This window comes from Uloborus diversus, chromosome 8 (genome assembly GCF_026930045.1).
Source record: "Uloborus diversus isolate 005 chromosome 8, Udiv.v.3.1, whole genome shotgun sequence".
Taxonomy (NCBI): Eukaryota; Metazoa; Arthropoda; class Arachnida; order Araneae; family Uloboridae; genus Uloborus; species Uloborus diversus.
The window spans coordinates 79,638,191-79,782,369 of NC_072738.1; the positions used below are offsets into that span (position 1 = coordinate 79,638,191).

The following is a 144,179-nucleotide window of genomic DNA, read 5'->3' on the forward strand; positions in this document are numbered from 1 at the left end:
GGAAAAAATCATGAAAATTTATACATACTGAGTTATTTTTATGTTTCAATATAACACCAAAGTTAGCTATTTTCTTTGAACTGTCTTATTTCTCTCTTTCTTGTTATTTTTTCAAGGATTTCGTGATATGAAGAACATCGCCAATGGCATCTGCGGCTTAAAATAGTTTGAATTTTTTCTGCACTTTAGAAACTATTGAATACTGTAAGCCCCGCTTAATCGGGTAACGGATAAACGAATAACCCGTTTATACGAATAAAACCTCCTGGAACCGAATATTTCCCCATAGATGCAATACTAAAGATCCCCGCTTAATCGAATAATTTCCCCGGATAATCGAAAAATATTAATCAGTTTTCACAAACAATTTTGATGAGAAACATTTTGAATTCATTAGAAAAAAATTAAGTAAGAACACTTATTGTTTGCATTCGACGAACCTCACCGGTCGACCGTTGAGTAACGGGTTACTTACCGAAACGTTCTATCATCTTTCGGTTACCATTTTAAGCTGTTGATTGGTTGATTAAAGCACGTGATCGGTTAACTGGTTGAGCCGGTTGCAAGCAAGCATCGAGTTAAACTATAAAGTAATATTTATTGCCAACTATCTTTACATTAAGAAAAATAGCGCAGTCGATAACCTGATTAAATAACACAAATAGATATTGTACACAATTTAGACGATGATAAATTGACAAATATTTAATGTAAGATACGGTAGACAAGGAGGGGGAAAAGGGTATCAGAAAGTGTTCCCAAAAGATCTTGAGCGAGCAATCGCCTATTATAAAATTTTTCAAAAAACAATGTTGTTCTGAAAAAAAAAGTGCCAAAAATAAAGATTTCATTACTGAAGTTGTAAGCTACATTTCATAATTTTCATACATGCTTGTAATATACTTGTTTATATAAGAAATTATTTTGTTGTTTATTTAGCTTATTTCCAAAACTTAAGAAATAACACTAATTATTTCCCTTAAAAACTGGTTTTTTATTATTATGTTTTAAGACAAGTTGTAAATTTAAAAAGATAAATAAAATTTCCCCGCTTAATCAAATAATATTTCTTGGAACCGACAATATTCGATTAAGCCGGTCTGACAGTATGTCCAATTCTTAAGGCTTAGAGCTACAATATCCTTGGAAGTATATCTCGGAAATGATTTAACATTCGCTTCAACAATTTCTAAATCCTCCTAAACTCCACAATTTTTTTTAAAAAAGACTGTGTCACTTTTTCTCAGGATTTATGTCTTTTTTTTAATTTAAAATGTTAATGAAATTTTTCGAGAAATAGAATAATGTTTTCTGCAGTGGAAATTGATAGAAATTTTATGACTGACAAAAATATTGCTCGCTTAAAGCGGGGTTTGCTCGATAAGGTGAGTTACGCTCTTATAGGCCAGCCAAAGTACCAGCCATTGTACCAGCCAAAGCTTTTTGATTCAATTGCTAAATCCAAGTTCTCGTTAAAACAGGGCTCGTTATAAGCAAATTCGACTGTATTAACCAGATACACTACAAGAAATGGTTCCGTAGGTAATTTAGACCTTTTAGGAAACAGGCAAGTGCTCGAACAAGATGCAGGCGCGGATCCACGTTAGGGGAACTGGAGGAACGTTCCCCCTCCAAAATCCCAAGTGTACCTAAAAATTTTCAAAAGAGAGTACGGGAAAATAATTCCATTTTTCAAAACTTGAACTATAAGAAAGGCGCTAGAAAAAGATATGAGAGAATTGCAAAAGCGGATCTAAAGAGGAGAACTGGGGAATGTTCCCTTCTTCCCTGCATAAAAATAAATAAATAAATAAAGACAACCTGTTTAAACTGTTTTTTGCATTTATTTGGTGAAGGATTGATCATTATATTTAAAGCTACTGCAATTCAGTGGCGCTATTAGAGGTGGAGGCTGGAGGGGGGGGGGACACAGGGCGACAGGATCCGTGATCGCCCAGAAGGCCGAGTAGAATGTTTTTGTAAAACATTTCCTATAATTAAAGAGAACAATAGAACGTACCTTGGAAACAGTCGCCTTTTTTAGTCGGTCTAAAAATAAGAAAGTCTTCATAATGTCAGAAGTCCGCTTCCTCTGCCAATACCTTTAAAGCGCGTCTCAAATCTTGTTTTCAGGACTTTAATTTTGAAAATTTTAAAGAGGAGAACTACCTAACACCTCGCATTCTAATAACATCAATGAATCGTTTAAAATTGCTTTTTTGGAGCTTCAATTTTGAAAAATTGCCAAACCCCTGACGTTACCAAATATGGTCTACAGTCATTTTTTTAAGATGTCGATAACGAAAAATTTCCGGACAAGGGTCCGAATGCTCCTGTAGAAAATCTGAACATTAAAAAATTAAGGTTTTGAAAAATTTAATGGGGAAAGCGTTTAAATCCTTTATCACCGAATATCGCTCAAAAACTTCGTTTTCTAGTACTTCAATTTCGAAACATTTTTTGGGAAAAGCCCCAGAACCGTACTGCTCGATGTATTGTCAAAGTTAGTCTGTAACTGCCTTTTTGGAAATTCAATTTCAGAAAATTTAGCGGAGGGATTTTCGATTTAAATCTATTTTACAAAAAAACAGAGGCAGCCCTCCAAAAAAATCCCATCTCTGACCCTACCGTCAATAAATATCGCCTATAATTGCGTTTTTAAAACTTTAATTTCCGCAGGTGGCCCGCAAACCTTTCTTTTTCGTAACATCGCCAGAGGCCGTCTAAAACTGCGTCCTTAAGACTAAAATTTCAACATTTTTTTTCAACAACCGCCCTATCAGATGGTGAAAATTTTAAAAGTGCACCCTCTATAAAACTTTTGTGGTTGAACCACTGGTGCAAATATTATTTCCTTTAAGCACATACAAATAGAAAAATGAACAAACTTTTTAAACTAATTATTTAAGAATTATACTTTTAGAATTTGTAATGAATACATTTTTTTCATAAGAGGCATTAAGAAGCAGTAGATACGTTGTAAAACTCAATATTTATGGTTATTTTTTAATGAGTAATTTCATATAACTCCCCCACCCCCATAAACATACTTGCTAGAAAAGTTCCCCTCCCAAATCCATAGTCTGGATCCGCCCCTGACAAGATGTGCAGAAACAACTTCTGCCGTAGCCTCTGATAGGATGGAAACAGCATTGTATCCTCGATGGCTATGTTTTTGCCCATTTACTTCAAAATTTGCACAGTCGGTGGCTGCAGCTGAGTTTTGCATCTAGTTATATTACAACATGCTTCCTTCGCCCTGGATCCGGCACTTGATGTACGAGAGAATAACCTGCAATTGTACCAGACAGTCTGTTTATCACATCCAAAGACTGCAGTTTGGTTCTTATTAGAACTCATCAGTCTGGAATAGTGTGAACAACCGAGCTGGAGGCAGATATCAACTCATTGGAGCTGAGAACGCCAACAAACTGGTAGACAAAGTAAATTTATCTCACCAGTGAGTGTCCGCAGCATGGTGCGGTTCGACATGTGGCAGGTTATACAGCATGTAGCTCTGTAATACTACATGAAGTACATGGCTGGTTTAAGGCCAATGTATGCCTTTACGTGCGGCAGTGATGGGAAAATTGTATTACAGCAATGCATTTGAATTTTTAAATCTCAGACTTGTTTACGCAGGGCCAACGAGAGACCATTGCAGCCTAGTCAAAAACTAGAGGTCAGCTCAGAGTTTTATGAGGAGAGTGGGGGCTGGGGACCAAACTAACAACAGGTTCGCCTTGGCTCTCAGCTGCCCTGCTTTTACCCCAAAAGCAAACCAATTTCCACTATTACTCCGTATCCCTGAAACAGCTATAGTCTAGAGGGAAAAAGATTCCAAATTCCTAGAATTTCAAAGCTTCCAACTTGCATCTCCTAACCTAAAATTGGCCTGACACTGCAAGACCAGTTATAAGTAAACCTTCACCTCCATATAAAAAATTTCTCGTTATGCTACGATGCCCAAAAACACCCCTTTGTGTCCATTTCCAGGGCTAGCAGGCCCCTTGTGAGCCAGCTTCAAAGTTTTTGCCTGGCACATGGCTGTCCAAAGAGAAGGATGAGCAGGGCATCCCCCGCCGGGCGGGAGTGAAGACATGACAGCGAGCTCTAAACTGAGCTTTAGCTGCATTAAAATGTATTCTTTTTACTTTTATTCAGTACTAGTGGTACCCACACGGCTTTGCCTATAGTAGAAAATTAAAAGGTCATTTGGTTCGCCTTTATATTTAAATAACGTATGGTGAATTTCTCGCCAATTCGCTTACCCATGTTACAGTTCCGCGTTATGATGATTTCGTAATTTACTATTCCACATTGTGATAATTTGTTCGGAGAAATTTTCTGAAAATTGGAATAGAAAAAGAACAAAATTGAATTTTTTAAAAATCGCTTCGAGGTGCACACCCTCATGCTACAAACTTTGCTAAATTTCATGAAAATTGGCCAAATGGTCTAGGTGCTATGCGAGTCATAGAGATCCAGACAGAGAGACTTTCAGCTTTATTATTAGTACAGATTTAATTTAAAATACTAACACATTCCTGTCTTTTTTAATAAAAGGAAAGATAACATGGTCAGTCTCTTTGGACGGCCCTGCCCCTGCTTTCCTACCCTCTGTGCGACCTTGGTCAGGCCCGGATCTACATACTCGCAGACCCTGCAGTGTGTGTGGGGAGGGGGGCATGCCACTGAAAGTGCCCCCCGGCCCTTAGTCACATAGAAATTTAGTAGGCAGTTAGCCGCCGTGCTGATTTTTGACAGGGGGCCTCAAAATCGATAGATTCGGGCCCGGCCCTGGTCATATTGTGTTCTTTCATTGTTCGTATTACAGTACATGTAGGTGTAATTAGTTTTATAATTGTGTATTTGAATAAAATTTCTTTTTTGAAGCTACACTTATTTCAGGGTAACAAGAAATTAGTTTACATTTTACTGATGAAAAAACAACTGACTTCCCTTAATAACAAAGAAGATATACTGCAATCACACCTGTTTAAACGAAATCAAAGAGACCTATTATGATCTAGATGAACTAAAATAAGTAAAATTAGAGACGTACCGAGTACTCGGTAACTACTCGGTACTCGGCCAATTTGCCGAGTACTCGGTACTCGGCCAAATTCTGATCAGATACTCGGCCAATACCGAGTAGTTGGAAAAAATTGAATATTGTCCAAGACAGATACTAAAATTTATTAAAAAAAAGAGCAAGCATTATATTCTGCAATCATTTACAATTAAAATCTATAAGTCAAATTTAAATTTTGAGAAAAATGAAGTTTGTAATGCTTCAATGAAATAAATCTTTATTTTAATGTCCCCAAAGTTAATAAAACTTATTTATTAAAAATTATGCAAAAAAGGTAAGTATAGAAAATATGGAATTTTTAGATTAAAAATGGATTTTTGCTACAAACAAAAATTAGTTATAAAAAATATAAAAATACTTTTGCTTAAAAAATAAAAGGAAATAAAACAACGTTAAAAGCACGGTGCAGGAACACTTCAGACACGTGTTTTGGCGTTACAAGGAATTTCTTTTTCAATGCACAAAATGGGAGCTCATGGATTTAAAGGCATCCGACAAAAGTCGGATTTTTTTGTCGTATGTCTTTACATTCCTTAGCTCACATGTTATGCACTGAAAAAGACGTTCCTTGTAACGGGGGGTCAGAAACACGTGTCTGCAGTGTTCCTGCACATTTGTTTTACTACTTTTAAAAATAATTTATGTTTGGCGGACTATAATTGATTGATATGGTGAAACCCCTCCTAACAGACACCCCTCTTATGCGGACAATTTTTAATTCCCCAGTTCCAATGCAAATAACATTATTAAACCCCTGTCCTGCGAACACCTCACTATTGCGGACAAAAAAAAAAATTGTTCTGTTAGTCCTGCATTAGAGGGATTTCACTGTAATTTGTTTTAATTCCAACTTGATTAATCATACCTTTTATTTATTTATTTTTAATTTTAAAAATAATTTTTTTGTGAAATTTTTGACACAAGCAAAATTGTTTATATAATGCGTAATTAAATTTCAGCAGGAATTTAGTTTATAAAACTATTATATGGACAAGGAGGTCTATAATACTATTCCAATAAGTTCAAAATTCATCACATGTGTGTCGGTGGTTCTTCTTAAAACATAATTGGCACTTTGCAACTCGGCCGAGTAGTGAAAGGCCGAGTACTCGGTACTCGGCCAAAGTGCTACTCGGTACGTCTCTAAGTAAAATACAGTAAAAATGTGTTTAGTTGAAGTAAAAAGAACTTATCTCTGCACAATGTGTATCAGCATTTCAAAACTAGATGTATCTTATCAATGTGATTATTTGTAACTATTCTAGAAATTGGCTCCAACTTTTGAATTTACACTTGTACATAACCCAAACTATTAACAAAAACTCTCATTTTGCTTCATAAGTAAACATATTTTTACTTATTACTTGTGCAAATGTATTCAACGTAGGGAAAAAAAACATGTTCAAATCAAACAGATATTACAATAGGCAGTTTAAATTCAAAATTCTCTAAGTATTATTCAATTGTCGTTGTGAGAAAATTATTTGAAAATCTTTGATCCTCATTAGATTCATTCTCATCGGATGATTATCAAATCGTAATTTTCCTTTAAACATCATGCGTGTTATTCAAAACAAATACAATGTGGAACATATACAGCATTTTTTAAACGGCAACATTTTTTTATCCAGTTTGCTTTTTTTTCCAACTGTAGAACTGAAAGTTGAAAAAAAAATAGCACGGAATATATCCATTACGCGAGCGAACATGAATTCAACATCAAAACAAATATTGCATCACGATTTTAACCATCTCAAACCCAGGGAGCTCAAACCTAATTCTCTCATTGGTTGACATCAGTTAACCGCTCCAAGTACATGCGATTATCATCGACCAGTAGCTCCTACCCCGACTTTTCACTTGCGATTGTCCAAATTGTTTCACTTGAATTCGACTGCCAACAGCGATTGCAAATCTCGTCGATTGCGATTGTCTTTTTTGCGATTGTGTAGTGTTTCACTTGAATCCGGCCCGATTTAAATAACCTTTGTTACTACAGTATCCTACGGAAATAGAGAGTATGCAAATAAATTTTCTTGAAAATATTTATCGCAGAACAGATTGAGAAATCCAGAAAGAACGTTAAGAATTTGAACAATAAAAAATAAAAGTTCGCCAAAAATCTGTTTATAGGGCTATGGTTTTAAAATTTTGTGAAAGAATAATGTATCTTGACAAGATTTCGCATATCAGGTTAATCATTTCCATGACGAGTGAATTAAATGCATGATTTCTTTTGATATCCAATCATTTGGTCATAGAAATAAATTATCTAGTGTTAAACGTTACTCTTGACAGTCTGCCACGTATGTGCACTATGTGACAAAAATGTCAACAAATGCCGGAAATGACATGAAACTGAACTTAATATGTACTAATGTAAAGAAAAAACGGTACAAAATGAAAATGCCGTTCGAAGCGAACCAAAAATTTATGAATTCCGAATTTAACATCGTGAAAATGGCTGCTTCAGAACAACTTACTGTGTGTTCTGCATAATTTTTTACTTTCGTAATACTTTTTGATTACTAATCTCTTTCTACATGGGTCAGAATAACCAAAAGACTTTGAAAAATCTTTTCAAATGAATAAAGAACAAAAAATCATACATGCGAACAAAAATGTCTATCATTTCCTAAGTTTAGAAGCAATTTATATATTACAGCGTGCGTTTGTTTTAGTTTTTTCATAGGCCATTAGACAGTGGCTGCAGCGTCCCCTATAGTTTGTTGGAGTTGCGAATTCGGAACTCCAGCGCTCGAATACGCTACCTTGCGGTGATTTACAAAACTGCAAATGAAACTTAAACATTGCCACGTTGCGTTCCACGTTTATCAGTTGACGTAAACACAAGCAGTTTGTTCTGAGTATTTATTAACGCTATCGATGTGTCTTAGTTTGCTTTCAGCTACAGAAATTAATTCGTCCCTTAGTAGTATTCTCGAGCTTCTCAAAATAATGTTAGTTTTCATTATTTCCTTAATAAATGGTGAAAGCGAAAATTCTGGATTAACAAACTTGGATAACGTTATACAAGGTAAAAAAATTTATTGTTTTGTATGAATTTGCAAGAATATGGGGTTTTTTAAAATCTGATATTAATTAAACTTACCATATTTTACAGCAGCATTTAGTTGGAATGGACAGTGTGCAAAATATTTTCTTGAATATATTATCGTAGAACAAAATGAATAACCGAGAAAGAATTTACTTTATTCCTTTTATTCTCAGCTGAAAGGTTTCGCAAAATTTGTTTAGAGTTATAGTATTAGTATAGTGCGAGCAAAGTAGCCTTGGCGAGATTTCGCGTTTTTAGTTAAACCATTTTTAATTTTTATCATGAGTGGAACAAAATGGTAGTAAGATTACAGAATTCGATAAGTGAAAGGAAATAATGGTCAATCAACTGAAAAGAAAACTACCACCATATATCCGTGAGAATTTTGTTGATGATTTGCATAACATGACACAATTAAATCGTAACTCAGAAATTAGAAAAATCGAAACAGAAAATTTTTAAATGAACCGATTCGGGAATTCGAGAGAAATAACTCAGCTACAAATGGAAAAAAAATAAGCGCTAGCCAAGCAAGGCAAAAAAGTATCATCTTCTTTCGATAACAATTTGTAATGTCACATTGAATTTTCTAGCATTAATTGTTATTCTTGTCAGGCCACAATTATTATTTAGTTTTATGAAGAATTGATAAATATCGAATTCAACATCGTGGAAATAGCTGCTTAGAACTACGAACTACGTAGTTTGCATTAATCTTTGACGTTTAGTAATGCTTCTTGAATTCTCATTTCTTTCTACGTGGGCCAGAATATCCACAAGACTTTGAAAATTAATTTAAAAAGAATAAAGCGAAAAAATCATACGTACGAACAAAAATCACAACACTTTTAGCATTTTCTTCGTTACCATGTGCGTTTGTTTTAGTTTTCAATTCCGCCATTAGACAGTGACTTCAGTGCCCCCTATAGTTCGTTGGAGTTGCGAATTGAGAAAACAGAAATTTGATAGCTGATTAAAGCTCGGATTTCTTTTGAAAAAAAGTGAAGTTGTTTAATATTTGTTAACTGTGCATTTAACTGTAAACAAAATGAGATAGCAAAAAAACTTGTTTTTATTTGTAGTAATATTCTTTTTGCTGTTCAAGTTAACAATGGAATGGTCACTTCCTTTCAAAATTAAGGAAGAACCGCTTGAAAATATGAAGGTAAACTTTTGTTTTGAATCAATTTGTTCCTAAGTTTTTTAGCTTCCGCATACGTAGCTTAAATCTGTCTTATATTGTAGTCTTAAGACGACATTTCAATCAGCTGGACGATTTTTAACATTAAAACACTTTTATTTGATGCTGCAACGAAACTCAGCAAAATACATTCGCTAAAATGTATGAATGCATTAATTTGTAAAAGTCAGGGTAGGGTTAATGCCCCTTCCGACTCTCCTAAATGAAAGGCCAGCTGAGAAGTTTCGCAATAAATGCGCGTCACAAATTTAAGTAGACGCTAAAAAGGGGAGCAGGGTATCGTTCCAATACGATAATAATTCTGCTAAAAGTTTATTAAGAATGCTATTTTTAAACGAGAGCAGTGCTAAATGAAAACTAACTTCCTGACAAATGAAATATTACATTGCTATACATTAAATGTCATTAAAATTTAGTTTCGAAAAAGTAAATTATGGTGTGAATAAAGATTAAAAAAGAAAAAAAAAAAAACAATAGAAAGAGAAAATTTGCCCTGAAAACATTAATTAAAAGTAATTACTGCTGGAAAAAAGGTTAAAATGCAGTTTTTTAAAACATATAGGAACCTCTGACCAATATAAAGTACAGCAATTGTAAGCTATACAGTGCTATTCCACTGTTACGTGTGCCTTTCTGACACTTTCTTTGCAAGCAACATTAATTTAGGAATAAACTTATTAAAATACCTTAATTTTCTTTAGTATTATATGGGTTGTCTTGGTTCTTTCAAACATCAGAGAGTTACGAGAGCTTTTGTTGCTATTGCAAGTATCCTTAATTGCACTAAAAGCTCTGTTCTCACTTAATGATATGAATGGCAGAAGGCAAACCTTTTATGATCTCAAAAAAGTGCTGTAGCTTCGACAATTTTCTACTGATTTTTTTCTCCCACATACTATGTACAGAAATGTTCTGCAATACAAGCATCTGTTCTGTAATGTACATCGCTAATTCGGCAGTAATCTGCTTTCGTGTATAAGAAGAAGGGTGGTTCCATAGTCATACCCAGTGGCATACTGGGCCGCCGGGATACCGGGAAAATTCCCAGTGCGCCAGTGCCTAAGTAATTTTTTTTAAAATCTAAGTTACGTTCGTTATCGGTTTCTGTTTTTCTCATTCTCATCCAAATTTCCCTCCTTTCCAAATTTACCTATTTCCCAAAGAAAAAAATGGTAGCGGAGTTTTTCCCTTTTAAATTCACAAATTGTAAAAACACAATAAGTAACCATTCAGCGCTGACTTAAACTCAATTGAAACTAATAAACTTTTGCATTAAAAGTCTTGGCTAATATGGGCGCCCATATGCAAAATTTTAAGGGGCGACTATTTTGGACATCTGACTTTCCTACGGCGCTTTTCTCTCTATAATTTGGTAGCAAGCAAGGATTTTATTTCGAGGGGGGGGGGAGTAGTGGGGGACTGAGGACGAAAAATTTTTATATCGTCTTGGGATCGCTTTCAACGATAGCTCCTTCCCTAGATTCACCACTGATATAACTAATAATAACTAACAGCATTGATGCGCACTTTAGTGTTATTCATGATTCAGAAGCACTGCGGAATATTTCAACTGTTTCATAATTCTCTAATTATAGTGAAGTAATTTTCGCTCACGTGATCGGTTGTGACGTAGAAATGTCGCAAAGTAGCATTTTAATCTACTCGAATGTAGCTTGCGGCTAGTGTAATTAGGATTTCAATTTTGAATAATTTCCGCCCCAGACACTTATCTCTGCCAAACATCATTAAAAAATATTTTTTTTATTGCATATTTGAGACTTATTTCGAAAAATTTCTAAGAGTCCCAAACCGCATTTCTTCCCCATTCACTAACGTTGTCTCAAATTCCTCTACAATCGTGTTTTGGACTTCAGTTTCGAAAAACTTCCGATTGAGCATATTTCCTCCCCTCCCCCGACCCAGAACACCCCTTTTTCTAACATCACCGAAGGAAGATTAAAAAGAAAAACTTTCTCTCATTTCGTCAAAAGAGAGGCAGGGAGGGGGGGGGGGGGCGAGAGACAAAAGCTACATTTCTCCCAGGGCGCTGAAGATTATATACTTCTCTAATAGGAAGTTCGTCAACGGTCAAGTGTATTTCCCGTTACACATTTTAGACCCAGTACGCCACTGGTTATACCTGTCAATTCTACTGTTTTTTCTGGGAGATTCATGGACTTTAATCATTTCTCTTGATTGTGTATATGATGTACGGAACACTTGGTTGCTCTAAGAAGGATAATAAAAAAAAAAAACCTGTTCTTCCCTAAAGAACAATGAAAAATCCATCTTAATCACCTACTGGATTGTATAAAACATCTACTGGAATTTTTCTCAGTAGATGTTGGCAGGTATGCAGTCCTCCTCTTGGACTTTTTTGAAACTAAAGCCTTAAAAATTTTGCAGACCATTTTTGATAACACTAGGGGAAGAGATGGTGTTCAGGAGCTTTTCCACAATATTTTTTTGAAATTGAAGCTCTAAAAAATCCAATTTTAGACTATCTGCCCCAAGATTGAATTAAAGGATTAGGTTCTGGGGCCCTTCCCTCCTTAACTACTTCTCTATCTTTTATTTAAAAAATTAGCAGTCATTTAAAAATATAAAAATCACAGGGTGGAGACAGGAACTGGAAAATAAAGTTCCCTGATTAAGTTCACCAAATTTCCCTGATTTACGTTATCAATAATAGTTTCCTTTCTTTGCACTACCTGAAAAGCATTGCATATTAAATAAAATGCAGTGTTTAAAATGGTTTAAGCTGTTAATTAAAAATGTATTTTAAAAGCATGCTCATTTCTTTTTTGTAAAAATAGTGTATTAAATTATCGACAGGGAAATATTGTAGGAAATCTAAAACAAGTACTCTTTACTTCCAGGAACCAGTTAACATAAGAATTCTCTAAGAAATTATTAAAACCACTCTTAAAGAAATATCTAATCATGATAAAACTAAAACATTTAAATGGAAATAATTTTGAACTGAATATTAAAGCAGTATAATTGTTGCTGCAAGAATAACAACAGATGGTAGTTAAAGTATAGAAGTAATGTAGTTTTACTTACGTAAATAATACTGCCGTGCGCAGGTAAACGGCAGTATCTGCAGAAATTAGTTTTGGAGATATTTCTTTGAAGAAGAAATGTATGGAGGATTCAATACTAACAATCGGAAAATGTTGGAATTAGACGATTTTTGCGCGCCTCTTTTTCAGCGGAAACTAAATGAGCGAGTATGTACAATGAAGAAAATGTACAATAGATGACAAAAATGAAAAAAAAAAAAATCAAAATGTGCAGTTACTGCCCTTTACTTGCACACGTCAGAATAGACATATTTATGCATGACAAATTGAAATTTTTCAACAACCAGTCATATTGAGCTATTCTCTAATCAAGAACTTAGGTTTTAATAAATGAATACAGCATTTTAACTATTATAAAATAAAAAAAAATATTTACTTATGTACACAACTCAATTTCAAATGATTTCATTAGTTGTTGAAAAAAAACCTTAAATTACTGTTTAGTATCAAACAACATTGAAATTCAAAAACAATTATTAATTTCAAAATGCATGTGGTTTTAAAATAAAAGAGTTTTAAAGTCTGAAAAAAAAAAAAAAACCTCCGTGTAATCTGAAATGACAGCAAATAATACCATGGCAAAAAAAAGGAAGAAAAGAAAAGAAAAAAATATTTACTGTCAAAATTCAATTTTAGCAATTGAATTAAAAACGTCAAGTGATAACTTTTAAGATTTTTTCAGCATTAATTTTAAAAACAAAGATTTTTTCTTGAAATCTTGATGACAGTATGCTAATTTCTACTAAGATAATGAGTAAATGCAAGGGAGCAAAGTCATTAATGATGGCTTTTTCTTTGCCTGTAGAGTTGTTTACTTTACGTAGCTTGGAATGCTTGGAAGGGAAATTCGAGCAAGGTAAAATAAATAACTTTACAGCACAGAAGCAACATTAGGAAGCTTATCCTAAGATTGAATACTTTGACCTTGAGGAAAAAAGATGCACAAATATGCGGTACTGTATAATCCCACCTTATTAATTTTATTTTTTAAAACAAATAATTGGCAGAAAATTCATAGGAAATCAAAGTACTTCATTTTGCAAGGAAACATTTTTTTTTCTTCATTTGATCAATTTTCCCTGAATTTTTGTTATTTTTTCAAAATTCCCTGATATTTCCCTGATTGATAAAGTTCCCTGACTTTTCCCTGATCTCCCTGATCTGTCGCCACCCTGAATTAATTTTAAAAAAATGCATTTTTTGTGCAATTATCCAACCTCAATTTCAAAATAGTTTTAATCAAGTTTTATGGACATATTGCTGCCCTAGTTCAATACTGTTACCCAGATGTTTTTAGGAGAGCGCTGTGTCCTACCTTTTTTTTTTTCTTTTTGCATTTTGCAATGCACCCTCCTTTTCCCTTTGGAGTTTTGACAAAACTTCATGAGATTTTGTATGCATAAAAGGGAAAAAAGAGCACCTTTTCTACTACAAAATTTCTATTCTAAAGTGCCCTTTTAATTTTATTAAAGTGTCCTCCAATGTGGAAGCACTCTGTCCCTTATTTAGTCTTGGTAGAAACACTATGTTGAAAATTGCTTTTTTTGATAAAAACTTTTAAATATTTTTGTGCTGAAATTCAGGAAATGTGCCAATTTGACATTTTTTTAGAGGCTAAACAAACTGAAAATTAAGATATCTTGGTATAGAACCATCCATGAAGGGCCTAATGGCCTAAAAAATGGAAAAAAACTAGCACTAAAACTTATTAACTTTGCAAATATACACTGCTGGCTTCTGTAGAGGGGATCTACAGATTTTATTGCAGGGGGCCCAAAATTTATAGATTTGGGCATGATATTTATTTGAGAGGGGTGTACTTTGTATTCACAATTTGCATTATGTGTCATTCCATGTCAAGTGATCCAAAGTTTTTTCATCACATTTTTGTATTTCTTTGAAATTCGGCCCATTGATTTTATCCTTCAAAGTAATCAAAAGTCCAAATTTTTAGATTTTTATCTTTTTTTTTTATTTATGAGACTTTGATTTTTAGAAAAACCTTCTTTTTTTCATGGATGCTTGAACATAAAATGGACAATGACTCAGCACCAAATATAGATAGATTCAGTAAAAAGCATTTTAAAGTATATTAGTTGTTGTTTAACATAATATTCAACATGAATAATTTTATAAACATTTTCATTTTTACAAATTTAAAATTTTAATTTCTCAGAAAAAATGTAAAAATTCTCTCAAATTTTTTTATATATTTTATCTTTATTTGTGAAAAATTTCAAGTTTAGATATCAATGGGAGCAGATTTTTATGAATATTTGAATAAAATTTGACACAAGAAATAATGATATTTTTCAGACTCTATTTAGTTAAATATGGGGTTCTCTTACTAGTGATGGTCTAATGAGTAGTAAGTAAACATGACTATGCTTGATAGCTGGGATGAACTTGTAGATTGGTAAGGCCAACACCCCCCCCCCCCTGCAACACCACCACTTTTTATCTTTTTTTTTTTCGAAACTGTTTTCAAAAATTAAAAAAAAAGCTGGTTCGTAAGAGTAATAATCATAACAAATGTTGCCATACATCAGTAGTGACTAAGGCTCATAAATGGGGGAGGGAATCAGAAACACTATAATTTGGAGAAACTTTAACAGACAAATAGAACCTGGGGTATACTCCATATATGCGGACACTCTCAAACATTTTTAGACATATTATGTACCTATATGATGCATACACATATTGTGCATAATAGAGTACAGGGAGCATACCCTCAGAAAAATAGATGGGAACATCACTAAATAGAACTAGAACCACACTCTTTTGCCCTTTTTTTTTTTTTTGGAAAGTGGGATGGTAGAGTGAGGGGTGGGTGAGCAATCTGGAATGAAGCTTAACAAAGGTTATGCTCAAAAGAGCAAAGTTTGTTTGAACTATAACTGCTTTTAATATTTGTTTAGATAGATCTCGTTGCATTACTCTCCTTTAAACCAGAAATTAAAAAGAAAACAAGCAATAAAGAAAAAAAAAGAAAAAAAACAGCTGCACTCCAGATGTTGTAGAAAGCCAGTTATGTGTGGACAGACATATGATCTGGTACTTTGATTTATTTGTAGTTTTGTGTGAAAAGAATGGAAAAACATTAAAACACAACATGGGGAAGCAATATTTTGCTATGATCTTGGGGCAAACTATTTCTTTCCTCCTCCCGAAATTGAAGGTTGGTGCTAGGGTAGGGATAAAATGAATCATAACTTTCCTTATCAGATACTGAATTAATCAAGTACACTTTGTGAAGTTATGATCTAAAAAGAAACACTTGGTCTGAAAAAAAAAAAAAACATATGGGGTAAAAATAATTCTTAATTCAATCCCCAGGTAAGGCGTAATTACAGTGTTAATTGTAAGTTTTTTTTTTGGGGTGGGGATGTACTTCGTCTTGGTTTAAAGAACATTTACCACCTTTTAATAAGTTTATTATTCTTTTTTTTTATTTTGAAAACTTATAATATATATATATATATATATATATATATATATATATAAAAGGTGTGGTGCAAGGGGGGGGGGGCTTACTAATCTATAAGTCTATGCCAGTTCATTTCAAGCATAGAAATGTTTACTTACTACTCATTTGACCATCACCTGTAAGATAATCCCATATTTAACTAAATAGAATCTGAAAAATATCATTATTTCTTAAGCCAAATTTTATTCGAAAATTCATAAAAATATGATCCCATTGAGACCCAACTTGAAATTTTGCACAAATGAAGATAAAACACACAACATGTTTTGGGAATTTTTAAAATAAAAATTTATTATATGTTTTTAAAGAATTTTAAATTTAAATTTTTAAAAATGATTTTTTTTTATAAAATTAGTCATGTTGCATATCATATTAAACAGCAACTAATGTACTTTAAAATGCTTTTTAACAAATCTTTCTATCTATATTTGGTGCTGAGTTATCATCCATTTTATGTTCAAGCGTCCATGAAAAAAAGAGTGTTTTTCTAAAAATCAAAGTCTCATCATAAATAAAAATAAATAAAAGAGATAAAAATCTAAAAATTTGGACTTGTGATTACCTGAAGGGTACAATTGATGAGCCAAATTTCAATGAAATACAAAAATGTGAGTTAAAAAAATTCTCAAATTTTGGATCACTTGACATGGAATGACCCTTATGATTAGTGATGTATTCTTTGTTTTTTAGTTTGAGAATTTTTTTTGTGTAACAATATTGTCTTTTTTTTTTATTTTAGAGTGACTTCAACATCAATGACTATTCATATCCAAATGAAATTAGTGATGATGAATTAATATCCCTCACTGTTAGGGATCTGAATCGATTACTAAAGTCATCTGGTCTAACTAAGGCAGAAGTGCAGCGGCTGAAACAAAGGAGGCGTACCTTGAAAAACCGTGGGTATGCTGCTAGTTGCCGTAATAAGAGACTGGAACAAAAAGACGATTTGCAAAATGAAAGATCTATGGTACTCAAGGACATAAATTATTTCAAAGAAAATAATAAGCTAATTGAAAGTGAACTCTGTCAACTGAAGAAGAAGTATGAAAGTCTGCGGCAGTTTGCAATTCAGCAGAAAATTGCCATTCCTCCAGAATTCGATATTCTCTTATGATTTGTGCTTAAGTGAGAAATGCTGTTAATTTATGTTTTAGAAATAACTGAACTAAAGGATAATGATGCAATATTTTTCAACTTCAAGCTGTGAAATGGATGCAGCATGAGGGTTTTGTACACTTGAACAAACAACAAAACCAATGTGAGGGACAGTGGCATTTTCAAGGGCATTGTCCCCTTTTAGAGGATACAGGGGAAAAATCCTTTTTGAGGATCTTTTCAAATTCAGAACACTACTATAAAAATCATTGCTGAAATTAGAATAGAGTTTTGATTCCAATTAGATACTCATGCTTATTAAAAGTTGCAACATCATGATAGAATTATGCAAATGATTGCACTAACAGAACAATTATTTATTTTTATCACTATGATAAATATGTAGTATAATTTCATTCATTTCAGAGTATTCTTTCATACAGTGTTGCATATTTGTAAATAAGTTTTTTTTTTCTTTCTTGCTATTTAATTTTTTTTCTGAGCCTATCTGAAATATTTCAGGGGGAACAGCCACAGCTCCCCCTTTTCCAGTTCTTACACCCTTGATGAAGAAGGCATAAAATTTTCTTGCCTGTCATACTGGTTTTGTCCCACTGTATCGAAAATTTGTCTCCTTAAAATCAAAAACTCGGAATATTGAAAATAGATCTTCTCAAGAAATGAGCTAAAATTAACTTTTAAAACTTGATCAAGCTTTTATGCCATGTAATAATTTTTTCTTGATTCATGTTAGTTGTTAAAATTGACAGCTGATTTTTTTTTTTTTTTTTTTTGTAAAGAAATGTTCATGAAAATTTAGTTACAAACACAATAACTCATGTTTTACTTTTTCTTTGTTGATTAATAATAAGAATTTATGTAAAGCAATTGCAATGCACACTACAGTATTATAACTATAGAATTGTTTGTTACTGGGCAAAAGGGAAAAAATATGGCTATACTTTCTGTCATATTTTGTAAATATATTGTTTCTTTGTTATTTTTATAAATGTATTGTATGTTATTTGTAGTTTATTTTGGAATTTTGGGTAATAATTTTTTTATCTTCCATAATTTTAATGAAAACTTTCTTTTGAATAAAAACAGTTGATTTTATGTAAATTTACATTAAAGGTGTCTTGAATGTTAAAGTTTAAACAAGTTCAATTTTTTTGAGAAACAAGCCTCTGTGTCAAATTATGAATAGCTTTTTTAAAGTAATTTTTAAGTAAAATGATAACATAGTGATTTTATTAACTATTGCCGTTTAGAAATTTAGTAAAAATATTCTAAAAATGACATAAGTGAAATGCTTCAATTGCATTGCAATAAATTTTGTACAAAAACCATCAAAAGTGCACACCATTGCAATTTTGTGAATGAATTTTGTAAAACTGATGAATATTACTTTAACGAGGAAAACACTTATTTCATTTCTTTCCTTAAGATAAGGATCAAGCCACCCTATTAGTATTCATATCTTGTTTTATATTCTTATTGGTAGTGGAGCATGAAATTATTGAAGCAGTGATTTTGCTTTTTGCTGTATTAGAACTAGGACTTGAAATTTATTTTTACTGATAGTGTTATTTTGTGAAAGAGCTTTTGAATAAATATTTTTACAGGAAAAATGTTCATGGGTTTTTATTGAAATTTTATTTTTTGATTTTCAGTAAGAAGCTGCATTTTGACATTAGATGCTTTAAAGTTGCACTTTTATTTAATTTTATTATATTTTTTTATTGTATCATTTTCACTCATTTCATTTATTATTTTAATTTTTCATCAACCTCTCTATAATGAGAAGTCAACAGCCTCTGGAAAAGTTACAGCTTTTCCAGACTGATAATTGCTAACAAGCATTAAATTGCAGGATGCTGTAAGTGAATGCTTGTAGTTCTGCCACGTCAGCTTGAAGCGACAACTTACTTCTCAGTTTTCTTTTAATAGTACTTGATACAAGTATTAGGTGCTATTGGTGATAATATGGTGCTAAGTGAAAATTGTACAATTTGGATATCTTTGTCATAACTAGTTATTAAGATAATTAATCACACATCAGATACATACAATAAAAGACGAGCAATAGCTTGACTAGAATGTTTATTCAAAATATTACATCAGTTGAAATATTGGACGGTTTCATAGTAAAGAAATTTTATATTGCAATAGATTCTCATGTTTATATAAAGTAGTTGCATACCACAGTTAAAATTTTGGACGGTTTCATGTTATGAAATATTGCACTCGTTACAAATGTAGATGTACATTATATTCTAAATTAAATCTAAAATTTATTTTCTCAACATGTTTTAAAAGAAAATAAAAATCATAAAACACTTTATTTTGAAGTACATAATGATAAAAAATGTTCAAATCACTTTGAATATAAAACACAAATAAAAGGATAGATATATTCTAAATGTTCTAGGCTACAAAAAGTAACAACTAAATTTTAGGGTTTTAAACAACTTATGTGAAATTCCTTTTTTTGCAGCAAAAAAATTCTCTAAGATTGATGTCATAAGATAGATCTAGTATTTTATTCAACCTATATTTAAAGTCTATATTTCTTTTATTTATTATAAACAAATAACATGATACATTGACAGAATGTAAAAAAATATTAAGTTCTTTGAAAGTAAAATACATTGTTGAAAATAAATGGCAATTTTTGTTTTAAAACAAAAGTCTTGAATGAAATAAAAATAAAATGTTTGCTTTCACTATCAAGTCTTTTTTAGCTGCTTCTGCCACATTAAATGCTTAGACTTGAAGATTCTTCATTCTGGGTGGGGGAGGGGGGGGGAAGTGGCAAGGGGCTATATTCAGCAACTAGTAGGTTGAGAGCCCATCGTTTTACTATTTTTTTTTAATCAAAAACAACCTGAGTGCATTAGTGTGTTGAGAATTAATTATTTATTATAATAAAATTACAGTTTGACCACAAATTATACATAATTTGGCAATCAGCTTTCAGATGATTTCATCAGAATGTATCCGCAGGTTAGAAAGCAAAATAGCAATGGGATTTTGATGCATGCATTTTGTAATGTCACTAGTGCCTTTATTGCATTCTCTAAAATAAAATGAGGGGAAACAAAAAGAGTTTCCATAGAAACAACAAAAAGAAAATGAAGTGCTTTCATTTTGTCCAGAAATGTAAAAGCAAAGGTAAGATCAAAATTATGTTGTAAAATTATAAATTAATTTTTGCAGTGAGAATATGGATCTAATATAGTTTAGATTAAAAAAAAAATACTTTCTTGAACAGACTGTCATTTTTGAAAAACAGCATCTAAATAATTAGAGGCAAAAGCGCACATCTGTAACAAACAAACTACCATCCCTGTAAATTAATACTTGCGACCATTTCCTCCAATAAATCGGATGTTTGCCTTTTCATATTATTGGTGGTCAGACTGTAAGTGTATTAATGTACTGAAACTTAATTATTATAATATGACTAGATGAACTTTGAAAGCAAACGTCTTTACTGTCATTCCATAATATCCAACAATATGGCTTTGAGAAGACGAGCTTCGTATGTGACAGTGTTTTTACCTGCATGAATGGGTAAATTGTCAAGAGGTTGCTCCATAGTTACTTTCACATTACGTCCATAGGCTGGAAAAGTGTAATTGAACTCATTATAAATAAAAACTATGCCACACTTACAATGTATCCATAAGAAATAATAATTAATTCAGAGATCTGTACCTCATAGCCAAACTAACATAAGTCCAAAGATGATGATTATCAAGTTATTACTGCACTATATGTAGAATCTTATTTCGCATTGAACCATAACAACATAGTTCTTCAAAAAAAAAAAAAAATCCTTCATAATTATTTATCAGTGTTATAAAGAGCATGAGTACCAACTTTTGTAGCAGTGGTTGGAAGTAGCAACGCTACTGTAGTAGCTACATTTTTTAGTATTTTGTAGTGTAGCGCACTACTTTAAAAAAAAAAAGTAGAGTGACGAGTAGTTTGATACAAAAAATAGCAGTTTTTAGCAATTTCTGGAAAGTACTTTTAAATTAAGTTATAAAAATAAAAAATATATATCAGTAGCATAAGAGCATAAGAAAGGGAATGGTGTACAGATCCAGACCCCCTAGCTTGAAATTCAAAATTAATTAATATACAAAATATAAGTTCCAATAAAATTAAAGTTTTCTCCTCTGTTTGAAAAATGTTTTCCTCATCTAATCAATTTTATGTATACGTATGCCAATGTTAAATTTAAATCAAATTATGTGTGGCTGCTTCTATTGACATTTTTCAAATAGCCGAATTGTAAAAATTTGAATCTTTCAAATTTGTATGTGTGTATGCTTTTTATTTATTTTTTGAAAAGTAGCGACATTTCAAAAGTAGTTTGTAGTTGCTACATTAAAAAAAAGTAGTTGCAGTTCACTACATTTGTAACAAAGTTGTTGTAGTTCGCTACAAGAGTTTCCAACCACTGAAGTAGGGAAGTGTGACTTATGATAGTCTGGTTTTGAGGTAGAGAAATATTGCAAGAATTTGCAGACACGTGTTTCAGGGTTTCAAGGAATCCTTTTCTCAATGCAGAAAAGTGAACTTTTGGATGTTAAGTCATCTGATAAAAATGGATAACTTAACATCTAAAAGCTCGCTTTTCTTCACTGAGAAAAGGATTTCTTGAAACCCCGAAACAAGTGTCTGCAAATTCTTGCAATATTTGTGCATTAATTGTGTTGTTTCTTATGGTTACTTTGTTGCACAAAGGTATTCATTTATTACAAGTCTTAAAATTGGAACTTGTCCTAAAATTCTACATATATGAAATTTAAATCTATAAATGCATTTCAGTTTTAATTAATACCTACTAATACTCTTAAAATATTTTAGCACAATAATTCTACAGAAATGGTTGCTCAAAATTTAACCAATAACCTCTAATCCTGTTATGGTAGAAAGTTAGGTGATAAAATGAAATACATTATTAAAATAGTCAAAATGGTTAAAATAGTCAAAATAGTCTTTGTCATTACGAAGGAGTTACGAAGAAATACTTTACAGCAGGGGTCTAAAATTGTTTGCTCGCGGTCCATATAGCAAATTTTTGGAGGTGAGGCGGGCCATGTTGCATGCTGATAATAACTAGGGTCTCTCTATCTCTTGATAAGCACCTTTGGTGTGTATTTAAGCGGCGTACAAGAAGAATGACAATGCACTTTAGCTAAAATTTTTGTCTAAGCTAGTGCTTAAAACTTGTGTAATAAACGAGTTATTTTGATGTTGGAGCAACGAATAGAAGTGATTGAGTCTTACGGAAAAGGAGGTTAGCAGATATTTTCAGTTGTGTGAAAACTCAAAATAACATTTTGAATGAAAATTAAAACTCATTAAGAATGGGAAACTTTCAAGCATCTAGGTGTATAGAGAAGTCGGATGGAAACATTTTCTAGAAAGACAAGCATTGTCACAAAAAATAAGAAACAATCTGAAATGTTTTTTTATGAAAGTTTAAAAAATGCGTGTGTAGTAGTGCTTATATCATGTAATCTTTAAATGTATAATAGTGAGTGATCGAGTAACACTCCTGACATCACCAACAATGAAATTTGCGACACAGCATGATAATTTGATAATATTTTTTGGTAACATTTGACATGTAGGGAAATGCTTTATTTTGACAAGGCTGAACTGGATCTGGTCACTTAACTGTTTTACTGGTAAGACTCATTACAGGGGTATGAAGAAACGAAAAAGTGGTCAACAGTGAACGCTATTTACTAGCATTCAGGTTGAATCCACTGGAGTTAAGAGTTAAAATTTCAACTATCAAAATATCCTCAAAACAGGCAATTGCTTCGTTCAAATGTTGAAGCAATTTTCACCCGTCATACCATGACGGGCGGTTTTCAAGTATTCAATAAATAACAAAGACAATTAGTTTTCATGTTTCTTTATTTAATAAAGTTTACAAATTTACTGTTCTAGTTTTGGAGAAATTCTTTTGCTGATCTTATGTTGACACTTCTTTGAGCAACCACCTCTCTTAATGACAACTTTTTTGCTGAAAGGAAAGTGGTCCCTCTAGAGAAAAGTTTCACTGTTTTTTTTTTTTAATGTTTGCTTAGATATTACTAATAGCAACAGGTTATTTAAATCTTAAAATAATTAACTTTTTTATACTGTTCTATCATAATTCTTTCAGGCATTGATAACACTAATCAACATCAAAAATGCATCCGGCTTAAAAATAGCTATTTCCGAAGGATTTTGCCTCGCTTAACACGAAAATCACCATAAATAGTTGAGATTAGCTCCAGTTTTCAAGATACAGGGCCAATTAGGATAGTGAATTCTCACTAATGCTCTTTTTTTCTGGCAGATTGGAACATCCTCCATGGATCTGACTTTCCTCAAAACTTTGACCCTAGGTTGAGGTAGAAAATCTCACTACATGAAACTGAAATGGACTACAATAAATTCTGGGAAGAGAAATGCTCAAAATCAGCCAAATTTGGAGTTCTAGGTAGATTTACCCATTTCTGCTTCCACCCATGCCGATTCTGCTGAGAATAATGAAGAAGTTCGTGAAAGCTGCGAACAAAGATAATTTTTAAAACCTTAGAGGGAAATTTCCAAAATATATTGAAACTAAGGTTAAGGAGAGAATTTTTAATGGCCCTTCTAATACGCGCAATTATAAAAATCAGTGTTTTTGAAAGAAAAAAATGCCCAAGCAGCCTTTAACCCGTAACAGGGGAGGTGAAAAAGTGGGACGTAACAGGGGACGTGAGGTATCAGAGACCGATCTATTTCCAAATTTTTTAAATATTGTGTATTTAAGATACATTCCTGCAATTTTCCTTAGATGTTCTTTGAACTTTTATTAGCATGGGGAAAATATTTTTTAATTTTAAATCGAAATATACCTTTTCTAAGCAAATCTTGCTAGAGTCTTAAGATTTTTTTGAGAAAATCATATGCAACTAACTTCTCGTAATAAAAATGAATCTATTATTTATTAGTGATTTCATTTTAGTTCTTTAATATATACAGAACATTTTAGTACCAGAAAATTGATTATATAACGCTACGAAAAATTTTTGACAGCCCTTTAAGTGTTGGTATTTTACATCGTATTTCGAGAAATAATTGAGTCTTTATCGTCCCTAGAACATCATTACATAACATTTGTGAACATTTCAAACAACTCGCAATCTCATACAGAATATTTTGCATCTCTTCCGCATAACATGGATAAGATGAATGAACCTATATCCGCGATTCTAACGTTAAAAGCCATGTCTTCTACTGGCAAAAATTGTAACACAATTGTTTACAGGGGAGGTGCAGTTTCACAGACCACTTCTAAAGAATGCAATAAAATTTAAACCAGATGCACTCGCCTAAAGATACTGATAAGAAAGGGGGGTGTTCAAGGTCACAAAACAAAAAGCTATTAGGAAAGACCATTCAATTGGACTGAAAATAAAATAGGGGGTGATCGGATGAACTTTTGAGCGGTCTGTGAGACCGCACCTCCCCCGTTAAGGGTATATTACATGTATTTCTAAGCAGCAGAGAAGACGAGAACTATAAACAGTTGATCAAACAAACCCTGCGGAAGTTCTGTGATCATCGATGAATGATATGTCTCTGAAACTCCAATTTGTTCACTCTTCCGGGATATTTTGTTTAAAAAAAAAGCTATGAGCAGTGAGCATGAGGAAAGGTTCACCAAGATATCTTTGCAATGGAAAGCAGATATCAGGGTCATTGGGCTGAGTTAATGCTCACCAAATGCTGCTGAACTGGGGGGCAGATACAGGATTTCCTTTTAGGAAGGGGGGGGGGGGGTCAGAGTCAGAGGTGATAGCGGACTCAAGTAACATTTTCTGAAGACAGTCTGAAGTTTTCGGAAACTATGCAAAAGCTCAACACCCCCCCTCCCGTAAAAATATCCAAATTTGCACATACAAAAATTAAAATAACCATTTTTATTAATTTTTTTAAAAAATATTTTTTTAGTTTTATAATGTGTTGTCAGCCCTAAATTTTTTAAAACAGTAACCCAAGATCTTCGAAAATTTTGGATCACGAACACCCCTTGGTCATGCTTAAGAATGTAGTCTCACGTACAGCAATTTTCTTGAACTCAGGTTAAATTTAATTCAAATAATAATCTTTACTAATAATAAAGCTCAAAGTCTCTCTGTCAGGATGTCTGGATCTCTGTGACGCCCATAGCAACTAGATCGTTTGGCCGATTTTCATGAAATTCGGTACAAAGTTGGTTTGTAGCATGGGGGTGTGTACCTCAAAGCGATTTTTCGAAAATTCGATTTTGTTCTTTTTCTATTTCAATTTTAAGAACATTTTCCGGAGCAAAATTATCATAAGATGGACGAGTAAATTCCAAAATTATAATGACGTGGAATTGGAGAGCGAATGAACATAGCCAATTGGCGAGAAATTCGTCATCTATTATTTGTAAATATACAGGCGAACCAAATGACCTTTTAATTTTCTACTACGGGCAAAGCCATGTGGGTACCACTAATAATTAAAATAAATCACTTGGTTTTACCTCTGGGATTTATGTTGTAAAAGTATAATATAATGAATAGTATGATATTTCCTGTTCTAACATTGAAACGTTGAAAAAACGTATAGGGCTTGTTGATATTTGTAGTGGAACCCGAAAGCTATAGATCTGGGCCTGAAGTGAAAGATTGTTTAGCATAATAGTTGTGAATAAACGTTAACTAAAAGATGAAACTAAAAAGTTATTGCATATTAATTATAACAAAATAAACATTAAGGTAATAGCTTACAACGGTCACCACACTTTTTTAGATTTTATGTGCTAATATCTCTGTAAAGAAGGTTCATTTCATTCGACACATGCATCTTGTACGCAGAAATATAATACTAAAACTTCACTTAAAATGCGGGGAAAATCCAATTAAAAATTAAATTTTTCATGAATGTAATTCGGACATTGATAAATACTAACAGACTGATTCTTCTCAGTTGTAGAAAAATCGGAGGTGGACAGGGACACAGCTGTCTGATATAGGAGCTAGGGATATCTTTCCATCGGATTTAGGTTTATAAGTTTTTTTTTTTTTTAACTTTGCAAAATAAAACAAGAATGCTTAATCACCGAAAGCTTCATTGTTTTGTTATAGGTAGTCCTTAGCAAACAAAACGCAGTTTTTTCAGCACAGTTTTCATGTCTAATAGGAGGGGCTAATTTTCAGGAACCCTCATGTAACGGAGGTTCTCGCTTACACGAACCAAAAATTTTACACTTTTTGCACAACGCAAAATCCAAACACTGATTTAACAAATGTTAGGGAAAGTTCAAAAATTTTGAAAAGCAGTTTCCATCATAAAAACATATGGACGCATTAAATCTAAGAATTTAATGTAAAAGTTAGAATGAGAAGAAAAAGAAAATAAACTCACCTTCACACTGTGAAAAGAATTGAAGGCAATCGTATAACACAGCATCTCTAATCACAAAGACTTGCTTAGCTAAATTCTCTAGCAGTGACAGGAAACATCTCTTAGCATAAAACCAAGTGTCAGTTCCCAATTTTTTTGAATATGGCTCTAAACTTTTTATGACTCGAGAAATTCCAAAGTCATAGTTGCCTTTTGCACAGTATAAAGTTCTAAAAAAATTTTTCATTTTAGTAAGAATTAGATTTTGTATTTTTTGTAGCTGAATTGAAATTTATACATTTAAACTTAACTACAGCATTACAGTATACAACTTGGGACTGAGTTATGTTTCCAACAAAAGTAAAATAACAACATTGGCTAACAAGTTCATAAAATAGTGAGACAACATTTTTTTACTAAGTATAAGAGATTTTTTTTTTCTTTTTTTCAGTTTGAAGGACACAATTAAACATATATAATAACACTTATAACCAGCCCTCTTCTAAACTTGTTCTTTCAGCAAAAAAGTGAAAATTTTCTTAAACAAAATTTCTATATATTCATTTCAAATATTCTTCCTATTGGAAATCTATTTATCAACAGTATTCCTCAACTTTTTTGGCTCCTGTGAACCTCTAATAAATAAAAAAAGAAAAATGAAAACTTTGAAAAATGTTATAGCTGTCTTACTTAGCTGATATATTTTCATATTAAAGGCTTCATGAATGACTCTTCCTTGCATGAAATAAAAGCTAATGTTCATGACAATAGTTGTTCTCAGGGATTGATTTACCATTAGGCTCACAAGGCTAAGCCAAGGGTTCCCGCGAAAATAAAAGATCATAACAAAATATGATTTTATTTTGTTTATTATGATGTTAATTTAAAATAAAGAGTGATATTTAAAATGTATAGCAATGGTCCGAGTGGGGATTTGGGAAACATTAAGACACAATTTAGACGAATTGGAACACATGTAATTGAACCAATTGGTAGTCAGTCGAAAAGTTTTCTAACGACTCCGACTGCTTTACCCCAAAATTAGTGCAACTCCGACTTCACAGCCCCTCGTATTAAGAGAGTTCAACTACATTTTGAAAAGTGTTTGAAACAATTAACCCAATTTAATTAATCTATCATCATACAGTTTAGCTTAATTACCCTATAACTAAGTTAACAATGCTGAGATGAAATATTTTTCGATCAGGTTCTTCATATGCCAGCTGCTCTTCTTCCTTTTCTATTTTTCGCATCAACTCTTCCGCCTAAAGGATAAAATATTTGGATAAGCAAGAGCAACTCTTTTTAATACTGACTCTCTGGCTAAATGTCTGAATAAAAGAATCAATTTACCTCTTCATTTTGAGATGTCATAATGTATGAGACACAAAGATTGGCCAGAACAATTGCACTTACATTTAGGATCTGAATAAAACATATAAAAATGCAATTAGAAAATCACATAGAATCAAAAACTTTGATGCCAAATTTTGTTTGAAAAGGCACTGTATTCTGAATAAATAATTCCTTTAGTGTGATTAGTTTCTTTTCTTTTACTCTTCTTTTATTCATTTACTTATTTATTTATGTTCAGAAAATAAGAAGACATTTATTATGTCAGTCTGCTTATTAGCATTTAATACATGATAGTAAACAAATTTTAAAAAATGAGTTGGCAATTTAGGTTTTTAGCCTACAATCTCATAGAGTAAAAAAAAGGGGGGGGGGGAATATTTTTTAGAAAAGCATTGAAGTTGGTTTAATATGAATGAAGGAAATGAAAATGAATCAAACAAATAAAATAAGTTCATTCAATAAATACCTTTAAATAAAAATGAAAATAACTTAATGAAATGGGAGGAATGTGTCTGCCACCTCCTCATAACTTGCAAGAGTATACACAATTCAGACAAAATTATCTTTGAAAAAAGAAATAACAGCATCAAATATCAGAACTTGCAGATTACTGCAGACACGAGTTTTGACGTTGCAAGGAAAGTTTTTTTAAATGCAAAAGAAATCAGCTTGTGGATGAAAAGATATCCGACAAAAAACCTTTTGTGATAAGAAAATATACCTTATCGTAATTCTTCTTCACAATAGGTTCATAAAACCCAGTTGCTTCTTTAAATTTATTCTCTTGCATGAACAGCACATGTGCTACATTCAATTTCCATATGTCATGGTCATTACAGAATTCAACTGATTTTCGAAACACTTTTTCCACTTGTTGGTAGTTTTCCATATCCCAATATATTTTTGCTTGAGCCATTAGAACAGGAATATAGCTAAAATTAAATTTTTGTTTTAGGAAATTTATTGGATGTAAACAACTAAAATCTCTCTCTCACACACACACACACAAAGTAATTTTTTCGACAAGGGTTTGCTACACATTTGTGATAAAACAGGCTTAGTATTAAAGCAACAAGAGTATAAGCATTTTGCTTGTTTAGTATTAAAGCAAGCAAAATGTGTCTCTATTTCATAAGATAACCATTAAAATCAGAGTTGAGCTATTAAAACAAGCAAGACGTGTCTTTATTTCATGAGACAATCATTAAAATTAGAGCTGAGTCATTAAAGCAAGCAAAATGTATCTCTATTTCATGAGACAGCCATTAACATTAGGGTTGCACCGAATGCGATATTGTTCCGAATACTGAATATTCATTTAAAATTTGAACCGAATAATCAGTCGAATAACAAATGTTTTATTAAAACTTTTTAACTGTAATGCTTGAATTTTATGTCAAATTAAAATCAAAAATGAAATCTATTTTGGGAAATGTAATTGCATTTCCAATTAAAATCGTAAATTTATCTATATTAAGTATAATGGTTAATTTAAAATAAATAAAAATAAAATAAATCATTCCAACTAATATAGTAAGTGGCTAATTTGGTATACTTTTTTCTCCAATTCTGCATAAATAAACAATCAAATTATTTGCTGGTATATGATTTGATAACTGGTTTTATGATAGTAATATGTTATGTAACAAATAAAGAATTTTGCATTTAACTTACATACAAAAACAAGATGCTCAAAGTATCAAGTTACAAAATTTGTAACAATGGGTTTTATATTTAAACATTTAATGCCGAAATTACATGAAAATTGCTGTTTTCCATCCTATCCAAAATACTAATTTTATTTTAGAATTTTAATTTTTCAGCGTTACATTGTACCTTAAGATTAAGCAAATCATTAGTGAAATCCTGAAGTCTCTAAGGGGTCTAGTTGCTGAGATATAAGCACAAACAGGCCTCAGATTTTTTCGTTACAATCAAGCCAAGTGTAATAAAAGTGCTTAAAAACAAAACGATATTCGCAAAAGTTCAGAATTTAGTTTTAATATTGAAGCTTGCAGAGCGGTCTAGCAAAGTAAATATTATGAAATTAGAAGCTGCTCTTGTATTGTGGATTAATAAAGAAATAAGGAAGAGGAGATGTTGCCACAAATAGAAATGCTATAAAAGAAAAGGCGAAGCAACCATAGTTAAAAATGTATTAGATAAGAATAACGATCTGATCATGAAGCATAAATCATCACTATCTTCATTTTTTAACTCTTAAATATTGTTACTGTATCTACTGTACTATTATAGTGCATCATTTTAATTGTTCTACATGCTGTGAATACCGTGTTGCTTTATTTGTGTTTTATTCCCATTAGTCATTAATTTTGTGCACCTTAAAGTATTTCATGTTGAATAACAGTTTTTTATTTTCTAAATACAGTAAAAGTTCAGTTTTTTATGTAAGAAACTGTAGTGTATTGTTAAGGAATGCTTTAGAGCAATTTGAGGGGTGTTTATAAGTGTCTAAAAGTATTTGGTATGCTTTAAAAAATTGTATGCATAAATTTTTCCACAACACGAAATTTCGACTTACGCGAGGAGTCTTGGAACGCATCCCTCACGTAAGTCGGGAATCGACTGTATAAATTAACTTTCATTCTTTGTATACAAAATATATTTGTTTACTAATTGTGAAACATTTGAGTTTGTTTACTATTCAGTAGTTGAATATTAAATTATTCTGCCAAACCGAATATGCAGTATATCGAATACCAACCAAATATTTGGTGCATCTCTAACTAAAATCATATGTATAGCATAAAATAAGCAGTCTTACAATTTCTTGAACTGTAATACTGTCATCTTTTGCATTTAAATCTTTTTGATTGGCAGGTCTGATTATCTGTTAATTACTTAATTCAAATTAATTTCCTTTTCTAAAACTGATGTACTTTAAGTGGAGTTTCTTAGTTTTAACAATATTTTGCCGCTCAAGACTTTCAAAGTATCAAAAGTAACTGAAGTAATTTCTACATATTTTTTGAGAGTAAAAAAAATAGACAATCAATTAAATTTTATGCTATTATTCATTTTTTAAAAAAAATTCAATGTAAGTTTTAGTGAATTTTTTAAAAAAGTTTTTAAAGTTTTAACGAATTAAAGTAATACTGTAGAATACCTTTAACCATCCAATCCAAATATTGCAACTCTCTATAAGCCACACCCCCATTTCAAAAGGAAACAATAAGTTGTTTTGTTAAAAAGAAAAAAAAAATTCTGCACAGCAAGCATAGCGCCATTTTTTGAGAAATTAAATTTAGAACCTTTTCTCATTTTTCCATCAAAGCTTTTAAAGGAAAATAGTATTTACAGTATAATATAGTACTAGAGTGTCCTACAAAATGCAGCTGCTATGCAATAATGCTCTGTTATGAAGCCAATTTATTTGTGAATTATTGCATAATTTAATTTAAAAAAAATAAATTCAGTAATGACTAATTCTGATGAGCAAATTTATTGATTTTATAAACTTGTAAAATGATCCATATAATGCAAAACCTCTGATCCCAAGGGGAGCGTTATAACAGTCTTCTACTGCATTCATTTTTTATTCTGCTTAAAATGAGAAATATTTTAGGGGAATTTAATTATATAAAATTTAATAAAATAAAATTTCATATTAAGTTTACAGGAAAAAAAAAAGAGTAAAAAAAATTAACTGCATTTACCGTTCTAAAGCTTCTTCACAGTCATTAACAGCCTTTTTTACTCCTTCTTCATCATGATTTTGGCGGGCTTCCTGAACCTGCTTAGTCAGTTTTCTCAAAGTTTCTATGTGCCGAGCAGCCATTTCGTCAAATTTTTTATATGCTTCTTCAGGAGATGTTTGTTGAGTGATCAAAGCATCCAAGAAGTCAAACAAATACTGTAATATTAACAGATCTGTTTTTAATGCTAAAAAATATTTCAATAGTCAAAATTATTACTATCATATTTTTTTTTTTTTTTTTTCAATTTCAATTCTGATATTTTCTTTGTCAACATAACAAAAATTAAAAAAATAATATTAAACAATAAACTCTGGAAAAAAATTAATAAAATGCTAGTTTTAAGAATTGTAAATTAATCAAAATTAACCATAATGGTAACAAGCAAGAGCAAAAAAATAATAAAGATTTTATTCCTTGAAAGCATAGTATCAAAATGATTTTTTTTATTAAAGCAGCTATTTTTAATGAAATTTTTTATTTAAGAGGGTTAGCTTTGACTCAATTAATGAAATATTAAAACCGTATAAAATTCTAATCAATATTAAAGTAGACTAAAATACTTTACAAGTGCACTAAATGAAGGGCAGTTAGTTGTGCTTACAACATTAAAATAGCATTTGAGCAATTTTTAAATATTTCACATACAATTATTAAGTGCATAAAAAGCATTTCTCACTAACAAATCAGCAATAAAATCCAATTTACTCAAAAAATAGAATAATGATCAGATACAGTTCAATCTGCCTATCTGGAATATCGAAGGGACAGAAGAACTTTATATTGTGAGACATAGTGGTTCTTAATAGTCAAACACATTAAAATTAAAAGCCAAAGTTTGGAATTCCGGGAAATAAAGTGCAAATATCTAAAAATTTCTCACCTGTGCAAATTGATTAAGCAAATACAGTCAAACCTTGGTATCTCGAATCTCGGTATTTTAAAAACCCTGATGTCTCAAAAAATAAATAAATAAATAAATAAATAAATAAAAAATAAATAATAATAATAATAATAATAATAAATCCCCTGCATTTTCCATAAAACCTCATAGATATTTTCCATAGTTATATCGAAATTTATTTTTCAAAACTCTTGATATGTCGAAATTTTTGCATACAATCAAGTTTCAATTGTCATTTTTCTTTGGCAATTTTTGTAATAAAGCCAGTTCTAGAGACAATTGCTTAATGTTTTTCATCCCTTTTCTTAGAAATTTTGAGAATAGGGGATTGGGGCAAGATAATTAGAGGGTGTGAGTATGAGGGGACTGCTGTAATTCTGTTTGTCTCAGTGTTTCCCCCAGAGTTCAGAATCTTAGTGCATTTCTTTCGAACATGTTGTCCACTTTTAGGGCAGAGGGTAAATTTTTCGTCAGTTTTCAAGCAAAAACAGAAACTATGCTCCTCATTTTCATCAATCTGCTTTTTAACTTAAAATGGTTGTTGAAAACTTTTTGCATTCGGTTACTAGTTGAAGATAAAATTAGTATTTTTAAATTTTTAGATGAAAAAACAAAGTTGAAATTGTTGTTTATTTCAAAATCTCATCCTAAAAACATCTGACAATTATAAAATTTCAAATCTAGTAGAATATTAAAGACAAACTTATTGATCGCAATTCGAAGTGGTCCCATAGTACATGCAGTTTATAGCGCACGTGTGTGTAACTGTGAGACTTACTAGTGTATTTTTTTTCAACACCTTGATACATTGGCGCCCATATGCAAAATTTTAAGGGGGGGGGGGGGGTAAGTAAGTTTAAAATCGAGTAAGTTACTTGGTTTTAAAAGTACTAAAACCAAGGAGGTTCTAATTTCTAGGGGGGGGGGGCTTAAGCCCCACTTGACCCCCCTCCATATGGGTGCTCTTTCCTTGATAATTCAAAAACTCAATACCTCGAATTTTTTTCCCATCCCGAGAGATTCGAGATATCAAGGTTGTAGTGTAATAATAATAATAATAAAAGAAATAATAATAAATAATTAATAAATAAATAAAGATATTCATAGCAAAATATCACAAATTTTTGTTTCGACTTATACTTTTTTTTCATTTCCTGAATACTAATACTGAGTCATTTCACAGTATTAGGACAATTATGTAGAGCCCGTAACATGATTTTGTTAGCCTTAACTATTTAATTTACTGTTTAATCAGCACATTATTTTATTTTTAGTTTGTCTTACCAACACACAAACTCAAATATAACAAAATAATGTGCTAATCAAACAGTAAATTGAATAGTTATGGCAAAGGATGTGTCATGTTACGACTCTACATTTGTATAAAAAACTGAAATGGCACTATATAAAATAAAATTCATAGTTTCTAAACAACTTACTGGAGTCAAATATTTGTATGTTAAATGAGCATTTTCTGCCAAAACATCAGCAGCTAAATCATAATACTGAAACAAAAAAAGTTTCATTTTACAATGAAGTATTGAAGAACACTTGAACTCTGACACAATATACAATATTAATTATTTGTGAAATAAAACTATGGATTTAAAACTTATTAATATGATTCTCTTTTCAACTTAAGAGAAATATATCCTCATATCCTCATCCATAAAGAGAACAAAATAACGTTTACACAGTTGACAACTATTTCATTATGCAGGCTGTAGCTCAAAACTGATGACCATGGAAGTACTTAAAAAACACACACTCACACATTATTTATTTTTTCTTCTGTGCAACTATCAGAATCAGCCTCTATTGATAGAACAAACTTCAGATTTTTTTTTTATATCAAAGGGCACTTCATTTAAAAAATGCCTTAAAGTATTAATTTGCTCCTCTTTGCCTTGAAGTGTATTAAATAATTAGTTTAATGTTAAAATTAATTAAATGCTAATGCTACTAAATTATTTTTTTTTAAAGATACAGAAATTAATCTTTTAAATTTTTGAAAACATTGTAGTTTGCATTTCTATACAGTTTTGTTCATTATTTTATGTTGGTTAGGTAAAAAGTTAATAAAGCTTACAATAAATGATTGCATAAAAATTTAAAAGAAAAATCTTTAACAGAATGCTTTGTAGTTATTTCACTTTTCATAATACTTCGTTTTCAAATCAGTCCTAAAATTTAGGGCTTCAATGCAATTCTATTTTTTTTTTTAAATACAGATTGGGGTCTCTTGTAGTACATAACTTATCCTGCAAACAAATGCAAACCAATGTTTTTTTTTTTTTTCAAAAAGTATTTTTCTGCAACCAATGTTGAAATGCTTCTACCATGGCGTCATTGCAAAGAAATTTTGAGTGCATCAAATCGGATTTAGTAATAATTCACTTTGTAAAACAATAACATGGTTCCCACTTAAAAGTTGAAATGAAAATAGAGCACCTTAAAAAAATCACCCTTTTTTTTCACTTCTATAACACTGTACAATGCTTCAAAATGTTGAAATAAAATGCGAAAATTAATTTATTATTAAAAATATATTAAAATTATTTCCTTGAGTTAGAATGTACTTAATGTAATTTATCAAACTTAAAAAAATAAAAATAAAGAGCATTTTTTACAGTTAACTATAACAACAAATTCGAAGAAAAAAAAAAAGTGCAACTCTTAACAATAGTATAACTCCTAACACAACAATATCTGTCATGCTGAATGCTTTTTTTAATGAGACAGTTTTAATTTTCAGTTCCTCAAATTTTTCATTTATTTCTTTTTCTATTTGTTTTATTTGGGGCTCTTTTTCTCATGCAGACTTCATCAAACTATTTACTTGACTACAAAATGTACTTGCTGCTTTTCCTGAAACTTCATAGGCAGTTTTAAAAGTGAAAACATACTAGACTCCAAACATTCATTATGTCTCTTCAATTTAAGTTCATCAGTTTTTTTTTTTTTTTTGTAACAGCATTATTTTCTTTATTTTTACTTTCATTTTCCAAGCATTCCATAAATTTTTGACTTGATTTTACAATTGAGGATAAGTATTCTTTGGTAGTTTTAAGGTTTAGTAAACTCCCACATAAATTTATGTGGATCTTTTAATACTTTGAGAGCAATGTATGATTCCTCTTTCAAATTTTCAATTCTTCTTTTTTTTGAAGGTCAATACAAAATTTGACAAGAACCACATCAGGTGTTTTCCATAACTACGTGTTTTAGGGTTGCTTCCTGTAACAGTTCACACAATCCTATGCTTCATTTTGCGCAATTATTGCTTTTTTGGTGAGAAGTAAAAAAATATTTTGTAAAAAAAAAGTGGCATTGGGGTTTTAACAATTGGGGGGGGGGGGGGGGGGGGAACAGGGAATAACACATGATGACAGTAAAAATAAAGGACTTTCAAAACAAAATAAAGAATAAAGCACTATAAAAAAAATCAAGCGTTTTAGCTCAAAATAAAGCACTTTAAAGGGCCCTTTGCAACTGTAACTAAAATAAAGCACTTTAAAGGACTCGTGGGAACCCTGAATAATTTTGTGATAATATTTAAAATGACTGAGACAAATGCATGTCATACATTAAAAAAACAAAAATAAATAAACAAATAAAGTGCATGCAATTTTTAAAAAAATCATGAGTTGACAAAACAAACCTCATGTTTGCAATATAAAAAGCAATAAATTTCCAAAAGTCTCAGGCGGGAAAGGATTTTGCTGAATTAGAAATTGCAGTTTCTCAAAGCCTTGAGTTGGGTGAGTCTCCATATTCATTAGTGCCTGGTTATGGAGGGTTACAGGATCCAATTCTTCCTCCCCTCTAGGTGGCATGTCTGTTAGAGCTTCTTTAGCTGCATCAACTGGGAGTAGTAAAGAGATCAATTAAAAAAAAAAAAAAAAAAAAAAAAATAATATATATATATATGTGTGTGTGTATATATATATATATATATATATATATATATATAATTTGAATTCTGACACTTTGAATTCGAATTATATTTTTCCCAATCACGAGTTGCGACAGGACTCCTCTCATTGGAGGTTATTGTTTCTAGAAACGGCTCATGTCCTCCCAAGCCTGCCCCTCCTCCTGGGCGGTTACGTGTGTGTATGTGTAAGGACTTGTTTGTGTGTACACGTGTGTGTATGTAGGAGTGTGTATATTAGGGTGGTCACAAGGTACATGGGGGAAAACTTTTTTCAACTAATCTTTTGCGGCACCCCCCTAAAATGTGCCAAAAGACTAGAAAATGTGATTTGGAAAGTTTCAAGTCATTTCGATGATATTAACACGTGCCGCAAAGAGGCTAAAGTTACGAAAAATGGCAATTTTTAGCAAAAAATCGTAGTTGTTTATCTGTAAAACCAAAACTATTCATTCTAGAAACTTCGTTCTGGTCTCATATTATAGCGAATTTTATTCTCTTTAAGTCTAATTTCACCTAAATTCTTGTAAAAATAGATTGAACATTATTCAGGATTTTTCAAGTCAGGTCGTAGCTAATATCCTCAAAATCGCGTAAAAAGAACGAATCATTATAATATAAATTGTATTGCTTCTTGGTTGTACCCCCCTTACAATGTTAAGCTATCAGAGTAAAAACAGCAATATTATCAGAAATATATGCAGTGAAATCCCATTACAACGAATACCGATACATACGAAATATCTGTTTTAACGAAATAAATTATCAGCTCCGATTTGATTTCCATTACGTTGCTTGAATTTCATTACTACCAAAACCTCGATACAAGGAAGAAATTTTCTAGTAATTTGAAGTTCGTTGTAACAGAATTTCACTGTATTATAGTTATGTCTCTAAAACTCAAAGTTAAAACAAACAACTGCATGTAAAACTTATGAAATTAGCTGTAGAGGCCATAAATTAAATACGGAACGTTGCTTTCCTGCTCGGTAGTCAGCGCTTAACACTAGTTTAAAATCCCAGTTTTGTAAGCGTTTTCGACCCCCCAGAGAAAGGAAAAACTAAGATTCCCAGGAAAGTGGCCTGTGCTCTTAGAACTTGTTAGGGCTTTCAACACACTTGACTTGTTAGGGCTTTCGTTAAAATGACATTCATTTTATGGCTCCTTTCTGCAGTACATACCTGCGTTTTGTGAGTACATTTGTTTCAGAAAAAATTATTGTATATAGCATGTCGCTACCACATCTTAGAAGTTGGTTTGAAAGCAGTTTTGATTTGCAAAATAACTACGTCCACTAGTCCTCAACCAGGTATTTTTCAAGAATTTTAGGATGAATGGTATAGATAAGAGGCATTTCAAAGCAAGTATAGAAGATTAAAAACAAAATAAGCAATCCAAGTGAAATTTCAAGCTTTCTTTTTGAGAAATAAAAACAGTAGCAGCTTAGGGATGCCTATAAGAAGTTTATTCCACTCTGCTTAACTTATTTAGTGAGTCTTTCTCCAAACAATGTTACTTTTCGAGTACCAGGCGCTATCATCACACAAGATGGATGGCAGGGCTATATGAGGTAGTGAGATGCAAAGGGATGTAAGTGGACTTTTTAAAGTTCCTTATAAAATGCGTTTAAAGTGCAGCAGATCCTAGGTAAGCTTTCATTGAACTATTTTTTCTAAATCATGCTATATAACAGCCCCTACCTGAGCTACTAGAACCATCTCTTGCCCCTAAGCAGAGGAGACGTTCCCCTAATATTTGTAATGATTATCTCGAAAATTTTAATTTTTGTCAATTACATTCCTTTGCTACTCACTGCCTCATATACGTTTTAAAAATCTAGCTTCTCAGGGATCAGCTTTCCTTAATCGATTTAAAGATAAAAGGTATTGAAGATATTTGGTTGTTTATCAACAATATTTACGGAAAAGTATGGTTTATTGTCTGCGATCCAGCTTTGGCCCCCAACCAAGATCTACAGTTAATAAAATCTTTGGTTCAATACAAGAGTATTTATGAAGATGATGTAGGCACAGAACTACCTAAAATAATTAATCATTTGTGGTCCCTGAACTCAGAGAAGGTTGCATTTCCCTTTTTTGATGATACTTTAGGGAGAGAAAAAAAGATCGAAACAAAGAAGGCTGCAAAATTAAAATCCGAAGTAGGAGATAATGAAGATGATTGTGGTGATAGTGATACAAAAGCACAGTTCAATCTGAAAAAAGCTTAGTTTATTGAACAAAGAAGTAGATTTTTTCATTTCTCCTCAAACTTTTTAAGAGATACAATTTTTTAGAGATTCGAAATCAACAGAAAGTTTTTAAATACTGAATTGATGGACAGTGTGAAAACCAATATTATATAAAAGCTAAAAAGATAGTAAACTGTTTAAGGGTTGTCAATGGCACAGCTTAAACAGGTGTAAAACTAATTTCTAACTAACGACAGTTTTTACTACAAGCTATGTCTGAATGCAGGCACATTTTTCTACATTCATCAAAATCTGTCATATCGAAGCCATTACCACTTTAACTTCTCAATGAAAAGTAATAACATAATGATGTAGGGAAGACCGGGGCAAGATGACGAATGCCTTAATTTTTCCGTTTTCTAGAAGGTAACAGCATCAACAGGATACCACTGGCTCTCCTATCCGCAGTTCGCTGAGAAATAGTATAGAGACGCAGAAATCGCCATATTTGTGTTAGTTCTAGAGCTCTGATTGTTTATAGTTGCCACGATCTAACTTTTATGCATATGCAAATAAGCTCTGCTATAGATACAGATAAGATTTCTCGTGTTTCTTTAGTAATTATGAGTAACTTAGTTTAAATACTAACTATTACCATGAATGAATGTCAATTAATCGCCATCCTTTATGGCAATTGAGACGAATCCGTTCAAACAGGCAGTCCGGGGCACGATGACGGGCCGAAACGCGGGGCAAGATGACGAGCTCGTTGGTGATGAAACTGAGAATAATAGTGCTAATACTCAGACCTTGATAGTAGAAAACATACCTATAAACCCTCCAGAGAAAGCAGAACTTACGGCAATTGCTAATTCCGATGCACCAAAGAACCCTGTTAGTGTTTCTGATTTCAATGCATTGCCTAAAGCAACACAATAAGAGAAAAAAAGAAAAAGCAGAAAACTCAGCTCAAACATTCTTACAAGCACATCCATCAGAGAAATGTCAGAACAAGGAGCAAAAAAAAAAAAAAAAAAAAACTAGATTATTAAAAAAAAAAAAAGGAAAATAATCCTGTAAAGCTAAAAAGGGAGTAAAAACAACTCGAACTAAGTCCCTGTGTGTCCAAGCCTGTACAATTTGTGCCAAGCAATCCAGTTGCATCAACTTCAAAGGATGGTGTTATAATATGCCCTGCTTGTCCAGAGGAATATTGTGACCATTCAACAGATGAATGGATCCAGTGCTGTAAAAGCCAAGAGTGGTGGCATGAGGAATGTTCCAATTATGAAAATGTCATTTTTATTTGTGCCCATTGTTAGCTTTATAACTTAATACTTCAACATTACGCTGCAATGTATTACGCTTAACTTAATACTTTGTAAGATGTAACAAGAAGTTCCGTCTAGAACTATACGAGCCTACTTTCCCGTATACCCATACTACTTTCTAGTACCTGATCAATATTCTCAAAAATAGCTAAAATCGCAAATTTTTTCAAACATATTTTAAAAACATTTTAAGCCAATTTCTAGGAATAAAATTATTCCTCACTCATCTAAAAAAGACAAATAAATAAAATGGCAGCACCTTTTAAACAAAGCAGCTAATACACTTTTTTCCATTAAAAAAAAAAAATCTTTAACAGTTTTCAAAACGAAAAAATAATAATTAAAATAAAAAGCTCATTAAAAAAAAACAAATACAAAAAAAAAATCTTTCTTTTTCCCCTGTTGCCAAAAATATTATTTTAATGAGTTAATGCACTTACCACAATAAATAAAAACAATAAAATGTCACCTCAATAAAATACTTGTCATTGTCAAAAAAAAAAAAAAATCGTCTGCGCATATCTTTATGTAAAAACGTACATAAATGACTTCGAGTTTATTCGCCTAAAACTGAATACCTAAATTAAAACTTGAGAGTGAAAATAAAAATAAGTCATATCAACAATAATTATTTTTACAGTTAAAACCATAGCTGCGGAGTCGGAGTCAATCTCATTTTGGGATTAAGGAGTCGGAGACGACTATCCAAGAATCGGAGTCAAACATTTGTCTTCTGTGTATAAATTTTTTCCAAAGCTACGAAGTCAGAGTCGAAGTCCGGGAGTCGGAGTCTGATTAATTGTCGGGCATAGGAGTCGGATTCGGAGTCAGGTGCCCTAAATTCTCGGAGTCTGGAGTTTGGCGTTAAGAGCTATTTCCAACAAAATTTGTTTGAAAAAAATCCGCCTTCAAGTACAGAATCTACATTGACTTTCAGTTTCCCCGTAGGCGCTAATGTTAAGGGTTTTGAACTGTTCAAAATTGAACGGAAAATTGTTCAAATCAGAAAGATATTTTATGTACAAGTTTTCATCAAAAGCTTTTTTCTACAAAGTTTGTTTGAAGCAAATTCGCCTTACAGTTCGGAATTGCCTTGAATTTCCCCGTAGGCGCTAATGTTAAGTTTTTTTGAACTGTTCAAAATTGAACAAAAAATTATTCAAACCAAAAAGTGAAATATGGGAATGAGGTGTCCTTGCCAAGATCTTTCGAACAAAAAAAAAGTTTGTTTGAATCGGACTATTCATTCAAAAGTTATTAGGGGGGGGGGCAGACAGACAGACCGACAGGCATTTTTTCCTATCTCAATATCCTACTTTCCAATTTTTAATTTTTCGATATTTATTTAATTATTTTATTTATTTTTGACTTTTTTTGTTTTTCGTGATATTTTTAAGACCTTATTTCATACTTTTTTCTTCTTTTTCTGACTTTTACTGGGAAAGTAGGCTAAAAACACAGTTATCATTTGTTAAACTAGATAACATATTCGAATCATGAACTATCTCCAACCTTTTTCAATGTTGTCATCTTGCCCCAACGTCAAAGTCATCTTGCCCCAGTACTGGGGCAAGATGACGATTTGTTAAGGTTGTGAAAAAATACAAATATCCTTCATTATTTTTATCTTAAAATCTAAATGGTAACATATTTAATGCTACAAAGGACTACTGTAACAGTTCATGAAAAATTAATTTTATCATCCTTGAAATTAAATTAATAAACAACGAAAATTGTTAACATAGTCATCTTGCCCCGCTCTCCCTTACTATATAACAGTGTAAGCAATAAAATGCATTAATTTTTTTCTTTTCTTTTTTCTAATTTTTTAACTCTGCTTTCTCTTCTGAACTGCTTAGTTATTTTATTTTAAATCAGCAACTTGTTGCATTTAATTTTTAAAGTACCTCCAAATGAAGCATTTTTAATGGATAAATTAAAATTAACAAAGAGCAAATAAATGTAACTGAATATTTTATTGCTTTTAGATCTTTGAATGAAAATTCCTTATTAATGATATCATCCATAACCAGACCTGAAAAATTCCCAGTACGATTCTATAAATTTTGTTTAAAAAATGGATTAGATAACTCATCACGAAAGAATAAAATTTCCTATAAAATGAGACTAGAACGAAGTTTCTAGGATGAAAAGTTTTGGTTTTAAAGAAGAAAAACTACGATTTTTTGCTAAAAATCACTGTTTTTCGTAACTTTAGCTTCTTTGCGGCACGTGTTAATATTATCGGATTGAGCTGAAACTTTGCAAATCATGTTTTCTAGTCCATTGGCACATTTTAGGGAGGTGCCGCGGAAGAAATTCGAAAATCGATTTTTTGTGACCACCCTAGTGTATACGCAGGACATTGACGCCACTGCCTAGGAGGAGGGGATTCCGGTGGACAGTGCTGCAAGTGGAGGCTAGGACCAGAGGAGCAGTTCTGTCCTCCAGTGGACGGCGATGCTACAGAGGTCCCTGGTCCATTCTGAAAAATGAACCGGACATCAAGGACGCTCAAATGAAAGCAATAAGCAATTGTGATTGTTCAAAAATAACCCGAATGAGTTATAATATTTGTAACTCAGAGCCAGACAGACTTAAGTCCAAAAACTGCAACTTTCTGTTTGTTAATGCATTGTATGTAGAAGCCTATTCTGCTTCAAACCATGTGAACGTAATTCTTTTAAATTTTTTACCAGGGTTAAAAGAGTGGGCGTCCCATCCTTTGCATGCACTAGAAAAAAATATTTTCTTCTCTCCTGTAAAGTTACCATAATGTGATTTATGTCCTGCTGGCTCTGAGCTACAGATATGTGCACAAATCCTTGAAAATCCATTAATAACTTCAGACACCAATGCCAATAGCAACAGCAAATATTTACTCAAACAAAAACTCAGCAGCAGTTACTCTCAACACTTTTTAAAATAATTGTACTATATCATATCACACTCCAGGGTCCCTGTACATACCAATATATGTGGTCTAATCTGTTGGATAGGGCCCAGAAGGCAGCTCTGCTTTTTTGATCCAGACCAGAAGTCGAGCAATCCCTGGTCCAGCACCATCAGAGGCATTCATTTACTTGGAGGACTTAGTGACTATGACATATTCAACCTGTCCCAGTCACCATTAACAAACACGGAGGATATTCGGCCGGCTAGCATTGAACCTGAGACCCTTCGGTTATGAGAGAGATACTTTACTGATCAGGCCACCACAACCTTTTAGGTCACTATGATATCTGCGGCATTTCATTACTTCTTTTCATTCTTATTCTCTAACCAACTTCAAAATAATGTTAAACTTACTTCTACTGTATGTGATTATATTTCATTGTAACTTTATTTTTTAACATGAAAAGATTTTTTACTTTCCTTGTATTCCTACAACTGGGTGTAAAAAATTACTACAATCCTTCACAAGCATATCATCAAGGTTACCTTGCTACAAATGTGAACGCAGAAAGGAACCTGTATTATGGTTATGGGTGAGGTCTCATTGTTTTCAGCAAGCTTTATCATAACCCCAAAACTAGAATGCCAATGGACTACAATGAATAATGGGATGAAAATGCTGAAGTTCAAAAGATTAGACAAGGTTTGGAACATAAAGGGAAAATCACACATCTCTACTTGCTATGCTAGATAATATTTAAAGGCTTAGTAATAATAACTTTATTACTATTAATTATTATGACCTAATTTGAAGAAAAGTTAACAGCTGACATTCACAGACATCTTCCATCAAACTTTCCTTATTTTTCCACAATGCAATTCCTATTTCATTAAATATTAGGCGGGATTTGATGTGAATGTACAAATAAAGAAAATTTTTGCACAAGCCGAGCCGCTCACATCAGCAACGTTTAAATGGAGGGGGAAGGGGCTCAAGAGAGAAAAAAAGATACAAAGAAAACTTATTTTTGTAGACACAAATGGAAAGGGCACATGGCAATATTGGGAAAAGAGGCCCCGGCATTAATGCAGGAGGGGGGGGGGGGCGCATGGAATAGTATTATATCTGAACATAAATTGGAGAAATTAAATTTTAAACTAGAAATCTTACTACTATTATATATGCGAAAGTTTGTCTGGATGTATGGATGTTTGTTACTCTTTCAAGCAAAAACTACTGAACGGATTTTGATGAAACTTTACAATAATATAGCCTTTGCATCAGAATAACACATAGGGTAGTTTTCGTCCCGATATGGGGAGCAAACCCCTCTTAGGGGGGCAATAAAACACAATTTTCGTATAAATTATCTAATATGGGGATGAAAAAATACTTGCACATATTTACATTACATGTACATCGAAAGCTCTGATTTTTCTGCTGAAGATGGCACCTGTTCGAAATTTATAAGTAGAATAAAAAACGAGCTATGAGCTTTTTAGTTCCATGTTCGGAGGCTTTCCTCAACTCAATACAGTATTTAGTGTATCATCTCAACTGCCTGTCGATAGCGAAAATTGTTGTATTTTTGACTATCTTTGCTTTTTGTGACTGTTCAAGGCTTTTCTCAAGTCAAATCTTAAAGTAAGATTTTTTGCACAAGATTGGCAAATAATACATGGATTTGGCTGATTATTTTCCATTTTAATGCAACTTTGAGGCAATTAATCTGTTTTTTTTAATTTATTTATTTGTGTTAACTGGGTATTTAATCGATCAGCTGGAATCTAGCCAAACTTTTTTTGTGGAATCATTTCAATAGCTAAGGCATTTGGCAATTTTTTCAACTGTTGCCGTTTGTGAAGCAAAAGAATACGTAATACTGTTTCTCGATTTTCACCATGTAACCAAATATCGTCATTTCTTTAATATTTCTTCCTTTAATTTTGTTAACACGTAAAATTATTCGCCAACTAAATCAAGCAAAACCATAAACAGCACAAAAACTTTTTATTAATTTGTCTCTGCGCACAATTTCAAACAATTGCCAAATTTTTACTATTTATTGAAAACATTTCGGGTAGCAACATTTTATAATCACCAGGAGTATCTCAGTATTTGGCGACAGTATCTCTTCAATGAAAATGAGTAACACACAGTTTTACAAAGTAAGGAGGGGGCGCCTCATTTCCACAATCGTATCCCAATACGATTAATGCAAATTTAATAACATTTTAAATCGCAGTAAGGGATTACGGGCGGATAAGTTTTTTAAAAGTTTGTACTTCAATAGCAATATAGAAAAGATTTTAGACTATGTCCAAAAAAAAAAAAAAAAAGGATAAATCTTTTTAAACAAATGAAGTTTAATTTCATATTTTGAAAATTGTTCAAATTTGTATATGCTTAAGTATTATTTTTTCGTTTTTAAAAGAGTACTATTTTTTCTTCATATTTATTGCCATTTTACTTTTCTGGGTTAAGAAGAAGCTCTATTTTTAAACACGTCAAAGTGGTGTGTTTTGAGTTATTTCAGTTACAGCAGAGAACGAATAAAAGTAGCGATTGTTTCTCATAATCATTACAGACCCAGGCAACATCGGGTATTTTTGCTACGTACAATTATCTGCTAACTAAATAAAGTTATGAAACAGAGTCTGTCCCCCTACCAACAGTTACTGTCGAACAAAGATTTATTTTTCGCCAGGATTCATAAACTTGGCAAGTCTCTGGCGAATGTATGGTACCGTGTTCCTTTGGTGATTAATAATGGATTTGGATTTATTATTTTACATTTTAACGCTGCTTTTAATTGCAAAAGTATAAAATGAGACTAAACAAAATGACATTTTAAAAACTCATTTGCTAGGAAGAGTTATGATAACGTGTTCGGGACGAGTGTTCAAAAATTTGGACGCTACAGCTATTACAAAAGTTGCATTAAAATGTAAAAATTCCACCAAATTAATTTTCGTAAAAAGATCATTAAGTACTATGAGGTATTGAAGTTAAAATTAATCTGCCAAATTAGTAAAACATCACTCTTAAATAACATTAAAACTTCTATTAAAATGTAAATTAATCCAACAAATTCATTTATCTCCATTCTTCCCAGGCGACTTTGTTAGTGCATTGGCGAATTATTTAAAATTTTTATAAAACCTTTCATTTTCTTTTTTCTTTTCTGTGTATTTTTAAGGGTTAATGATGCTAATTAGGATTTTGTGGAATTAATGTCCCTATTTTAATGGCGACAATGGAGAATATTGCTCTTTCTTTTTTTCTTTTTTTTTTTTTTTTCTTTTTTTTTGTTTTTGTTTTTTTATTTGTTTTTTATCCTATCGGACCTGTACTGATGAAGATTTTTGGAAATAATCATGACTGAGATCATCAGAGGGAATTGTTATTTAAAAACGCTAATAGAGACCATTCTAAGAGACTTTTGGGAATTTTTCTCTTTGCGAAATGAGAAGTTTTTTGTACTATTGTGTTCATTTAAATGGGAGCTTTAAAAAAACTGTTGTCTTTACTCTGATATTAATGGCGCTTTCACTCTGAACTTTTTGGTATTATAATCAGGACCGTTTAAGTTATTTAGAAACAGTTGATTTCCTTCTGATGGGGATTTTAAAGGTTTGATGTTCTCACTCTAAAGGGATATTATTAGAATCAGGATTTGTGGTGATTGTTGACCCTATTTTAGGACGATATCTCCGGTAAGAAGCTATACATTATACAATAATTTGGATAACCGGTGGTGCGCTGGATATTATATTTGATGGAGATCGGGATTATAAGGGAGCTGTTCCACTTTATTTATCAATAGTTGACCTCACTCGAATTGGATTTTTTGAGAATTACCCAAACTAACTTCTTTAGAACTCCTGAACGTTTTCGTGATTTATTTTGTGTGATTTTTTGGGTGTCTTCCTACTTTCGCCGACATTTCATTTACCCCCCTTCTTCCTCCTGATTATCAATTTTAATCGTACCTATTGATACATTTAAAGGGGCGGGCAATTTGAAATGTCAGCGAAACTGGAGACAAATCATTTTTTGGTAACTATTTGACATCTGCCTGTGTTGACCGTTAACTTGAATTAACTTGAATCAATTTAAAAAAACTTCATCAACGTGAGCGAAGCCGCGGGTAAAAGCTAGTACAGTACTAAAATTTTAAAACAAAGAGGAAATGGTATCTTTTAGAAGTTTTCTTACATTGGAAAGAAGAAAAATCAAAATGTCAAAATTAAGGAAAAGGCAAAATGACAATATTAGAACATCAATTTTTTGAAACTCTTTCTACCAGAAACTAACATACCCAATGTCAGTTACCATGAGTGTGGTGTTTATTTATTTATTTTGCTAAGTTACAGCCCTTTTTGGCCACCGGGGGGAGGTAACCCTTCTTACTGAGGGCAACAAATTATCCATGTATTTTTATCACTTCTGTCTTCTCCCCCTCCCAAACTTGCTAGAAAATTATTTAAACACTACAAACAATTCTGGTTTTTGAAAAGCTATTAAATTTGAAAGCAATCAAACCTAAAAAATTAAAGTCTTTTTTGTTAGTATTTTTTTACTCTGCATTTATGTTTGAAATTGAGGAAAAAACATAAAATTAACTGCATCATTGACAGCACAATAAAGATTAAAATTTACTATATTATATTCATTCAATTATTCATTCTATATTCATTCAATTTGCATTGTATTTTCTGGGTTATCCGAATCGTGTGACATTTTAGTACAAATTTATGATTTTTGATAATAGTACCATAGTTAAAAGCATCATATTATGTAGTTATTTTGTAAATAAATCAATGTTTAAATCTAAGATTGAACAAGCCTGTCATTTTGAGTTTTTCTAGGAGGGAGGGCAATTGACCTTCCTCCCCTGACCTTTCTAAATGACAGGCCTGAGGTTAAAGTTTCTGTGGGCTTCTGACAGTCATTTTTTAAAACAATCTTTTATCAAAAATTTTAAGTTTACGGAAGATGGTTTCATACACGCAAAGCGAGATCGCAAATGTAAACAAGAACCGATGTTGCCAGATTCAAATGCGCTACAATTTGTTATTAAGTACGAAACTTTCAAACCATGGAGTAAAAGCGCTAAAACTTTGTGAAAAATTAAAATTTAAAAAAGATTTATTTTTAATATTTCAAAATTAAATTGTTTCAAGCAAATCCCCAAATGAAGGGATTTTTTTTAGAGATTTATAAAAACCGGAAGATTTTCAATAAAAATCGGGAGACCGGGAAAAATGTCAAAAATCCGGGAGCCTCTCGGAAAATCCAGTGGAGTTGGCAGGTATGTGGTTTGGTACAAATCACTTAGGTTAATCAAGGTTGCACTGTGTATGATAAATGTAACTCGCAAGTTTAGTTTCATACTAGATAATTGAACACAGAAACAAAGCAAAACCACGGTAGCTGTTTTTTTTAATGAACAAAAATAATTGTCTGTAAATGAAATACAGTTGAATTTTACAGTACATTGCATACATTTTAAAAGTTAATAATAAAAGGAATGAAACTTTTTCGGGCAAAATATCTTGAAACTATACAGTAATAATAATAAAATTGTAAGACTATGTTATGCATACTTACAGTTTTTAAGTTGATATTCAATAGCAGCTTTGAGATTGAATGCTTCAATAAGGGCAGTTTCGTGAAGAGTTATTGTATTTCCCACACTTCTCACTTCAATGCCTTCTGTGTTCATTCCAACGCTCAGTTCTTGACAAAAATTTAAAAAATCAATCTCATGTTATACTAATATTTGAAACACAAAATAAGTTCTTTTCTTACGTTTTTTTTTTGTTAACTTCAAAACATTTAGTACTTTTCTATAAATAATAAAAAATAGGTGCAGCAAAACAACTCAGACAAAGTTTGCATCATTGAATGAAAGTAAATTAATTTTGTTCCAATCAGTGTCTTTATTTATTTTTGTCTCTCACTTTATTAGAAAATAATTTATAACCTATCTAGTAGTTTATATTGTTTTTCGATTTTCTTACAATTTCAAGGAAACGACCACCTATTTTAACAACCAAGGAAAACAAAAATTGGTTTGCTTGTTGTGCCTTAGCAAACAGTATTTGATGCAATATGCCGTTTCAAGTAGCTTGGAAATGATAGTTGATGTCCAGGAAATGTACAAAAACGGACAGTGAACCTATCCGTTAATCGTCAAGCCATCCAAAAGTTAGTTTCCAAAATTATATTAAATCCTTGGTTTGCATGAGAGAAGTCGTTTGTGCGACAGGAATAAGACATTGAGGCTACAACAACCTTTTGCTGAAGAAAACAAATTTGAATGACTTCAAAAATGCCAGAAATGTTTCCGACGGGCCACATGTCCGTGCTGGAAGCGATACCTTTCACTAATGAGCAACTCTTTACCCTTTAGCCAGCGCATAACTCCCAGAACGATAGGATTTCGTCTGTGGACACTCCAAGCACCTTATCAAATATTGGACATCGCCAAAATCCAAAGTTAGGCTTGGTCTGTGATCGAATTTGCACAAGCAGCCAAAAAATCTCTGGTTTTTGTGGATGAGGGCGGTAAAATGAATTACAAAGTGTGCCAGCGAAACAGTTTAGAAGCTGTTGTATTTCTGTGGGCCTAAGAGCACTTTGGCAATGAAGACTGGATGTTTCAATAAGACTTTGAACCAGTTCAGATAACCAAAAAGATAAGAGCAGTACAAGGTGCATTTTCCTGACATGATATCATCTGTAGAGTGGACACTACTTGCTAGACCGCAATCCTATGGATTACACAGTTTGGTCTATTTTAGAGTCTAAGGTCTACCCTAAACGACACAAAAGTTTGGATTCTCTAAAGCAATTGCTTCAGAGGGAATAGGATTGATTAAAGGTAAAAGACTTACGGCCCTTGGCTGAAAATTTAAACATGCGGTTGTGCCTTGGTATCATTGCAAAAGGCAGCCAGTTTGAAACCAATTAGATTTGTAGATTGCTAAAGGTCTACTCATAATATTATTTCTTGTGTTTTGCTAGTTTATTTTCGTTTAATGAAGTTATGGGGAAAAATGCTTGTCCGGGTTATTTTGCCATACCCAGTAGAAGTTAGCTTTGCACAGAGTGATTTGCCCATATACACTCTTTGTATCTCACTTTAAAAAATCGTTATTGGCTTATTCTGAAAAGAAAATATCTTTCCAAAGCAGTGAACTGTACTTAGGTTTGATTAGTGTAATGGAAGTTCTACTTGAGAGCGAAACGATATTTATTAATAACCACAAGAATGAGAAGAGTTAACATACAGGGTGTCTGAAAGGTACTTGACACACTTAAGAAATTTATAGCAACGCAACAAATTGTCATACGAATATGCGGTTGCACAATAATACTTCAAATTTGTAAATATTTTATGACATGGTTAAAAAAAAAAATTCAGAATTGTGCTGTACAGCGGTGAACAATTGCACTCTATTGAGGGTATAGCCTAGAGGCAGACTTAGATAAAATGAAAAGCTTTCTGCAAACACAAATCTAAACTAAAATAAATTCTGCAAAATAATAATTTTCATTTTGCCTGATTTAACCTTGATTAAAGAATTAAAATTTCTATTCAAATATGAAAGAAACAAAAAAAAAAAAAGCTTTAAAATTATTTAAAAATATTTTTGCATTAGCATATAGTTTATGCTTATTTTTCACCAACTGAAGAAAACTGCTTTAACCATTATTTTTTGCCCAATATCAATAACATGATCACTATTATTGTTTTCATTATGTTGTGAAAAAGTTCATGTAGATCTGAAACTACTCTCAAAATGTTGACTAAGATAAAACATGAGCTAACTGCTTTTAACTTGAAAATTTTATGAAAATATTAGATTTTGTAAACAAATCAAATTTTTAAATTCACGTGAGCAGTTAAAAAAAAAAAATCTACAAAGCCAAAAATTTTCTGAAAACACCGTTCACGCGTTTGTCTATGTTATGCAAGACTCCCCAGAAGTTCCAGTGTACTGTCACAGTAAGAAAAACAAACTAAACAGAGCACACGGCAGACATGCTAATGAGGAATGTGCAGTAAAATTTGATGCTGCTGGGAAATGATAACCAAAAACTGACTTCAGTGCCTTTACCAGCAACTTGACATTGGCTGCACTACCTCTGTTGGGCTTGTGAATAATGATTGAGCCTCAGATGACAGAAATACATTGTTTGGAAAGATGAATTTTGATTTTGTTTTCCATTTTTTAGATTATCTTCTAAGCTGCCTTATATTAATTCCTCACATCAAGGCTTTTTGCTAACAAATAGAGGGCGTGGGATAAAAGAACTTTTGGATTAAAGGAATCAAGTTGTTAAAAAAAACTTAATGGTTCAATAATTTAACAATATTAACAAATGGTCACCAGTTAATCAAATAACAATATTAATGATTTCAATTCATAAAAATACTGCATTTGGTGAATAAAATAGATAAATTCAGAGAATCACTAAATAAATAAACTGCACAAACCTGGATGCTCCCGAATTCCTCTCTCAATTATTTCCGCAATGTGTTTCAAGGCCAAAGCATATTGTTTCAAACGATAATAACACAATGCTATATTATAGGACAGATCTGAAAAAAAAAAGTTATTAATTGCTACTCAATAATTATTTAACAAAACGAGCTGATGTAAGCACCACATGACTTCCTTTTACACCAATTTAATGGTATTTCCCCATTATTGGCAATTCTAATGTGATTCAATAGTTAACTCTCTAAATATCAGCAATAGCGGCCCAATTGAAAGCAGATTTAGAAAAAAAAAGTTGCCGAATTGGCGACAAAACTTGGATATATCACCAATCATCGAAATATCACCAAAAGACTGGTGATATATCGCCAAGTGTCAGCCAAATTATAACACCACTTGATTTTGCATCGAAATTAACAATGTTTTCCCCCCAAAAAGGTGCAAAAGACCCCTTTAGAAACACCCGAATGCAACCAAAAGAGGAGGTGCACAACTAGACCCCACTAGGAGTCTACGTACCAAATTTCAACTTTCTAGGACACACTGTTCTTGAGTTATGTGACACACAAACATACATACATACAGACGTCAGGAGAAATCTCATTGTAAAAAAACTCGGGTATCGTCAAAGTGGATATTTCGGACGTCTATATGTTCTTAGGTATATATGCACGTGAGGTCGAATCGAAAAAAAAACTCAACATTCATTCGGGGGTGAGCAAAATGGAAATTAAGGTCGATTTTTGAGTGAAAATTTTTTCGTGAATACAATACTTCCTTTTTTGTAAAAGGAAGTAAAAAGAAAAAAACTTGTACAATATTCTACTTTGTTTACAAAAATTTATCCATTTTTAAATAAATCAAATTTGGAAGAAGGAACCAGCAAAAATTAAGATTTAATAATGAGAAAGAAAATCAAAAACTTCTACTATTATCATTGAGCGGTTTTCAACAATAAACTAAATTTTCGCTCTGAAATTAAAACTCAACTCATATTCAAATACAGCAGCACTACAAAATGCTAACCAATACATTCAGGAAAAAAATATATATATCTGCAACTTAAGACTGTCAGAACATTTTATAGCTAACAAAAACATAAATAAATCAGTGCCTTAATATCAATTTTAAGGTTTCCAAATTTTATAGCTAAATAGCCCATTTTCTGGTTCCTAAATAAGCTAACATATAATATTGATTTTTACCTGGAACATAGCCTTCAACTTGCATTGCAGTCATAAATTTTTTGCATGCTTCTTCATATCTTCCTTCCTTCAAAAAATACATAATAAACATATGAATTGTTAATTTTCAAAAAATTATCATTAAGTTATTATTAGGGTAAAAGCTCCCAATATGGGGTGCCCTTCCTTTGGTTTTTGTCACTCAGATCTAACATGATCAAGAAAAACATTTTAATACTGAAGGTAAAATGAAATTCAGGATTCTAGGATCAGTGTTGTTCCCATCTATTTTTCTGAGGGTATACTCCCAGTAATACATTACGCACAATATGTGTATGCGATCATATATGCAATATGTCATTATATGAAAATTTGTGAAGCTTGAGAGTGCACTCTATATGTCTAAAAAATGTTTGAGAGTATATGGTGTATATGGAGTACACCACTGTCTAGGATTAGGATCATTTGAGACATATTTTAATTTTCAATAAAATAGGGTAAAGGTTTGTTCACAGGGGTTGCCTCTTATTGTGAGGTAGCACAAAAATAATACTGGAAAACAATTACTTGAATTTCATAAACCGATAGTTTGCACTTCAAACAAATGATATTTGTTCCACAAAGATGTTTATAAGAGCCAATTCAAAGCATTTTTGACACCAAACCTACTGTTCATTCCCATGCAGTGGCGGATACAGCCGGAGGGCAACCGGGCATTTGCCCGGTGGGCCGGTCATGCTTGGGGCCAATCAACTAACAGCAAAATGTAAATTTTGTGCGCATGTGACTAGAATAACGCAAATTCGCAAAACACAGCCTCAGCTCCTCTATACGCATGGGGTAAAGCTTGCGGGTGGAGGGAGGTAGGGCGTCACCATAAGAGGGGGGAGGGGATTTTTGAAATGGGGCTGCCCAGGACCTAATTACTACACCGGCTGACTAGGCTTAGGCCTAGGGCCCCATGTTCCTAAGGGGCCCCACATTTTTTAAAATAATTATGCATAACAATGCAACGATATGAAAAACACATGTATTTTTTAAAAAATAAAAAATTATGACTTATTAATTGGAAAAAAACTTCTTTAAAGGGGAATTTTTAATCATTCTGCCAGTAACGAATTTACTTGGTCACGATTATGAGGGGGCCCAAAGGGGATTCCTAAATGCACATAAGTGATTTATACATAGTTGTGTGATTGGACAAAGAGGCCTCCAAAAGTGCATTCGTGCTTTAAAAATGTAAATCAAACACTGCATAGTCTTCAGGGAGCCTCCAAATTAATGTGGGCCTAGGGCCTCACTTTTATTTAGTCGGGCTTTGGGGCTGCCAATATATTTTTTATGGTGTAATTAAAAAAAATGAAATTTTTTATTAAAAAAAGGGGGGGGGGGGGGGGAACCTTAGCAGTCGTAAAAAGATAAAATACTTTTGGTCTCTTTGAGGCTTTTATTTATAACTGACAATTCAGTTTTGCTATAAAATGCAACTTACAACAAGGGCCGCCGTGAGGTCATGTCAGCTTAGTTGGAGAATAGGGGTTCGGTTCGGAATTGAACTCGTGCAGAGGGTAAAATATCCTAATGGTGAAAGGTGTAGAAGGAGGCTTGTGAAAAAATTGACCTTTGTCATTTTTTCCCCGGATCCGCTTTTGCTCTCGGCGACACTGTTTATAACAATTGGAATAAAAGTGACAAAATATTTTTTTTCCGTTAAATTATTTAAAAATATGCAATCTTAAAATACCATTGAGGAGCATCCAATTTCGAAAATTTGCTGGAGCAAAGTACTCGAACCTCTCCCAGTTTTTTAACATTCCCAAAGATGATCTAAAACTGCTTTTAAATTAACAGTATCAAAAATTTTCTGGGAAAGTGCCCGTCCCCTCCTCCCTCTCGGCATCAGCAATGAAGAACATTTTAAATCTCGTTTTTCGTGCTTCAATTGCGAAAATTTTCCGGGGTGATCCTCCTGAAAACTCCTTTTCCTGACATCACTGAAGATCAGCAAAAATTTCGTTTTTGGAACTTAATTTTCAAGTTACTGCCGGTGTCCTAGTCTTGACAAAAAAAGAATTTTTAGTATTTCAATTTGAAAATTTTCTGGCGGATGGCCTTGGAATCTATATCGACTTAAAATCAACAAAGATCTTCTAAAACTGCGTTTTCAGAGCTAATATATTTTTAAAAATTTTAGAGGAGAGCCCCCGGAACCACTCTTCATACCATATACTCGAAGATAATTTAAAATTCTGCTTTTGGATTTCCACTTCTGAAAAATTGCAGCAGGAGAAACCCTGAACCTACGCTCCCCTAACATCACCAAATATTGTCTAAATTTGAGTTTTTAAGACTACAATTTCGAAAATGTTCCAGGGGAGGGGCCCCCGGACCCCCCTATTTCAGACTTAATGTAAATCTTTCCATTAAGTTTATATTGCTAATACTTTAATGACTCTCAGAAGCCAGAAAGCTAAGTTCTCTCTCTCTCTCTCTTTATATTGATAAATGCGTTTGAAAAAATAGTAAGGGGCTGCCAAACTTGTACCCGACCCCTCCCACCAGGTTTTTGACCTCGCATCGAGTCTGGGGGTCGTCAGGATATGGCAATATAAAAAAGGGAATGTTTATGACAGGGCCCAGTAATGTATGTTTGTGTCGAGGGACCCATCACGTTCTAAAGACAGCCCTCGTCTTTCACCCATGAACATCGCTATATCGCATATAACAGGGCAATTAAGTTACTTGTTATGACTACAGAAAAGGACATATTAGCCAAGCAGTGTTATCATTAAGGAAACATTCAATCAAGTTCCGGCCATTATAAAAATACTTAAATGGACAATTACAATCACAATTTTCCCCAAAAATAAGGTTCAGCTAATACTGTATCAATTTGTTCACCATTAAAGCACAGAAGTGATCATATCTGTTGAATTTTGTTTAAATAAAACATATTTAGTTGTAAAGAATAATTTCCTTATATTTAAGTGATATCCCAATCGTTAGGTAAAATTTAATATCTATATCAGCGATGAGGCCGCTACACCTCCTAATGCCAGGGCCAATTTTTTCAACCAATCCGCCACTGCTCCCATGATCATTTGAAAATGACCCTGCACAACAAACCCACTGCCATTTTCATCTTTACTGTCTCTTCTCTATTTTTCTTTTTCTGAAAAATAAGACATCCCGCACAACCACAGTTCAGGCAATTGTTTCTGGTCACAACTCAAAGTTTTTAGACAACTAATTTCAACATTCTCTGTAGATGTTGGATGCAAGTTAAAAAAAAAAAGGTAACCTAGTAAAAAAGTAAAAGTTTTTAACAGATGCTTTCACATCCAAAAGCTCACTATTTTGCATGGGAAAAAGGGGTTCCTTGAAACCCCAAAACACGTGTATCAAGGAATAATGCAACAGTTGTGTCATTTTACGTTTTTTTTTTTTTTACTTTTCAACACAAAGTTATTAATTCAATTTTTACAGTTTCCCCACATTAGAAGTTACCGTCATATTGTGTGTGTGGGGGGGGGGGGGGGGTCACATTACTCAATTAGTTTCAAAATCTTAATTGATTTGTAACAAGCCATAAATAAATCAAATGAAATAAATACAAGGAAATATTAAAAGACTAAAAAGTTGCAGTCAATTAACATTCAGACGGATTCAAATTACAGACAAAATTATTTTAACTAAGTTCATCTTAATTAAGGTAGCAAAATATTTTTGGCCTTTTAGAATCAAATGCAGCGGCAGTCAGGGTTATATAAGTGTAGTTAGTAGGTTCAAAGTACAATTAAATTTAAATTATATTTTTAAACAAAGGATTGGCAAATTCATTAGAAATCTAAACTGCTTGACAATTGCTAAGGAACAAGCGATTTATGAAATTTTGTACCTCAACCATCTGGCCAATGGAAATAAATTCAAGTTCAGATGGCATGGTAGACCAAGACTCGTTACTTGTATAAAAGACAGTGCATACATGCTCAAGATTAGTATGAAAATTCATGCTATTTGGTTTTTAACAAAATAGTGTTGGATGTTAAAAAAGGTTTTTCTCTGAAATTCTGTTTGTTTCTTGAAATTCTTAAGAGTAAAATGTCAGCAAGACATCATTTGAGTATCTACGATCGTGGACGGGCGGTTGGACGACTGGAAGCAGGTCAAAGTGTCACCACTGTGGCTGCTGCAATGGGTGTATCAAAAAGTGCCATCTCTCGATTAAAGAAGGCTACTGAAGGTGGAAACTTTTTGCAAAAGCATGCCGAGGGTAATGGTAGAACCACCACACCTTCAGAGGATCGCTATGTAGCCCTCATGGGAAAAAGGAACAGAAATTTCACTCCTGGACATATAGCTGCAAATCTAACAACCAATACTGGTATGCATGTTTCTCCAAGAACCATATCACGGCAAGTAAATAATGTCGGTATGTATGCACGGAAGCCCGTACGTTGCATCCAAGTTCAACCACGCCATCGTCAAGAGAGATTACGCTGGTGTAAGGAACATGTTGGTGGGATCGTCAAAATTGGTCTAGAGTGATGTTTTCTGACGAATCTCGTTTCAGTGTGACAAGTGATTCTGGTCACCAACTACTGTTGAGAGAGCGTGGAACACGTTATGCACAAAAATTTGTTTGCGAACGTGATCGGTACGGCCTAGGCGTCATGGTGTGAGAAGGCATCATGCACAATGGCAGAACACCGCTTCACAATTTTGAATAAGAAAGCTATCCGTCGCAAATGTATTGCAGAGATGTTATGCTGGATAATGTTCATTGTTTTAGGGAGGCTGTAGGTCCAGACTTTCTGTTTACGGACGACGATACACGGCCACACTGGAGCATTGAAGTGTCAGACACACTGCAAAGTGAAAACATTCTCCGTGTGCAGTGGCCTGCTTACTTTCCCGAATTGAATCCAATTGAACTTGCCTGGGATGCCCTAGGCAGACGTGTTGCGTGAAGAACCGTCCCTCCCAGAACAATACAAGAACTCAAATCCGCATTGATAGATAAGTGGGAAAACATTCCCCAAGCACTCCTCAATAATTAGTGGGCAGTATGGAAAACAGATGTAAATTGTGCATTAGTGTCCCTGGTAATCATACATCATATTAAGGTACTCGTGTTTCCATCATTCTGACCTAGATCATTTTTTTGTGGTTGTGTGAAAATCATTTAAGTAGGATTATTTTTTATTTTTAAGTTTTTACTTCATTGATGCAGTAATATTTGTATTATTTTTTACTTATAATAAAGGTACATCCTCCCTACTAACTAAATATTTTGTTCTGTTTCTTTAATCATTATCGATTCTTAATTATTCCAAAAAACGTAATTGTTCCTTAGCAATTGTCAAGCAGTGTAGGAACAATACAAAAAACCTCTTAAGAGTTGACATGTTTCTATAATAACAAATAAGAAATATGTTTCTGTATGAAAAATAACATGACCAAAAACACCAATAAATGAAATTCAAATTTATCGAACTTGTGTTCGTAAATACCTTAAATAACAAGCAGCCTAAATTGACTTCTGTGTCAGGATCACCAGGAGGACTCTGATCAACTAAGCTCTAAATAAGATACAAGAAAAAAAATGTACTTACAACTGAATTATAAAGAAAATACAATATAACCATGATTTAAAAACTGTCAAGGGGTTGAAAAAAGTTATCGTTAAATCAAGCATATCGTTAAATTGAGGAGCATAGATATTCAGTGCAGTCAAATCCGGACCAGTGAAATGTATCAATTAATTGAGGAAATCGTTAAATCAGGAATCATTAAATCAAAGTTATACTGTATTTACACACAAAGAAGAGGAAAGTTTTTATAATTACGTTTGGAATGAATAACAGTTGACAAATAAACTTAGACTAATATGCAAGGTTTAAACTGAGTTCTAAAGCCCTTCAGCAAAAAAAGTGAAAATTGGGAAAAAAGCTTTTGCAAAATGCTAAAATGTCGATGATTAATGAATATGTTTACATGACTTTCCAACTGCCTTTATGTGTTTCATCTCCAGTTGAATGTAAAATTTTAGATTCAACTAAAACATCTTTAAAGAAAGAATAGACAGCAACTAATATTTTTTCCCAGTTTTGAAATAAAAAATTTAGAATTGTATTTAGCATTGATATAACACAAGTTTGACTTCCAAAACCTCAAAAATACATTCATTTTCAGGACATAATATCCATTAAGACCAAGTATTTCTTAAGTTTAATAGTAGTTTAAACATGTTAGCTAAAATTTATGATCAGATTAAGTTCACTACTTTCTTACATGCTTCCTCTCTAAGATTGTGCATTAGGGTGTGTCATAATTTTTTTTTTTTTTTTTTTTTGAATATTGACTTGCGCAATTAGGATGCATTGTATTTTCCCTCTAGAAATTCATTTCTAATATTATTTTTGAAAAATATTAAGATTTAGCTACCGGGAAACGAGCTACAAAGTTTGAAAAAAAGGTAAAAAATGGTCAATTTCCAAAATGTTTTATGAAAATAAAATGTTTGAAATTCTTGTTCTGATAGCATTCAAATGCTTCCTTTTAACACTCTTTACACATGTCTTTGTGATCAACTACATTCTTTTGAAGTTTTTAGTTCGCGAATAAGCAGTACATTTTCGTGAAATTAATCAAAATTTGATTTTTCAACTTTTCTTGTACATAGCAGTATTTCAGCAAAGTCCTGCAATGATTATTTTCTAATAAATGTGCACTGTGCACGCAGAGTATGTCCTGCACTAATGAAAAAATTTATTTTTAGTATTGGATTAGCACATTTGAGATCTAATGTACTACTTACACATGAGATATTTCTTTCTGATAATATTTCTGACAGTTAAAAATGCTCGATGATGCTCATGTTTAGTATATGCTTGTGGCTTTTTACTTAATGGCTACAGACATTTATCATCAACTCATCTATTTAATAAGTAAAAAAAAAAAGGTATATGTGAAACAAAACATACTTAATCTACTGCAAGAAGTGAAATACCAAATTATTACGACAATTTGAATACCTTTAAAAGTTTACGTACCGTATGTCAACCTTTCACTCAGGTGCCTAAACACAATACTGCAATTAGCTACTGATACAGTTATTTTTCTTTCAAATTTGAAACACTTTTAGAAAGTCTTTATTTGTTCTCGAAAAAGGCATTGCTTCTTAAATACGCAACTTCATTCGTATGAATCCATCTCTCTTGGCCCAACCACATACTGATTCTGCAGCCTCGGTCAATAATTTGACCGCTCTCTCGTAACTTTGAGTGTGTATTGAATATGGAGTAAGTTCCAGTGGGAGAATATTCAATTCTTTAAGCTGTTCCAAAGATAAATTTGCTGTGAAAATTAGTTCAGTGACAATCTCTGCGTCCCAGTCGATCAGTTCAGTAAGATTGCAAGCATCAAGATTTACCGACTGCGGAACTCTAAAAGACCATAGTGATGTTCATCCTTGCTCATTTCTTACCCTAATTGACATTAATTTGTCAACAGCAAAAGCTCTTTCGTTTATGTTATGAGAGTAGGGAAGAGCAGCCTCACTTTTATATCACAATTGCAAAGACAGTGGGCATGGGCATTACAAGTTTGCTTGCATGGAGCATCATCCTCACTGCATAGTAGAATTTTACATGTGCACAAAGCTATATTGAAAAGTTTATCAAGTTTAAGCTCATACTGTTCTTTAAGTTTTCCGTGCTTTGTTTTGAGCTATCTTAGATAATACTGACCAGCTCGTCTTTGTCCTATAACTTTTGTGCTATAAACAATAGGTTCCTTTAACTCACAATTAGGACTCCACTACCGTTCAGCAATCTCAACAGCAACATGGGAAAAAAGATATTTCTCTTTGGAACATTGCGGGGATCTTGATCGCTCATGAGCATTTCATTTTGCTGTAACTTGAGGCATTTCTGTGAACAGTCACGTAAAGTTGGAAACTCGGTAGGAAATTTTTGGGGCCTCCTAGATACTCACTCAATTTAATGCTTAAAGCAGATCTGGTTTTTTTGGCAGCAGAAGATGCCATTGTCACTATAAATAATTATAAAAATAATATATGAAGTGTTCTAGGCGTCTTGAGTACCTGAAGTTTGAAATTCACAATGTTGCATTCTAAAGTGGTGCAGATGAGTGTTCAGCTGAGCAGGAAATTTTATCAGGGATAAAACTTAATGAAATATATTGAAATACTTTGTGCCGATACCTCACAAAAGTTCATAGGATATTTCGGATCATGATATAACACAGTGACAGTAGATTTCGGGAGAGTCAAAAGTTAAGTCCGACTGCTCCGATGTTTAAAATCGCTAGTCTTTCGCTCTCCGGATTTTTAGTGAAAATCAACCCCTCCCTTTGACAAAACAAAAAAGAAATCCCATACTGTCTTTTGTTGGAAAATGCAGCTGGGATTAAAAGCTTGGGAAGGATGAGAGAAATTATTACCAAGTTGAGTCCGCTGGTCAAAGATTATCTTGGGGGAGTAAAATGGTGTTGCTGCCACGATGCAGGTGGCTTTAAAACACCCCCGCAGATCGGCGAGCTGAGTAACGAAGATAGTAGTATCAATTGACCGGTCATCGATTTCAACAAGAAAGATTATGCATAGTGCACATTTATTAACAAATAAATATTTCAGGACTTTTTCTGCCGAAATTCTGCTATGTACAAGAAAAGCTGAAAAATCGAATTTTAGTTAATTTCACAAAAATGTACTGCTTATTCGCAAACTAAAAACTTCAAAAGAATGTATTGATCATAAAGACATTTGTAAGTGTTGAAAGGAAGCATTTGAATGGTATCAGAACAAGAATTTCAAACATTTTATTTTCGTAAAATTTTTTGGAAATTGACCATTTTTTACCTTTTTTTCAAACTTTGTAGCTCGTCTCCTGGTAGCTAAAGCTTAATATTTTTTCAAAAATAATATTAGAAAGGAATTTCTAGGGGGCAAATACAGTGCATCCTAATTGCGCAAGTCAATATTAATTTTTTTTTTTTAATGACACACACCCTATTGTGCATTGTGTTTCTGTTTATTTTTCTTTCTCTTATTTGAGCAAAAAGCAAAAATGCCTTGCTTCATTTTTGTAAGTTAAATAATATTTTAGCATTTTACGGGAATCGCGACCGTAGCAGAAACCTTGTTAGTATGATCTAAAAATACACCATTATGTGCTAAAATTCACCTCTACAGAAAAAAAAACCCTTGTAGAATAAAATACTGTACTCAAAGAGAAAGTTATTTAAATGTTAAAAACTACGCAGAAAATCTCCCATAAGAGTTCCTGCCACCTGATTCCATTTGTCATGGAAACACGTAGATTTTGAAGATTTTTCTGTTTTTCAAAATTGCAATCACACTGAACTATTTAAAAGTAGAAATGTTACAGAAAAATTGTCAAATTAGCAAAGCTTTGTTGTTTGAGAGAAAGTATTTTTAAATACATAGAACAGTTAATTAATATAAACTAAAATTTTCAACAAAAATTTCAAATTCTTACTTAAAAAATGGCTTCGAGAAAACTTATAAGAATTTATATTAGAATTATTTCAAGATTTATATTTTCTACAAATTGTTGTTAAATATTTACTAACATCACCATGCAATAAACATTTAATGTTTCAGCGTCAATGAAAATGAGATTAAAATGAACCGTAATGCCAAGATCTTCATAACAAGATTCTTTTTGGTACTCACAGACATTAAATTATAATTTGGTTAAATTCTTTCTTAATTCAAGAACGTGTACATCATTTTTAAATTACATACTTTGGCGGCTGCTAAGTCTTCTTCCCCATACTTGATTGCTGCTTGTAATTTCACAATCTACAGAAGAAAAAAAAAGTTTGTATCAATTTTCAAAGTATCTTTTGCCAATAAGAACTATCGAAATAAAATTATTCTGATGATGGTGGAATCGATATAAATAAAACAGAGAATATATGTGTATATATTTGGGTATTGTATGTTCCCTATACAAATGCACAGTTTATGTCCGATCCCGACCAAATTTGGCAGCTAGATACTTGGGCACATGAGAAGGAACGTACAGGGGTTTTTGGATGCTAAAAAAGAACCCAGCTGCTCAAATTTTAATTTTAGGACTCAAAAAAATGGCATTAAATGGTTCTTTCTACCAGAAATGATTATCTAATCGGCTCAATTTTAGCCGGATTTGAAAGCTGGAAAAAATTTTAGAAGATATTTTTCCCTTCTAAAATGAAACCACCAAGTCCCTAAAATCACAAACAGAAAAGTTATAGACATTTTTAAGTAAGGAAAAAATCAATTTTAAGCCAAAAACTTATTGCCTGCTGCTAGCATAGTTTTTTAATTAGTAGCTAGCATAGTTTTTTAATAAAATCGTTGGGAAGAAAAATCTGCTTTTTTCTCGAATGAAAAAATAAAATTCTTGCTTTTGGTAACATGGGCAGATTTAAGAGGGGGTGGGCGATTCCCCCCCCCCAGTCTTGGGAGGATTTTATACATAGTAACAACACACCTCCCAAAATCTTTTTTAAACAAATCATGATTTTCTTTCTTTTTTTTTGAATAGTTCAGAAGTGAAAATGAAGAGAATAGCAAATGTTCTTTTCTGATGGGGGGGGGGGGGGGGGGGGCAAGGTACACTGTATTACGAGTAGTACCTGTCACCCGGGTTGCCAAAAATGTGTTAAAAACGACTATTTTGAACTGAAAATGATTAGGGCAAGAATGTTAGTGAAAATATCGGCTGATCGAGCGATACATTCAGTTGCAATGATTAAAATAACTGATGTTTATTTCAACAATTACAAGCTAAAACAAAGATTTTAAAACACTAAATTTACCTATAAACTAAACAAGCTATAGTGTGTTTTTTGTGGAAAGCCTTCAACTCCCGAAAATTTCATTTGTTCCAAAAAAAGAAAAAGAAAGGAAGAAAAAAAGAACAGTACTAAAAATAAATTTCATTTTAAAGTGCTTGAAAACCTTGAAAATTAAGACAAGTGAGGATACAAATCATAACTTTTTAAGTTTATAACAAATGGGAGGGGCCAGGGGGAGAACTGCCGAAATGTGTCAAATTCAGCTCCTTGCCATATCCAGCAGCAAAAATGTAAAAATCATAGTTATCACATTTATGTAACATATTACTTGAGATGGTTTTTTTGTTACTCATATCTAGCTATTTATTTAATCCTGAAAGCTGTTTTTGGATATTCTTTTTCATTGCTTGTTTTTATCTTACTTCTAACACATATTGTTAATTTGTTTAGCCCAGAAAAAAAGTTACACTACTTCTATTTCTTTTCGTTTTCTGATAATAAAAAAGAAGTTATTGTCATAGGAAATCTATAGAAATCTTCTGAAGTGCTTTGATTATATTTTTTATCTGAATTTTTCCTGTTGGCGCAAAAAAAACATTGCTAAGAACGATGTAAGACATATGTCGTCATACATTGTTTTCCTGGCGACGCTTCCTTGGCGCCAGCAGGAAAAAGCCGCCAAGGGTGGGGTATATGACATTAGTTCCATTTGCTATAGTTGCTGATTACTTAATGGTTTCACACTAGGGATGCAATGGATAGTGATTTTGCCGGATACCGGATATCCGGCATTTCGATTGCATTGCATGTTCGCATATTTTTCTACAACGCCGTTTCAAAACAATAAATCAAACTTGTTCCACATATCATTTCTTTAAAATATGTTAAGTACATTCAAATGTATTTTTTAAGAGCCTCTATACTTTAATTTAGGAATTGTGCTATATATAAAATGAAACATTAAAATATTGTTTTATTTTGACAGATTTTTTCGAAAGAGACAAACTTTCGGCAAAAATTAATTCTGTATGTAATGTACACATGGTTTAAACTTTTAATTATTCATAGTTGAAATCTTAAAGGTCGTATAATGAGTCGTATTTGTTATTAGATTTGCATGACGTGTAGAAATATTTTTAAACTTCATCATAAAGTAATATATTTCTTTGCTTCCAATTTAGAAATAACAAAAAATAAAACTTTGCTTTGAAATCATTTTTATTACAGATAATACACGTGTAAAATTTTTCTAACATACAAGTTAAAAAAGAAAATATTAAAACAGGGCCAGTTTGAATCAAAAAATAAATAAATAAACTTAAACAATCAACTTAAAATTTGACTTTAATTCCAGAAATAAAGGTACATTTTTTTTCTCTAAAGACGCGAATTAGCATCTTAAATACAGGAGTGCCCCCCCAAGAATAAGGGCCCACCCCCTAAAAATCATAAATACCCCCCAAATAAAACCCCACCCCCCCAAAAAAAAGAGAAAATACCCCTAAACCCCCCCCCCTAGGTGGGCAACCCAGTTAACAAATTAATAAACTTATGCTAAAATAATCAACTCAAAATTTTACTTTAATTTCAGAAAACAAAGATTCACTCTCTAAAGATGCAAATTAGCATCTTAAATACAGGGGTGCCCCCCTAAGAGCAAGGGCCCACCCCCTAAAAACCATAAATACCCCCCAAATAGAAAGCCCCCAAAAGAGAGAAAAATACCCCTAAAACATCCCCCCCCCTAGGTGGGCACCCCAGATTTCAACTCATTTTTACGGAATTGGAATAATTTAAAAAAAGGGGGAGAAAACTTTTACGGATAACTAAAAATGGAAAAAATACAAACGCAACACAAAATTTTGGATATAAATGAATGCAATGAAAGGATTTTAGCATGTGTAGAAATATACAAGCAAATATAATTTCTAAAATAGTTCGTTTGCACAACTGCGCGCGCTGGGTGCAAGCATCGGCTACGTCATTGGTCACAACATATTGGTTTCTTGATGGTTCTTCATCCTTTTAGTATCACTGAAAACGGAAGTTTCCACACCGTACTACTCTAAACATTGCTTTGTTTCAGTGCAACTATTCCGCATTTTTCATTAGTTTCTTTCATTCTTCGTTTTAATGTTCATGAGATATAATGGCACCAAAGCGTGCATTATTAAATTATTAATACACTGTAACTATATTATTGTTTTATTTACATGTCTCTCTCCCATTGACCATTAATTTTGTGCATCGTAACAGAGTTTTATGTTGAATAATACAGCATTTTTTATGCAAGAAACGGTAATATATAGTTAAGAAATGGTTCAAAATAGTGTGAGAGGTGTTTATAAATGCCCAAAATTTTTTAGTGTGTTTCTAAAAATTCGAATTCATACATTTTTCTACTACGCTAAATTTCAACTTACGCAAGAGGAGTAGTGGAATGCATTCCTCCCGGAAGTCGGAACTTGACTGTATTTTAATTTTCAACACGGCCGCTCCTCCAACTTCAAGTGCTTTGATATGAACCATTTCAAGGTTGACTTTTCACTTCAGCGTGTTAAAGCAGAGAGAGTGAGAGAGGGAGGGAGAAATTATTGGCAACATACTGTCAGCAGATTCGCAAAGGAGAGGGGACGACGACGCGGGGGATGCTAGAAGCTAGGTTTGAAGAGGAATGGTCATTTTTGAAGCAGCAATTAAAAGAGAAAGCATCATCGAAAAGTTTATGAAACAGTGAAAGCTTTAACTGGAATTTTTGCAAAAGTAAATTCAAAATTAAACCCTCATTTTGTACCGGATAACCCCACATCAACCCCAGATATCTCTCACATTTTTACCGGATATCCTGCAAAAAACTGTCGGATATCCGGATCCGGAGTGGCTTGCCGGATCGGATACCTCATAGTTCCGGATAGTTGAAAAATCAGCCAGATAGGCCGGATACCGGATAGTTACCGGAAATCCGGTGCATCCCTATTTCACACTGAAATCTTTTGGATGTATTCTTCAAAACACATTAAGTCATACACATTTTTTGAAATATTCAAAGCACAGTGTCTCAAAATTTTTTGCTTTTTTAAAATTTAATGTTTTGCAGAAAGAAAAAAAAAAATCTTGAAAAGTATTCCAGTTACATATTGAATTACAGTGCATTTGATTTTCTGGAAAACAAACTATTATACAACTCTTAAACTCCCATATATAATTTGAGTTATAATATTTTAAAGTATTACCGGTAAGTGATAAAAGATATTTTTAACAAATGGCAAAAATTAATGACTCAGATTTTATGACTGGTATAGATCTTTTAGAAAAATATAAACAAATTAATATTTTTTAGCACTATTTTTAATTTTTGTTAAGTCATAAATATTTCATGAAAATACGAGCGAGTTGGAATGAGTGCCTAGTTGATTTGACATAAAATAGCCTGAAAGCAACAATTATTTTTGGTCATTAGGGACCATTCATTGATTACATAAGGATGATTTTGGCTATTTTTGACCCCTCCTTCCCCCTTGTAAGGGTACCTAAGATTTTTATCCCCCTTCCCCCTATCTTAAGTAAGATTCCATTTCTTTTTTCAAAATAATAAAATAATGATTTTTATATCACTAAAATTGTTATTAAATTCATTTTTTTATATATTTTTTAAAAACCTTTTTGGTGTAAAGAAGGTTTATCAAAAGGAATCTAGACTGACTGACAAATACTTTTTGAAAATAATGCGATACTAATTACAAATAAGACATGCCATACACAGTGAGATTCTTTTATTATATTTTACACTCTTCATTCCTTAAAAAACAAGTAAGAAACAGTTCATTAAACGTTTTTGCCTTCCAGAAGCAAATGAAATATGATCCCAGTGAAACCACTTGGCCGCGCGATATCTAATATAAAATATTGACTTGGAAAATATTATGTAATAATGGGTCTGGTCCCTCACCTCCCCCGAAGTAAGGGTATGTAGAGATTTTTCCAACCCACCTCCCCTTGGGACCCTTACGTAATTAATAAATGGCTCTTTACGTATGTAAAGCAATATTAGAGCCTTGTGTGATAAAACATTTATGACTTAACAAGAATTTAAAATAGTGTTGAAAAATATCATTAAAGCAATATTTGTTAATATATCCTGTGTCACGTGATTAAATTCTTATTAGAATGAATATACCTTTGTCTGATAGTCCTGATTCTCAATTTGGCATGTAACTTTCATGGCTTCCTGGTAGAAACAAGCTTGGTACAATGACTGAGCATAGTATAGCTTATAGTCATCAACTTCAGGGCAAACAACAGTTAAATGCTCGTAGCAATTTGCTGCATTGACAAAGTCTTGTGTAAAATAATAACAATAACCAAGAAGAGACAGAGCTGCTCTAGACTAAAGAAAAGAAGAAAATACTAAATAACACATAATTATGAAGATTTCAGACAAGCTAACTTAAAGTTAAAGTTTACAGCTAATGAAATTTCAGTAAGTATTCATCATAAACAACAACAGTGGCAATTCCTCTATATGGGCATGGGAGCAGTGGTGATGCCAGGAGAAAAGTTTTCGGGTCAACCCCCTCCCCCCACCCCAGCTCTTAGTTTTAACACATATTGCCAATTTTAATGCGGTAGTTTATATAAATACTCTAATGTCAAGAACAGTTAAAATGTCAATTGGGTTGTTTCCTATTTTTCAAAAATATTTTTTTCTGAAAGAGAATGATCAGAAACATGGGGTAAGTTAGCTTTTTTTTCTTAATTTTGACTTATTTTTTCTCTTAAAAAATAATCTTAAACAACATTTATCCATTATTTTCATTTTTTCTGCTGATGTGAGCAAATCGCTAGGGTTACCAGGATAAAGTTTCAAGACACTGCCACACACCGCTAAATGAATATTTTATTTAACTAACAATGCTCGTTCTGCTAATAAATTACTTGCAGGGAAAAAATCTTTAAAAGGCAATATCTTGCCCGAAAAGACAACCATGCGCTCTATTTCAAGATGGCTTTCATCACTTGTGATGTCACACAATGAAACATTTTGGTTTAAAAATCACATTGAAAAAAATTAATTAAAAATTTAATGTTGGAAAAAAAAATTATTTTCTGGGTCCATGTTATTCTCTTTTTTGCTTATTCTATCAATTTCAGCGAATAAAAGTAGTACTTTTTGACTGAAGGAAACATTTGCATTGTTTGTTTATTTTTTTCAGAAAAGCATTGAAAAAAATCTTTGAAATGATGCCTTATTCATGAAGTATTGAGGAAGTTATAACATTACCACAAAAAAAGGGATAAAAACACCCTAGAAGTAATATATGTGATTCAATTGACATATAAAGAAGTCATATGGTGCACACAGTAAATATTTAAAGTTTTTTAAAGGGAAAAATAAATAAATAAATAAATGATGCGAGAGCATGAAAGTGTCCTGACTTTAAAAAGTTAGTACTTCTATTTTTACTCAAGAACAAGCATAAGATCTTTATCTAACTATAAAAAAAAGAACTAAAATAATGCTTACAGTAGTGTTAGTTTGAAATTGTTGGTTAAGCACAGCAATAGCTTCTTTGAAGAGGCCCTCCTTTATCTAAAATGAAGTTTTAGAGAAGTTTTTAATTGAATTAATAATATAACGTGCAGATACAATTTCAATGTAATATATCTTTCAAGATTTCCGGGTGGCATAAATATTCAAAGCAAATATGCTTGAGGGAAAAAAAAGGAAAAACTTGTCTTTACCATTGTATAAATAACTTTAGTATACTCTCCATCATTGATGTGAGCCATAATCACGCTTTGTGCTAGAAACAAAATGTCATTTACACATCTGCACTAAAAAGAATAAAGGCAATCCGCCATTTGTAAACAATTCACCGGTTACGGTTGCAAAGAAATGCGGGAAATCACCGTTAACGGTTAACGAACCAGAGGTGCATTCGGAGACAAGGATCGGTCGCCGTGGTGACACCGGTAGCGTTCGGAAATTCTTGTAGTGGAACCGATGACGTCACCTAACCACGTTCGGAAACGCTGCTGTTTTTCTCTGACGTCGTTCCGGTTGCAACCTGTCGACGTCAGAGAAAAACCGCAGCGCTCTTACGGTCAAAGTGGCAGTGGCGTAGCGTAGGGGGGGGGGGGCAAAGGGGGCACTCTCCCCGGGCGGCACTTTGCTAGGGGCGGCAAATTCTGTAACACTACATTAACATCGAAAAGACTTTTTTCTTTTTTTTAAAATTAAGACTGCGCTTTTCTAGGGATGTATCACTAAATCAGCACACACACACACACACATCAAAATGTATTTTTTTTTTTAACTCTTCAGTTCTAACTTGTCTCAGGAAATTTTTCTCGTTGACGCACGAGCACGAAATACTGGATACTGACATGCATGCGGACCATTGTCACTGGAGCTGACATAGAAAGACGAGAAGAGCGAGGTCAATCTCGTTGGAGAAGATTATAAGTTAAAAAGATCGACAAGCAGGCAGGGGCGGACTGGGTTCTTCAAGGGGGCGCCACCCTTAACTACCAAAGGGCACGAAAGAACTGAGGTTCAAGGGCGCAAGCAAAGGTTTTAAAGGTGCAAAAATAAACGAAAGCGCACAGGTTTGAGGACGTGAAAAAACGAAGACGCACAGGTTCATGGGCGCCAAAAATAAAGTTAACGAAGTCGCACAGGTTTGAGGGAGCAAGAAAAAAAAAAAAAGGCATACAGAAGACGTTTGAGGGCGAATCGGTATCGGCCCGCAGGTCAGTCCGTCTCTGCAAGCAGTTTTAACTAGCGTAATTGCGCCTCCACGTGTTTCCCTTGACGGGACTAAAAACCCTTATGCGAACTTTCTTTTATGCTCTCAAACCTGAGTGTTTTTTTTTTTTTTTTTTTTTTGCGCCCTCGAATTTTTTTTTTTAATTCTATTTCATTTGTGCCATCAAACGTGTGCGCCTTCGTTTTCTTTTCTTTGTGCCCTCCCCTCGAACCTGTGCGCATGTTCTTTTTGCTTCCTCAAACCTGTGCGACATTTTTATATTTTTATTTGGCTCTTTGAACTTGTGCGCCTTTGTGCCTTTTTTCTGCGCCCTTTGAGAGTCAAGGTTGGCACCCTTTTAGGGGACCTAGTTCGGCAAAAGTAGAAAGATTCATTTTTGGGTTCAAAACGTAAAATTTCGAAGGAAAAAGAAACTATTCTTTGAAATATTTTCGAAAATGTCTATAAACCTTCCCAGCACTAACCTAGATAAACTGAAAATTTTAGCGAAATCGGTCCGGTAGTTTCTGAGTTTACACCGTACATGTACATTTGGAGTTTGTTTTATTTGTATAAAGAAGATATAAATGCTAAATTATAGGCACACTTAATTTCATTCGTAATCTTCAGTGTGATCGTAACTTCAATAAATATACATAATCCGGGAATAGAAGGTTTGTGACTCAAAGATCTGTGATGCGACTTATATGCAACATACGGTGCTTCAAGATTTATTATTTTTTTTAATTAATACTTATTTTATTTGAGTTATTTATTTATATTTATTTTTAGTATTATATTTTTTTTCTCAACCTGAACTTTTTTTCGGACATGGGGCTCATAGAAGTGCAGCCGATACTTGGATTTTACATCGAAATTAAATGATTGCACATCAAAAAGTACAATCGAAAACAAACTGCGGGAAAAAAAAGAAAAAATAGTTCGTTTTGATGATTTTTTAAATATTTTAGGGGGGGGGGGGGAGTTCCACTCTGAGGGTCCCTCCTTGCTACAAATGCTCATCTTTTTAAACATTTCTTTTCTCTAGTCCCCCAGAAGAACAATTAATATAATGCTCCCTCCAACTCCAAATAAAAATACTGACTTAGAAATAATTGGGAGGGGGAGGAGGTTGATCTTCAGAACTCCAAAACGGGGTGGCTAATAGGTGGAAATAGTGGTCATATTTGCAGGTCCGGATCTATAAAATTTGGACCCCCTGCAAATAAATCTGCAGGTCCTCTCCCCAGAGGCCAGCAGTGTATATTTGCAACGTTAATGTATATTTGCAACGTCTTAGTGCTAGTTTTTCTCTTTTTTTTTCAGTTTCTTGGGCCGTCGGGCCCCTTAAGGCCGTGCCCCCCCCCCCCCGATCTGCGGGTACGCAGATCTGGGCCTGCATATTTGGATTCAGTGAGTCATTTTATACAACGTTTTACATAAACGACTGATACAATCGATATTGATAGTGTTGGTTAAAGGATTTCCATTGATGAAAAGTAGAAAAATAAAATTTTAGGCTAAGAAGAAAAAAAATCTTTTCAAGTATTAAAAAAATATCGATCAGGTTATTTATAATCATATTTTTTCTTCTTTTCAATAAAAGGTTTAAGAAATACTACCAGTATACACAGTTTTCGATCATGTTTTAAATGTTTTTATCTAGGGAAAACTCATATCTTATCTCTCATAATGCAATAATTTTTGTCAAGTATTTAATAGAATTTTTCGATCAACAGTATTTCTTGTTGAAGTAAGATTATATCAAAATTTTAAACATATTTCATATAATAAAATCTTGTTAGCGTTCTGTAAATTATTAAGCATGTCGTTTCTTGTTGTGTGTGTGTGTGTATAGGAGGGGGCATACAGCACGACAATGTAAGAGGGGCGGCAAATTTGGTGCCTGCCCCGGGCGGCAGAAACCTACGCTACGCCACTGCAAAGTGGACAAAAGTCGTTCTTGAGGCGAGCATAATTAAAGTGAGTTTCGTCTATTTTTCCCTTATAAGTTCTTAACAAACAGTAAATATGCATTTTTTTAGATCTTTTTGAGCATTTTTATTAGAAAAAAAGATTGGAAAATGTTAGGTTTGTGGAGAATCACCCAGAACTATTCAAAGCAGTTTAAAGCAGGAAATATTTGCATATTTATGATGTATGATCGTTATTAAATCAAAATATTTCAGAAACTCAGAATGCTTTGGGTAAAAATTGAAAAATAATTATTTGAAGTTTTTTTAAAACGTTATTTAAAGATATTTACGAAAAACTTTTATTCAAAAATATTAACTAGAAAATGGATCTTACTCACCTTCTTTGATGCCTTCCATACTAAATGGAATATAAAAAAAAAATTATAATAGTCGCCGATGCGTCCTCAACACGAAAGAAGATACTACTAAATTAAACTTGTTTCACTAATAGAAAAATGCTATCTTCCACGTGTTCAAACATAATTTCTATCCTTTGTTTTTATGATATCGGATTAAAAGCTGAAATTCCATTTCACTGATTATTAAAATAAAACAAGTTGGGAAAAAAAGTCGCATTTTCCACTTTTGTCCATATGCTGCCGCACTGTGCGCCGTCTCGACGAGGTTAGCGAGATCACAAAGTGTGTGTTGGCCAATTCGGTCGTATTTCATGTTTTGATCGTAATGCTCGTGACTTTCCCATCGCGAAAGTTACGCTTTGATTGGAGCGTTGTTTGCTGCTGAACTAGAACTACCGCGCTGTTACCACGAGCGTTCGGAAACACAGCTGTTAGACCTACCATGCTCCCCAGAGAAGTTCCAGATACGTCATAACCACACCGGACTAACCATGCAGTGTAACCGGTGGATTGTTTCGAATGCAGCACAGGTGTTCTAATAGAAAAGAGAGCGACCTGTTAATGAAAATATCCTGTGGACACTCACGTCGATGTTATCAAATCAACAAACTGGCGCACCCGGTTAATCTATGCGAACGCATGTTCGAGTAGTATTAACCGTTTAACCAGGCGTTAATTCGCAACTCCAGCAAACTATAGGGGCGCTGCAGCCACTGTCAAATGGCGGACGAAAAAGGTAAAACAAACAAATGCCGTAACTTATTACTTGCTTTGACGCTTAGTGAATGACAATAATTTTTCATCGTGTTTGTGGGAAAATTTCTTTTCTAATCTCCTGAAATTACATTACATCACAAACTGTCTGAGGATAATTTACCCCAAAGAAAACACTAGGACTGGAATGTGTTACTACCTTTTTCTTTAGTATTGTTAATCACCCCAAGGTAGCGTATTCAAGCTCTGGCGTTGAGAATAGAGCAACTGGTTGACCACGATTAATCGGTGACTAAACAGGTGCGTTCTAATAGAGCTACCGGTTGATGAAAGCTAATGAAAATATCCAGTCTTAAATAAATGATTGAATGAATGAATTATCAACGTTTTAATGCACAAAAACTGAATATTATTACAATAGACGCTAACTGTGACGTCATCAAATCCACCAACCGGTTACTCTATTCGCAACTCCAATAAACTATAGGGGGCACTGCAGCCACCGTCTAATGGCTGATGAAAAAGGTAAAACAAACGCACGCCGTAGCGTACAAAATGCTAATAAGTCTAGTAATTTTTGTTCGTATGCATGACTTTTTTGTTTTATTCTTTTTAAATTAATTTTTAAAGTCTTGTGGATATTCTGGCCCATGTAGAAAGAAATGAGAATTCAAGAATCATTACTACGCGTTAGAAATTAGAGCAAATTTCGTAGTTCGTACTTGTAAGCAGCCCTAATGTTGAATTCCATGTTTATCAATTCTTGATGGAACTACATTTTCATTGTGGCCATAAGAACACTATAAATATTTCATGTAACAAAACCTTTGTTGGGCCGTGGTAGCCCGATCGGTAGAGTGTCGGATTCGGGGCCGGAGGGTCCTGAGTTTGAACCTCGATGATCGAAGACCCACCGTCGTCATTAAAGGGGACTGCGCGACGTTAAATATGCTCGTGGTCTCAATGTTCTCCAAGTGAAACGATACCTCTGGGGGTGCTAGCACCAGGTAGCTATTAGCTCCTGGTCTAGTTCTAAATTCTCATTAACTGTTCGATCCTGTGATGGTGCTGCCATCTATCGGTATAAAAAAATAGTGGAGGCAAGGCACTTAGTATGCAGTCCTCGACACAAATACAGTTGTAGTCAGTTGTGACTCGGAATCGAAAATTGAAAAAAACCTTTGTTTACCAGTGTTATCAAAAGAGGAAAATGATACTTCTTTGTCTTGTTTGGCTAGCGCTAATTGTTTTACATTTGTAGCTGAGTTATTTCTCAAATTGTCGAATTGGTTAATTTTAATTTTTTCTGTTTTGTATGTTTCTAATTTCTGAATTATGATTTAATTCTGTCATGCATCATCGATAAAATTCTCACGGATACATGGTGGTAGTTTTCTTTGTAATTGATCTTCCATTATTTCTTTTAACTTATCGAATTCTGTAATCTTTCTACCATTTTAACCCACACATGATAAAAAATAAAAATGGTTTACAACTGACATGCAAAATCTCGCCAAGGGATTTTTGCTCGCATAATACTAAAACTATAACCCTAAACTATAATCAAACTATTTTGGCGATTACAATTCTCAGCATTAACCTTTTTTCATTTCGTTCTACGATATCGTGATACGATCCAAGAAAATATTTTTAATACTGTCCATTCCAACTTAATGCAATGTAAAATAAGGTTAGTTAAATTAATTATTTTTAAACTAGGCGGAAATAAAAGCCGTTATTCTTCTGCTAGGGATATCAAATCCTTTTTTTGAGGTTAAGATTTAAAAAAAAAAAAAAAAAAATATTCTTACAAATTCACACAAAACAATTAAAAACAATTTTACCTCGTATAATGTTATCTTCTTTCAAAAAAAAAAAAAAACAACATCGAATAGACAAGCATATTCGTTGATAATTTCATGCAATGCGTTAATAAATACACATAACAAACTGCCTATGTTTACCAACAGAGACACGTGGAACGCAATGTTTTACCTTTTCTTTAATTTTATAAATCACCGCAAGGTAGCGTATTCCAGCGCTGGAGTTGCGAATCATTTGCTTCGACGGTTAGTGAATGACAATAATTTTTCATCGTGTTTGCGGGAAGCTTTCTTTTCTTTTAAAATTGCACTACACCACAAACTGTCTGAAGCCTGTAATTTACCCCCAAAGAAAACACGTGAAATGGAATGTTTTAACCTTTTCGGTAGTATTGGGTTGCGCTCGATGAGCGACCGGTAGCTCACCGGCTAAAATATTGACGTCACCTCCAATGCTTTAGCATTAGCTGACATCACTAGCTGTCACGTGATCAGTCAACCGGACGCTACTGGTTGAGCTCGTCGAACGTAAGCTTGTTAATCACCGCAAGGTAGCGTATTCGAGCTCTGGGTGGTCATTCCAAACTATTCACGTTTCGACTTCGAGATTTCCCGTCACGTGATCGATGTTGTCGAAAAAATCTCCCAACGTTGAATTCTGAACAGCTCGCAGCTGTCTCTCGAAGAGGCGCCGATTTTTTCGATTAGTTTGGTCGGCCAGGAGGTACACGTGACTTCTTCCAACCAATGTCCTTTCAGCGCAACTAGTTTTGTTTTGTTTAATCCTTGCACGGAAAAGCGCGAACTTTGACATCTGGCACGCTAATGGCTACTCTTCAAAGAATACGTTTTACGTTACACAGAATCACACCGAAATAATTTTAGATTTTCGTGAAGCAAATCCAGATGTTCTTAAAAATTAATTCTCCGAGAATTTTACAAAATAGTACACAAAGGAAAAATGGCCGAGGGCTCCGGTGCAAAAAGCTTAGTCGAATGGCAAAAAGTAAGTCATATTTTTTGCATATTTCAATATTACAGTGTCTAAAACAAAATTGAAGAGGTGAAAACAGCCAATACATAAATATGATAAAAATTAACCGTAAGTTTTGTTGATTTACTATATAACACCATCTATATTAGTAAGAACGTCTTATATAAAATATATTTTTCCCAAGAAACTATAATCGAAATAATAATAATAGTAACTTTAAAAAAATAATGATACTAAAAAAAAAAAAAATCTTAACCGTCATAAATGCAGACGAAAAAATATAAATAGTTCGTAATCGTAGATTGAATATTATGTTGTTGCCATGTCTAATGAAGTGCAGAGTGCGAAAGTTTAGAGGCATCCAAAAGTCTTGATGAAAAAAATCTGCTAATTCAAATTGAATAAAAAACACTAAAATGCAGGGGGGGGGGGGGGGGTGTTAGGGCATAGCGCTGACTGCGCCATTGAAATTTTTAAAGGGGCTTGAGAGGTATTTTTTTTATTTGGGGGGGCTCTTGCTTTTGGAGGGGGGAGTCTTCCGGATATTTGGGGGAGGGGCAAACCTACAAAATGTAAAAGGTTTGTTGTGCTAATTGAGCTTTTGGGGATGGGAGCAGACATAACAGAATATATAATCTTCCATATTAGGATTAGTAATGTAAAAACCAACCCCTCCCCCCGCTCCAGTTGCAATTATAACAACAATCTCAGTTTCAAAGACATGTTCCAGATTTTTTTTCTCTTCTCATTTAAAATTATAATTTAATAAGCATATGCTAAATAAAAAGTATTACTTCTTCAATATTCCGGTTTTAAAATTCCATTTTGTCTAGGTATTGTTTTCCAAGACCCAATCTTAAGATATCCTCAAAACAGTACTTTTCTAGATTTTTTTTTTTTTTTAAACAAGCAACTTGCACCTATGATTACACAATTCCATCTTTATTTTCAAGATTAAAAAGTCAAAACAGCAATCTTGGTTACAAGAGCAGTTTAAAATAAATAAATACTCTGCTTCTGTAAATGTATATTGAAAAATATTCGTAAAGGGAATAAATTTTTCAATCATTATTTCTCTTCAGCTGATAAAGAACTTTAAAGTTCAACCCAAAGGAAAGATCCTAAATTGAAGAAGAAAAGAAAAAAGGAGCATTTTGAAGCATTCTCTTTTCCTTGAAATGCATCATATTATATAGCAGCCAATTTACAAATGCTTACAGTATAATCGAATACAGTATTTGTATAATATTGCTAATTTTGATGTCGGCGAAATGGAAAATCAAATTTTAGAAACAATTCCCCAGAAATTACCAGCCTTTCTACTGTTTTGTAATTAGTTAATCAATATCAAATTTCAATAAGCAAAAATAAATTTTCTTACAAATTGAATTCAATTAAAATTGAATATTGACAGTAGGTAATAAATAAAGAATTTAGGAAAAAAGGGGGGAGGAGGATTTTATAGCAAAAGAAGACAAAAAAAAAAAAAAAATTACCTACATCAGTGGTGTACCCAGCATGGGTGACACCCGGGGTGGTAATTTGTGATGTCACCCCCCACCCCTAAAACGCAAAAAAAAAGGGGGATTGTATATTCTGTGTAAATTTAAAATTCATACAATTTTCAAAAAAACTAGTACTTTTGTGAAAAAACTAAATTTTAAGTGGGATAATGTACAAAAGAAAAATAAAATTTATAAACGCTTTTTACATAAAATTTGCCCTAGACGCATTTGTGCAGGCCGTTGAGCGGTCAAAAAAAATAAGAGGGAGTAGGAAATTCCTAGCCCCTTAATTATTTCAAATGCATTATATCTTGAAAATTTGGAGTGCCCCCGATTCCCCCCCCCCACCCTTACCTTAATTCCTAAATGATGGGTTTGGTTACAAGAAAGTGGAATCAATGGAAGTTATCAACCTTAACCGAATGCATTTTCATTCACAAACTAACATTTTTTACATTGAAAAAGGAGCTCTTAACACGTGTCTTCCGAAGCACGTGTCTGCAATTTAATTCGGATGTTTGTGCATTATAATGTTGTTATTAGTTGAATTAAGCATTTTAAGCTTTGAAAACTTGTTGTAAAGCGAAAAATGTTGCATATATACCTATTTTATGTTTGCAGTTATAACCCCCCCCCCTGCCCCTGCACCATTTTTGGGGTTGGCCACATCCTAATTCGTTTTCCTCGTGCCAATACCTATCAGAAAAACCAACTGCCGTAATTTTATCGCAAAAATTCCACGGACAACCACTCCCCCCCTTCACTATGTTTAAGGTTCCTAACATTCTAATTTGTTTTCTGCTTGCCAATCAGAAAAACTAACTCCCGTTTTTGTGTCACAAAAGTTTAACGGATAACCACTTGCCCCCAGCGCGGTTTTTAACCCCCCTCCCTCCCCTTCACAATGTTCAAGGTTTGTAACATTCTAATTTGTTTTCTGCTTGCCAATACCTTTCTGAAAAACTAACTCCCGTTTTTGTGTCACAAAAATTTAACGGAAAACCACTTGCCCCCCAGCGCAGTTTTAACCCCCCTCCCTCCCCTTCACTATGTTCAAGGTTCGTAACATTGTAATTTGTTTTCTGCTTGCCAATGCGTTTTAGAAAAACTAACTCCCATTTTTGTGTCACAAAAATGTAACGGAAAACCACTTGCCCCCCCCCCCAGTGCAGTTTTAATCCCCCCTTGCCCCCTGCACCATCTCCAAGTTTGGCAACATCCAAATTCGTTTTCCTCGAGCCAATACCTTTCAGAAAGACAAACTCCCAAATTGTATCACAAAAATCGCACAATCTCACCTACTTTAGGGCAGTTGAGATTTCGCTCCGCAAATAAGCGCCCGAAAAGTCACTTTTCCCCCTTCTTTTGGCGATTGGAATTGCTACTTTCGAGAATTTCCTTTCGAGACCGCTTTTTTCCCTATAGCGCCATCTAGTGAGGCGATCAGAACTAATCTCGCAAGGTGAATTTAGAGCTTGGAATAAGCGCCCTGGAGTTGTGAATTCGAACATACCCACAGGTGTTTGATTTTAATCCAAAAGATGACAGTTCTGTTGAAATCGGTTGAACATCTATTCGCAACTCCAACAAACTATAGGGGGCACTATTTTTCTCAAAGTGCCGTATCGGTTAATTTTTAATTTCTCTGTTTCGTATGTTTTTAATTTCTGAGTTATGATTAAATTATGTCATGCTATGAAAATCATCAACAAAATTCTCAAGGATATATGGTGGTAGTTTTCTTCTAATTGATCTACCATTATTTCTCTTTACTTATCGAATTCTGTAATCTTTCTACAATTTTATTCCACTCATGATAAAAAATAAAAATGATTTCACTGACATGCGAAATCTTGCCAAGGTTCTTTGCTCGCACAATACTAAAACTATAACAGTAAACAAATTTGGCGAAACCCTTCAGCTGAGAATGTAAGCAATAAAGTAAATTCTTTCTCGGTTAAACATTTTTCATTTCGTTCTACGACAATATATTCAAGAAAGGGGGGAAAAAAAAAAAAAAAAAAAAAAAACCATATTTTTACAAATTCACACAGAAAAATAAAATTTTTTGTACCTGGTATAACGTTATCCAAGTTTGTTAATCCAGAGTTTTCTTGCGTTCACGCTTTCACCATTTAACAATCAACTCACTTTTTACAAGGAAATAAGGAAAACTAACATTATTTTGTGAAGTTGCGAATTCGCAACTCCAGCGCTCGAATACGCTACCTTGCGGTGATTTATAAAATTAAAGAAAAATGTAAAACATTGCGTTCCACGTGTGTCTGTTGGTAAACATAGGCAGTTCGTTATGAGTATTTATTAATGCATTCGATGTTGCTTTTTGCAATAGAAATTGTTTCGTCCCTTAATGTGGTATTCTCGAGCTTCTCAAAATAATGTTAGTTTTCATTATTTCCCTCTAAAAAGTGAGATGATTGTCGTAAATGACGAAAGCGAAATTATCAACGAATATGCTCGTCTGTTCGATGCATTTTTTTTTCCCAAAAGAGGATAACGTTGTACCGAGTATTTTTTTTCTTATTGTTTTGTGTGTATTTGTATGAATATGATTTTTTTTTTAAATCTTAAGCTCGAAAGAAGGATTTGATAACATTAGCAGAAGAGTTAGAGTTTTCATCTCCGCCAAATTAAAAAATAGTTAATTTAATTAACTTAATTTTACAGCAGCATTTAGTTGGAATGGACAGTATGCAAAATGTTTTCTTGAATATATTATCGTAGAACTAAATGAAAAATGTTTAACGCTGAAAATGTTCATCGCCAAAATAGTGCGATTATAGTTTAGGTTATAGTTTTAGTATTGTACGAGCAAAGAATCGTTGGCGAGATTTTGCATGTCAGTTGTAAACCATTTTTATTTTATATCACGTGTGGATTAAAATGGTAGAAAGATTACAGAATTCGATAAGTTTAAAGAAGTAATGGAAGATCAATTAGAAAGAAAACTACCGCCATGTATCCGTGAGAAATTTATTGATGATGGATGACAGAATTAAATCATAATTCAGAAAATTAGAAACATACGAAACCGAAAAAATTTAAATTAACCGTCGGCAATTGGAGAAATAACTCAGCTACAAATGTCAAACAATTAGCGCTAGCCAAACAAAACAAAGAACATTCATCTTCCTCTTTCGAAAACACTGATAAACAAAGGTTTATTTACATGAAATATTTAGAGTGTTCATATGGCTAAAATAAAAATGTAGTTTCATCAAGAATTGATAAATTTAAAATTCAACATTGTGGAAATGGCTGCTTACAACTACGAACTATGAAATTTGTATTAATTTCTAATGTTTAGTAATGCTTCTTGAATCCCCATTTCTTTTTTCACGGGCCAGAATATTCACTAGACTTTGAAAATTGATTTAAAAAGAGTAAAACAAAAAAGTCATGCATACAAACAAAAATTACTAGGCTTATTAGCATTTTTTACGCTACGGCATGCGTTTGTTTTACCTTTTTCATCCGCCATTAGACGGTGACTGCAGTGCCCCCTATAATTTGTTGGAGTTGCGAATAGAGAAGAATCCAAAATAAAGAAAAACGAAGAGAAATGAAAGAATTATTTTAAATGAAAGAATTATTCGGAACTGCAGCGCTCGAATACGCTACCTTGCGGTGATTTACAAAACTGCCGATGGAACTAAAACATTGCCACGTTGCGTTCCACGTGTGTCTGTTGACGTAAACACAGGCAGTTTGTTCTGAGTATTTATTAACGCAATCGATGTGTCTTAGTTTGCTTTCAGCTACAGAAATTAATTCGTCCCTTAGTAGTATTCTCGAGCTTCTCAAAATAAATGTTAGTTTTCCTTATTTCTTTCAAAAAAGTATTAAATGGTGGAAGCGTAAACAAGAAAACTCTGGACTAACAAAATTGGATAACGTTATACCAGGTAAAAATTTTTATTGTTTTGTATGAATTTGTAAGAATATGAGTTTTTTTTAATCTTAAATTAATTTAACTAATCATATTTTACAGCAGCATTTAGTTGGAATGGACAGTATGCAAAATATTTTCTTGAATTTATTATCGTAGAACAAAATGAAAAATGTTTAACCGCGAAAGAATTTACTTTATTCCTTTTATTCTCAGCTGAAAGGTTTCGCCAAATTTGTTTAGGGTTATAGTTTTAGTATTGTGCGAGCAAAGTAGCCTTGGCGAGATTTCGCGTTTTTAGTTAAACCATTTTTAATTTTATCATGAGTGGAATAAAATGATAGTAAGATTACAGAATTCGATAAGTAAAAAGAAATAATGGTCAATCAACTGAAAAGAAAACTACCACCATATATAAACTGTGAGTACACATTTTATTTATTTTGTTCTGAGTGAATTTGAATAAATATCAGTTTTTCAATTCGATGAAAAAAAAAAAAAAAAAACGAACTTAACAACATTGACTGGACACCCTAATTCCACATAAATGATTTAAATAACCTTTGTTACTACAGTATCCTACTGAAATAGACAGTATGCAAATAAATTTTCTTGAAAATATTTATCGCAGAACAGATTGAAAAATCCAGAAAGAACGTTAAGAATTTGAACAATAAAAAAATAAAAGTTCGCTAAAAATCTGTTTATAGGGTTATGGTTTTAAAATTGTGTGAAAGAATAATGTATCTTGACAAGATTTCGCATATCAGGTAAATCATTTCCATGACGAATGAATTAAATGCATGATTTCTTTGGATATCCAATCATATAGTCATAGAAATAAATTATCTAGTGTTAAACGTTACTCTTGACAGTCTGCCACGTATGTGCACTATGTGACAAAAATGTCAACAAATGCCGGAAATGTCACGAAACTGAACTTAATATGTACTAATGTATAGAAAAAACGGTACAAAATGAAAATGCCGTTCGAAGCGAACCAAAAATTTATGAATTCCGAATTCAACATCGTGAAAATGGCTGCTTCAGAACAACTTACTGTGTGTTCTGCATTAATTGTTTACTTTCGTAATACTTTTTGGTTTCTAATCTCTTTCTATATGGGTCAGAATAACCAAAAGACTTTGAAAAATCTTTTGAAATGAATAAAGCGAAAAAATCATACATAACAACAAAAATCACAACACTTTTAGCATTTTCTTCGTTACCACATGCGTTTGTTTTAGTTTTTAAGTCCGCCATTAGACAGTGACTTCAGTGCCCCCTATAGTTCGTTGGAGTTGCGAATATTAAATGTTTAATTTGAAATTTCAAATTAACAAATGAATCGTCTGCTAAATCTATTCGGAGCTTAAAAATGGAGAAACTTGAATGGCGAGAAGCTTTTAACAAGCAACCAGCTTTCTATTTATTTTTAGATCGCACTGTACCTATGACGATAGATTATATTAATATTATATGTCAAGTATTACAAAATACGATTACTTTATCAAATAATTTGAAGAATTCTTCTCGTTTTCGTGTTTTAGGCATTTATACTTTATCTCAAAGGAGTAAGTGTATTTTTCCGATGCAATCGATTAAAATAAATTTGACGAAGTTTTTATTTTCTATGGAAGGTCTGAAAGCAGTTCATGGTATTCTTACTGTTGATGAAACTTTCGAGCGGGATGAGTTATTAGAAAACCTCCAAGATGCTGTTCGACAGTATGAAACTTATTTTCAAGTAAGATAATATTCTGATTTCGAGATTTCTCTCTTTGGTTAACTGTAGTTAATGCTCTTTTTAATAACACTACGCGTACTTTTGAAAACGTAATGCTTAGTTGTAGCTTGTTTTCTTTTTCAATTTGAGAACTAAATTTATGTTTTACATTTTAAAGGCATCCAAAAAATTTCCAATGGAGTATTAGAAGATCTGTGAAGTAAATAGAAAAGCAAAATTTTTTGTATAAGGTAGAGGAAATTCGAGCAGGAACATTTTAAAAAGTTTTAAAAGAAAGAAAGCTAACGAGAATTATTCAAAAACACTCCGTTGATTACTAACGTATTTAATCCAGTTATTTAATCTTTCAATGAATTGAAAGATTAAGTTGAAGTTATATCTGTACTGTGTTTGAATGATTTGACGTTTTTTAAAATTTTTCAAACTGCATTCTTTTGTTCGCTTCTTATGTGCTCAGTCGAAATCTAAAACTGAAATCATTTGCTCTTTGAATTTTTTTGAAAAAAATTCTTAATTAAAGTCGCACCATTATTTAATGCTTTACAGGAACGTCTAGTGGGGAGGGGAGGGGCGATCGTTCTGAGCGTTAACGACATGAGAGGACACCAAAAGGTGGACCGATTTAATGCAACTCTCCTTCATGTCAGAGGAATACTGATTTTGCTTCCAACTGACGATTGACAAACGATCTTCATGTTAAAAAAAAGACCAAAATCACTGATCGAGTAACACTCTGACGTCACCAATAATGAAACTCGCAGTAAGATGGATGTACTTATGTCTGTCAATCCCTACCTTAGTACAAAGCCACAGGTTTTAAAGGTTATAAATGATTAGCGTAAGGCCATTATTTCATTGTTAGAGCAGCTGAAATTCGGTAATTTCATTTAAAAAAAGTAGTATACTTGAAAATTAGCAGATGCATCCATTTCCGTCTGTAAACCGGATGTAAGCCTTTCTATCTCATCGGTCGGTGGTCAAGCAGTATAAATAGATTTCCATTCTGTCAAGCCATAACAACGCAATTCCGTAAAAAAATAAATAAATAACCAGTTTTATAAGAGCATGACTCCCAACTTTCGTATGCAGTTAACAAACGTTTTTATGCTCTCCTGAAAAGTTGCGAAAAATGTGACTTTCGTTAGTCTAGCTTTGAGATACATATATTTATTAGAACAAGTCAAATGTGAAGGCCAATCTCTCCGATAAAAAGGCAAATTTGCCCCGTCATACCATGACGGGTTATTTTTACCCGACTGCGCGTGCGCGACGCAAAGGAGGGTAATGTGTTTATAAGCCTATGTATTTTCCTATATTGTTTGTTTCTTATGGCGTTGTACAAGCTAAACCCCTTGCCCGATTTTGATAAATCTTACGTCAATCGATTTGTCTTAACCTTGGGAGTGTCACTAAACACATGACAATAATCAAAATTCCCCATATCGACAACCAGTCGCCATATTGTCAGTTCTTGATCGTGTCTCACGCTACTTGCGTGCTACACAGCACAAATGCAGGTAGTATTTTCACTACCTGAATTTTTTGTTTACTGAGTCTACTAATTCGATTTTCATCTCTAACATGTTGTATTTGTTTTTGTCGTGATTCAGGGGACTGAGTTTCGCGACGTGTTCTCTCTTGACGGGCTTTTTTAGTTTTGGGAGAAATATTTGACAGACGACTTTTCCGCGCTGTTTATATAACTGTGGTTGACTTAAGTTCGCGCATTTTTGCTAAAGGTCAAGCATATGTAGCTTTAAGCCGAGAGGGACTAATAATCGGTAGTTTAGACCACCGCAAGATACTTAATAATCTTCACGATATAAACTTTCTCAATAAAATATCAAAATTGCGAAATTTGCAAAAAATCTTATGATCATAATAACTAAGTCAATGAAAATTAACTAAAAAGGGTAAAATAAAAAACAGTTATTAAATAAAAGCAAAAAAACCCAACTGCGTAAAAAACCAAAAAAAAAAAAAAAAAAAAAAACTAAAAAGAAAAAAATATAAGCCCAGTAGTTTAAAATTTTATTAAGTACTAGCAGTACCCGCACAGCGATGTCCGTGCTAAAATTTAATGGAAGTCCGTTGAATTAAAAAAAATTGACGCCCACTCCACCTCTGATGTGAAATGATCATTTTTCTTTGTATAAAATGCATACACACCTTTTCAAAAAAAAAAAAAAAAAAAACTATTAAAGTTTCTTTGGAATTTAAAACTTTTCGTCAAATCAATAAATTAGATCTACAGTTGCTTTAAAACTCTACTTAGCGAGTGAAGCGGTTTTTACTGCAATTTAAAATAAAAACAAAAAAATACATCAAATAATGCCTTTTAAATGTAAAAATGGTTCCGGAACTCTATTGTTTATCGCCAAACTCGCCCAGCAATCACGCTTTCATAATCCATCCGTCTAACGGAGAAAAAAAAAAAAAAAAAAAACAGCCAGTAGAACATTCAAAAATCATCGTCAGAAAAAAAGAAGAAAATATCGTACATTTCACTCGGATAAAAACAAATAAAAAGTTTCTTTTCTTTCAAAACAAATCGCTAAAACAATGAATTACATTTACGGTTGCTTTAAAACAATAATCCTAGACTGAACCTGCTCAGCGCCTAACGCGCCAAGCGACCACGCTACCGGAATCCAGCCCTTTTTCGAGTGAAGCGGATGTTTTTTCTTTGGCAGTAATAAATGTTTCGCCAAACAAACAAAAAAGTATAAAATCACATTAACAGTAGCTTTCAAATCTTTTATATTAATAGCTGCGTTGCCCGGCTTTGCCCGGTCTACCTTGAGAATAAAAATTGTGTCAAGTTACATATATTCAACAATCAGGCTTAAATAAAAGAAAAAAAAAATATACCATGCAAAATTACCCTTCCAAACAATGACGACAGATTTTAAAATACTTTGAAGAAATTAAAATGCTAAAGATGGGTTTTGAAAGCGTAATCATGGAAACACGAAATAAAATAAGTTTAAGAAATTAAATGCAAAATATAAGGAAAGAAACAATGGATTCAAAAAGCGTAACCTTGGAAACACGAAAATAAAACGGCAGACAACATGAATCAAAATGACATTTTTCGAATTTGATTTAAAAACGCTTGTAACTTTTTTTCCTTTGAAGATAGAAGCTAAGGTTTTCGACTATAAGTCGAGAGAGATCTGGAGTAAAAAATGTCGCTTTTTCCAATGGTGTCAAAAAGAAAACTGTGGGACAATTCCTTCACTTTTTAGTGATAGATTTAATGAAGAAAGTAGTGCCTAAATTTCAGCTAAGTCAAAAAAGTTCGAGCTAAAAACGCAAATAACTCCCGCCGTAATTAAGTTATTAGAGAATTGAAACAAATTGTTTAGAACGCGGAAAATTCTACTCTTTTCAACGATATATAATATTAATATGTGCAAGTAATTTTTCACTCCCATATTCGGGAATTTATGTGAAATTTGGACCGAAATTGGAATAAAAAAAAAGAACTCTTTATCGGATTTTTTTCGAATTATAGCCTATGTCACTGCAGTGGTTCCGGAGATTACCTCGAACATATAAACACACAAAAATCCGCCCTCTATCTTTATAATATTAGTATTGATTACTGAATAACTATTCCATTGAAATAGTTTTATAATCGATACACACATGGGCAGTTCTCAAAAGGTGGGAGCAAACACAGACTTCAACTTTGAAGCTTCAACACCAAATAACTTTCATTTTAATTAACTCTAAAATTTTTGAGGTAAATTATAATGCTGTATAGAGACAAGAATTGACATAAATTATGGAAAAAAAGCTCTTCAAATGCCCTTAAAAAATATTTTCTTTGCTAAATGGCACAATTTCGGACAAAACGTTAACTGAGCAAATGTACCATTAAAAAAATTTTTTTTAAATTATTTTCATACGTTGCAAAAAAAAAAAAAAAAAAAAAAAAAATTAAAAAAAAAAAAAAAATAAAGGCATGAATCTTACACTGAATAATTTTTTGTTAATATTTTACACAAATAACAAAAGTAAAGACAGATTATTTACTTTGTAAACGATTTTAGAAAAAAGTAAGTTTGAAATTTGATGCATGTCCAAAAGTTACGATCTTTACAATGCTATTATTTGAGAACTAAGTATATGATGTTTTCGTTTTAAAGGTATTTATCGATCCTCAGAATCAGTTTTTAATTGTTTAAAAGTGTTTTCATAAGCTTTTATGCAGTATCTTAGAAGAAAAATAATTTTTCTTAAACATACATGTGACATGTCCAAATGACGTTACGATCTTGACGCCGATAATTCTGTCCGTTTATTTATAATTTTTTTATAATCCACTGTCTTCTAACATCAATAAAAAAGATTATTATGATGTTATCTTCTTTAATCCATTGGTATTTTGCATAATTAATACGTTACACATTGAACAATACATAAATTACAGTAGAAACATGGCTGGTTATGATCGAACGAAAGCCATTTTGCGCGAAAATTGCCAAGCAAACCTCCATTGGCGACAACACAGTGTACGATAAGCTAAAGGTTACCAGAGGGGGATTCCAGTTTGACAAATGTAGTTAACGTCAGCTGCACCAGTTTTGGCGCCTTTATCACCTGCGCTAGCATTTTTTTTTTCCCCCGTCGTCTTTATTATTTTAGAATTTTTTTTTCTCTTCTTTCTTTTAAACATAATTTAACGATCTCCAAATAGAAATACGAATTTCTTTTTTCAATAACTTTTTTTTAGACATCGTTTTAATTCTTATGACATTAGAAAAAATATTCATTATTAAAACTGATGTCACTTTTTACATTCTTTCTTAAAGTATATTTTGTTTATTTTTCCTTTAAAAATATATACAGTGGCTCTCAAAAGTCTTCGTACACCTACGACTTTCAACGAAATAGGCCCCAATCCATTGGTTAGAATTAATATTTCAGAATAGTTATTTGATTATAAGATCTATGATCAATTTTCAACAAAACTACATGAAAAGATTTTAAAAAATATTAAAACTTGATTTTTTAAAAATAAAAACCAAAAAGTGCCGGAAATTTTATCTCACAAAAGTCTTCGTACACTTTATAAAATGTCTATATATTATTGAATAATCTAACTTTTGATTAAGTTATTAATTAGTAGAATATCATAGAGTATTCATAACACCTTTTAAACCTCTGATAATAGATTTCATTCTTTTTCTTTCTTTTTTTTGCGTAATTTCTGAGTAAGTGTTCAACCACACTTGGAGTCTTACTGTTTCAAGCTCTATTTTCATTTTAAAACCCTATTTTTGTAATCTAGCCTCCAGATATCTCGAAATACGTTACATTAAGTTAAAATCTGGAGATTGAGGGGGTATTTTCTAAAGTTTAGGACAATTTTCGAGGCACTAGACGCAAACGTTGAAAACCGTGTGCTTCTTATCGTTATCTTGATAAAAAAACAAAGTTGTTTCCAATAACCAAATTTTTGGCTAAGAGTTCAAAATTGGTTTTTAAAATATTTAAAGGAACAGCATGATTCATTATTTCATCAAAAAATTACAAACTACCAAGTCCTGATGCTGATATGCACCCTCACACTAGAACACCTCCACCGTCCTGATTAACTGATCCAAATAAGTTCTTAAGATTAAGTTCCCAATTTTTTCTTCTACTTACAGTTATACAGCAATTTAACCAAAAATGTTGAATTAAATTTTATCTGTAAGTAAGACGTGATTCGAAAACGTTTTTAGCTTATTTATCATTGATTTTCAGACGAAAAGCATAAGCTTTCTGCTTTTCGCACGACCAAGAAAATTTCTACGGGAATAAGTCCCATTTAATCCAGCTAATCAGAGAACTTGGCGAACAATTTTAGGTGAAAATTAAATGTAAAATGTTTCATTTAACTCTGCAGAAACTTTTACAGCACTCAAATGTGTATTTTTCATAAATTTTTTAACTTTAAATCTCCGATTACATTTTGTCAACTTTGCCGGTTGACCTTTTCTTACCTTGTTTTCGGTCCGATTTCTTTTTTTAAAGCATTTTATCAAGCACTTTACTATACAAGCAAATAAATTAACTAATTTAGAGACATTTCAAACCAATTTACCCCTACTGTGGGGAAAAAATTCAAATTCTGAATGGTGTTTGCGGTTTTTTACGAATTCCAGCCACTTTACAGTAATAAGCACAATATTAAAGAATAAGTAAACAAAAAATTGAAGCCAAATGACTTATAAGGGTCAACACAATGCAAAAATATTAATAAAACAGCATATGATAATTTTAATCATGAATTTATTCGAAAATATTTGAGTGTACGATGACTTTTGTGGCGTGTTATTTCTCTGTCTCTTCGTTTTCTGACCCATTTCAAAAAGAAGATCCGTCAATATTTTGAAAAAACCATTGGGATGTATTTAGAATGACATGGGAATGATGTGAACAAATATTGGACTTCATATTCGAATTCAGTTTTGAGTTATTAGTTATTTTGGTTTTACTAAAAAATGTCAAAGTGTACGAACACTTTTGGGAGCCACTGTATGTCGTATTTATTTGTCTCTATTTTTTATTCCTTATTTGTCCCAATAAATCAAACTACAAGTTTGTATAATTATTTCCATGAAGCTTTTTTCTACCTTTCATCAACTTCTTCAAAATCATTCCAAGACTTTATTATATGTAAAGAGCAGTATGTATAGCCATTCAAGTACTTCATTAATATCCTCTTTATCATTAAATTACAAAATTCAAACAGTAGTAAATAAAATTTTCATTGGAAAAGTTAAAAATCAGATTAACAGTTGTCAAAAATGGTGAAACTACATTATGATGATGTCCAAAATCCGTTACCTACAGGACAACAATGTCCAAAATGTGTTACCTACAGACTGCTAATTTAATTTGCTAATTAACAATTTTTACAAATACCTGCTGTCTTTTCATGTTCATATATTGTGTTCTAGGTATGCATACTATAGAATAAAAGCAAAATTGATATCAAATTCGAAATTTTTTGAAATTGCTCAAAGTTAACTTTTTTGTTCCCACCTTTTGAGAACTGCCCACATAAGACAAATCATAAATTCAAAAGCAGAATAGAAGGATCAACAGTCGGGGCTCATTCAAATTTTACGGGGTTCCTTGACTGGTCAAAAAGGAATGGGTTCGACTGTTGATCCTTCTATTCTGCTTTTGAATTTATGATTTGTCTTATGAGAGTATCGATTATGAAACTATTTCAATGGAATAGTTATTCAGTAATACTTAATAAAATTTTAAACTACTGGGCTTATATTTTTTTTCTTTTTAGCTTTTTTAGTTTTTACGCAGTCGGGTTTTTTGTTTTTATTTAATAATTATTTTTTTCTAGTATAAAGTTGAAAAGCAATAAGAGACAGCAAGTTTTTACGTTGGAAGAGAAAAATCAGTTTTTTGTATGCCAAACGTATTTCATATTTAACAATAGTTCAGGGGTTGAATCTGAAAGAAACTTCTTCGGACGACTTTAAATGCTTAGATAGGTTTATATGGTCCAGAGGGTCCCAAGCTTTTTTGTTCCGTGAACCTCTTGACGATTTTCCCTGTTTTTCGTGGACCCATACTTAGGGAAGTACCAAAATAGTAAGGCAGTGTGATATTTACCTTGGAGGGTTTATATATGGTTAAGTTTCGCCCAATCTATATATATATAAAAATGAATGTTTGTCTGTATGTCATCCATGAACTCAAAAACTACCCGGCAGATTTGGCTGAAACTTTCACCGTTTGTTATTTTTGGTACTGGGAATGTTTATAGACCAGTTCGAAAAAAATCCGATCGATAGTTCCTTTTTTATTCCAATTTAAGTCACAATCCATTGGATAAATACGAATAAAATTATCGGCCGCAGAAATTAATTCGCGTGAAAGATCTCATTGATAAGAAGTTAGCTGTTGCCATTTTTCTTGAGTTTGAACAAATAAATACTTTCTTGATTGTTTTATGGCTTTTCATGCAACGGGGGGATTTAAAACTTTTTCTATTTGATATTTTTAGCGATTGATTGATCTTGCAAACTGCGTGAGTACAAAATTTGAGTATAGTCACGGCTTCACTTGATACCTGGACCGATTATTATGAAAATTGCTATATATATGTATTTTTCCACGGAGAAGGTGCATAATATGCTCATTGAAGCCACTCGCCACCAGGTGGCACTGCAGAGTAGCAACTTCTGCCCCGTTCAACCAATTGTCATGAAAATCAGTATAATGATGTATTTTTTTTGTTGGTGTAGCAACGCGCGTCGGGTACAGCTAGTGTGTTATAAAACCATCAGCTAGAAAGAGAATGTATAAAGATGTCATGAGAAAAGTTAAAAATTTACCCAACAGTAAAAATAGAAACTTAGAGGTTTTAGGAACTCAAGCTGCATTGAAATTCGCGCTGCATAGAACTTTAGGCTGCATTGAAGTTAACATTGATTTCCCCCAAACAATGTGTGAAGACGCCTTTTGGAACATCGGGGAGCACAACCAAAAGCAGAGGGGTACAAGGAGTTCCCACTCAGGCTCTACTTACGAAATTTTAGCCTTCTACGGTATACCATTTTTGAGCAATGCGAGATATTGAACGCACATACAGACGTCACGAGCATACTCGTGATAACTGACTCTAGATGGTCAACATGGATATTCCTGTTGTCCATTCGTTTGCGTAGATACGCACTTGAAGACAGCCCCCCCCCCCCAAAAAAAAAAAAAAAACCTACTCCATATTTACTTAGAATTGGGCAAAATTTAATACTAGTATATAAAGATCAATTGGTATCAAGGAATGAAGTTTGAAAAGCTTTAAACGACTTTAAAATTTTCTTCAGGGTGCTTTACAAAATAAAGAAGAATGGCCTCAACTTCAACTGGTTTTTATTTCGGCGCAGCCGACCAACGAGTTCGTGAAAATCATCGAGTCAACATTGCCTGGGATTCAGCTGGCTTACATCTATAAAGCACATGTAGGTGGTTTCGGCTTCTTCAGTAGGCATTTTTCTCCCTTTTTTTTTTTTTCTGTTTCCTACACGTTTTGCATGCATCTAAGAATAAATATGCAAAATGCAATTGTTCTGTATATTTCATTCGATGAATTTTTGGCTAAAAATTGAAAAGTTGTCTATAATGTGTTTCAGATAATAATGCTGAAGACACGTAACGCATTACACTCGTCGGGGAGCACGTCAAGACCATGTACTCAAAGTAATGAATCTCCCAGCCTATTTGAGGACGAAGATGCGGAAGACATGGCAAAAAGTCTCATTCATGTTAGCGAAGTCAGTACTTTTGTTCATGTAGTGCATTGCCGACTTTTTTTTGTATATAGTTGGAAAATTAAAATTAATTTGCATTGGAATGAACAGAATAAAATATCAAAAGAGCTTTCAATGCAATAATATCGTTGAATTATCCATACGCTGTGGTGAATATAATTATGAGTACCCAATAGTTTCAATAGCATGAATGATAAGACTTTTAGAAAATTTAAAAAAAAAAACTGCTTTGAAGCACTGTAAAAAAATTCCGAAATATTACTGATATTTCTGTAGAACGTTGCGGGATTTCATGGGTTTTCACTTATTTCCTCCTAAAATCAAGTACTTTTGCAAAAACGTTTCCCGAATTGTACCAAATTGCACAAATGCAGATTCCTTACTGGTGTGAAAAATATTTTTAGCTACCAGTTTAAAGATTAATTGAGTGCATTTATTAAGTGTATCGTCTCTACTTTGCTTACGACCCGTCCAGAGTAGCTAAGCTCCCAATGAGAACGAATAAGTCTCTGGTTAGCTGCAGCTTTTGCAAGACAAGAATTGCAGGCACAGTAGATGTTTGGTTCTTACTAGCAATTCTGCCTTGGCCATGGTTGTATTGATGCATTTGGAGCTTCCTTAGTAACTCTGGAAGGTTCTAATCAATTGTATTAAATCTACCGAATTTCCCTTGAAGGCTCCTGACTGGCTTTAACCGGTGAGATCTCCATATTCTCTAGAAAGATTCAAGGATAGTTTCAGGAAGGTTACTGACTTTTAGCGGAAAACGTTCCTGGTTTTTGCAAGATATGTCACGGGCAGAAATTGGGCACATCAACTTCCCATTATTTTCCAGGAACGTTTCTGAATCATTTTTACAGTGTATCTTTAGTTATAATCAGATCCCAGAGAAGCCGGTCGTGGGGCGTTAGGGGCCGGGCTGCACCCCTGTAAAGAGAAGCCAATAAGGAGGGTTTTGGGTTAATGGTCGGATTGTGGATGGGACTTGCAAGTCACTACTTTTACTCGATGCCCGGTTAATCTGTTGAGTGGCTGTTTTACACAACAAAATCTCCATTTCGGCTCAGAATTTGCACGAGTTTTCTTTATTGATACTTGCATATTATGTAATGAAGTCTTGTTTTTAATGAGTCCAGTGTTTCAGTTCCTATCTTAATAAGTTATCTTTCACAATTTCAGCGTGGTCGATTCATTGCCCGATAAAACAACGATCCGACATCCCAGTCGAACCAATTTTTTTGAAAGAAGGAAATAAAAATGAATTCATTATCTTTTCCAGATCGAGGCCAATGCTTTTCAGTTGGAAAGCATAATGAAAAGTTGGTTGAGAGACTTCAGCACAGATTCTGACCATTTGCGGTTGAGTGTTAGCAACATCACTCTGCGCTGCGACGTCCACGAGTGCCTTCTGAGTGCAGAAACTTTGCCATCTAGTGGGCAATTCTTCTTGTCCTCTGACGGAGGAACTTCCCAAAATGTTGTCCGTCCAAATACGATGGTTAAACCGCAATGTACGTCTAAAGTCCCCGTGTACACACTAGAAGCAGTGAGTTTGGTGAAGAAAGAAGGTATGTGCGAGTCGTTGCTATTCGGATATCCGCTTATTGTGAGTGAGTATCAATTTTTTTCATTTTAAGCTATTGTGTTTGTATTCAAACTGTCGATCTTTATTTTGGTTTCATGAATTTATTCTAAATTGACATGTTTCGTAAATTTAAGTATTTTATCAAATTTCACAGAAGCAAGACACTTATGTTTTTATGTGTCCCACATCTCTGAAATTGCGTTGACATCTACAATTAAATGGAAACTACGAAAATATAAAACTGAATACATATAATCGGATGAGTGTTCAATGCACCTGCTTTTTTACCATTTTTAATGCTAAGAGAAATTACTTTATATATATAGTTTTTTTTTTTTTTTTTTTTTTTTTCAGAAGACAAAACAGTACTTTTCGGACATCTGTTTTAAAATTTCTTCTTCTTCTTTCTAATGGACTACATTAGACGCTTTACCTGCTGCAGATATAAGTGCAATTCCCCGAAATAGCATCCATTCTTTCATGTAGCACCACTATCGATGGATACCATAACCACGAGAATTCCGACGTCCAGTTTCCTCACTAGATGGAGGTACCTAGGCTTTCTTCGATGCGAAACTGAACTAGGAATTTAATTTTACCAGGCGTACTTAAAAGTCAAACGAGTACTCGCGGGATCTCTTGCTTATAATTACACGACACAAGAGGAAAACGCGTAACCACTATACACTACACTTGAGTATGTACTTTATTAAACGGTTCATAAATATTAATCACTCAGCGAAAGTTTACTATATTACACCATGTAAATTTTGCACTTTGGGTGATCAACCTGGTTGGGATACCTTTCGCCAAAGCTACATAATCTTCATCGCCCAAGGAATCCTCTGCGTGGAAAGTAATTACCTACAATATCTTTTTGTGTTTTTTTTACTTTCTTCTATATCTAATATATAGAAGAAAGTATTGGATTCGTGCAAATTTTCGAATTTCGAATTTTGACGGATTCGAACGTTTTGAGGTGTGCTGAGTCCATTTCGACTATTTTTGGAAAATGTCTGTCTGTCTGTGTGTATGTGTGTGTGTATGTGTGTCACGTCTGTGTGTAACCAGTTTTTTGTGGCCGCTCTACAGCAAAAACTACCGCATGAAATCGAACGAAACTTGGTACACATATGTGCCCCTATGTGATCTTGTGCCCATTGGTTTTTGGCGCGAATTCCTCCAAGGGGGGTGGAGCAATGGAACGTTTTTTGAGTTACGCGTGATTGCTATTCCTCAGGAAGTAACTGGCGGAATCAAACAAAATTTGGTTCATATGTTGCCATTAACAGGAACAGGTGCTGATTCCATTTTGGTGTCAATAACTCAAACGGGGGTTGAGCTATAGAACGTTTTTTGTCGTCAATTGTGACTGCTGTATCTCACGAAATAATGAACGGAATGAAAGAAAAATTTATCGGCAAGTAGCCCTTAGTGGGTATAAGAGCTGATTTTATTTTGGTGTCAACAGCTAAAAAGGGGGTAGCGCAATCGCCCGTTCTTTTTTTCCATTGTGAGTGCCCTATCTCAAGAAGTAATGCTACGTTCTGGTTGAAATTTGGAATATATGTGAATAATCCAATACTTTCTTCTATATATTAGATATAGAAGAAAATAATAAAATGAAATATCCCACATCATTCTGAACAAGAGGGGATCGAGAGTTATAAAACCGAAACTTCAGGTATGTTCAGTTACCGTTCAAGAGTCGTGCTTAAAAATATACTTATACATGCACTTTGGGAACGCAGGTAACATAATTTTATAACGTGCAGTCATTCGGGGTTATTATGGTAGTTCACATACAGTTACTATACTTTAAATTTTCACACTCATATTTTAGTTGGTGTGATTGAATCTATCGGCATAAAATTACAGAAAGCTCCGAAACTATTTTATGGTTTTATTCAAAATTACAAAATACTAATTATAATAAAAAAAACATTTAAAATGAATCATTAATGTGGTTCAAAGATATTTTTTTCCCTTTGCTGCAGCGTAACTTTGAATCGTGTGAGAAGTGTGTTATAAAATAGAAGGCGTATTTTAATAAAAGACAGAAATGAAACAGAGTATACAATTTCTAAATGCAAGATCCTGTAAAATTGATCCCTTGTGTGATTTAACTGCTTTTGTCATGTGCAAAATTACCGCTTTATGATACAAGAGGTCAACTTATAAAAGTCAAGTGGACAGCCCTTAACAAGTTGACCTTTTACCTCAGTTGACTATAAAAGTACCTCACCGCAGACAGTCAATAACTGAAGTCATTTCCCTAGTTCCCATTCTGATTTCACAGCATCAGAAGATTTCTATAACTTATTATGTTGCTTGGAATATTACAAAACAGGACGTTCGATTTATAAAACTTAAGATCAGTATTCAAGGTAAGATTGCGAACAGTATCTTCAGAATCGCTCAACAATATAATAGAACGATATACAGTGCTGCTATCTTATTTTGTAAAATAAACTGCAAAGAACATACGAGGGTAGTTCAAAAAGTTTTTAGACTTCACTATATATATAAAAAAAATATTAACAAAAATTGCATATAACTTTTCGATATACAACCCTTTGGCTGCAATGAACTTGTTAATTCAGGCAAACCAGTCTTTAAATGCTGATGACCCCTCATCTTTACCTAACTGGTTACTTCACTGCCAAAACTGCTTTCGAGCATTTTATTTTTACTTTCTTCTATATCTAATATATAGAAGAAAGTATTGGATTCGTGCAAATTTTCGAATTTCGAATTTTGACGAATTCGAACGTTTTGAGGTGTGCTGAGTCCATTTCGACTATTTTTGGAAAATGTCTGTCTGTCTGTGTGTATGTGTGTGTGTATGTGTGTATGTGTGTGTGTATGTGTGTCACGTCTGTGTGTGACCAGTTTTTTGTGGCCGCTCTACAGCAAGAACTACCGCATGAAATCGAACGAAACTTGGTACACTTATGTGCCCCTATGTGAACTTGTGCCCATTGGTTTTTGGCGCGAATTCATCCAAGGGGGGTGGAGCAATGGGACGTTTTTTGAGTTACGCGTGATTGCTATTCCTCAGGAAGTAACTGGTGGAATCAAACAAAATTTGGTCCATATGTTGCCAGTAACAGGAACAGGTGCTGATTCAATCATGGTGTCAATAACTCAAACTGGGGTTGAGCCATAGAACGTTTTTTGTCGTCAATTGTGACTGCTGTATCTCAAGAAATAATGAACGGAATGAGAGAAAAATTTATCGGCAAGTAGCCCTTAGTGGGTATAAAAGCTGATTTTATTTTGGTGTCAACAGCTAAAAAGGGGGTAGCGCAATCGCCCGTTCTTTTTTTCCATTAGGAGTGCCCTATCTCAAAAAGTAATGCTACGTTCTGGTTGAAATTTGGAATATATGTGAATCCATATGTAAACAGGTTTTGGTTCAATTTTGGCGCCAATCGCGCCAAGAGGTGCTGATTTATTTTTATTATCATTATTTTTTAGAGAATAAAAATAGCTTTATTAATGCAACAATAAGAAAGATAAATCGTAATAGATTATCGTCTGCTTATTTCTCGTGATTTTAATTGTATGGAAATGATCGGAAATATTATTTCAATGATTTAAAATTTTTAACTGTTGCCATCTTATGTTTGTTAACAAATAAAATATTTGTAATTAATTCAAGCAAGGCTTTTAAAATAACTTTCAATTTTCGCTCTTTGCTTTGCTTTTGCAATAATGCAGACATTGGGATGGTCGTCAAGTTTTTTCATGTGTAATTTTGTTTTTGTTGGGAATATTGCTTCCTCGTCAAGCATGGGGAGGGATCAGAAAAAAAAAGAAAAATATAGAAGAAAGTTTCGTGATGGCCACAACATACTAGTTAATTTTGGGGAACAGAAAAAAGTCACAGGGTGCAAAATCTGGCGAGTAGGGATCGTGTGGTAGGGTTTTGATACCTTCTGCTACAAGATAATCCTTAGTTCTCTGTTCAGGATGAGCCGAAGCCTTGTCATGGTGCAGGATCATTCCATGTGTTCCGCGTTTAGCCTTTTTTGACACCACTGTTGCAGAACTTCTGGCAAATACTTGGTCATATACCAGTCTGCTGTAACCTTTCTTCTGTCTTCCAGCATTATGGTAGCAATATGCCTTGAGTATGAAATTTTTTTTGCCACCATTCGCTTTCCGAAAGTTCTTGTGCGTTTGACCTTGGTTGGTGGCGGATCACGTAGAGAGCACCAGTTCATTTACTGGCGCTTTTTTTTCTGCCTCAAACTGGTAAATCCACATTTCGTCACCTGTAACTATATCCCAGACACCTTTGTCTTTGCCATCAATAATTTTTTTTTTCGTTTTCATCATGTGGCACCATTCCACCCGAACATTTTTTTTTTTTTGGGCGTAACGCAGTGCGTGAGGGATCTATCTTGAGCAGCGCTTTTATAGCAAAAGGTGATCGTGCAATGCAACATTGAAACTCCCGGAACTGATCTTTAAGATGCTAAATATATCCTGATGAGGTCTTCTCTGACTAGGGATCGCTTTTTTTTAAACATTTTCATCCGATTTCAAAGTGTTTAGACCTCCACTTCTGGCGTCCTATTCTAAGGATGTTTTCTCATGCCTAAACTTGTTAAATCAATTGAATATCGTGCCAGGTGAAGGAGAAATATCCGAAAGGTGGAAGAAGGCCTTTGGAAACACTCCGCAACAGTCAAACCTATCGAAAAATCCTAAAAAATCATGGCGCGCCTAACTTCTCTATTCAACTCCATTGTCGGAATGCGGAGCAGAGTGTTCAAAGGAGGAAAGACCCCACATATAGAAATTTTTCGATTGATGACAGATGGTGCTGCCATCTACCATAAAGTATTGAAGGCTAAACCTACAGATGGGCGTTGAAAGTAAATTTTTTACTCGTATTTTTCTATGCGAGTCTAAAAACTTTTTTGAACCACTTACGTATATTATATTGTAACGGATCCGGCGAGACTTCCAACGTTCTTGAAAGGACGACACAGTTCTTGATAAAAACACAGGAGCTTTATTTACACTATGTACAGGAGAAATCGTTAACAACTGCTAAATTAATCATCAGCAATTAAACAAATATCACTCAACACCGTAAACTCAACGGTTACACACGTATTTACTTCCAAATACGAAAACAACACAGCGAAATGCCTCGCAATAAACAGAGCAAATACGCTCTCAGTTCGAATTCTCAATCGAAACTAACTTTTTTATCACGCGGGACGCTTTATCGAAAAAGTTTCCGCAACATTCTTACTGCTTCTCGAAATGCGTAGACCGTTATCAAATTTTATCAATGAAAAGAAAAGGAAATAGGGGGTCGTATACTTCAGCCGAAAGAAAAGGGGTTGTATATTCATTACAGGAAACTATTTACAGGTTACGTTACTACAATAATTACTATTTACAGAATTTGTAACATTGCCCCCTTCCTAAGGACTGCACGTCCCGGGCAGTACAATCCCCAGAAAGGGTGCAAACTTCTATCACAAGTTCACAAATACACACAATAAATAATAACCAATAATGCATAGGAAACACAATAATAACAAGAAATATTACTAAACATTAAAAGCAAAAAAATTATCTACAACTTTTATGTTATCAACCATGGTTGTTTACGTAATACTCATGAACTATGGCCATAGTATGGGGCTAACCGATCATAATGTACAACCCTAGGTTTTGCATTAGGTGATTTTTGGATCCTCACTACGACATCATTCAGTCGGTTAAGGACTTTGTAGGGTCCATCCCAATGCGACTGCAATTTGGGTGAAAGACTTTTCCGTCAGATGGGATTCCATAACCAAACCTTGTCGCCTTCGTTGAATTCATGTCCTGTAGACCTTGTGTCGTATCGGGTCTTCATCTTCTCCGCCGCGATGTTGATTCGCTCTCGTGCGAAGTTATGAACGTCTTCCAACCGGGCCTGGAGATCCTGGATGTACTCCTCAGGCGATGAAGGCGCATCCGATGGACGACCGAAGACGAGATCACAAGGTAGCCGAAGCTCTCGTCTGAAGAGCATCTGAGATGGGGCAAAGCCGGTAGTCTCGTGGACAGCACTGCGGTAGGCCAGCAGGAACAAAGGTAGCTTCTTGTCCCAATCCTGTTGATTTCTGGATACCATAAGCGAGAGATTATTCAGGATTAAGCGGTTAAATCTCTCCATCATGCCGTCCGATTGTGGGTATAGTGGTGTTGTCCTAGTTTTCTCAATTCCGAGAATTTGACATAGGCCCTTAAACACAGCAGAGATGAAATTCCTCCCTTGATCGGAATGGATCTGCAAAGGTGTTCCATATCTCGAGATCCAATGCTGAACTAGAGTCTCTGCTACGGTGGTAGCTTCTTGATCTGGAATGGGATATGCTTCGGGCCATTTTGTGAAATAGTCGATGGAAACAAGAATGTATTTGTTCCCATCAGCAGTTCTTGGTAGAGGACCCATGATGTCGATCCCAATACGCTTGAAAGGAGCTCCAACGTTGTACAGATGTAGCTTCACTCTGCTTCTTTTCTTCGGTCCTTTACGAGCAGCACAGGCGTCACAAGAATGGCACTACTTCTCCACGTCATCCTTCGCCTTGCTCCAGAAGAAGCGCTCCCGAACTTTATTGAGGGTTTTCAAGACACCAAAATGTCCTCCGGTCGCACTACTATGTATTTCTTTCAGAACATCTGAAATCCTTGATCGGGGAAGTAGTAACTGCCACCTAGATGTTTTACCGTCGTCAGATTCCCATTTTCGGTGTAGCGCGCCGTTCCGTAAATGGAGCGAGTTCCATAAAGCCCAGTATCTTTTTGTTGCAGGACTGAAGATGGAAACGTCCTGCCAACTAGGTCGCCGACTGTCACTCTCCATGAACTCCAAAATTGGTTTTATGTCGGGGTCTTCAAAATGATCTTTTCGAACTTGGTCGTCACTCCATGGATCAGGTTCTGATGACGCTGGAGTCACACTGATCGGCAGTAGGGCTAGTCGTTCCATACCGTTTCTCGATTCGGGAACAATAATTGCAGTTCTCAGGACAGGGTCTCCTTGATAAAGCGTCTGCATTACCGTGAGACAACCCTTTTCGTGCTTGATTTCCATGTCATATTCCTGGAGCCGCTGTATCTACCTGGCTATCTGGCCTTCTGGATTCTTGAAGTTCAAAAGCATGATCTGTCCGAAGCAGAAACTTTCGGCCGTAGAGGTAATGATGGAAGTGTTCTACAGCTTTCACTATGGCCAGTAACTCCTTTCTGGTGATGCAGTAATTTCGCTCCGACTTTGATAAGCATTTGCTCCAGTAAGCTATGACGTGTTCATTGCCGTCAATTTCTTGGGATAAAACAGCTCCGATGCCTTCGTGGCTCGCATCAGTGTCTAGGATGAAGGATTTTCCAGGCTGAGGATATGAGAGAATAGGCGTTGATGTTAAAGCCTCCTTCAGTCGTAGAAATGCATCTTCGCATTCTTTGGACCATTCAAACTTTTGCTTGCTCTCCGTCAGTTTATGCAAAGGTCGTGCAATGTTGGAAAAACCCTTCACAAACTTCCTGTAGTACGTGCAGAGCCCCAGGAAACTTCGCAGCTGATGGATGTTTTCGGGACGATTCCAACTCTTTACCGCAGATACCTTCTCTGGATCGGTTTGTACACCCTCAGAAGAGATGATGTGACCAAGATAGTTCACTTCCCGGCGGAACAAATTACATTTGGACGGGCTTAACTTCAGATTGGATTCCTTAAGCTTTTGCAGCACCTTCCTAAGATTTGCCAGATGTTCTTCGAAACTGCGTCCCACGATGATGATATCGTCTAAGTAGACCAGACAGGATTCATAGGAAAGTCCTCTTAACGCTGTCTCCATAAGACGCTCTAACGTAGCTGGTGCATTGCAGAGACCGAAGGGCATCACTTTAAACTGCCATAAGCCTTGTCCAGTTGTAAACGCTGTCTTCTCTCGGTCATCAGGGTGTATCTCAACCTGCCAGTAGCCGCTCTTCAAGTCCAGGGTCGAAAACCACTTGTGTCCGGAAAGAGTGTCCAAGGTGTCGTCTATCCGTGGAAGAGGGTAACTGTCTTTCTGGGTGATTTCATTCAGCCGTCGGTAATCGACACAAAATCTGGTGGAGCCATCCTTCTTTCGGACCAAGACGATGGGAGAGGCCCAAGGACTGGATGAAGGTTCGATTACATCATTCTCCTTCATCTCTTTCAGGAGGGTTTCAACCTCTTCCTTCTTAGTGAACGGTAGTCGTCTTGGATGCTGTTTAAGAGGGGGGTGTTCTCCAGTGTAAATCCTATGCTGCGTTAAATTCGTACGGCCAACATCCTCCGATGTAGAGGAAAACAGATGCTTGAAGTCGTCCACCAATTGTTCCGCAGCAGTTCTTTGATCTTTCGATAATGACGCACTCCCAATTAACTTCGATGTCAAGGACTCAGAAGACACAGTCTCGGGGGAATTGATTCTTCTAATGATGCAGTTTACTGGAGTACAAGTTGCCAACACTTCACCTTTTCGGATATTCCTTTGCCTTTCACTCACGTTGGCAACTCTCACAGGAATTACATCCTTAGAAAGGTCCACAAGTGTAGATGCTACCAGCACTCCTTTTAGGCTATTGCTTAAGTTAGGGTATTCAATGAGTCCAAATCGAAAACTATTGCTTTCTTCAATGGAGCCAGGTATTAATGATTCTGACCTTGAGGAAATCGATAAATCTGTTTGGGCTATTATTTGATGAGCGGATTTTACATCATTTTCAACGTTGAAGATGGCTATGTCTTCTCTCATCGAGTGCAGTTCATTAGTCTTGAAGTCAAGGGTGAAGTCGTATTTCTTTAAAAAGTCCAATCCGAGAATAAAGGGGTTCGTGATATCCGCAACGAATGCCGTATGATGGTAGGTGGCATTCCCAAACACTATTTCCAAGTCCACTTTACCCTCAATCTCAATTTTGTCACCTTCACAGTCTGGAGACTTACGCGTGGCGATGTCCACAACGGTTTCAATCCAAATTCACGAGCCACATCTGTCCTAATGATTGCCACATTGGCTCCAGTGTCGACAATCAGTCTGCAGGGGTTCCCATTTACATGTGCGTAAATGAAAAGTCCATTACGCCGCTACTAGAAGAGGAAATCTGCAGAGCTCTGGTGGTAGTAATTTCCTTCCCTCGCGTAGCTTGGCAAGTCGGACAACTCCTTCGCAGGTGCCCTTCACTACCGCATTTCCAGCACTTCTGCTCTTGTTTCTTTTGGACTGTTATGCTGTTCAGATGTCTTGCCAAGTCACCGAGTTGTCTCTCAAGTTCAGCGAGGTGGGACGACCTGGAATCGGACTCCTCAGCTTCCTGAGTCCGGATTAGATGGCGATCCACACGGGTTGCTTCTTGGGCGGCCTCGTATCTCATCGCATATACTACAGCAGAATTCAGGTCTTTGACATCTGCCATCCGTAGAGCTTTCTGGATTTCCGGATCTCGAACCCCGTCGATGTAGTAGTCGAGTGCCAGGTTGTCTCGAACATCCGCAGGACAGTCGCAAAAAGCAAGATGAGACAGTCTCTCGATGTCCACCGCAAGCTCTTGCAAGGTTTCCCCGGTTTTCTGGAAACGGGACTTCAACTGGAGTCGGCTGAAATCTTTCTGGCACTTCTCACAGAAGCGAAGCTCCAACGCAGATGTGAGGGCGGCGAAATCCAGGCGCTGGCTGTCCGGAAGGGTCTGGAGAATGTCCGCTGCGTCACCACTCAGGGATGCTGCAAGATGACAGGCCTTGGTAGCAGAGTCCCATCCGTTCGCTTCCGCCACTATCATGAATTGAGTTTTGTAAACCTGCCACGAAGTTTTCCCATCAAATGTGGCCAGTTTAAATGGACGGTCGAGCAACAGATGTGGGAGTGCCAAACTATACAGAGCTGCTTTCCGCGGTCGCCAATCTCCTTTCCATGTCTTTAATTATTTCTTCTTTAAATGAAGTAAATTTCTTGTCTTCTTCTTCCAACTTATTTTCCACATTGGCGATACGCTCTTCCACAGTATCAAATTTTTCTCCCAGAGCATCAACTTTATCTCCCATGGCGGTTAGTTGATTCTCCATCATGGTTTTCATCGACGTTAGGTCACTTTTTATTTCATCTTGACTTGTAGTAATTTTAGCAGTTAAATCACTATTTAACTGTTCTTGGTTAGTCGCCAATTCATTTTTCAATTGTTCTTGGTTAGTCGCCAATTCATTTTTTAATTGTTCTTGGTTAGTTGCCAATTCATTTTTCAACTGTTCTTGATTAGCCGCCAAACTTTCGGTCAAGTCATTTTCACAGCATTAATTGCTTCCAGAAGTTGTTTTAATTGGTCATCCATTGCGCGAGTAATCACCATAAAAACAAAATATATAAATTCAAACAGTCTTTATGAAAAAAAAATGTCCAAAGTCACACTTACTCCAAGAAAGTGCAGAAGAAGCCCCACGTTGGGCGCCAATTGTAACGGATCCGGCGAGACTTCCAACTTTCTTGAAAGGGACGACACAGTTCTTGATAAAAACACAGGAGCTTTATTTGCACTATGTACAGGAGAAATCGTTAACAACTGCTAAATTAATCATCAGCAATTAAACAAATATCACTCAAGACCGTAAACTCAACGGTTACACACGTATTTACTTCCAAATACGAAAACAACACAGCGAAATGCCTCGCAATAAACAGAGAAAATACGCTCTCAGTTCGAATTCTCAATCGAAACTAACTTTTTTATCACGCGGGACGCTTTTATAAACATCGAAAAAGTTTCCACAACATTCTTACTGCTTCTCGAAATGCGTAGACCGTTATCAAATTTTATCAATGAAAAGAAAAGGAAATAGGGGATCGTATACTTCAGCCGAAAGAAAAGGGATTGTATATTCATTACAGGAAACTATTTACAGGTTACGTTACTACAATAATTACTATTTACAGAATTTGTAACAATATTTTAACCTTGCCAGTTTGCCAGTAGAGTGCAGCATTGGGGCTTCTAGAGTTTCTTTTAAAGTCAAATGTATAAAAAAAAAAAAAAAAAAAAAAAAAAAAAAAAAAAAAAAAAGAAGAAGAAGTGGGACAAAATTAGCCCACATGGTTCAAAGTTACCATACTCTAAATGACTTGCCTACTCTAGCTAAAACAACTAAATATGACCTTTTTCAGCGGCAACTAGATGCTGGAAGATGGATTGGGAGGAACTTGAACGCAATCAACATAATTTCGCAGCAGTTACCCGATATCTGTATGAAAAAGACTTGGTATTATTGGCAAAAAGGCAAGCATCTCAAATCGTGACTCCTGAAAAAGTGTTACCTACTGGATTTTTTGCCTTCTTCCCCACAAAAAATGCCTTACTCGTGAAATCCGTCGCTGTCAACGAATTGTTGCTTCCTGTGCAACAATTACCAGAACGAGAAGTGCCTGCAGATTTGGAAATAGTAAGTGAAAACTTAATTTCGAATCACCGGATTTCTGAGCAAATATTTCTTAATTTTTATTATGTTTTTGCTAACCAACAAGATCATCCTAAAACAAACTGAAAATTATGCAACTGTAAAGCCCCACTGTATGATTTCCGCAATTAAAATATTAATTTAGGTTTAGGTACTGATTTGATGCAAGAATATTTTAAGTTTACTTTTAATACTGTTTCTGAGTTTGAGACTGTTAGCTCGTTACATTATTATTATTATTACCAGAAAATCGCCCGTCAAGGTATGATGGAGGAAAATTCTTCTACATTTGAACGAAGTACAGACGTCACGTGAAAATTCGTGATGCTCAAAAGAGATGTTTCTACCGTCCGTACAATCGAGAGTACATATGCACGTGTGTACGCCCACTCCCTCCAAAAGAAACTACTGAACATTTATTCAGGGTTGAATAAAATGGATATTTAGGTTGAAATTTGTGTTAAAAATTTTTTGAGATCACAATAACTTCCTCTTCTATGTGAAATGAATTAAAAAAGAATAAACTACATAAAACAATTTTAAAATCTGGGCTCAGAAAAAAACTTTTTACTTGTAATACTCGTAATTTGAAATACATGATTACAAATAAGAATTCCAAATTAACTTGCTCCGTTCAGTATTAAACTTGTTTTAGTCTTAAGTTAAAGGAGTGTAAAAATCGTTATCCGCCCCTCCCCCCCTTTTGTTGATCGAAGTAAGATAAAATTTAGAATCCACCTACACAGATAGCAATATTTGGTCCACTTGAGATGGTTGAGACACAAAGCGAAATTTTACTCCAAATTCCGCCGACCCCGAAAAGTTTTTTCTTCAAGAATAATTGTTATTATTTTAATCTTTCTACATTTTAGGAGGTTCGCAAATGTCTGGAGAGCCTGGACGAAAGATTGCTGTTTAATCCTCTTTCAATCACATCAGGCCTTTATGCATACTTGTCAACTTCCACAGCTAATCGTAGGACTAGACCTTCATCCAGTTTTGTAACCCCAGTTACAGCTCCAGATGAAGTAAGTGAAATATTTTTGACTCATGTTTCCTCGAATGACAAACGTTAGTAAGTTTCTCTAAGTAGGGTCAGTTTTTTCCTTTTTTGAATACCATAAAAGCACTTATTTTCGCGCGCCTCATCGAATCGCGAAAATTTAAGTCTCGCAAAATATCTTTTCGAAGTGAACTCTTCCTCTTTCAGCTTTGTTCGTATAAAATTCGCAAAATTTTCAACTGAGGATCTGAGATCAATAAAGAAAAAAAAAAAAGGGACTCCAAAGTGATGGTTCAATTTTGTGAAACAAATTGCCATGTTTAGGCTGATCCCCCATTGGAGGTCATTTTGGTTCCTAGATCCTCATGATTTGTGTCTTGGAAGTTGAAAATTTGAAAAGGTTAGTTTCACAAAGGGGCATGTCTGCATCTCTTTAAAACGTCCTCCAAATCGAAGATGGTTGGGTGGAGACTACCAGGTTACGTGACATAGAATGAATCAAAGATGCTTAGTTTTTGCAGCAACTTGATGCGCATTTGCTACCTGTTTCCTGCCAAAGGCTGCGCGACTCAGTTTAAATAATAGCGAACCGTACACGCTTTTGTGATGTGCTCACGCAGAAAACTTTTAGGCTTTAATACTATGGCATAGGTCTGTCCCTCATGATCTCTTAGACTAACAAATTTAGATAACTACTGAAATTCTAGTTCGCATTAAGTTACAACAATTAGATACAACAAGTTAAATTCTCATTCTTATCGTCACACACTTTTATTCCTTCCAAGAAGTATGGGGCTTTGAGGTAGAAGCTTGGCTTCGAAAGTCAGAGGTCGTGGGTTCGATCCTCATAGGAATTCTGGTGTTATTTTCTCCCTTTGTGCTGCAAATCTTTCTTGAGTTGTCCTGTCGAGTCAATGGTACTCCATATCCCCATAGTGATTAGGAAGTACAGAAAAAACTTTCGGCAGGTAGTCAAATGTTTCAGAATCAAGGGTTTAAAGCTTAAACTAAATTCTTCAAAAAGAAAAAGTATGTGATGTATACATTTCTCGCTAGCATCCTTTCTAAAATAAAATCTTCAAATCGTCATTATAATTAAGAAATCATTCAAGGAATATACTATAAAATATATGAAGATTATTTTTAAAAATGAAATGAACTTCGAAAAGTAAATGTAGAGGTATGGAATGAGCATTGTGATTTCAATAAAATGAAGAATAATAATGCTATTTTTGTTACTAACAGTGCTAAACAGAAAGCTATAGGATTTTCTTTCTTTTTTTTTATTTCCTTTTGCAAAAAAGGAAGTATTGTATTCAAAAAAAATTTTCACTCAAAAATCGACCTTAATTTCTATTTTGCGAACCCCAGAATGAATGTTGAGTTTTTTTTCGACCCTACACCACGTGCAAACATACCTAAGAACGTATAGAAGCCCGAAATATCAATTTAACGATTCCAGAGTTAATTACAACGAGTTTTCTCGTGACGTCTGTATGTACGTATGTATGTGCGTATGTACGCATGTGCGAATGTGCGTATGTATGTCGCATAATTCAAGAACGGTATGTCCTAGAAAGTTGAAATTTGGTGCGTAGTAGGGCTGGGCGATATACCGATATATCGTAATATATCGATATATATTTATTATCGTGGTAACGATATACAGATTTCAATTTGTCTGATATATCGAAGAACCGGACTTAATTAAGAACTAATTGAAATAACGACTTAAAAATACATATTCATAATTCTTTGTGCTTAATGAGTGAATCATGCCTGCCAATTCCTTCAGATTTCCTAGATGTTTCACGGATTTTCATGCCTGTTTCCGTTAACCTGATCACGAACAAAATTTTCGAGTATTTTCGTGCTTTGCGAAACAAAAAAATTGTATCTCGCCAATTTTGGTGCTAGGAGCGTTTTGTGGATCTGGAAAACAGCGCCGTGCCGTGTTTTTAAAGCCAACAGGGTTGCCTAAGAGAATTCACTGGCACATAATCTGATAGAATCTAAAATAGACGCTCGTTGGGTTAGATCAGGGTTTCTTAAATTGTGTTCCGCGGAACCCTAGGGTTCCGTGGAGATCATTCAAGGGTTCCACGAAACTCGCATTTTTTCTTTCCCTAACGTTCAAATTAGTCATTTAAAAAATCTATAAATATAACAAATTAAAAAATAGGAAGGAAAAGAATCTCAAACAACCCTCAGTCACTGATCTACATCGGTGTTTCGATGCAACAATCAACAGAAACAAGGAACTCATTTTTTGAAAAAAAATCTTCAATTTTCATTACGAGTATATTAATTGACTTATGTATCAGGACTCGCAAATTTAATCGAATTCTTTAGGTACCAGTAAGAAAATGCATATTTTAGGAGGATCCTCTGTTATAAAGAAATATAAAAACGAGAGATAGGATTAGGAAATACTTAATCTCCTTCATTTTTTTCGAAGACAGTAAAATTCCATGACACAACTGCATTAGTGATGAAGTGGCAAATTAATAGGGCTGAGAAGCTTAAGGAAAATAATGTTAGAACTTTTCTGGAAACTACTATATGATTCATACATAGGCACTTGCATCCCCCCACTCCCAAAAAAATTAGTTCTTCCAGTTCGAAGACGGCTGTTGACGAGGTCGTCAAAATCATTAACTTTACTAAAATTCGGCCAGCAAAATCAATGTTTATCCGGAGAACGTGGAATGTGCACATAAATCTCTCCTTTAACATACTTAAAACAAGATGATGGTCTCGAGGCAAGATGCTAACCAACTTATTCTAGCTAACGGAAGAAGTGGGGGATTTTTTCAAAACTCAATTTCGGATTTAAATTCAACCTTTTGACCAGCATTGACTAAAATTGTCTATTCTTACTGACTTTTTTACCACAAGTAATGAAATTAGTATTAACCTTCATGGAAAAGTGTACTTATTGCTCAAGTGTTTATAAAAATATTGTACTTTAAAAAAAGGGAGGAAAAAAAAGGAATTTTTGAAATTTTGTATGTATTAAAAGACTTCGATTGTTTCCCTATAATAAAAAGTTTTGAAAGAGGAAGGCGTTGAAATAGGAGGAGGATATTCGATTAATCCTTGCAGTGGTGCAGCGAGGTCGGGGGGGGGGGGGGGGGGGGAGATTAATTCCATCGAATAATTGATTTTAAGCTGTAGCTCCAATCTTACTATGGTAATATTTGTGTGTTGCTGATCTGTTTGTACCAAGAAACCCTCCTCCAGGAGAAAACTCTAGCTGCGCTATTGCTATCCTTGCAACACAAATTTAGTTTGAATGCCGTTATATAATTCTGGTAAATTTTAATATAGGCATATTTACCACTAGCAGATACATAGTTTTTCGAAACGTGGTTCAATATTTATGTTATGTGTGAACAGAAATAAATATCCCAAAATGTTTGATGCCGAACTTACCGGGAATTTTAACTTTCATACTTAAAGAGTAATATTAATTATGTTTGCGATACTAAAAATTAGTGTCACTCAGCTCTTTAAATAACTTTTTGTTATTTATTAATTTTTTTTTCGAAGTCAATACATTTTATTTGGTGTAATTTTGCTTCTTATATTGCAAACAAACTTCTATACGCCCATGTGCGCCATTATTGCAAACAAAACCATTTCCAAAATGTTGCCTTCAAACTATACTGTTGAAGAAAAATCAGGGGTTCCACAAAAGAAAGTGGGCATAAAAAAGGGTTCCACCTATGAAAGAAATTAAGAAACGCTGGGTTAGATGAATAATTACGTAGATCTGCGAACTTCCGACTGACGGAACTTCGGCGATGAATGCGCGAAAATAGGGTTTTTATGTAAGTTCTATGCATTCACGGATTTGAAGCCGTAATTATTATAGCAAAGGGAATCCGAGCATACTTACGGTTTTACGTTACGTCGGTAGTTTATTGCAGCTCTTTTGTTTGGTATTTTTTTGACTTCAGTTTAAGAGTCGTTCTCAAATACCGGAATTCAAAAAGTTAAACTTTCGTATTCGTTTTTCGGTTAACTTGCTTGTGATATAATGACATTGATGAGATAATTGATGTACCTAATAATATGGATTTTGGATTGGATCTGCTGAAGAAAAATTAATTGCATTTCTAAAATAAATATTAAAATATGTGTGTATCGTTAAAAACAATAGTTTTAAATGTATTATATATTTTAATCAACCAAATAATGATTTTATTAATGCAAATTCACAGTTTACGTCAGATTTTTGCCAAATATGGCAGAGAGGTCCTTCGATGCTCAAGAATTCACATTGGGCAGTTTTCGTTCGCAATCGGAACCCTCCTCCTCCTCCCACCAGGGGTTTCCGTTTACGAATCAACAGTTTTCGTCGGATCTTTGCCAAATTTGGCACAGCGTTTCGTTGATGCTTAGGAATTTTCAAAGGGAGTTTTTCACCTACCTATGAGGAAGGGGGTGTGGGGGGGGGGGACGAAAACAACCCACGGAGGTCTTCCTTATGCAAATCCAGTTTACGTCGGATTTCTACAAAATTTTTCATAGAGGTCTCTTGATACTCAAGAATTCACATATAGGGCGGTTTTCGATCGCAATCGGAACTACCCCCCCCCCCCACTGGGGGTTTCCATTTACGAAGCCACAGTTTTCGTCGGATCTTTGCCAAATTTGGATCAACGATTCTTTGATACTTAGGAATTTTTATAGGGAGTTTTTCGACTACCATTGAGGGAGGGGGGGAGGGGGAACACCCCGTGGAGGTTTTTCCTATGCAAATCCAGTTTACGTCGGATTTTTGGAAAAATTTTGCAGACAGGTCCTTTGATGCTCATGAATTCACTTAGGGTAGTTTTCGTTCGCAATGGGGGCTACCCTCCCTCCCACGGGGGAGTTCTTTATACAAATCCAGTGTTCGTCGGATCTTTGCCATATTTGGCACAGCGGTTCTTTGATGGTCAGGAATTGTCATAGGGGTTTTCGGCTACCTGTGAGGAAAGGGGGGAGGATGCGAATGTACCCCACAAGGGGTTTTTTCCTTATTCAAATCCAGTTTTCGTCTGATTTTTTTTACAAACATGGCGCAGCGGTCCTTTGATAATCAGGAATTCAGATAAGTTTTTTCTCATCAAAATGGGGTGTATGGGGACCGCCTTGGGGGTTTCGCCAGAAAATCCAGAATTATTACGAAAAAATCCAATGACGTCCAAATTTAAATTTTGAGTCATAAAATTGTGCTTTCTACATATTGACGGGAAATGTTTGTGCTATTTTTTTTCTTTCTTTTTTAAACCTGATTGTTAATTATGTTAGACGAAACTTTTATTTTCGAGGTAGACCATGCAGCGCCGGGTAATGCAGCTAGTGACATATAAATCAAAAATATATTTCATAGTTCTATGGGCTTAATGGGTGTATGGTGTGATAGTTTCCAAAATTTATAGCTGCATTCTTCAAAGGTTTATTTTTAGTATTTTACTTAATGCTACTCAACTAAGAATAAAAAAGTCTTAAAGCAAGAGCTATTAAATGACTAAAAATAAACTCATTTAAGACGTTAATACGAAATATAATTCAAAGTACATTCAAATTATTGAGACTGCTCAAATTGAAAGATTTAAACAAAATATTGAATTAAATATTTAACTTTTTCGTTGCGAAGCACTTTTGTCACGCATTGAGCTATGCCATTTGCACGCCCTCCTCCTCCCCCCCTCCAGGAAAGTTTTGAATTAGAGAAATAATTGTATTTATTATATTTGAAAATGATTTTTGTTGTTTTTCAATCCCTTGCACCCCCCCCCCCCCGGAAATTTTGACGATATATCGAAAATATCGATATTTGGAGAGCGATATATCGCTGAATTAAAATTCCGATATCGCCCAGTCCTAGTACGTAGACTCTTAGTGGGGTCTGGTTATGCACCTCCCCTTTGGTTGCATTCTGATGTTCCAAACGGGGTCTTTTACACCTTTTTGGGGTAAAATCATTGTTAATTTCAATGCAAACTCAAGTGGTGTTATAATTTGGTAAACATTTGGTCAAGCTTTTTGTCGCCAAGTTTTGTCGCCAATTTGGCGACAAATTTAACGTTTTTTCTTTTTTTTAATTTGGTTTTAATTTGGCCGTATTTTGAGAGCAAACCATTGAATCACATTAAAACTGCCAATATTTGGAAAATTTATCTGTATAAAACGTTTTCTTTGCTTCGGTTCGCAACAAACTTCGGAGGGGGGATACTTAAAGTGTTTCTTTGCTTACTCTGAGGCACTGTTATCATTAAACCGGTGTAAAATTAAGTCATGTGGTGCACAGCACATCAGCTCGTTTTAGGTTGCGATCTAGTTTTTTTTTTTTTTTTTGTAAATGTAAAAAAAACATTATGATGACTCTTTATGAATCAAAAACTGATTTCAGACATCGGACCCCGAATTTCTTTTTCTTTTTTCAGAGAAAGACAAAGTTCTTTAAAATTGGAAAATCGTGTAATTACTCAGATGATGAGACGCCCGGACATTACTAGTGTACATTTTTTTCTTTCAGAAATACTTTTCTAATTTTATTGAGAAAATGAAAGCTATTTAGTTCGCAGAACACGAATTATGAAATATATGACTGAATTATACGCGAATGTGCTCATACGTGTTTTAGAGCTCAGCTGCTTTATTACGATCAACTCGGGATAACTCAGAACCTTACAACTCGAATATTCCTTTGTCTCGGGTACCTAGAGGCAGTTGGTTGAGAACTTCCCATAACTCGAAGGTTATTTCTATCGGTCCGTTGGGACTTCGAGTTATTGAGAGTTGACTGTTGTACTTTTATTTTTCGCTGAATTTTGATAGATTTGAAGCAATTTCAGACTTTTTAACTATGAATGTAAGTGGTGAAGACTGTACTGCACCTCCATTATTTTTGCTTGATATTAATTTATCCGATTAGGTTGAAAAGGCGATTTTTGACCAAAACACACTTTTTCTCAAAATGATCTCATGGCATAGCTCCATTTCTTAGGATTATAAAACTTTTTGGATTTTTAATCTTCGTGAATTAGAACTCAAGTTATATAAGTATTTGAATACTAAGTTTCTGCAGTATAACACGTGTTAAGCCTAATCTTTGTTTATGTTTTTTGAAGAATGCAATTTTCGTTCGATACGGGCTACGGAAAACATGATTTTGAAAATTCTATTCAACATTAAAAAATAAAATTTTGCATGCCTGTCTCATAAGTACTTGTGAGTGTAATAGACCGCAAATTAGGCAATTGATAAAATATTTTTTTGATTTACAGCCTTTTTTTTTTCCAAAAAAGAAGATTAATTTGAGAGAAACTTTTGGATAAATTCACGTAATCCTTATATATTATTTCTGTAGCCTGTTTTTGGTTTCTACGCCAAATTTCCCTCAATTCTTGATCGATTTCTATGATTTACGGCTTATTTTATAGCTTATGGTGCTGGCTATTGACGAAAAATAGACCCAAGGTCTGAAAATTGTTTCTTTTAGCCGAAAAACCTGTTTTAAAGTACCAGAATAAGGTTTTCGGTCAAACTTATAACTTTAATTTGCGCTGTGACCGACACAGCTGAGTAGCTTGATCGGCAGAGCGTTCTCTTCGTAACCAGAAGATTACGTGTTCGGGCCCGCGTCCGAACAATCTGCAACAAAAAAATTAAGAGAAATATCGCGCATTACATGAACACTGAATTAAATGAATAGCAACCATGAGGGAATAGAATAAATGACCAGGAAATGCTCCTTGCTGATATGAAAACATTCAGTAATTTTGTGCTACATTACTTCGAAATTGCACGTGTTTTTTTTTTTTTTTTTTTGAAGCTTTGGCTCTGGAAAGAAAATTAAAGCATAATGTAAGCAAAAATATAAGTAACAGGTTTAAGATTTCAGACTACAATAGAATTGTTTTTTGTTCAGAAAAAAAAAAATAATAAATCGTACATTGAAATATATATTCTTCTAATGAGTTTTTGACTCTTTTTACAAATAAATAAAATACTACCACAATTTGAAGGGTAAAATATATATTTTTTCTTCTTTCTGCTAAAAAACAAATAGCTTATCACATTTTTACTACATTCGAAAGCATAGTTCAATTTATTTTGTATTTTAACCGTGCTGTTAAATGATGAACACGTGCTGCCATCTAAGTTATAACGGTTTAAGCAGCCTGCGATAACAAATTGTAAAAATTTTCAAAAATAAAAACATTTTTCTTCAATATCTTATCTTATATATTAATCCCCTCTCATTTTAAAACTTATCAGGCTGGCCAATGACGAAAAAAAGACTTACGGTCGAAAATTCAAGTTTTCGAAATCGCCTCTTGCTGTTTCAAAATTTTGATGCTGCCTGTAGTTCTTATGCATTTTTTAAAGCAAAGTTCTAATGCAGTTTTCCATTTTTTACGTCGCTTTCGGCAAAAAAAAATAGCCTGTGTGTGTGTTCATATTTTAATAAAGCTTAACAGCACTGGACTTAGTTGTTCGGTTTAATTGATAAGTTTTATTCGGTAGAGCGTTCGGCTATAAACTGTCTAAACTTCGGGCAAGCTTGGGCTGTCCGACATAATATCAAATTTATATTAGTATTAGGCATTACATGTGCTCATAACATACACACCTAATAAAATAAATGCAGTGGGAATGCTACTTGGTGTTTCGACTCCTTTATGCAGGCTACAGTTATCATTCGGATAAGTTGATTTTTAATCGAAGTGTGTTCTTTGACTACATCCAGACCACTCAACATAATGTAAGCATAAAAAAGTATTAGATCTACCTAAAGAAATCCTTTTTGTGCAGAAAAACATTTTCATTCTATGCTGAAATGTAAATGTTTCTAATAGCAGTGTTCGACCTTTTGTACAAATGAAAAAATACTACGCCAAATTAAAACTACGAGTTTCACCCCAATAAACCTTTAATTTTTTATTCGCGCGAATACGATATAAAGCACTAAAATTATTATCAACTTCACATTAGCAAGAAATCATTTTCTACTCCTCTGCTTTCTGCTGAAAAAAAAAAATATATATATATATATTTTGTCTACATTCGAAAAATTACACTTAAAAAACGGACTCAGTTCAACTGGTTTTAGTTTTGAATTTTAAGTGTTCGATTAAAAGAGAAACATGTGCGGGAATTTAAGCCGTAACGGTTAAAGCAACATTCTATGCAAAATAGTTCAATATTCAAAGATAAAAACACTTATTTTCAATCTAATTTATTACTTCTCTAGAATGTTCGTTTCAATCGCTACGTGAGATCTTCGTCATTCTTTAATCAAATTAAATACTTTTCGAATAACTTTAAATCGTATCATGCTGGTTAATGACAAAACATAGAAGCATGATTTTATTATTTTTTTTTTGGCAAAAAGCTTTTTTGCTGTTTTTTACTACGCATTCCTTCAATGAATAGCTTTCGAAAAGGAAGGCGCAATTGCTAGGTTTGTTGGGGTGTCGGGCTGTTAATCAGAATGGCGCCAAAGCGAATCCGTGCGAATAAATATCTCTTTAATGTTTCTGTTTTTCCCGTCAGATGCTCACATGGGTAGGACTGTATTTGCCACAACCTGTTTTTTTACATGCACAATTGTTGCTTTTTCACAAGTCACTACTCAGCCACACTTTTAATGATATTTATGTTTGAATTGAAAATATGTACGACCAAAAGGTGAGCGATGATCACATTATCACAACGTTGTATTTAACGAGGTTTTCTTACTGATGTCTTTAATTTACATGCCTTCTCTTCAGTGCTTACTTTTTTTTCGGTTCTTCTTCACAATGTTCTTCCTTTGAAATTCTTAAAGGGCGAAATACCTTATGAAACGATTCGAAGCACAGTGCGGAGTTCCGCACGGGTCGACTAGTTTGTCATAAATCTTAAAATTCTTGAAACATTTCTTAACCTACAATCTGTTACATTTTTAACATTCATACATGTGAAATAATCTAACCAAATTGTGTGAAATTTAATTTTAATGTTTTTTAATACTGCGTCTCCCCCAACGGGTAAATTTCTATCACTTCTACCGAAAAACTACCCATTAAAAAAATGATATTATGGTTTATTTTTAAGTGAAATACATGTTATAAAATCCTTTTGTTTCTAAAAAACATTAATTTCTTTCATAATAAGGTTAAAAAAAAAAAAAAAACTGCTCCGAAACTAGTTGGATACCGTTAGTAGCGGATGCAAGGGGAGGGTCATGGGGGGTCCCTAAAAATCCCCCCTAAACCGCCGAAAATAGTATCCATCGACATTGTGTTCAAACTCTTTATGAATGAAATTGTAAACAATATGAATTAAACTGTAAACAATTTCGGTAGACTTTTTAAATCATTAATTTTATTTTTGAAAGTACATATTTAAAATACTACTTCTTTTCATTGCTTATGAAAATCCACTATAATATTAAATACTACTTCTTTTCATTGCTTATGAAAATCCACTATCCTTATATATTATTTCTGTAGCCTGTTTTTGGTTTCTACGCCAAATTTCCCTCAATTCTTGATCTATTTCTTTGTTTTACGGCTAATTTTATAGCTTATGGTGCTGGCTACTGACGAAAAATAGACCCAAGGTCTAAAAATTGTTTCTTTTAGCCGAAAAACCTGTTTTAATGAACCAGAATAAGGTTTTCGGTCAAACTTATAACTGTAATTTGCGCTATGACCGAGTGAGCTGAGTAGCTTGATCGGCAGAGCGTTCTCTTCGTAACCAGGAGATTACGTGTTCGGGCCCACGTCCGGACAATCTGCAACAAAAAAATTAGAGAAATATCGCGCTTACATGAACACTGAATTAAATGAATAACAACTATGAGGGAATAGAATAAATGAGAAGGAAATGCGCCTTGCTGATATGAAAACATTCAGTGATTTTGTGCTAAATTACTTCGAAATTGCACCTGTTTTTTTTTTTTTTTTTTTGGAAGCTTTTGCTCTGGAAAGAAAATTAAAGCATAATGTAAGCGTAAATATAAGTAACAGGTTTAAGATTTCAGACTACAATAGAATTGTTTTTTGTTCAGAAAAAAAATAATAAATCGCATATTGAAATATATATTCTTCTAATGAGTTTTTGACTCTTTGTACAAATAAAAAAATTACTACCTCAATTTGAAGGGTAAAATATATATTTTTTCTTCTTTTTGCAAAAAAACAAATAGCTTATCACATTTTTACTACATTCGAAAAGCTACGCTTAAAAAAAGAGCATAGATCAATTTATTTTGCATTTTAAACCGTTCTGTTAAATGATGAACACGTGCTGCCATCTAAGTCATAACGGTTTAAGCAGCCTGCGGTAACAAATTGTAAAAATTTTCAAGAATAAAAAAATGTTTCTTCAATATCTTATCTTATATAATGTTCCTTTCTCATTTTAAAACTTATCAGGCTGGCTAATGAAGAAAAATACACTTACGGTCGAAAAATCAAGTTTTCGAAAACGCCCCTTACTGTTTCAAAACCTTGATGCTGCCTGTAGTTCTTATGCATTTTTTAAAAGCAAAGTTCTAATGCAGTTTTCCATTTTTTACGTCGCTTTCAGCAAAAAAAATATAAAATAAATAGCCTGTGTGTGTGTTCATGTTTTAATAAAGCTTAAAAGCACTGGACTTAGTTGTTCGGTTAAATTGATAAGTTTTTTTCGGTAGAGCGTTCGGCTATAAACTATTCGAACTTCGGGCAAGTTTCGGCTGTCCGAAAGAATATCAAATTTATATTAGTACTACGCATCACATATACTCATAACATACAAACGTAATAAAATAAATGCAGAGGGATTGCTACTTGGTGTTTGGACTCCTTTATGCAGGCTGCAGTTATCATTCGGATAAGTTGACTGTTAATCGAAGAGTGTTTTTCCTTTTTTTAAGCTTTGACTACATCCAGATCACTCAGCATAATGTAAGCATAAAAAAGTATTAGATTTACCAAAAGGAAATCCTTTTTGTGCAGAAAAACATTTTCATTGTATGCTGAAATGTAGATGTTTCTAATAGCAGTGTTCGACCTTTTGTACAAATGAAAAAATACTACGCCAAATTAAAACTACGAGTTTCACCCTGTAAACCTTTAATTTTTTATTCGCGCGAATACGATAGAAAGCATTAAAATTATTATCAACTTCATTAGCAAGCAATCATTTTCCACTCCTCTGCTTTCTTCTGAAAAAAAAAAAAAAAACATTTTGTCTACGTTCGAAAAATTACACTTAAAAAACGGACTCAGTTCAACTGGTTTTGGTTTTGAATTTTAAGTGTTCGATTAAAAGAGAAACATGTGCGGGCATTTAAGCCGTAACTGTTAAAGCAACCTTCTATGTAAAATAGTTCAATATTCAAAGATAAAAACACTTATTTTCAATCTAATTTATTACTTCTCTAGAATGTTCGTTTCAATCGCTACGTGAGATCTTCGTCATTCTTTAATCAAATTCCATGCTTTTCGAATAATTTTAAATCGTATCATGCTGGTTAATGACAAAACATAGAAGCATGATCTTATTATTATTATTATTATTTTTGGCAAAAAGCTTTTTTGCTGTTTTTTACTACGCATTCCTTCAATGAATAGCTTTCGAAAAGGAAGGCGCAATTGCTAGGTTTGTTGGGGTGTCGGGCTGTTACTCAGAATGGCGCCAATTCGAATCCGTGCCAATAAATATCCCTTTAATATTTCTTTTTTTCCCGTCAGATGCTCACATGGGCAGGACTCTGTTTGCCACAACCTGTTTTTTTTACATGCACAATTTTAGCTTTTTCACGAGTCACTACTCAGCCACACTTTTAATGATATTTATGTTTGAATTGAAAATATGTACGACCAAAAGGTGAGCGATGATCAAATTATCACAACGTTGTAGTTAACGAGGTTTTGTTACTGATGTCTTTAAATTACATGCCTTCTCTTCTGCGCTTACTTTTTTTTTTCGGTTCTTCTTCATAATGTTCTTCCTTTGAAATTCTTAAAGAGCGAAATACCTTATGAAACGATTCGAAGCACAGTGCGGAGTTCCGCACGGGTCGACTAGTTTCTGTAGCCTGTTTTTGGTTTCTACGCCAAATTTCCCTCAATTCTTGGTCGATTTCTTTGATTTACGGCTAATTTTATAGCTTAAGGTGCTGGCTACTGACGAAAAATAGACCTAAGGTCTAAAAATTGTTTCTTTTAGCCGAAAAACCTGTTTTAAAGAACCAGAATAAGGTTTTCGGTCAAACTTATAACTTTAATTTGCGCTATGACCGACAGAGCTGAGTAGCTTGATTGGCAGAGCGTTCTCTTCGTAACCAAGAGATTACGTGTTCGGGCCCACGTCCGGACGATCTGCAACAAAAAAATTAGAGAAATATCGCGCATTACATGAACACTGAATTAAATGAATAACAACTATGATGGAATAGAATAAATGAGAAGGAAATGCTCCTTGCTGATATGAAAGCACTTAGTGATTTTGTGCTAAATTGTACGTGTTTTTTTTTTTTTTTTTTTAAGCTTTGGCATTGGAAAGAAAAATAGAGCATAATGTAAGCGAAAATATAAGTAACAGGTTTAAGATTTCAGACTACAATAGAATTGTTTTTTGTTCAGAAAAAAAAAATAATCCTTATATATTATTTCTGTAGCCTGTTTTTGGTTTCTACGCCAAATTTCCCTCAATTCTTGATCGATTTCTTTGATTTACGGCTAATTTTATAGCTTAAGGTGCTATAAAATTGCACCTTACTGACGAAAAATAGACCCAAGGTCTAAAAATTGTTTCTTTTAGCCGAAAAACCTGTTTTAAAGAACCAGAATAAGGTTTTCGGTCAAACTTATAACTTTGATTTGCGCTATGACAGACAGAGCTGAATAGCTTGATCGGCAGAGCGTTCTCTTCGTAACCAGGAGATTACGTGTTCGGGCCCACGTCCGGACAATCTCCAACAAAAAAATTAGAGAAATATCGCGCTTACATGAACACTGAATTAAATGAATAACAACTATGAGGGAATAGAATAAATGAGAAGGAATTGCTCCTTGCTAATATGCAAACATTCAGTGATTTTGTGCTAAATTACTTCGAAATTGCACGTGTTTTTTTTTTTTTTTTGAAGCTTTGGCTCTGGAAAGAAAATTAAAGCATAATGTAAGCGAAAATATAAGTAACAGGTTTAAGATTTCAGACTACAATAGAATTGTTTTTTGTTCAGAAAAAAAATAATAAATCGTATATTGAAATATATATTCTTCTAATGAGTTTTTGACTCTTTGTACAAATAAACAAAATACTACCTCAATTTGAAGGGTAAAATATATATTTTTTCTTCTTTTTGCTAAAAAACAAAAAGCTTATCACATTTTTACTACATTCGAAAAGCTACGCTTAAAAAAGAGCATAGTTCAATTTATTTTGTATTTTAACCGTGCTGTTAAATGATGAACACGTGCTGCCATCTAAGTTATAACGGTTTAAGCAGCCTGCGATAACAAATTGTAAAAATTTTCAAAAATAAAAATATTTTTCTTCAATATCTTATCTTATATATTAATCCCCTCTCATTTTAAAACTTATCAGGCTGGCCAATGACGAAAAAAAGACTTACGGTCGAAAATTCAAGTTTTCGAAATCACCTCTTGCTGTTTCAAAACCTTGATGCTGCCTGTAGTTCTTATGCATTTTTTAAAGCAAAGTTCTAATGCAGTTTTCCATTTTTTACGTCGCTTTCGGCAAAAAAATAAAAAAATAAAAATAACCTTTGTGTGTGTTCATATTTTAATAAAGCTTAACAGCACTGGACTTAGTTGTTCGGTTTAATTGATAAGTTTTTTTCGGTAGAGCGTTCGGCTATAAACTATCTGAACTTCGGGCAAGCTTGGGCTGTCCGACATAATATCAAATTTATATTAGTATTACGCATTACATGTGCTCATAACATACACACCTAATAAAATAAATGCAGTGGGAATGCTACTTGGTGTTTCGACTCCTTTATGCAGGCTACAGTTATCATTCGGATAAGTTGATTGTTAATCGAACTGTGTTCTTTGACTACATCCAGACCACTCAACATCATGTAAGCATAAAAAAGTATTAGATTTACCTAAAGAAATCCTTTTTGTGCAGAAAACCATTTTTATTGTATGCTAAAATGTAGATGTTTCTAATAGCAGTGTTCGACCTTTTGTACAAATGAAAAAATACTACGCCCGATTAAAACTACGAGTTTCACTCAGTAAACCTTTAATTTTTTATTCGCGCGAATACGATATAAAGCATTAAAAGTATTATTAACTTCATTAGCAAGAAATTATTTTCTACTCCTCTGCTTTCTGCTGAAAAAAAAATACATTTTGTCGTCGTTCGAAAAATTACACTTAAAAAACGGACTCAGTTCAACTGGTTTTGGTTTTGAATTTTAAGTGTTCGATTAAAAGAGAAACATGTGCGGGTATTTAAGCCGTAACGCTTAAAGCAACCTTCTATGTGAAATAGTTCAATATTCAAAGATAAAAACACTTATTTTCATTCAAATTTATTACTTCTCTAGAATGTTTGTTTCAATCGCTACGTGAGATCTTCGTCATTCTTTAATCAAATTCCATGCTTTGCGAATAATTTTAAATCGTACCATGCTGGTTAATGACAAAACACAGATGCATGATCTTATTATTATTATTATTATTTTTTTTTTGGCAAAAAGCTTTTTTGCTGTTTTTTACTACGCATTCCTTCAATGAATAGCTTTCGAAAGGGAAGGCGCAATTGCTAGGTTTGTTGGAGTGTCGGGCTGTTAGTTAGAATGGCGCCAATTCGAATACGTGCCAATAAATATCTCTTTAATGTTTCTTTTTTTTCCCGTCAGATGCTGACATGTGCAGGACTGTATTTGCCACAACCTGTTTTTTTCACATGCACAATTATTGCTTTTTAACGAGTCACCACTCAGCCACACTTTTAATGACATTTATATTTGCATTGAAAATATGTACGATTAAAAGGGAAGCTATGATCAAATTATCACAACGTTGTATTTAACGAGGTTTTGTTACTGATGTCTTTAAATTACATGCCTTCTTTTCTGCGCTTACTTGTTTTTCGGTTCTTCTTCATAATGTTCTTCCTTTGAAATTCTTAAAGAGCGAAATGCCTTATGAAACGATTTGAAGCACAGTGCGGAGTTCCGCACGGGTCGACTAGTCCTTATATATTATTTCTGTAGCCTGTTTTTAGTTTCTACGCCAAATTTCCCTCAATTCTTGATCGATTTCTTTGATTTACGGCTAATTTTATAGCTTATGGTGCTGGCTACTGACGAAAAATAGACCCAAGGTCTAAAAATTGTTTCTTTTAGCCGAAAAAACCTGTTTTAAAGAACCAGAATAAGGTTTTCGGTCAAACTTATAACTTTAATTTGCGCTATGACTGACAGAGCTGAGTAGCTTGATCGGCAGAGCATTCTCTTCGTAACCAGGAGATTACGTGTTCGGGCCCACGTCCGGACAATCTGCAACGAAAAAATTAGAGAAATATCGCGCATTACATGAACACTAATTTAAATGAATAACAACTATGAGGGAATAGAATAAATGAGAAGGAAATGCTCCTTGCTGTTATGAAAACATTTAGTGATTTTGTGCTAAATTACTTCGAAATTGCACGTGTTTTTTTTTTTTTTTTTTGAAGCTTTGGCTCTGGAAAGAAAATTAAAGCATAATGTAAGCGAAAATATAAGTAACAGGTTTAAGATTTCAGACTACAATAGAATTGTTTTTTGTTCAGAAAGAAAATAAAAAATCGTATATTGAAATATATATTCTTCTAATGAGTTTTTGACTCTTTGTACAAATAAATAAAATACTACCTCAATTTGAAGGGTAAAATATATATTTTTTCTTCTTTCTGCTAAAAAACAAATAGCTTATCACATTTTTATTACATTCGAAAAGCTACGCTTAAAAAAGAGCATAGTTCAATTTATTTTGTATTTTAACCGTGCTGTTAAATGATGAACACGTGCTGCCATCTAAGTTATAACGGTTTAAGCAGCCTGCGATAACAAATTGTAAAAATTTTCAAAAATAAAAACATTTTTCTTCAATATCTTATCTTATATATTAATCCCCTCTCATTTTAAAACTTATCAGGCTGGCCAATGACGAAAAAAAGACTTACGGTCGAAAATTCAAGTTTTCGAAATCGCCTCTTGCTGTTTCAAAACCTTGATGCTGCCTGTAGTTCTTATGCATTTTTTAAAGCAAAGTTCTAATGCAGTTTTCCATTTTTTACGTCGCTTTCGGCAAAAAAAAAAAAAAAAAAAGCCTTTGTGTGTGTTCATATTTTAATAAAGCTTAACAGCACTGGACTTAGTTGTTCGGTTTAATTGATAAGTTTTTTTCGGTAGCGCGTTCGGCTATAAACTATCTGAACTTCGGGCAAGCTTGGGCTGTCCGACATAATATCAAATTTATATTCGTATTACGCATTACATGTGCTCATAACATACACACCTAATAAAATAAATGCAGTGGGAATGCTACTTGGTGTTTCGACTCCTTTATGCAGGCTACAGTTACCATTCGGATAAGTTGATTGTTAATCGAACTGTGTTCTTTGACTACATCCAGACCACTCAACATAATGTAAGCATAAAAAAGTATTAGATTTACCTAAAGAAATCCTTTTTGTGCAGAAAAACATTTTTATTGTATGCTAAAATGTAGATGTTTCTAATAGCAGTGTTCGACCTTTTGTACAAATGAAAAAATACTACGCCCGATTAAAACTACGAGTTTCACTCAGTAAACCTTTAATTTTTTATTCGCGCGAATACGATATAAAGCATTAAAAGTATTATCAACTTCATTAGCAAGAAATTATTTTCTACTCCTCTGCTTTCTGCTGAAAAAAAAATACATTTTGTCTACGTTCGAAAAATTACACTTAAGAACGGACTCAGTTCAACTGGTTTTGGTTTTGAATTTTAAGTGTTCGATTAAAAGAGAAACATGTGAGGGCATTTAAGCCGTAACGGTTAAAGCAACCTTCTATGTGAAATAGTTCAATATTCAAAGATAAAAACACTTATTTTCAATCAAATTTATTACTTCTCTAGAACGTTTGTTTCAATCGCTACGTGAGATCTTCGTCATTCTTTAATCAAATTCCATGCTTTTCGGATAATTTTAAATCGTATCATGCTGGTGAATGACAAAACATAGAAGCATGATCTTATTATTATTATTTTGTTTTGGCAAAAAGATTTTTGCTGTTTTTTACTACGCATTCCTTCAATGAATAGCTTTCGAAAAGGAAGGCGCAATTGCTAGGTTTGTTGGGGTGTCGGGCTGTTAGTCAGAATGGCGCCAATTCGAATACGTGCCAATAAATATCTCTTTAATGTTTCTTTTTTTCCCGTCAGATGCTGACATGTGCAGGACTGTATTTGCCACAACCTGTTTTTTCACATGCACAATTATTGCTTTTTCACGAGTCACCACTCAGCCACACTTTTAATGACATTTATGTTTGCATTGAAAATATGTACGATTAAAAGGGGAGCTATGATCAAATTATCACAACGTTGTATTTAACGAGGTTTTGTTACTGATGTCTTTAAATTACATGCCTTCTCTTCTGCGCTTACTTTTTTTTCGGTTCTTCTTCATAATGTTCTTCCTTTGAAATTCTTAGAGCGAAATGCCTTATGAAACGATTTGAAGCACAGTGCGGAGTTCCGCACGGGTCGACTAGTAATATTAAATACTACTTCTTTTCATTGCTTATGAAAATCCACTATAATATTAAATACTACTTCTTTTCATTGCTTATGAAAATCCACTATAATATTAAAATCTGTTCGCGTCCGTCCGTCCAGTCTGAAGATCGATCTTCTCGAGAACCGCTGCGAATCGAAAGTCAAACGAGATACCGATCAATTCGAAATTTTCCAAAGAAAACAATAGGACCAATCTCGTAATTCTGCGACTTTATTTAGCAGAGATATTAATTAAAACGTTAATAACCATAACGTTATTCAGGAGTTTTTATTTCTTTCCTGTTGCCATTTTGCATATGCGCGAGCAAGTACAATTCTAATAATTGTTTTAAAAGAGATTTTTTTTGGCTGCTGTCCAAATCTTAAAACAACGTTTCCATCTAGAATTTCATTTTAAATTAGTTTAAAATTAGTTGCCCCATTCGGACATAGCCTTTATTTTATCGTCTGTCCTTTTTTACTTCCTTTTACAAAAAAGGAAGTATTGTATTCGCGAAAAAATTTTCACTCAAAAATCGCCCTTAATTTCCATTTTGCTCACCCCCAAATGAATGTTGAGTTTTTTTTTCGATTCGACCACATGCGGAAAAGTGCCTAAGAATGTATAGACACGCGAAATATCCATTTTGACCATCACCGAGGTAATTACAACGACTTTTCTCGTGACGTCTGTATGTATGTGCGTATGTGTGTATGTGCGTATGTGTGTATGTGCGTATGTGCGTATGTGCGTATGTATCTCGCATAACTCAAAAATGGTATGTCCTAGAAAGTTGAAATTTGGTACATAGACTCGTAGTGGGGTCTAGTTGTGCACCTCCCCTTTTGGTTGCTTTCGGATGTTCCTAAGGGGGTCTTTTGCACCTTTTTGGGGGGAAATCATTGTTAATATCAATGCAAACTTAAGTGGTGTTATAATTTGGTAAACACTTGGTGACGTATCGCCAAGCTTTTGGTCGCCAAGTTTTTTCGCCAACTTGGCGACGATTTTTTTTATTTTATTTTAATCTGGTTTCAATTTGGCCACTGTTGGTGATATTTAGAGAGTAAACTATTGAATCATATTAAAACTGCCAATAATGAGAAAATGACATTAAATTGGAGTAAAAGGAAGTCATGTGATGCACACATCAGCTCGTTTATTTTTTACATTCAATGTTCTTAACTCTTTTCAGCATATGAAAGTTTTTTCTTTAGCTATGTTTATTGATTGTATTGTAAGTTTATCATTCACCGGCCTCATATTTTGATACACTTAGGATGTGCGACTAATTATGTTTATTTTGTTGGACTTTTTCCCGTCACATGGGTGAGTTTTCGAATTGTAATAACTCTCTTTTTCCTCCTTGTTTCTATTTTTAAAATACAGTTCTTATCGTTAAAAGAACATGTTAAATTAAGATTGTTTGGATTTCTTTGTGAAACAGAGTTGAACAAAAAAGATTTTTTTTAAGGATTTTAACTAAAGCTAAATTGGAATCTGATGACTTGGTATTAAATTAATTCTTATTGGTATTTATTTAGTCTTAATGCTTTAGTTTCATGTAATCAACCAAAAAGTGTGTGTCATTTTATGTAAAAAGTTGATTGTAATTGTATATAAATATTTCAGATATAGTCTATCAGATGTAATTCATTTTAACGTGAGCACAGACACAGATTATAGTTGATAATGCATACATTTTCATCTTTTTTGTGCTAATTGAAAATACTCATAACTTGTATCATTGATAACTATGATTAACGTTAAAGAGATATTTGCCAAAAATATGCTCTACTGGTGTTTTGCTAACCTTGCATTACGCGTATTTATTTACTCCTTAGCGCTTTAGAAACCGATGTCAGAGTAATACAAAAACATCAATTGGACATCTCTTTCATTTTTTAAGTAGCCCGTGCAACGCCGGGCACGCAGCTAGTAATATTTAATTTTTGTGCCCCATTAAGTGCCCTTATTCCTGGACAATTTGGTGCTTTTAATTGACACTCAAGCAGCGGATCGTTGTTCAGCATGAACCCCCTCCCCCTCTAAAATGGTAGTCTGTATCCACCCCTGGATAGCGTGTTTCAAAGTTAACTGTTTCAACAAAGCAGTATTAATTTCAAAACTAAAGAAATACACTTCAAGCTTAATAACAATCCAAACGGTTTTCTTTTCCAAATAGGACAAAACTGGAGCTAAGAAGAAGAAAAGATGTTGTGTAACTCCAGTGGCGGAAGTATCTTCTCGTAAACGAAGTGAACCGGCCTCTGGTACTGAATTCTTGACGGCGTCTGCTTTGTTGAAGAAAAAGTTCACTGATGATTTTGAATGAGTTAATTGAAATTAAAATTTATCAAAGTTTTCAGTACAATATGTGTTTAAGAATGAAATAAGTTGAAAAAAATATGGTGCGTGTATCTTGTATAGTTAATATAATTTAATTTTCCAGAAACCGTTTTTAAGCGAGATGATTGTTTATACCTTGCCAAAATTTTTTTGATTACTTGTTTCAGTTTTGGCTTTATTTCGCAATTCAATCCAAACAAGACAGATCACATCACTGCAAAAGAACAAAGTTTATAGCAGAAATATCAAATATAAAACCAAAAGAACGATATTTCCAGGTAAAACTAAAAGATCAAATACGAAAACTATGAGAGCAATGTAAAGTAAGAAATAATAAAGTAAGAAAGCACAAATTGCAGATTACTGCAGACACGCGTTTCGGCGTTACAAGGAACTCCTTTTTCAATGCAAAAGAAATGAGCTTATGGATAACGCCGAAACACGTGTCTGCAGTAATCTGCAATTCGTGCTTTTTGACGTTGTATTTTCTTACTTTACTTTTTAGTCTATACACTATAAGAAAACATCTATATTTTACATCTATAAGAAAAGGATGCTTTGTCACAGAGAGTTCATGATATTCCTATCGTCCAAATACAATTTCCAAAGCCTCTGTTTTTGCTAATTATATTTACACTTTTTTTAACTATCAAATTAGTTCATGTCAATGCATTTGAAATTCAGAGCGCAAAGTTTTGACCGAACATGTAGTGTATCAATATACTCTGAATTTAGTAAAATTACTTAAAATAAAAGTTAGATAAAATTCATATTTTTCCAAATTTTTAGTAGTTTTCGAACTGTAAAACTTTTATCAATAAATGACACAAGCACTAAAAAAATCCGAAACGTTACTAATTATTTCCGTGGAACTTTTCGGGATTTCACAAGTTTTTATCCACTTCCTGAGAAAATGAAATATCTTTGCTAAAACGTTTCCTGAATTGCTGCAAGTTGCACAAATACAGACTTCTCACTGTTGTGAAAAATATTTTTAGCTCCCAGTTGAAAGATTAACCGAACGTACTTATTAAGTATTTCGGCTTCAGTTCGATTACGGCCCGCTCGGATTGACTAAGTTCCCGATGAGAGCGAATAAATCTCTGGATTCTGTAGCTTTGTAAGAATTGCAGGCGGGTTAAATTCTTGTTTCTTGCTTGCAATTCTTTCCTAGCTTTGACCATATTAGCAATAATGCTGTTAAAACTTTCTTGGCAAATCGAGAAGGTACCAAGATATCATATTAAACGTACCTAGAGTCTAAGATCCCACTAGACTTGACCTACCCTCATCGAGTTTCCAAAATTTGTTACCATAGATGAAAAGTAAAAGTTGTAAATAAAGCGCGAAAGTAAGAATTTCTACCTCTTTCACAAAGAACTAATCAGAGTTCCCAGAGGTTGAAAGGTGCCTAAAATTAAGTAATTTACTTTCATCGAGTTTTTAAAAATATTATCATAAATGAAGGTAAAAGGTTGCCAACTCTTTTCGGGTCCCCAATCAGGGTTGTCAGTGGCTAAAAGGTGCCCTAAGAGGGAAATAATTTACCTCTCACCGAGTTTCCGGAAATTGTTGTCATAAATGAAGAGTAAAAGCTGTAAATAAAACGCCAAAGTAAGGGTGACTACCCTTTTTTGGTCCCTAATCAGAGTTGCCGGAGTCTAAAAAGTGCCCAAAAGAAGTAATTTACCCTCATTGAGTTTCCAAAAACTGTTATCACAAATAAAGAGTAAAAGTTGTAAACGAAATGCTTAAGTAAGGTTGCCTGCCTATGCATGTGAACTAATCAGGTTTGCCAGGGGCTAAAAGGTGCTTTCTTATCGAAAAATGAAAAATTAAAATAAATTCCGTTAGATATCAAACTTTTATTTAAAACTAGCTTTTGCCCGCGGCTTCGCTCACGTTGATGTAGTTTTTTTTTTTTTTTCAATTGATTCAAGTTAATGGTCATTACAGGCGGAGGTCAAATAGTTACCAAAACATTGTTTGTCTCTAGTTTCGCCGAAATTTCAAATTGCCTGCCCCCTTAAATGTATCAAAAGGTATGATTAAAACTGAAAATTAGGGGGAAAGGGAGTAAATGAAATGTGCTGGCAAAAGTGAGAAGAAACCCAAAAATCACAAAAAATAAATCACGAAAACGTTCAGGAGTTGTAAAGAAGTCAGTTTGGGTAATTCCCAAAAAATCCAATTCGAGTGAGGTCAACTATTCTTAAATAAAGTGAAACAGTTCCCTTATAATCCCTATCTCCATTAAATACATAATATCCAGCGCTACACCGGCAATCTAAATTATTGTATAATGTGTAACTTACCGTAGAAATCGTCCCAAAATAGGGCCAACAATGATGCTACCCGAAATGTTTCCAATAAACAGTAAAAATTTGGCAATTAATACAAATACAAATACAAAAGTGGTTATGAGGGTTTTTAAACCCTCATAAGACCGATCATTTTATACGGTAGTGAGACATGGGCAATTAATAAAACAGAGGAAAATAGACTTCTCATTTTTGAAAGAAAGATCCTTCGGGCAATTTTTGGAGCAGTAAAAGAAAATGACACTTGGAGAAGTTTATATAACTTTGAAGTATACCGTAAATGCCGACAACCCAACATCTTAAGAGTAATTAAAGCCAATAGAATCAGATGACTGGGGCATGTATTTAGGCGTGCAGATCTGGACCCGGTTAAAAAGCTAACTTTTTCAAGGATTGAGGGTACAAGGAGAAGGGGAAGACCAGCAACAAGGTGGCTGGATAGTGTTGAGAAGGACCTTAAAATTTTGGGAGTGAACAGGTGGAGAAACCTGGCAACGTGTCGTACCGCCTGGAGGAAGCAGACGGAAAAAGCCTTGACCTGCACCAGGCTGTTGTGCTGATGAAGAAGAAGAAAGGGGGTTTTGCCCCTCATAATGGGACGAAAACTACCCTATGTGTTATTCTGATGCATAAGCTATATTATTGTAAAGTTTCATCAAAATCCATTCAGTAGTTTTTGCGTGAAAGAGTAACAAACATCCATACATCCATACATTTATACATCCATACATCCATACATCCATACAGACAAACTTTCGCATATATAATAGTACAAAGACTAGCTTTTGCCCGCGGCTTCGCTCACGTTGATGTAGTTTTTTTTCAATTGATTCAATTTAATGGTCATTACAGGCAGAGGTCAAATAGTTACCAAAACATTGTTTGTCTCTAGTTTCGCCGACATTTCAAATTGCCTGCCCCCTTAAATGTATCAAAAGGTATGATTAAAACTGAAAATTAGGGGGAAAGGGAGTAAATGATATGCTGGCAAAAGTGAGAAGAAACCCAAAAATCACAAAAAATAAATCACGAAAACGTTTAGGAGTTGTAAAGAAGTCAGTTTGGGTAATTCCCAAAAAATCCAATTCGAGTGAGGTCAACTATTCTTAAATAAAGTGAAACAGTTCCCTTATAATCCCTATCTCCATTAAATACATAATATCCAGCGCTACACCGGCAATCTAAATTATTGTATAATGTGTAACTTACCGTAGAAATCGTCCCAAAATAGGGCCAACAATGATGCTACCCGAAATGTTTCCAATAAACAGTAAAAATTTGGCAATTAATACAAATACAAATACAAAAGTGGTTATGAGGGTTTTTAAACCCTCATAAGACCGATCATTTTATACGGTAGTGAGACATGGGCAATTAATAAAACAGAGGAAAATAGACTTCTCATTTTTGAAAGAAAGATCCTTCGGGCAATTTTTGGAGCAGTAAAAGAAAATGACACTTGGAGAAGTTTATATAACTTTGAAGTATACCGTAAATGCCGACAACCCAACATCTTAAGAGTAATTAAAGCCAATAGAATCAGATGACTGGGGCATGTATTTAGGCGTGCAGATCTGGACCCGGTTAAAAAGCTAACTTTTTCAAGGATTGAGGGTACAAGGAGAAGGGGAAGACCAGCAACAAGGTGGCTGGATAGTGTTGAGAAGGACCTTAAAATTTTGGGAGTGAACAGGTGGAGAAACCTGGCAACGTGTCGTACCGCCTGGAGGAAGCAGACGGAAAAAGCCTTGACCTGCACCAGGCTGTTGTGCTGATGAAGAAGAAGAAAGGGGGTTTTGCCCCTCATAATGGGACGAAAACTACCCTATGTGTTATTCTGATGCATAAGCTATATTATTGTAAAGTTTCATCAAAATCCATTCAGTAGTTTTTGCGTGAAAGAGTAACAAACATCCATACATCCATACATTTATACATCCATACATCCATACATCCATACAGACAAACTTTCGCATATATAATAGTACAAAGACTAGCTTTTGCCCGCGGCTTCGCTCACGTTGATGTAGTTTTTTTTCAATTGATTCAAGTTAATGGTCATTACAGGCAGAGGTCAAATAGTTACCAAAACATTGTTTGTCTCTAGTTTCGCCGACATTTCAAATTGCCTGCCCCCTTAAATGTATCAAAAGGTATGATTAAAACTGAAAATTAGGGGGAAAGGGAGTAAATGATATGTTGGCAAAAGTGAGAAGAAACCCAAAAATCACAAAAAATAAATCACGAAAACGTTTAGGAGTTGTAAAGAAGTCAGTTTGGGTAATTCCCAAAAAAATCCAATTCCAGTGAGGTCAACTATTCTTAAATAAAGTGAAACTGTTCCCTTACAATCCCAATCTACATCAAATACATAAAATCCAGCGCTACACCAGCAATTTAAATTATTGTATAATGTGTAACTTCTTACCGTAGAAATTGTCCCAAAATAGGGTCAACAATGATGCTACCCGAAATGTTTCTAATAAACAGTAAAAATTTGGCAATTGTTTGAAATTGTGTGCAAAGACAAAGTAATGGAAGTTTTTGCGCTGTTTATGAATTTGCGAATTAGTTGGCGAATTATTTTACGTGTTAACATATCTAAAGAAAGAAATATTAAAGAAATGGCGATAGTTGGTTACATGGTGGAAACCGAGAAACAGTATTGCGTAGTCTTTAGCTTCAAAAACAGCGACAGTTGAAAAAAATGCCAAATGCCTTAGCTATTGAAATGATTCCACAAAAAAAGTTTGGCTAGATTCCTGCTGATCGATTAAATACCCAGTCAATACAAATAAATAAAAAAAACCATTAATTGCCTCAAAGTTGCAATAAAATGGAAAAAAAATCAGACAAATCCATGTATTATTTGCCAATCTTGTGCAAAAAATCTTACTTTAAGATTTGACTTGAGAAAAGCCTTGAACAGTCACAAAAAGCAAAGATAGTCAAAAATACAACAATTTTCGCTATCGACAGGGAGTTGAGATGATACACTAAATACTGTATTGAGTTGAGGAAAGCCTTCGAACATGGAACTAAAAAGCTCATAGCTCGTTTTTTATTCTACTTAGAAATTTCGAACAGGTGCCATCTTCAGCAGAATTTATACGAAAATTGTGTTTTATTGTCCCCCTAAAGGGGGTTTTGCTCCCCATAATGGGACGAAAACTACCCTATGTGTTATTCTGATGCATAAGCTATATTATTGTAAAGTTTCATCAAAATCCATTCAGTAGTTTTTGCGTGAAAGAGTAACAAACATCCATACATCCATACAGAAACTATCGCATATATAATAGTAGTAAGATAAAAGTGATATCTAACGGTAGTTCTAATAAATTAAATAAAATCTCTTGAAATAAAACTATTAACGATTTGTTGCTAATACAGAAAATACCGGTATTTTACCTCATTCAATACCAGTATTACGAAATTGCAATGTTACTCAAAATACCGGCACTCGGTATACCGCATTTCGATCAATAAGTGGTGTTTGTGGATTACAACATTGCTTCCATCGTATTATTACTCTATTGCCGGAGAATGTGCCACAGCAAGAAGCTCATCTCATCGTTTCCCAACGCATTGTCTCAAACGCCGAGATCCGAGCCCGGGACTCGTAATCAATTATAGCCACCGACTCCACTCAGGCACAGAAAAGTCTCTCCTCAACATCTCGAAGATAAGACGATTCTTCTTCTCCAAGACGACAGCAAACAATTCGCGCTCGCTCAGATTGACGGACGCCCCACAGCCCCACATCATCCCACTGAAATAATAACACGGCTAATAATAAATAACTCTTAATAATAACAACAGGGCCAAAAAAGGAAAGAAAGATCACCCTCTCACCGTCGCTTCCCCGTAATCGAATTACTGGCGCATGGCGCGGCCAGCGTCTAGCGGTTTCATTGCTTTAATTTCACACTTCATAAACAATATTTGTCGGCGGAGATTCCATTAAAATTTTAATCATAACTGTCGTTCGCGACACGTGTAGGGGGCGGGAAAGTGCCTCTCTCCCCCCTCCCGCCTAGCAGAGAGCGGAGGCCGTGCCTAACGTGGAACGACAGCCTCATCTATCACGGAACCAGCCGCCGGAAGGACTCGGGGATTCGGGGACCCGCTACAAACGGCCCTGGGGACTAGTGTGCGCGTTGCTCATCAGTACACCGCGCATTATCTGTAAAAGCACTTTTTCGTGCAGCTATATCGTTTCAAGAATTGAAATTCAACAGATTAAATGATTCATTGTAAATTTTGGCAAATATAGGGCTTTTTTTTGTGGAGAGAGTGGGGGGAGTTAAAATGGTCCTTTCATAAAATCTAAACCGGAAAAATGGACACTTCATCAAAACCACGACCGGAAAAATGGACCTATCACTAAATTATCAGCTTTCATTAGCATTTAAATGTCATAAAATTTCTATATAAAAGTTTGACACTACTTTGTAAAAATGTATAATAAAATGAAGTACTATAGTGCAGTTAGAAGAAGTGATGGTGGAAATAAACAAAACGACATGACATTTGGCGATAACGTTGTCTGCCTGGTGTTGGGATTTTGAAACAACGATAATCAGATAAGCTAAATTTTATTAACAAAATCGCCAATACAACGAGTAATTTACGGAAGCGGCAAATGTTGGCGCCTTCTTATTCTAGCTAATGTACCTAATATAATATTAATGAGCTGACTTAATGCTTCTTGTGCAATTTCAATTATGTGCATTTCACTTAGCAATTTGTCTTGAAAAAAAAAGCAAACCCAGGACCCAGCACCTGAAGCTTTATTTAGGACTCCACTTCACCGACGCGGACTCGAGGTCTGGTTGAGTCGTTAGATTATTTATTTACTTAGGGCCCGTCCCGAACTTGTTCGTGCTAAAAATTTATCTATTTTCATGAAATATTATGCAGATTTTTTTTTTTAAATATCATGATGTACAATATATTTCATTTTGATTTTGTGACGTTTTGAAGCAAATCTACTCACTTCATTTCCTAATCAAGAGAGACCAACCTTTTCTTCCCCTGGAACAATATACTTTTCTTATATATAACATTACGCATAATTGTACGTTTGACCTTCAGTTTTGATGATGATGGCATAAGACATTTTCATTGGAAATTGCAATCACTTAAATTGGAATAGGAAATATGCAGGGAAGATGGGAATGTGTGAGTAATATGAGCTAACTAACCTGCTGCTGGTCCTGTAAGAACAATACGCTGAATCATATTATTCCATATTGATTTTACTTGGGGTCCAGTGCCATTGCATAGATTATACAAGTTAAAGTATCGCAATAAAATTATTGAACTACCACCTTTAATTTTAAAAGAATGACGATGAGTCATGAAGAGTTAAGTGAATTAAGAGCCATTATTTTGAAGTTCAGACAAGGTGTGGCAGTGACCATTTTTGATTTTTCTAATTTTTTTATATGTCAAAGCAGGTCATGAGAAGTGAACATTCTGAAATTTTTAGCCTTCCAAAAATTTTTTTTCGCTCGTTAAAAATTCCCTAAGTTTTAGGTTTCGCAGCGCTTTTTTAGAAAAATTCTAAAAGTCGCATTTCAGTGCGCTTTAGCTCTTTACAGTAACACAACCTCACGGTTATATTTATATTTATAGGTTGTACTGTATCTAGTGATGATGACTTCATATTTATTTTGGTTGGGGGATGTTTCTTTCTTCAGATAAGGGGTCGCAAAGTATGGATTTTATCCGTTTTCGCGCAAGTTTAACCTGCGTTATTTCCCCCAAAAAGCCACCCCCTGAAAAAAAAAAATGTAACATATACTGAAAGTTTATACTATGAAGAGAGTAAATGGTGCAAAATTTGTTTGAGGTTTAATTTTTTTTAGGAGAAAAATAACCTGATATTTTTCAAATTTTTAAAAAATGTGCTTTTTTGATCGCAAATAACTCAAAACAGCATCACTAGGAAAAAAAAAACCTTTTATATATTATGGTACCTGGCTATGTGTAAAACATCATAAAAAAGAAAGCACAGCATGGGATCTCTTCTTGTTTTCCAGAAAATATTTTTTTTGTAGCTCATTTTATGCGTTTTCTCGAACGTAAAACGTATGTCCAGTATGCAGATTAGATCTGCTAAAACTTAAAGGATGTCCCAAAATAATTCTTTCTTATTTATGTTCATAGCAATGGAAGAAATTTCACGAACAAAATCTGCTTCACTTTCCTTTAAATGTCTATTTTCTATGCCATCTTCGAATACCTGTTCAAAGTTCTGTTTCTTATGGTCTTGGTCGAAAATAAAGAAGCAGTGGCGGCTCGTGCCATGAAAAAGTGAGGGGGCCAGATCATGGGTGCACTCGCCTCCACCCCCCCCCTTGGTTTTTGAATTTTTTTTTTAAATATTTAAACTTTCTTATTATTTTTTCTTTTTTGTTAATTTATTAAAATCAAATTTATTTTCGCAACTAAATTAAAAATGTGAAGAAGTAATAGCTCTTAAGGTATACTCAAAACTAATATGAAAATAATCTAAAAAATAATGATTGCTTCTCTAAATTGTCGTTATAGTAAGCTAATAACTTGAAGACAAAGAGCCAAGAAAGGAGCAAACGGTCTAATCTTGTGCAAATGTAGGCTTCTTCCTTTACTGTTGTTTATTTTACATAGCCTGAATCGCTTCAGAACATTCATGTTATGTAAAATAAACAGTATACAGGTAGGGTAACGGTCTCTGCGAATCCTGCTGTAAATATTGAAGTTCAATGCATTGTTGTTGGGGGGAAAAACACACACACACACACACGTTTAGATAACCCACGACAACGTATGATCCGCACCTCATTAATTTTACACTTTTTAACAGATAATCTGCTGATTATATGCAAGATAATACGGTACAATCCTTTTTTTTTTTTTTTTTGAAATTTCAAGCACGTAAGTGCAAAAAAAAAGGAAAATAAATAAAAAGTTATAAATTAGTGTCTTCTGAAAAAAGTGAGGGGACCCGGGCCCCCTCTGGCCCCTCCCACGGACGGCCACTGCAAAGAAGAAAACATTTTGTAAATCTCATGTGAGGGGTGGGCTCTCCCAACTCGTAAAAGTACACGATTTTCATGAAACAAACAAGAGTTTCTTTATGAAAAGTTCCTTTATGGTGAGAAAACCGGGAGAAAACAGACGCCGGACCAAGTAGAACATGCAATGAGAACAGAGATGATTGAAGACTAAAAATATTCCTACCCAACGAATATCTGACAAAAAGTCAAATTTAAGCTGCTTTTAGCCGATATACAAAGCAAAAAAAAAAAAAAAAAGCGAATAATACTGATTTATCAAGAACTGACAGCCTCTTAGAGGTATTTGAAGATGACATAGAAAATAGACATTTAGAGGAAAGTGAAGCAGATATTGTTCATGGAATTTCTTCCATTGCTATGGACATAAATAAGAAAGAATTATTTTGGGATATATACATATATATATATGATATTGATTTTTCGTTTTCTGATTTACCTGCAATTAAAATACCATCAGTTTGTAAAAATCAGAAAAATAAAGTATTGCCAGTCTTTTTCTCTTTCTCTATACACACATATATACATTCTTACTACATTCTTTAAGTTTTAGCAGATCTAATCTGCATACTGGACACACGTTTTACGTTCGAGAAAACGCATAAAATGAGCTACAAAAAAATTATTTTCTGGAAAACAAGAAGAGATCCCATGCTGCTTTCTTTTTCATGATGTTTAACACATAGCCAGGTACCATAATATATAAAAGGCTTTTTTTCCTAGTGATGCTGTTTTGAGTTAATTGCGATCAAAAAAGCGCAATTTTTCAAAGTTTGAGAAATATCAGAGTATTTTTCTCCTAAAAAAAGTTAAACCTCAAACAAATTTTGTGCCATTTACTCTCTTCATAGTATAAACTTTCAGTATATGTTACATTTTTTCAGGGGGTGGCTTTTTGGGGGAAATAACGCAAGTTAAACTTGCGCGAAAACGGATAAAATCCATACTTTGCGACCCCTTACTGAAGAAAGCAACAACCCCCAACGAAAATAAATGTGAAGTCATCATCACTAGATACAGTACAACCTATAAATATAAACATAACCGTGAGGTTGTGTTTCTGTAAAGAGCGAAAGCGCACTGAAATGCGACTTTTGGACTTTTTCTAAAAAAGCGTTGCAAAACCTAAAACTTTGGGAATTTTTAACGAGCGAAAAAAATTTTTTGGAAGGCTAAAAATTTCAGAATGTTCACTTCTCATGACCTACTTTGACATATAAAAAAAATTAGGAAAATTAAAAATGGTCACTGCCAAAATTTCCGTTTTTTGTCTGAATTTCAAAATAATGGCTCTTAAGGATTTCACGGGGATGGTGCACAGCGTTGTTGCAAAAACTATAGCCCTCTCGCACATCCACGTGTAATGTGTCTGACGAAGATTCATGGTTTCAGGATAAACATTGAAGATCAAATAATTTAGATTTGAGAGATTTTTCCATTTCACCTGTATTTTGATAAGATATCCTTTTCCAGGCATTTTCCCGTTATTTACTTGCAAATGACTCGCGAAATGCTTACCACCATCCAATATGGGCCATAAAAAGGACTCTTAAGATATACAGAAATCGTACAGAGATCCTAAAATGAGACGACTTTAAACAGGCTTGAAGTATATCTGCTCGTGTTTATCTAGGAAACCACAGGAATAGTTTGATTAAAGTCACCGGCAATTGCGAAGGTGATACTTCTCATAATGTTGTCTTAACCTTTAAGCTCTTTTAGAGTTCTATCTATGACTTCCATATTCAAACAGTGGCTTACTGAGTATCCGTCCCACATTTTGCGATAGACTTCTTGAAGACTCTTCCCAAATGGCCCATTTTTTCTCACGAAACGTACGCTGTCTATCTAAAGGGAGACATTCAAAGGAGTGGTTAGTTTCTCCTCCACTAAATAAAATTGCTGCAATTTAGTTTTTTTTTAAATGAAACCCACACGTACATCTTTAGTTTGCCTTGATGGCCAGTGTTAAATTTATTGAACTTTTTTTTCAGTTCCACTGGGTATGCCGATAAAAATTAATTTGCGTTCTGGTATCCTAGGCGAGTCGCTGATCAGTTATCTAGTGTATAAATAAGTTTTAAAGTATTTTTTTTTACAAGTTTGACGCTTTATTGTGAAAAAAATGGTTTCATGTTCAGTTTTTCATCTTTCTGTGAATTTTCGGCTGCCTTCTCGAAGAAACGATGCATCTTTTGACGCAATCTACGAATAGATCCAATTTTGGACTTCTTCAAAAGAGCAGAAGTGCTGATCCTCAAGAGCATGTGTCATCGACGAAAACAAAACAGTAGTCGGAAAGGGCAATGTCTAGGCTATATAGCGGGTAGGGTGGATTGCCAGTTTCAGGGTCTCGAGGTATGTTTTGACTGGAGGTGCACAACATGTGGCCGAGCATTATCATGTAGCGAAATTACCTTGTTGTGTCTCTCCTTATATTGTGGCCGTTCCCCCCCCCCCCCCCCCAATTCTCGGCTCAAATGCATCAGTTAAGTTCGGTAAAGTTGTTTGGCACTATTCTTTGTCCAATATAGCCTCGAATTTGGCATCCTCAAACTTTTGTGGTCGTCCATCGCGCTTTTTGTCATAGGTATCAAAATCACCACTTCTTAAACGTCTATACCAAAACTCGCATGTAGAAATCGATGAAGTATGTTTTCCGCAAGCTTCTTGCAGCATTCGATTGCCTTCAGCCGCACTTTTCTTCAAATGGAAGCAGAAAAGTGAACTTTCCCGCAAATCGTGTTTTGTTGGCACAATAGTTGGCATATTCAGAGCACATAAAAGCTATGTTGTTTCCACTTCAGCGTAATGTCACATACTGAAAATGAAAGCCTAACGATGAGGTTATAAAATGAAGTTAGTTGCAACATTGTTCGCTCCGATGTAATACCAGTGATCCCATCTCTTGAAAATCCATTAAAACTTATTTGTACGCCAGATATTATTTTAAATACTTGATTAGAAAAGACTTCCTGTTGACTATTCGCTTAATTGTTAAATTTTTCCCTTTTATTTCAATTAGACTTTGGTTTAAATCGTTTGACATTAGAGGACAATCATGGTATTTTCTGTCTATTTTACACTCTCCTTACAATATGTCCACACAGAGATATTTTTTAAATGTTTGTCCTAAAGATAACAAATCAAAAAGTTGCCTTATTAGTAAAATTGTTACAAACAACTCCCTAAGTTTAGAAGCGGAATTGCAAAGTTGCATGAATCAAGTAAGGTTAGCTGCCAGTGGTCTAGTGCTCTAAAAGACCGAGTTTTATTCATGCTGCCGGGTTTATCATGTTGGCAAGACCTGTCCATTAACTGTCAAAAGAATATGGAAATGTATTGAACCGCGAAAATATTTTAAGATTTCCTAAATGGAAAAAAAAATCCGATTAGCAAGTAGGATGAATATGGTACATTCTACAAAGAGGTGAGCGTTCCTCAATCCCGGAATATCCTTCAATCTCTTGTACTTGTTTTCCTCGGAAAACTTACTTTTTTTTACATGTGTCTACTTTATTGGTTTTGCAGTTTCTTTCGGATAAAAGCTTTTATTTCGTTTTAAACGCTTAGATACGATCATCATGAAGAATAACTCTCCAAATCATTTTTATTTCTTTATTCCTCTTCTTTGGCAATTTCTTATGTATTGAATATTCTTTGTTCGTTTTTGATTTAACTCTAAACTTTAAATGAGCGGTAATTATATGCGATTATTCTTTGACTTAAGAACTTTCTAAACTAAATATACTTAAGTAAATTCATTAGCAGAAGTTTTTCATTTTGATTTTAGCATGAATATAAAATTTTAAAGCAATCTAATTATGCAACTTTTAGAAGCACGAACTCACATTCATTTAAAGATCTTGACGGTTCTTAACCTGACAACATTATTTCATTTCGCTTGCTTCCAACCGTCAGAAAACCGCTGGAAGAGTACATTTTACCAGACATTTTAATTTAATCTGAATTGGTTTTTACGTATATAAGAACAAACCAGTACAAATATAAACTGTAGCCAAGACAACTTATTAGTTCTAAAAACTAATATAAAGTCGTATATGCATAATTAAAAGTCTATGTCACTCAGTAAGAATGCACCTTTCACATAGTGAAGGAATTTTTCAAATAGGCGCAGTGGTTCCAGAGATTACCCGAAACATATAACATACAAAATCCGCTCTCTCTCTTTATAATATCCTTATATATTATTTATGTAGCCTGTTTTTGGTTTCTACGCCAGATTTTCCACAATTCTTGATCGATTTCTTTGATTTACGCCTTATTTTAAAGCTTATGGTGCTGGCTACTGACGAAAAATAGACCCACGGTCTAAAAATTGTTTTTTTTCAGCCGAAAAACCTGTTTTAAAGAACCAGAATGAGGTTTTCGGTTAAACTTATAACTTTAATTTGCGCAATGACCGACAGAGCTGAATAGCTTGATCGGCAGAGCGTTCTCTTCGTAACCAGGAGAATGCGTGTTCGGGCGATCGTCCGGACAATCTACAACAAAAGATTAGAGAAATATCGCGCATTACATGAACACTTAATTAAGTGAATATCAACTATGAAGGAATAGAATAAATGAGAAGGAAACGCTCCTTGCTGATATGAAGTTTTGAAGTGACTTTGTGCTAAATTACTTCGGAATTGTACGTTTTTTTTTTCTTTTTCTTTTTAAGCTTTGGCTCTGGTAAGAAAATTAAAGCATAATGTAAGCGAAAATATAAGTAACAGGTTTAAGATTTCAGACTACAATAGACTTGTTTTTTGTTCAGAAAAAAATAATAAATCGTATATTGAAATATATATTCTTCTAATGAGTTTTTGACTCTTTGTACAAATAAAAAAATTACTACCTCAATTTGAAGGGTAAAATATATATTTTTTTCTCCTTTTTGCAAAAAAAAAAAAACAAAAAACAAATAGCTTATCACATTTTTACTACATTCCAAAAGCTACGCTTAAAAAAGAGCATAGTTCAATAAATTTTGTATTTTAACCGTGCTGTTAAATGATGAACACGTGCTGCCATCTAAGTCATAACGGTTCAAGTAGCCTGCGGTAACAAATTGTAAAAACTTTCAAGAATAAAAAAATGTTTCTTCAATACCTTATCTTATATATTATTCCCTTCTCATTTTAAAACTTATCAGGCCGGCTAATGAAGAAAAATAGACTTACGGTCGAAAAATCAAGTTTTCGAAAACGCCCCTTGCTGTTTCAAAACCTTGATGCTGCCTGTAGTTCTTATGCATTTTTTAAAAGCAAAGTTCTAATGCAGTTTTTCATTTTTTACGTTGCCTTCGGCAAAAAAAAAAAAAAAAAAAAAAAAAAAAAAAAAAATAGCCTGTGTGTGTTCATATTTTAATAAAGCTTAAAAGCACTGGACTTAGTTGTTCGGTTAAATTGATAAGCTTTTTTCGGTAGAGCATTCGGCTATAAACTATCTGAACTGCGGGCAAGTTTGGGCTGTCCGATACAATATCAAATTTATATTAGTATTACGCATTACATGTACTAATAACATACAAACATAATAAAATAAATGCAGTGGGAATGCTACTTGGTGTTTCGACTCCTTTATGCAGGCTACAGTTATCATTCGGATAAGTTGACTGTTAATCGAAGAGTGTTCTTCCTTTTTTTTAAGTTTTGACTACATCCAGACCACTCTGCATAATGTAAGCATAAAAAAGTATTAGATTTACCTAAAGGAAATCTTTTTTGTGCAGAAAAACATTTTCATTGTATGCTGAAATGTAGATATTTCTAATAGCAGTGTTCGACCTTTTGTACAAATGAAAAAATACTACGGCAAATTAAAACTACGAGTTTCACCCAGTAAACCTTTAATTTTTTATTCGCGCGAATACGATATAAAGCATTAAAATTATTATCAACTTCATTAGCAAGAAATCATTTTCTACTCCTCTGCTTTCTGCTGAAAAAAAAAAAACATTTTGTCTACGTTCGAAAAATTACACTTAAAAAACGGACTCAGTTCAAATGGTTTTGGTTTTGAATTTTAAGTGTTCGATTAAAAGAGAAACATGTGCGGGCATTTAAGACGTAACTGTTAAAACAACCTTCTATGTGAAATAGTTCAATATTCAAAGATAAAAACACTTATTTTCATTCTAATTTATTTTTTCTCTAGAATGTTCGTTTCAATCGCTCATGAGATCTTCGTCATTCTTTAATCAAATTCCATGCTTTTCGAATAATTTTAAATCGTATCATGCTGGTTAATGACAAAACATAGAAGCATGATCTTATTATTATTATTTTTTTGGCGAAAAGCTTTTTTGCTGTTTTTTTACTACGCATTCCTTCAATGAATAGCTTTCGAGAAGGAAGGCGCAATTGCTAGGTTTGTTGGGGTGTCGGGCTGTTAATTAGAATGGCGCCAATTCGAATCCGTGCCAATAAATATCTCTTTAATATTTCTTTTTTTCCCGTCAGATGCTCACATGGGCAGGACTGTATTTGCCACAACCTGTTTTTTTACATGCACAATTATTGCTTTTTCAAGAGTCACTACTCAGCCACACTTTTAATGATATTTATGTTTGCATTGAAAATATGTACGACCAAAAGGTGAGCGATGATCAAATTATCACAACGTTGTATTTAACGAGGTTTTGTTACTGATGTCTTTAAATTACATGCCTTCTCTTCTGCGCTCACTTTTTTTTTGGTTCTTCTTCATAATGTTCTTCCTTTGAAATTCTTAAGGAGCGAAATACCTTATGAAACGATTCGAAGCACAGTGCGGAGTTCCGCACGGGTCGACTAGTTAGTATATATTACTCATATAAATTATACAGGTTTACCTGTAGCGGACAGGAAAACCTTCCATCGTGCTAAAGTATACAGCGCAGCCTTGCTGTATTTAGAGATTGCAAGAAGAAAAAAAAAATAATTTTAACGTTTATTTTAGAATTCCATAAATAGTAATTTAATAAAGATAGCGGAATAAGTTTGTAAGTTAAAAAGGCATAAAAAGGCACTTGAATATTTTGGTGATTTATTGTAAATAAGTGTATATATTTATGTTTTTTAACTCCACGGCTTAATATTTTTATTTATTCAATCTTCTGATTAATTGTCTAATGTTAGACAATAATATTCTAAATATATCAACAACGGACATGATTATTTTTTAATTATTGTCAAAAACAATGGAAAATAAT

The 144,179-nt window shown here is 33.9% G+C and overlaps 3 protein-coding genes across 3 annotated transcripts; 2 read left to right on the forward strand and 1 right to left on the reverse strand.

Annotated features, from left to right (window-relative positions):
- The first annotated feature begins 9,196 nt into the window (after window positions 1-9,196).
- Window positions 9,197-18,642, forward strand: LOC129227716 (transcription factor MafK-like). The gene is made up of 2 exons (XM_054862317.1): window positions 9,197-9,318; window positions 16,670-18,642. Exons 1-2 carry the CDS (start codon window positions 9,265-9,267, stop codon window positions 17,045-17,047), a joined length of 432 nt encoding a protein of 143 aa, XP_054718292.1. The 5' UTR covers window positions 9,197-9,264; the 3' UTR covers window positions 17,048-18,642.
- A 490-nt stretch (window positions 18,643-19,132) lies between these two features.
- Window positions 19,133-69,178, reverse strand: LOC129227370 (tetratricopeptide repeat protein 30A-like). The gene is given in 17 exon segments (XM_054861920.1): window positions 19,133-20,655; window positions 26,488-26,696; window positions 27,628-27,731; window positions 27,820-27,891; window positions 28,544-28,754; window positions 31,500-31,696; window positions 33,882-33,947; window positions 36,104-36,121; window positions 36,123-36,307; window positions 48,409-48,537; window positions 51,305-51,409; window positions 52,514-52,580; window positions 58,006-58,074; window positions 62,286-62,342; window positions 67,503-67,712; window positions 68,850-68,915; window positions 69,068-69,178. Coding segments are annotated over 17 exon segments (1,941 nt in total). The 5' UTR covers window positions 69,116-69,178; the 3' UTR covers window positions 19,133-20,527.
- A 13,555-nt stretch (window positions 69,179-82,733) lies between these two features.
- Window positions 82,734-127,582, forward strand: LOC129228443 (meiosis 1 arrest protein-like). The gene is made up of 6 exons (XM_054863124.1): window positions 82,734-83,102; window positions 91,955-92,089; window positions 93,678-94,008; window positions 105,188-105,462; window positions 106,350-106,505; window positions 127,433-127,582. The coding sequence occupies exons 1-6, from the start codon at window positions 82,734-82,736 to the stop codon at window positions 127,580-127,582; spliced, it is 1,416 nt and encodes a 471-aa protein (XP_054719099.1).
- Window positions 127,583-144,179: the final 16,597 nt, after the last annotated feature.

What these genes read in the sequence shown, in the direction of transcription:
- LOC129227716 (XM_054862317.1), top strand. Translation starts at nt 9,265, where the DNA reads ATGGAATGGTCACTTCCTTTCAAAATTAAGGAAGAACCGCTTGAAAAT. An exon ending in AACCGCTTGAAAATATGAAG is followed by an intron (nt 9,319 to 16,669) that starts GTAAACTTTTGT and finishes TTTTTATTTTAG; the next exon opens with AGTGACTTCAACATCAATGA.
- LOC129228443 (XM_054863124.1), top strand. Translation starts at nt 82,734, where the DNA reads ATGGAGAAACTTGAATGGCGAGAAGCTTTTAACAAGCAACCAGCTTTC. An exon ending in AGTATGAAACTTATTTTCAA is followed by an intron (nt 83,103 to 91,954) that starts GTAAGATAATAT and finishes AATTTTCTTCAG; the next exon opens with GGTGCTTTACAAAATAAAGA. An exon ending in CGGATATCCGCTTATTGTGA is followed by an intron (nt 94,009 to 105,187) that starts GTGAGTATCAAT and finishes GACCTTTTTCAG; the next exon opens with CGGCAACTAGATGCTGGAAG.